The 144,179-nt window shown below is 40.1% G+C and overlaps 1 protein-coding gene and 2 pseudogenes across 1 annotated transcript; 1 reads left to right on the forward strand and 2 right to left on the reverse strand.

Moving 5' to 3' along the window:
* Positions 1-19,684: 19,684 nt before the first annotated feature.
* Positions 19,685-21,441, forward strand: LOC148038522 (uncharacterized). The gene is made up of 3 exons (XM_087675434.1): positions 19,685-20,582; positions 20,675-20,809; positions 21,138-21,441. The coding sequence occupies exons 1-3, from the start codon at positions 19,753-19,755 to the stop codon at positions 21,247-21,249; spliced, it is 1,077 nt and encodes a 358-aa protein (XP_087531560.1). The 5' UTR covers positions 19,685-19,752; the 3' UTR covers positions 21,250-21,441.
* A 17,483-nt stretch (positions 21,442-38,924) lies between these two features.
* On the reverse strand, positions 38,925-47,655 carry LOC148038523 (uncharacterized; annotated as a pseudogene).
* Positions 47,656-47,679: 24 nt separating this feature from the next.
* Positions 47,680-99,383, reverse strand: LOC148038524 (uncharacterized; annotated as a pseudogene).
* Between the last annotated feature and the right edge of the window lie 44,796 nt (positions 99,384-144,179).

Genomic DNA, 144,179 nt, shown 5'->3' on the forward strand with positions numbered 1-144,179 from the left:
CATGAGAACTTATTAAGGCTAATTTTCAATATATACATCACTCTTCTTATTTACTAAGTTTCACTATAATTGGAGACTACAACCTTGCTAGCCTGAGGAGCCTCCTACGACTATAACCTAAGGTAAATCAAGTAAGGTGGAAGAGCTTCTTATCCATTGCTTACTTTCTTGCTTTCATGCTCCAATTCCTTTATCTTAGTCTCCAATCAAGCTCCCCATAGTTGTCAGATGGCTCTAATACCATAAAAACATACAAGTCGGGAGAGAGATGAAGAACCCAAGAGCACACACACAAAACAATGGAGACTTGAGTATACGCAAAGAGAAAGCCAAAATCATCATCTTATTTTTTTTTTTCTTCTTCCACTCAAAAAGACTAAGTCTAAAACCTGATAAAAGACTAATATAAAAGTATCGCATGTATATATATGTGGTTATTGTGTAAACCTGCTAAGAAAAGAAGAGGTGGTACAATAAATATGCCATAACCAAGGGTGGACTACATGGGTATAGTCTAGCCATATAATCACTAGTGTATCCTCATGTTAGTCACCTAACATGTGAGTGAGCAATATCTTGCCACATCACTATAGCGTGTAGTGGATGGTAGCTTATGTATAGCTTGACATTTCAATACTCTTATGGAGTTGTATGGGATAATCTTGGGAGGCTCAAGATCTCCTTGAGTGGTTCTCCCTATAACTCATCTTGAGTTGCATTTACCCATTCCTTGACCTTGTCAATTGTAGCTAGTTACAAAACTGGGTTAGGATATTCCTTATCCTTGGTGATGGTTTCTTTAGCAATTTTTGGTGCAATTGTAGCACTCTCTGCACTAAAGGAGCTATTTTGGCTGGTGATATGAGCCCTTCACTCTTAATCTTGAGTTCAACTATCTTTCTTCTTTTACCAACACTCTTTTTTCTAGTAACTAATCCATTTATTATTGTAAGTCCTACAATGTTGATTCCTTCAATTTTTCTTTGCATAGAAGTGGTGGTGTGCACTATAATGGGAATAATATCTTCATCATTGATCATTTCCACCATAAATAGGTTGAAGGGAATAGATAGCGCTATCACCTTGCTACTGCTTACCTTACATTGTGGATAATTTAGGTAAATATGGGTGATTTTTCATTTAGGAACTTTGGTTTGAAAGAAATCACAGAGAGAGAGGGACAAAGGTCAGACAAGAAGGAGAGCAACCATGCTCTCTATTCATCTTCATTATCTTCCCACAGACAACTGTGTACTAACATAACCAAACATACAAAATCAAAGTAACCTAGATGTAACCATGTTTGAGTTAGTGTGACCTAAACCTTTTTTAGCTAAGGTAAACAAACCACACCAAAGGTACATGATCTTGACTCTCAACACTCCCCCTCAAGCTCAAGTGTGGTACTTCACTCCAAATAGCTCTCTAAAATGCACAAACTTATCTTTACCCAATGACTTAGTAAAGATATATGCAACTTAGTCTTCTGTCCTCACATGGGCCAAATCAATGTCACCTACAATCACTTTTTCTCTGATAAAGTGATAATGTACCTCAATGTGCTTAGTCCTAGCATGATAAATAGGATTACTGGCCAGGAGCACACTACTCATGTTGTCACAATAGAGTGTGACATGCCTGATTTCTTGCATGCCCAAATGATCAAGAAGCTTCATGAGCCATGCTGCCTCACATGCAACAAGTGCAGCACCTCTATACTATGCCTTAGTACTAGAGAGTGCAACTATAGGTTGCTTCTTATTGCTCTAGCTGACCATACTACGACCAAGGGAGAATGCAAGCCCACTAGTAGATATCCTATCATAGGCACTTTGTGCCCAAATAGCATCTACATGTCATGTAGGCTCCAAAGGCTTACCATGCTTATAGAATAGACCATATTCTAATGTAGCTTTCACATATCTCAAGATCCTCCTCACTGCATCCAAGTGAGGCTTCTTATGCTTCGGCATGACTCGACTAATCAATCCAATTGAATACCTAAGGTCCTTGGTCTAGTAATGTTAAGGTAAATCAGGCTACCCACCATCTATCTATACATAGTGACATTCTCAATTTCATGCCCAAAATCTACAAACATAGCTTAAGATTTTTCTCTAATGGAGTGTTCAAAGGCTTGCAATCCAACATACTATACTTGGTTAACATGTCTTGTGCATATTTCTTTTGCAATAACCAAGTACCATGAGGTGTAAAAATAACCTCAATCCCAAGGAAATGCTTAAGTCACCCAAATATTTGACCTGAAATTTAGCATGTAACATTTTCTTGATCTCTCCAATTCCCATGGCATCATCACGTGTAATGATCAAGTCATTTACATAGATGATATAATATCACATAACCAACCCTTGTTTTCTTTGTGAATAGGCTATGATCAACCTTGCCCATAGTGAAACCAAGTTTCTGTAAGCATAGAATTATCTTAGCATTCCAAGCTCTAGGTGCTTGCTTCAACCCATAAAATTCTTTCTTCAATCTACACACACGTGTAGGAAAATCCAGATGTACATAGCCCTCCGGCTGATCCATGTATACTTCCTCAACCAAATCACCATTGTGGAAATAATTCTTCACATCCATCTGATACATACTCCATCCTCTAGATGCTGCCAATGCAATCATTGTTCTCACAGTTGTTATTTTAGCAAATGGGACTGAATGTCTTCTCATAATCCAGACCATATTGTTGTGCATACCTTTTGCCACAAGTTTTGCCTTGTATCTTTCCAATGTGCCATCTGATTTGCACTTCACCTTTTATACCCATTTTCAGACAATAGGTATATTTCCTTTAGGAAAATCAACCAAATCCCAAGTGTCATTTTCAGCCAATGCTAAACATTCCTCATCCATTGCCTTACACCAATGATTATCCAAAATAGCTTCAGAAAACTTTGTGAGTTTCTTAAAGCTAGTGACTTTTGCCATATATGAATAGTGCCTCATTGTGTAGCCAGTGTATGTAAGCCTATCCACAGGCTTTTTGGCTCTTTCTAATCTCCTCAACTAAGGTGCAGTATGAGACTCTCCTCTCTCATGAGGTGGTCCATATCTATGTCTCATACCAGGAATCACAACGGATGGAATACCAAACTCACTATCTAAGCTGTTAGTGCCATGTGAATCATAACTAGAAGTGAGTGGCCTTGTAACATCATCAAGTTTGTCTTTGCCTTTATCCACATTTCTCCCCCTCATTGACATATTCATGTCAATGGATAAAGATGTTGAAGTCCTCAATCTATCTATCCAAGACTAAGTGATGTAGTAACATCTTTAGAAGGCAGAAATTGTTACACTCTCATTTGTACCTACATGTACATAAGTCTCATGACAAACATCATCATTGTTCATCAAGATTGTCTTCTTCTCATGTCATGAATTCAGCTCATCAAATACTACATCTCTTGAGACCAATGTCTCATGAGTGGAAGGATTGTAGCATTTTTAAGCTTTCATATCTTGTGCATATCTAATAAAGATGGCATTTTCTACCTTTGGGTCAAGCTTCTTCCTCTTCTCATCTGGAACATGTACATATGCCAAACATCCAAAAACCTTAAGATGGCTAATGTCAGGCTTTATCCCATAAAGCCTCTCATGAGGAGTCACCTCATGTATCCCTGCTATTGGTGTATGATTCATGACATACAAAGCATTCATTACATCCTTTGCCCAATATGCATTTGGTAGGCTCTTCTCATTCAACATGCCTCTATCTGATTTCATGATCACTGTGTTTTTCCTTTCTACCACACCATTTTGTTGTGGCGTGTACCTACATGTCAATTGCCTCTTTATCCCATAGGTTGCGAAGAAGTGATCAAAGTCTTTTGATGGGACCTAAAATGGGCCAGCACTGGCTATGGCACTAGCCAAACCTCATGCAGATAATAGACAACCCCACCACATGGCCTCGCGGACGAGGAGCATCTCTAATCCTTCGATGTACACTAGATAGACTTAATTATGCTTTTGTAGCTGATATGTAGTCCAATATTTACCTTCCCTTCTCCTTAGAGGGAGATCCCATAACATATAGGCATAGTGCCTCATAACACAAACATAAGGAAGCTCCCCTCGGTTGATTGCCGTGGCTCCACTGCAACTCTCCTATACCTCGAGGATTGGCCCCAAGATGTGTTGCTCCAACATATAAAACATAACACACAAACTCCACTCTTTTCTTGTTTTGTATGATCCAGGAATATATAGATCCTCACCAAACAGTCCCAAGGAAAGCGTACAACTGCCCTACACCAAAGGCTCATTTCCACTTCATGTATAAGTCATATCCTAGGAAGACAATTGGTATGCAATCAAATATTGATACCATGGCATGCATCATGCATAGTGCATATGATCCTAGTGCACAAACAATATTCATCAAATCAGCATTTTGTGATGTGAAAAAACACCACTTTCATGATTTTCACTAAGCGTATGCTTCGATGTATGGAGACTAGCACCGATTCCTCGTGCTACTAGCCCCTTAAACTGAAATATTGCAATTCTAAATGCAATGCACAATCAAATATTTCAAAGATTCAAAACCCTCTCTGCCCTCTTAATCTCTTAGCATCACCCTTTCCCTCTAACGTTTAGATTATGCTACGTTGGATAGGTATAGGGTTTTATTTTGTATGTATTTTTCCTATAAAATGGAAAAACCACAAACTATAACACATAAACAAAGCCAAACAGAAGCCAAACTTCATGCCTCAGCTTTGTTATACATCCACAACCACGAATCATAATTTTCTATATTTTTATAACACAATTTTTTTTTCCGTTTTTAGCTATTTTTCTCTATTTATTTGTGCATAAAAATACATTACTTTTTTATTTATGATTAGTGACTGATTATGACAGCTAAAAGATTTTTTGTCTTAGGGTTTTATCCCATGCGCATCTCTTTTCCCCGCCCGAAACCAATAAAACCTTCATTTTTACACTAAAAATACACTTTTTGGGTTATAATTTAATTATTGTGACTATTTATCATTCGGATCTACGTTTCTTTTATGCACAACCCTCAATCATAATGAAAAAAAGATCCAAACAAATTTTTGTTCCATATGAATTCCATTTCAACCATCAAACATAAAAAAGAAGTAAATTTCCTTTGTAAAAATGACACATACCGCTTACTTGCGTGTTGCATGTTTTTTTATTATTTATCGAGTTGCCAACGGATCGACAAGAAACAAATCTTCAATGCTGAGCATCTCCCCTCAGCCTCATCTTGATCTTGGAGCAATTCGATTCATTCCCGACAAGCATCCGTTTTATCGAATTCTCTTCTTGATTCTTGCCATGTGAAGCACCATTTGGAGGAGAGAGATGGAGGAGAGAGAAAGACTGAAACTAGTTCTTCATGTCCGGGTAGCCATTGCTCGCATGAAGATTGGAGATGGAGAGCGTGGAAAGCAATAAGATCAATGATGCAATTGGTTTATGGGGTTACGTTGAGGCTCTGTAGCCTCCCCCCCCCCCCCTTCTCTAAAAAAAAAGCGTCACTATGGTGTTCATTTTTCCTAGTCGCACAGAAAAAAAATGCCCCCCCCCCCCCCCCCGCCCTTCACTAAAAAAATTTGGGGGGGTTTCCCCAAGAGTCACACCCCCCAATCCATTAAGCCCCTTAAGTCCCTTTTGGGCTTTGGATCCTGAGCACCCCCATTTGATTGTCCGACATTGAAATCGTGATCTAAAAAACCTGGCACGTCCGTCTCGAAGTTTCTCACTGCCAAACATCTCCTAAAGTCTCATCTAAAAGTGGAAATTTTATGAAAATTTCCCAACCGTCGCTCGGTGGGTCTTTAAAGTACTTTAGGAGCTTGCCGCTTAAAATCGTATTGATTCCATCTGACGCCTTTGATGAAGTCTATTTTTCCCCTAAAATTCTGATTTTTTGGCTATTTTTAAGTACTTCTCGAAGTCAAAAATCACCGATCATCTTTAGAGACATATTCTCCACCACTATCAGATCTCAAGCATGAGATGTAACAAGCCAATTCTTTCTCCACATGTCTCTTGAAGTCCTTAAAAGCATCCATGACACCACTCTTGTACTTCAACACATACAACCATGTCTCAGGTAAGGTACTCATGAATATATGTGTGCATCACGTGAGTTTAAAATAATGTATTTTTTAAATATCATTTTTATACATTTTTTTACATATAGAAGGGTGTAATATAAAGGGGTTATTTACAGATTGAATAGAAAAGGGTTATGTTTTATTCATGAAAATTTCACAAATAATGATATTTATAAATAGGCCTTGAACGTACGTGATGTAGAGGATATACATGTAGTAACTTCCAAGCACTATGCCACTATTGCATCCCTTCTCACTAATAGGCTAAAGAAAGAAGAAATTTTCTAGGATGCATTGGCAAATAGAAGCTTTAATCAGCTGAAAGATTTTCTTACTTCAGCCCCTATCTTGGTATGCCTTGATTTTTCTAGGGAATCCACCATTTAGTGTGATGCCATTGGGAGAGGAATTGGTGCAATCTTGCTGCAAGAACATGGGGTCATAGCTTTTGAGAGTCGAAAGCTGGCTGAAAATGAGAGGGTTATGAATGTCTATGATCAGGAAATGCTGGCCATCCTTCATGCCATCAAGAAATGGCATCATTATTTGTATGGCAGTCAGTTTAGAGTGAAAAGCGACCATAGAGTACTCAAGTACTTCTTGTCTCAGTCAAATCTTACTCCGAAGCAAAGGAGATGGGTAGCCACCTTACAGAACTATGACTTTGACATCACCCACACTCATGGGAAGGACAATGTAGTGGTTGATTCCCTGTTGTCTAGGATGTGGGCATGTAAAGTCTCTGCTATCATGGAGTTACACAGTGATTGGATACATGAGCTTCAGGAGGCTTACCTGTTAGACACTGATTTCAGCAATGTATTTCAAAAATTACAGCAAGGACAATGTGTGGAAAACTCTTCGTATCAGCTGAAAAATGGGCTTTTATGGTATAATGGCCGAATTGCCATCCCTCATACCTCCCCATTCAAGCATAAAATCATGCAAGAGATGCATTCAACCCCTATAGCTGGTCATTTGAGAGTCTTTAAGACCTATGAAAAAATTGCTAAAAGCTTTTACTGGAAGGGCCTTTGGAGAGATGTGAAAGACTTTGTCTTGGGCTGCATAAGGACAACACCTTAAAACTAGCTAGTTTACTTCAGCCATTGCCTATGCCTGAAGGCAAGTTGACACACATCACTATGAACTTCATTACTGGCCTACTGGTAACCAAGAAAAGTTGGGACATCATCTATGTGGTTGTGGACAGACTCACAATAGCAGTCCATTTCATTCCCACAAAGACTCAGTATAATGCTTCTCAAGTAGCCATCCAATTCATGGAATATGTTTTCAAATTACATGGCTTACCACAGGTCATTGTGCATGATCGAGATGCTAAGTTTATGAGTAACTTTTGGTAGGTAGTTTTCAGCTCTATGGGCACTCAATTAGCCCCTTCCATTGCTTACCATCCACAGATAGATGGTCAGACAGAAAGGGTTAACAAATGGCTGGAAACTTACTTGAGGCATTTCTGTCATGATGTGCAGCATGCTTGGGACTCATGGTTGCATTTGGCTGAGTTTGCCTATAATAAATCTACACATGCTAGCATTGGAGTTTCACCTTTTGAGACCTTGTATGGCTACAAGGTGCCCCTTCCTGTGGTTATCTTCAATGATAAAATAAATCCACAAAGCAAGGAAGAATTGGATAGAATGCAGGCCTTACTTCAGCAATGTAAAGCTAACTTGAAGAGAGCTCAAGATCAAATGAAGCTTTATGCTCTTGAAAGTGCCTAAGTCTAGATATGCCTCCCTTAAAGATGGGTCCAACAATAAGTTGGCACACAAGTTCTATAGACCATACTGGATTATCAAGAAAGTGGGAGACTTGGCATATCGATTGGCATTACCCCCATCTACGAAGATCCATAATGTCTTCCATGTGAGTCAATTGAAGCCCTTCATTGGCTCAGCAGTGGACTATGTTGAGGAACTCCCACCAATAGATGAAGAAGGCATCATTCAATACATACCCAAAAAAGTCATAGGACAAAGGGAAAAGAGGCTTCGCTCTCGCTCAATCATGGAATACTTGATTAAGTGGCAAGGTTTACCACTCGAGGAAGCTTCTTGGAGGCTGGCTTCAATTTTGAAAGAGTTCCCATACCTTTTAGAAGCAGATTTGGCTGAAATCTAGCTAACTATGATCCTGTTTTCCCCCAAACTAACTGTAGACAACACTCTGTTTTAAAGTAAGTTTTATTATGTACTACGGATAGCAATGCACACCATACATGGGTTGAAAGTACTTCTCGAGAGCTCTGTTTTGATGTATAGCACACCCCCTTCGGAACCTCCCACAGAAAGTTATGATAGATTCACTACAGCAGTATCTTGTAGTAAACAACATGCTGCCCACTATTTGCAGCCCACATTTACTCCAGATATTTGGGTCAAAACTCATGTTTATAACTCCCCAATAAGGCCCATGTATCGTACATACTCCATGACCTATCACACATAATAATACCTCTTCATTCATCAATATACCCTTATAACAATGTTGCAGAGTAGTACTCTGATCGGCCCCTCCCAGTTGCCATACGTGCCCAATTTGTTTTTTAGGACAAAAACCTTCAGGTGGGGATGGAATGTAAGAGAGGGGGACCTAATAACGGGGAAATACTAGCTACACTGGCTGGTATATAAGGTAAGAGAGACTTAATTTTTCATTATTAGATAATTAATACAAGTCTTTTTTCTCCTTCACCTTGCTCCCTTCCATGTCTTCTCTCCCTCTCTTCCAGTATTTCTCTCTCAATTTCTAGTCTTTCTCTCTCCTCGTAATTGCCTTTCTCTCTCTTCTGCTCTTCTTCTTCTTCTTCTCTGCAGTCTTCTCTCTCTTCTTTCTCTCTCCCAGTCCCTCTCTTTGACAAATGATTGAAGATAATGGTTTGCTTGAAGATATTGTCCTAACAAAGAGTTTATTGATATAGTGGAAAAGGATGATATAGTATTTGAGGTTGAGCTTGATACATAAGCTTTGTTGGATGATTCAAACATGCAAGAGACAATGAAGGTATATATTGATGAGACTCTTTCTAGATGTATAGATGTTTTAATGACTTAGAATGTAGAAGAAGTAGATGCTTTAATTAAGAAAGGAACTGGCATATTGTTCATGGGTATACAAGGTGTGTATGCCTTGACAATTGATGCAGATATGGTCTCTGGCATTTCTTTCACAGAGAATGCAAGTGATACTTTGATTGAGGTTGTCTATATGTAGGAGATATATGTTAGATAGGAGTGTAAAAAAACATGTTATGACATCTTCATTTATCCTTGTGTAAGAAAAAGATACTTTCCCAAGTGTCTTGCCTAAATCAAACACTAAGCTATATGCTATGGAATGCATTGCAAATTGCAAAGCTAAAGGGGATAATGCTATTCCACCTGTGGGTTTTCATATGTGCTAGGATATATCAACATGGATGTTAGATCAAGGGCCAATATTCATACTTTTGCGTGTGGGTTACAAGAGATTGAATATCTTGAAAAAGGGATGGTGGAATATTTGAAGGTATCCTATGGTCCAAGGATATCTGTAAATTTTGACTATTTAAGGACCTACCATTTGATCTGAAAGGGTATATGGATTTTGTGGAGAAGGATGCAGGTGGATATATGTTATCTGGACTTACCTTTTGATGGACTATGATCCAGAATGTGACAATTTCATTGGCTACATGTTTTTATGGATGGTAATATTTTCATAAACCTCTACAATAGGCAAAAACATCGCCCTATTAGTAATGGAATATCATCAAACCCAAAGGATAGCATTCATGTTGTCTTGAGCTTTGGCTACAACTTGATTTTGCTTTAATTATTTCCTCCAAACTCAAAAATGGATATTTAAGTATTCAAATAGACCAGAACAAACTTGATCTACAAGCTAATGTGTGAAAAATTGTGAAAAATATCTTCTAATGGTTGAAACATTCAATTTTTGTAAGATGTAGTGTTTTTTGGTATTTTTTGGCTTAGATGACTTATCGCACTTAGGTTAAGTCATTGCATGCATTTTAATACACCCAAATTCCCATTAAGTCATTACAAATTAATAATGGATATTCAAGATATTTTGAAGATCAATTCTAAACCTTAAAAATCATGTTTCCATCTTGAATAGATCCCCCATATGTTGTTTCCTCATGTTCTATAGGTAGTGCACTATAATTTCCAAGATATGGGTAATCATCCACTTTTAGAGCTTACACCGAATTCTCTTGACATCGACCCCTCTGAACTTGCACATCCTTTGATGGTGCTACATAGTGCAAGCCACCTGGGTCAAAAGGCCATATACTCATCTCCTAAAGTGTCATGTAGAGAAACATACTAATGCCTAGAACTAGGATCAAGTATTTTACTATTACTTGCTATGCATGCATTGGTCTTGACCTATTCTACATACTCTCTACTCTTTGCAACCCTTTTGTTCTAAATGCTTGTAGTTAGGCCTTGAATGCTACATGCCCCAATAGCTTGCATATAATAATGCATATAATTTTTTAAAATGTTGTAGTCTTTCTCTATGTTAATGTGTTGTATGGGCTTGAAAATTATAATGATTGAAAATATGCAGATATAAGAAAAATAAGAGAGGAGACATTTTCTTCTATCTCAAGTAAAGAAGGTTTACATGCATTGCAAGAAGTTGGGGAAGGTTCTTCTTCAGCTTCAATATAATGTTTCTTTTTCTTTCTTTCCTTTTTACTTTTCTACTTCTTGTTTCTTAAGTTCCTTAAAATATGGAAATTTCTAGGCCTTCATCTATGTTCTTTCATGGTTTTTGTAGTTTAGTTATGTATTGTATTTCCTTTTCTTGTTTAAATACATAAGAGCATTTATAGTAGTGCATATAGTCATGCATATAGATTTTCTTAGAATAGTGTGACAAAAAACTAAAAGCAAGCACTACAAGAGAAAGGCCTTATAGACGTGCACTATACACACGAAATAGCGGGCGCGTTTATAAACACACCTATAGATGCGAAAATAAATGCACATATTTTTCATTTCTCATAAAGTCCCTAAATATGACCAAACATCTTATCAGCTAGTATTTTTTTGAATACATTACCAACTTTACTTCTTTCTGAGTATTACGAATATACATCCAATCATTCAAAGCTAATTACATATGCTACAATGAATTATCAATCTCATCTTCAATGAGATCGGCCCTTACTAGACTATCTACCTCTAGGTCTATGTTACCAATAGGCAATGAAACAAATAATTCTATCCCATTGTCAGATGTATTGCTATGCTCAATTTCTTCATCATCATTTGTAACCATATTGTTATCCTCTTCTACGCTTCCTTGACATCCTCGCGGGGATCATCTTGCACTGCATCATGTATATCATCGATCATGGCATCATCATGTGCATCATCATTGATTGTTGGATTGTCATCAACTATCTCTATGTTGGTAGCATTGCCATATATTGGTTTTGAACGATTAGATATGGGGAAGATGTGCCACCATTGGTTATTGTTTACCATTGGGTGATACACAACCTGCATTTAAAAAACAAAAAGTAAGCAACTTAGATATTTATTGTATTTTGAGAATGTATCAAGAAGTAATATATAAAAATAAATAGCTTCTAATATACCTGCTCGCATTGTTGAGGTAGTACGAATGTGTCATTCTTGCCTTGGTGAAAATAGGGTCAATCACTACAAAACCACTTGGATGACGTCTAATTGTGCAATGCTCACCCGTTGTTACTACTTCTTTAAACCACTTCACATCTAGTACATATAAAAAAAAAACTCTAAAGTCAAGCTTCAAAATATCTTGGATCAAGCCACAATAACCTTCCATGGTGCCATTGGTATCCTGGAAGTTTGCAAGGATACCACAATCCTGGGTATTTCTCTTATCATCTATACGTTGAGTTCGAAAATGTTTACCTTTACAGCAAATAGCATTGAACAATGTGCACTAGTAGTACATTGTTGAGATCACATTAAAGATTTAGTTAAAGATGAAACATGTGAAATTATTATATCATGTATAACTAAAGATAATTTAATTATAAGTATGTCTCACCTTTGATAAGCAACCTCGTGCGTATTCCCACTCCTCTTGCGATATATCCATCGCCTCCTCTTTTTCATATTCTCCATTTCTTCATGTAGCCAATCTATATCAATATGATGTGGAAGCGCGCTTAAATGTTCTGGATATGGGACATTACATCCATGTCTAGCACGAAATGCTTGCCTTTTGCTTACTCTTCTTGCCCTTGCTTCTTTATATAGTGTCACCCATTTGCTCATTACTTTGCTGTTAAGCACACAAAATACATTTAACTTACGAAGTTCCTCTTTCATTAGCACTTTGCTCCTTCCTTTTCCTTGAGGTATTATAGAGGTCATCCTCAAATCTTCATCATCACACATACATTTAATTTTCCATCGTAGCCAAGCGTCTCGATTGTGAAGACGCAATGTCTCATCCTCACTCAAGGATGTACTGTTTGTTGACTCAGCATGTCCCATACTAATAGAAGATGACGACATAATTACACCTGAATCATAAGGACATATATGATTTCATTTGGTATATATGTCATATTCCCTAAATGCATTGATACTTACAACATGGAGGTAAACATTTTGATATTGAAAGACTAGGAAAGTCATGTCATGTTGATCAAAAAACAACCAAAAGCTAGCATCTAATCAGTTTAATTATAACTGCGCGTCTATCAGCGCGTGTAATATGTCTTATCTGCGCATATTCACGCGCAATTACATGTGCTTACAGACGTGCCACCAAATATTTAAAAAAATTTAAGAAAATTGTGGCTTTCTTTTCAAACTAGTGCTTTCTTGCGTTTTTTGCATGTTTTCTACAGTTCGAGCTCAATATCACTAATCATATCTATCTATCACTTCATAAAGACAATGAGGGAAGGAAATAAGAGTAAAAAGATGATAGGAGGAAGGAAGAGCCAAAGAGTAAAGAACAAGAGCTAAACAGCAAGGAAGAGAAGAAGATTCAAGCAACTTACCAAGGGAAGGGAGAAGGAAAACAAGGAGCTTGCAACCTAGCCGCCACCCGTCGGAACAAGCAAAGAAGGTGAGTTCTTCTTCTCTCTCTCAATCTTGTTTGCTTTCTCTATTTGTTTCTCTCTCTCTCTCTCTCTCTCTTTACATACTATAGACTATCATCTATGGAGGTTTTTTTGTGCATTTTTAACTAAGTTTGAAAAAAATGGTCTGACTGTGCGCGTCTGTCAATACGCCTAGATGACAGTGTAGACTCTAGGTGTAGACGTGGAAATAAATGCACTGACAGACACATATAGAGATGCAGATATAGATGCAGATATAGACGCAGCATGTAATATGTTTTATATGCACAGGGTAATATGATTTTTCTTGTGTAGATGTGGAATCTTGGATCTTCCAGCACTGATCCTAAGTTGGAACGCATGAACAACACCTTAACGGAGTTTTCTAGAGGTGTTAGTAGCTTTTTTGGAGGTTTTCCAAACAAGGAGCAATTCATGGGGGATATGACCAATTATCTTGGTCGCCCTCCCACTGCAGAGGAGGTTTTCAGTGTCATGTCTAGGACACCTATCACATCTTTGCCTAGCACTGCCACACAAACACCAAACCTTGGCACACCTCTACTAATAGGTACTCCACGCACTATGCATACACACAGATCAGCTGATGCATAGGGATAAGCTAAAGTATATGGATCATCGAGTGAGGTAGAGGGTAGTGCCCGTCGAGGGAGGAGGGAGAGTCGTGCGGGAGGACGAGGAGGTCAAGGGCTTTGTGGGGGTTGCCTAGGAGGTGGCTCTCGATCACCCTCATCGGGAAATGAGAGAGGTGAGCCTCCACAAATGTACTACTCTGTCACTGATGTTGGTGGTATCTTGTATGACTCTGAGGGGAGGGAAGTGATAGCCTACTTGAGGAGTGTCGTGCATGCCACATACAAAGATTGCATGATTCCCTTCAAGCACCAAAAAAATGGTTTGTGGCAAGAGGTGCTATGAGCAGTACATAGAAGGTACCCTAATCCTGAGAATTCATGATTCTCAGATGATTGGGGATGGTCAAAGGTGAGAGACGTGCTTTATAACAAGAGGTCTCACCTTATGACGCACGCCAAGGAGTCACTGCAGAGACAAGAGCAGGGGCGCCCTGGATATGGCCAACCACCCAATTGCCACCACAGGGAGTGGAAAGAGGCCAAGAAGAGAGCAGCAGAGAAAATGACAAGTCGCCAGCATGCAGAGGCGCGACATATCTAGATGGCAACCATGGGATCGTCGCATTATGGATCGGGTGGCAGGGAGTCATGGGAGGCTGAGCTTGTAAGTATTATTTGATTTTTTTAAAAAAATTAAATTTTGTAATTTGTTTCACTTCATTATGTAGTGTGTTCTAATATGTTGTATGTTCAAATTGTTTTGTAGTATCATATCGTTGGTAGAATGCCTACTCCTAGAGAGGTAGGCTACCATCGAGGTCATAACCGGGCGTCCTGGCAGCATTTCTACAAGGAGGGACTCATCACGGAGGAGAAATATAATTGTGCCATGAGGATTCCACAACCAGAAGAGGTATGTTTTATTTTTTACATGAAAAGTATAGGTAACTCTAATTTATTGTTTGTAATGGTATTTATATACCTTAATCCTTTGTGTAGGCGAACCCTGATGCAGTTGAGGATAGCGAAGGGGGGACTAGCAGTAGCGGTGGCAGTAGCGACAGTGGCACAGGCAGCAGTGGTGGTAGCGATGATGATGCCTCTTCTGAGGAGATGTAGAGGAGCCCCATGCATGCATGCCTCCCCTTGGCTTGTAGTTTTCATTTTTTATATGTATTACTTTCAGCTATCTAGTGCTTGCGACCATGACCATGCTTGAGGTCACAAGCACTAGAACTCATCATGTAAAAACGTTTCATCTATATATATGAGATTTCGTGTTCTACATACATTGTTTTGTTTTCAGTACAAAAATCCTCGAAACAATCTTTCTCTGTTTTCCCTAAGCATACAATTTGATGTTGATGGGGGGAAAAAAACCAGAGAGCATGCTCTCTGGTTTTTTTTTTCACACCTATGTTTTGCACGTCTATCAACGCGTCTAAATTGCAGGATAAATGCACGTCTATTCTCATAAAAAACTTGTAGAGTAAACGCTTTTTTAGATGCTCAAATACACGCGTGTATAGATGCACAATATGAATATATCCACTTTTTTATAAATATGATTATATATTTACGTAGCATGTCAATACGCGCCTCTATATGCGTGTCTATATGGGTGTGTAACTTTGATTATAAGAGCGCTTTTAGACACGAAATTTTAGACACAACAGTAGACGCGGTAATAAACGCACCAGACATTTTTTAACACAGTTCAAATATTGCGTCTACAAGCGCGTCTATGGAGCCTTTTTGTTGTAGCGAAGATGATCTTTCTCTGTATTACTTTGTATACATGGGTATGAAGTTTGTAATTGATTGAAACTTATAGACACAAGATAGACATGGGCTTGCAGTTTTTCATTAAGTGAAATCTATCTCTGAGTAAAGGAGTGTTGTATGCACCAATAAGAAACTAGGATATGTCCTTCTTACATTCCTAAATTAGGTAATATTTCCATCTCTTCTTATCTTCTTCTTGTTTCCCCACTTCTTGTTTCTTAATTTTCTTGAAGAATATGAATGTTTGTTATTCCTTCTCTATTTCTTTATAGCTTTGGTAATTTGGTTCTCTTTTTTGTTTTTATTACATAAGCCCATAGACTAGAACATAGGCTATGAAAATGCATAAACTAGTCTAGGCTATGCATACACATTGGCTAGGCATAGACATTGACAAAAACAATGCCCAATGAGCATGCAAAAAGAAGAAATAAAACCTTGGAAGTGTTGGTTACAACCAAATTTTTGCAATTAGCAACTCCCTAGTTTTCTTTTTTTACTGGTATATACCATGTGTAAAAGTGCATTTAAGTACCAATGAAAAATGCATCTATAGAATGTATGAAATGATGTTTAAAGCTCCATAGAAATTGAAGTTAGATTGCGGATAAAATCATGTGTCAATTTTCATTTGTTCTTCGTGAACTACATGCAATGCTAGACACACAATCTATTGATGGGTTCTTAAGCACAATATTCGATGCACCATTGAGTTTTTTTGAAGCTCAAAAAATGTATCAATATGGCCACCTATGAACATGATTTTTTTGCACTTTTCTTAAAGAAGGAAAGTAAGTATAAGTGTATAAAAATGTTCTTAAATAATGAAAAGCATGGAATTCAAGAAATTTGTCTAAGGGATCCAATTGATATGAGTGGCTACAAATGCCCTACACTAGACCATGATTCCTATTTTTGGGCTTTTCTAGTTTTCCAAAGACAATTAAAATACATTCTTTGGTGTAGTTATGTTTTCTCTAAGTGAGAGTGACAGAGCATTCAATCCCCTTGAAGCAATCATAGGCTCCTATTCTAAGGGGGGTCACCGATAAGAAACCATCATATCATGTACATTTAGTGGGTTATATTTACCATTTAGGGGAATATACTTTTTGTAGATGTCCAAATTGCCAAAGGAGTGGCATTTCTCTAAAAAGACAATGTTAAGAAGTGAGCATGAATGTGGAATTATAATAAACCAACACAATCCACAGTAATACAGGCAAAATGAAATCTTATTTGCAATAAGCATGTGTACTTCAACTAGAGATGATACATCCAAACTTGCATAAATTGTTAAAATTTTTGTATATACACATATTTAAGTAAGTTAAAGTTAACATATCCACATGCCACAAGAAACTATGATGGATGGATATTGGCTTGCATATATGTGCACATAAAGCAACTAAAATATTTTGATTGATAAATGTAGACTTGTATAACTAACAAATCAACTATCAAAATAATTTTCCTTATAACATGTGTTCATGCAAATTTTCTATGATATCACATGTATCAATATGAACTTAGTTTTATATTGAAATATTATGAGTTGAATCTTCTAACATGTAAATATCAAATATATGTGCATACTTTTATTTTAAAAATTAATTAAATATATTTTATTAAGATAATTTATTATTATTTAATCATTCTTTCTATATGCACATATGTCAATCATGTATATAACTTGAGAACTTAACCTCTAATAACCTATTTTGTAAATAATGATACACTTATTGTTGTTAAATATAGTTTAATCTAATTGTTATCATATAAATAACAAAGGAGGAGACATTTATACCTGAAGTAATACCAAGTTGCTTTAGGATGGTAGGATAGCAGGATAAGAGAATCCTAATGGTAAGTGTGTGAAAAAGCTACAACTACATATGATAGCCTCTTGATCTAATTAGAGATTTTCAATTGGAAACATATTTTTGATTAAAAAACTTTTTGATTGAAAACATGCATAAGCTTCACAATAGATTTTCTTTAAATTGAAAATTTTCACCTTAAATGAATACTTTACCATTAGTTGGATTTTTTGGACTCATAATACAAATAGAAGTAAACATTAAATATTTGAATGCAATCTAAGATACATGCTCAAATGTAGGACTCTTCTACTAAGCATCATTCCTATTGTCTACTCTTGCAAGCATATCTAGTCTAAGAATAAAGTAAGATTACATTGAAGGAAACTACTCTTTCATGTCTTTTTCAAGATTTACTTGATCATTCTATCTAGAGCTAAATTTAGCTTTTGCTTATCTTACTTGATGAAAGAAGTGTCACGTTGGTCATAAATGTGCATTTCACCCTTCTGCCTCTTGCACTTTAGTGCATTAACCCACACAAAGATCTAGTGAATGGTAATACATGATTTTAAAGAGATTGATCTTATTAACCATTTTGAAATGGAATAATTGTAATAAATAATTGATAGAATTTGCATAAGGTGAAAATATTTCAAATGAAAAATTAAAATGTAAGTAGATCCTACCAAATCTCTTATTTCTTTGAGTTGTGCTTTTCAATACATTGTTCACTACATAAAAATTCTTCAATACATAATTTTGCTCTTATTTTTTGGATTTCATGCTACTTGGAGATTTTCATAACTCTTAGTAGCATTATGCAACGCAACAAATGTCTAGATAATATTACCATTTGATTGACATAAAGTTAAAATGTCATATATAAAATGATAGGGAGATGTAAATCTACATGTTGAAGATTAATAGGGATTGTCAATTGAGATCACTTCTTGGGCTATCATTGATATGATTTTGTGTATCTTTGTTGTGTTCATGTTGATCCTACTTTATAGCCTGAAATAGCGATACACGGTAAAAATAATGATCTTGTGTAGTGCTTGGAACATGCATAAAATAAAGATTAATCCCATTTTGGTAGGAAAAGTAGAGTTGCATAATCTTTTATAAAGTAATAATTGTGCAATCAGACGATTTACAGTACTTTATACTCATTATTTCATAGCCAAATGCCTTTGTAGCGATTCGCAACACAGCTGATTCATATGAAGTGTTGAACTTACTACTAGAACTGATTTTTGTATAAAAAAGAGACAAGGTATTGTGTCCTCCCCATGGTCATATATATATATGGTAGCTTATCATCAAACATAGGCATTATGCAGGAGTAATGAGTAGTTCACATTATACTATGACTAGTAAGTCAAAACAACCTCATATTCTAGAATTGCATATCTATTGTGTTCAATGCAATTCATAATTTAATACAAATGTGACTTGTTCATGGATGAGTTCATGACTTCATGCATGTGAGTTTTTAAAATGAAATCTAAACAAAAGGAGATCAAAGATTTGTATACACATGTAAAATTTCACCTTGGATCATGCCTTGACAATCATAGATTTCATAGGGTCCTTTTCGATGAAGAACAATTCGCACAAGCCTACGTTAGTTTCTAGTCTCAAGGACTGACATAATCATTCCATTGGAAAACCTACCTGATTTGGATTCGTTGTACACCTTGATAGTATGAGATTGATGGGGAATCTTGGTATCTTTGTTGGTGATATCATGATGAAAGCCAAGTTATACAGAAGAAAAGACAAGTTGGAAACAAGTTCATGTATATCCCCTTTTACAAGTTATTGTACGACAGGAGAAAACAAGGAAACCTTTGAAAGGTTTGTTAGTGAGTGCTAAAAGCATTAAAACTTTGAACCTCCCACAATAGGTATGATAAGATAGAAGAATATGCTTAATGCCATTTAAACATGATTTTTTGTAGTGGACAAGGTTTAGTCATATATTGATCAATCTCTCCATCATTAGTGTTAGCAACATGAAGTGATTAACGTCAAGTTGTAATACAATTATATTTAATTAGATTTGTGCAGATGGCTATACAAGCTGTTTCTTGAAGATAGACTAGGTTACCAAGAGGCACTAAAAAAAAGGTTATTGTGGAGTGATGCGTGAAAAGGTGAGGAGGCCTGTGAAAGGGGGTGAAAGTAAAAGGGAGTGGGGAATATGAATTTTTTTGATAATTGGACAAGAGGGGAAGGGATGACATCGATGATACCGATAGAAGAGGTCCACTAGGGCCAGCCCGACAGACCCTGCAGGAAAGGTTGTGATGAGTTGCTCTGATTTCGGCCCTTGTGAAGATCGGGGGGTACTGTCGTACTTTCCTGCGGGAGAGTACAACCAGCTGCTCCCATGGACGGCCGAGTTCGTGATTGGATACCCACGGAATGACGAGAATGATGGAATCCCACTCTCATTACAGAAGATGCAGAGCTGGTACGATCAAAGCGTGTATTGGCATGAGTATTATAATCATGGTGGCCGGCCCGAGGGACTCTGGCTGCAGATGCAAGCTGGTTCAGCTGGGGAGCACGCGTCTGATGAGCCGGCAGCGGGGGGGTCAGTTGTTGCAGCTGCGACAGGCCGTAGTACAGCTCTTGCATGCAGCGGCCCGCATATTCAACACGGCATGAGCTACTGCAGTACTGGAAGCGGCAGCTCGACGAGCTATGGCGGGAAGGCCGAGGCGGCCTGCGGCGGACAAGACGACCTGCTGCAGCTGCGGACCCATGATCATGATGATGAAGAGGATGTTGATGATGGTCATCAGAAACAAGCTCTCGCGGCCGTGAGCAGCAGCAGCAGCAGCAGCATCGAGGAGGGGCCAGACGAGAGCCCCTGGGCCGACCTCGACTTCGGCCTTACGCGCGTCCCTTCCATCGACCACGGCTTGCTCGATTCCCTGCCGCCGCTCATCGTCGCGCCGGCCCTGCTGCACGTGGAGGGCGTCGATGGTGTCCACGTGGAGGGCGCCGCGCCATCATCGCCACGTACTGGGAGGACGCTCGCTGGCAAACCCCGGCGTCCCAATTACGCGTGTCGACCTAGAGTACCGATTGCCACAGATCATCATCAGAGTACGCCATCCTCGAACGACAGGTAAAGTTATGATACAATATCATGGGACATTATCATAGCTTCTCTGTCGATCACCTCTCCTCACTTTGATTGTTGCGCTTGTTGACCATCAGACGACGGCCCAAGCGCATCGACATCAGCGAGCCAAAATACATCGTCCTCACCAGAAACTACGAGAGCGTCCTTAAAGATGGCTTCAAATGGCGCAAATACGGACAGAAAAGTGTTAAGAACAACATCTACCCGAGGTTAGCTCGCACGCTCCATCTCTCTATCCAGCTTAATCTTGCCCATATTCTTGCTTACATTTGCTCCCAAAGAGTTTAGCTTATGGTATTAGGGCAGCTGATCCATACCAGACGCACCTATCGTTCACCCCATCCTACATCCACTTTGTCATAGCCATGATTCACTTCAGCCAGCTTGAGCCAAGCAATGCGATGATCAGTAATACTCGAATCAGTTTACTGGCTTGCGTGAACCCTACTAGCATTTTCAATTTCATGTTGACATAATTATGTTTGTATAAATTCTAACAAATGTCTCTAAAACACGTCTCAAATTTTGCCTATGTAGGAGCTACTACAAATGCTCATATGAAGGATGTTATGTTCACAAACATGTGGAGAGACTTGCTTTTGATCCACGTCTCATCTTAACTACTTATAGAGGTAGGCATAGCCACTAATCCGATCATCATCTAAATGCCACCAAATGTGCTCCCCAAGCTGATTGGAAGTGGCTTTGTAATCCATAACTGGAGAGCAGAACATACAGTTTACTCCTCCCTAGAGTTGAGAGTTCTCACCCTTGTTTAATTGAGGCACTCAAGCTTTGATGTTGGTGATTTGAACTTGTTTGAACTCTAGCTTAATAAGATTGACTCATATTTAATAACACATGATGATGTCTCGATCTCAATTCAATAATAAGAACATTCTATACTTTGTTGCTTTCTTCTAGTTGATGACCATGTTCTTTTAAAGTAAAGAAGCAGTTGGCCTTCTATTTTTGGCCTACTAAGCATTACTTAATAATTACTCTACTTTGAACTTGAGATCTTAAGCATGTGGGCAAGTCTACTTACCATCATTATTTTAACAAAATCTCCATCAGTTGTGCTAAAGGACCTCTAAATATAGTGTTTATTGTTTTCTTTAGTTCTAATCCTCATTATTAGATTGGTTTCCAAGAAGTGACATGCGAATGAGGGTCCTTAGTTTAAGGAGATTCGATTCATTTGTGAATATTAAATTTCGAATTTTTACTTATACAATTGGCTCATATAATCTCAAAAACAAAGGACAATAATAAAGTACATCTAGATCTGTGTAAAAACATTAATTTGATGGTGTTTTTATTGCAATAATTCTAGAAGCTAACACTTTCTTTAATCAGCTCAAAATATCCTAAAGTAAATAGTTTTGTCTATTTGCAAAATTCACCTTAAGTTCATAATAGATGGGCTATGGCTCATAAAATCAACAATTTTTCAAAACAAATTTGTGCAACCTTTAACAAGTCATTTATATTGCGTACATGGGCATTCATTTGTTTCGAGTTCAAAGCATGCAAATCACTAATGATTATATCAAACATCTCAATCTTTTAGGGCCTAATCTCACAATCAAGCTTGCATGATGTGTCCCATGTTAAAATTGTATCTACATATGCTTTCATTAAGAAATACCTTCTCAAGTATAGGTAATTAGTTCCACATATAACCCTTTTAGGCAACCAATTTTGGTAAGGATTGAATACTAGATTGAATATTAGTTATCTGTGCTAGCTAGAATGGAAAGTGAAATATAAGATACATTAGTATCCAATGCTTAGAACCTTGGATCCAAACATTATCTACTGTTTGAACCCTTTCTTTAACCATGAAACCTCTTAAAGTTTAAAGTCTTTTTTATGTGCAAAACTCACCTCAACTTCATAATAGATGGCATATGGGTCACAAAATTAGCAAGTTTTCGAACAAAATTTGTGGACTTTCAACATATCATTTATATTAGGGTCAAAGTATGGTTAGGTGGTACCCTTTTTTTTAAATGTAGAAAAGAGAAACGTACTTGTAGAGTGTAAATTTCCTTTTAAGGACTTACTAAAAAATATAAAAATTCCTAAATAGATTTGCGATAAGATGCTTTTGGTTCCTCTCATGGACTAGCAATTACATTGGACTATTTTGCATCAACAATTGTAGATTGTAGTGTCTTTTTTTGAGAGACAAGCATTAGCCTTTTAGCCACCACTAGCTTAGTTGGTTTTGACATTTTCAATTCCTCAAAGGACTTTTGTAGATTTGTCTCTAGGTCTAGCTCTCTTGTTCCTTACTTTTGACTAAGCTTGTGTTATGGTTATGGTGGGTACCTACTTGGGTGGTTTAGACAACCATATCTATCGATTATCTACATAATAGCCCTAAGCATGCCATAGAGCTGTAGGGGCCCATCATGGCTTTGAGATAACTTTTGATACCTATGGCAAATAGGTCTTGGTCTCTTAAATGTCCTTGATGGGATTGTTTTGTGTTTTGCTTTTTGACAACTTTGTAGCCACCATCATATTGCTTTTGTTACTTATTAGTGCTTTATTTTGCATTAGTAGAAGCAATTGTGCTGAGTGGCTTCCTTTCTCCTTTTGAGCCTTAACTCTTCAAACATTTTCTTGTGTTTCTCATTGGGTATCATGGTTGATGTTGGTGTAGTTTCCCTGAGGATAAGCTCAAGATAAGTAAGATTCCCCAGCTTACTAGAATACATTATGATCTTGATGTTTGGAAGGCTAAGATATATGCATTATTCCTTGTAATCAATATCAGTACACTTAATCACACTCTTGAAAGTTTTTCCAAGTAGGATTTGGTTCCCAACATCTTTGTAGCTTATGAAGATGTAAAATATAGGTGTGCTTTCGATTTCTACTATCATGAGAATCTTGCACTTTCTAGTTAAACTATATGGGGCTCCTCTATATAGTTTTTTAATCGTGTTTATCAGTAAAAGTTTATGTTGGTGGATCTCGATCCATGCGTCATAAGTCAAAATATTGAAATTAGAATCCTCGTTGATGAGATCATATACGCCATGCTCTCTTTTTGCTATAAGTTTGACCTTAAGAAATGGACATGATACTAGCTCCTTGTGATCAAGGTCAGTGTCTATAGCCTTGACCTTTCTTACCAAAAAGCTAGACCTCATAGAGTTCAATGATGTGCTAACATGTGGTTTATATTTAGGATAGTCTCGATGTATATGATTGATGCCATATTCATTGCATTCTTTGGTCAACATTCTCTTCTTGGGGAGGTTCCTATTTCTTTAGAAAAAATTTTGAGATTGCAAGGTTGACCATAATTATAGCAGTCAATCGTTTTGTGTCATTGGCAGATGCATCTTCCTTTGCCGCATTATAACATCATCATGATTGGAATGGAGTAGTCCATGAGGATTACATTACTCTCTTTGTCATATGTAATGTATAAACTTGTATATTGCTCGTCTTCCAATGTTTTGTAAGCAAGTTGTACAAGAGAAATGCTAGGAGGATGCATTATGATTAGCCCTAGGGGTTCTAGCATCCTAGAAGAATTATTTTCTATTGTGGAGTCACTGGTCTTTGTCTAAGTGGGGTTGACAAGGGTAGTTGTGGGGTTCTTTGGTAGAAAGGGTCTTTATTTAGTTGCAAGAGTCCAATATTCACATATGGAGTAAGGTAAAGAGCTTTCTTGGGACAACAGAAGTCGGTAACCTCATGGCCAAAGCAATCCCACAACTTGTGCACATCCAAGTCGGTAACCTCATGGCCAAAGCAATCCCCACCCCAATATATATTTGGTAATTATTCCTCATCTACTTTACAACTCCTATGAGTTTTATGTGCTTTAATTATTTATTGCTATTTGAAGATGACAAGGAGCTCTTGTATTGCATTGAGCTCTATGTTACTTTGGATTGGTTGAGCTTCTTAGGTTCTTATTCTCTTTTTTTCTCTACTCCTCTCCTTATAGAGATCATTTATTCTAACTACCATGTTCAGCACATCATTAATGTTGGATTGATCTATGGACAAGTTGCTAGACATGGCATCATAGATCCTCTCATCTCAAATACCCTTGATGAAGTCCTTGTAATTAGAACCTTGAAAATTGGCCTTCCTATAAGTACAAACTCTACAACCTTGGCCATGTAATCCTTGATACTCTCCTCTTCTTGCTACTATAAATTAATTAGCCATAGAATGAGTTTATTACATTATCCAAAGTCAACAAAGTGTATCATGAAGAGGTCTTTGAGGGTAGTGAATTACAAATTTTTTGCAATGTCTAGGCTTGTAAACCATGATTTCCCTTTCTTACTTAAGAACAATCCAAAGGATTGCACCTTTTTAGAGTCTAAAGTATTGCTATTGGCCTCACATATCTCAAATTACTTTATAAAGCTACAAGTATTAGTCTCTTGCTCTTTAATTCTCCATTTGTTAGGTAATACGAGGAATTTCAATTTGTTATTTGGTCCCAAGTGTGGCATTCCATCCTATCAACATGGTATTAGCCACTTGTGTTTCTACTTGGAGCATCTTTGAGCTATCAAGTAGTCATTATTGTACTAGATCTAATAGGGAGTCAAAGTCATTGCTACAATAGGTCTAATAAGGAATCATTAGATGACTCCACTTAGTTTGAGTTTAAGACTGACCTCTTGATATTCTCAAATTTCCACTCCATTTCCATTGTTTCCTTTTTGAGTGCTATGGTTAGTTCTAGTATTTCCTTTTGAATGAGTATGTTATTTGTAATATTTTCTTCGCATTTTCATCATTTCCTTTACATTTCCACTATTTTCTTTTGAGTTTCTATGGTCAATTGATTGAAGATATCTTTACTTTAGGTCTTGAGAGTTTGCAACTTCTCATGTAGGGCCTCTTTCGTATTGGCTAATGTCATACACAATTGCATTTTTGAAGTTTGACTATGACTTTCATAGGTCCTATGGAACTTCCTCTCCAAGTCTGTAAATTGCCATCCTACAAACTAGCATTTGATTCACTTCTAGGTATGTTAACTCTATTATCCTATCAATGAGTTGTGGGATTGAGATGTTCTCATTTTCTAGTGGGTTTTCTATGCATTTAGAGCTAAGTGGCTTCATTATGGTCAAAACACTTCAAAAAATGTACTTTTAAGAAAATGATTAAGTTGCTAATTAGTTTATGTTTTAGAAGGATGAACCATCTAAATTTGACCATTCAAATGTGATTAGGAGATCAGCCAATTAAATGAAAGAATATGTTGTTCATTTAAGAGGCTCATTAAATGCCTAAGGTCCATAACTCATGTTGGGGGTCACTTTTGACCATTGTTCCTTCTTTTTGAATAGTTAAAAGTTTTGCTATTATATCTTTCCACCAAAATTAGTCATTTGAATCATTGTTATCTCCTCTTCTCTTGTGTTTCTTGCTTCTCATATGAGATTATAATTTGTCATAAATTTCATCACAAAAAAAAATCACATCAATTTATTTCTCCACAATCACTTGAAATAGCATTCTCTCCTATTCTCTTTTGTTTCTTCTCATGCTATAGATTATGCTCCATTGTTGTAATGTCAACCCATATCTCATTAGAAAGTACAAGACCATGCAAGTATAAGCATACCATTCAATTAGATCAATCATGTCCATCACCAAGAAGTCTACTTTTATCAAGCATTGGTGAATAAGATAGGGGTAACATATTATACTTATAAAAAAGGAGACACTTTGATTTTTGGTAGACATGAATATAAGTTCAAACAATCCTCCTACGTAAAGATCCCCTATTTTTAATGCTCATTTTTTATTTTTTAGTTTTAAATCTATTAGAAAATTAAAACTAGTAACCTAGCAATAGATAAAAGTATTAAAGACTTTGAAGAGCTAGTATATAGTAGAATGTTGCATTTCTTTAGAGAATATTAAAGATGTAACTTTTTACTAGATATTAGCTCTTGGGAGTCCTTTTCTCATTGTATCCTCAATTGTGATTCTTAGTAGTGCTATCATATTTTTAATACTTAAATGGTGGCTTGATATCATGAGATGATGGTACCTTTGTTTTCCTATCCTTACCAACCTCTTAAGGTCTCTCCCCTTTTGTAGAAAGAAAACAAAAAAGACTTGGCTTTATTTCTTCCTCTTAGAACTCTAATTATAATGTAGATAGAAAATATAAAGATGGGGACATGTGGATATTATTTTGGTGGTATGGGTTGCTCTCTCTAGCTATCAAAGTTTGACTTTTTAGGGTTGAATCTGTCATTCCACAAATAATTGTATCAACATAATTCTTGTGGTTATAGATCTTCTCTACTCTATCCCATTCATGATCTTATTTATTTTCTGAGAATGATTTAAAGGGTATTTGTAGGATACTAAACAAACTTCTCTACATGAAATAACATGAACTTTTGATAGTGAATGGACTTGGATAAATAAATCATTAGTAATCCTACATGTAATATGAACTTTTAACAAACTAACAGAGTTGAAGAAATGAGTGATTAGCATTCAAAATCTTACAACAATACAAGAAACCATGAGAATAGATATAATTATTCAACATTACTTTTATATTTTCCTGTAGCTCAAAAAGATAGAATGTATTATCTGGAAAAGATAAACTATATTTCTTAAATACAAATTATGCAGTGATAAATAAAATAATTAGAAAAGGAATTACCAAAAGAATATATTATCCAAAAGAGTATAACTATTTGACACCTCTTGCTTCTTCTTTTTTTGGGTGGCCAAAGAAGATGCACTCTTCAAAAATATAGTTTCTTTTGAATCTAAATTCTCTAACGATAGATAGAATAAGTAGTAAACAAGTAGCCAAAAAATTTTCAAGCCTTACTATGCTTAAGATACTTCAAACTACCTACACTAATATTTACATTAAATAACACTCCAAACTAGCTATAACTATATTTGCATAGTCATGTTAACCAAGAGTATTTGGGAAAACCATGAGATAAGAAATGTGTGATATGATAAGATAGGGGGATTCCAACCATGATTGAACCCTCTATTTGTGCAATATAAAAATTTTCTTATTTTTCATGAATCTTTCAAATTATCTTTTATATGATTAAAATCTATAGCTTTCCTAAGATTTTCAACTTTAAGAGTATGGTCTCAATTGGGTTTGATAATGTGGTGATGCTACAATATTCATTTTTTATGAGCTCGTAAACATATCCTTAAAATTTTTGAAATCCATCAATGCCATGTACTTTGAAATTTTTTTGGAAACTTTAGAGAATATTTGCATTTCATATCATATTTTTAAAATATTGTTAAGAAAAAAAGAAACCGTAAATATCAAAAAATCACTAAAATTGAGGCGGCCCTATAAGTCACTCATCTTTCTTGTCTGTAGTTACTAAGTTTAATTAAAATGCATTATTGTACGGTGGACTGATGTGTAGTTGTTTCTTTTTTTGCAAAGTCCGTTTGATACTCCTTTGCGGTGGGACGAGGTTTCGGATGGCGAGGATCTATAGCTTTCCCTTGGATCCCTGGAGCTCACATACTCTTCTTTTTTTGTCACATGATTTGTATAGGCATTTTTATGTAGTAATAGTGTCTTGCCATGATTGTACTAGTCGCTTTCATTACGTGATCGTATATTTATTTCATGTATCAATGTTATGATTCAAGTACACTTTGCCTTTATTTATACAAGCATTGTACATATTATTGAAACCATTTTGTACGGCCCAAATAAAGTACATAATGCTATATGTGGCAGGGCAGCTTATTGCCTTGCCACAAAATTTTTTCCCCCTATTACCGTCACTATTAGCGTCGCAAATTTACTGCATGTGTCATTATCAGCGTCCCAACATGCATCGCAAAGCGTCATTATCAATGTCACTCTTTGCGTCGGTATCAGCGATGCTGATAGTAGTGACGCTGATAACGATGCTGACACCGACTATTCAATGGTGTCGCCAATACCGACGTTTTTTGCGACAATGGGGGAAAATTTTTTTATGAACGTTTTCGTCACTTTAAACGTTAGTATAAGGCCTGTATCCTGTAGTGCATCCTTGAGTATAGCTTTGAAAGTGGCAATATGTCCCTTTCTATGATATTTTTCATTCTCTTGTTTTTCTTTTTTCACTCTTGTGGGAGCCCTTGTGCAAGATAGCAGTATAGTAGTCAAATCATTGATAATATAAGTTTTGGGCTTCCAAGTTTTACTTGCACTTGTATTATAGATTATGAAAGAGTTCATCGAAGGAGAAGGAGGCCTTGTGAATGCTATTGAGAAAAATAAAAGCATATATATTGTGTAGAGAAAGAAACTCAAAGTGAAGATCAAGGAAGTCAAATAAAAGGTCAAGAAGGAGAATTGAGAAAATTTAGATGAATGTGGTGGGGATAAAAACACATGTGCCTAGCCGTCCATATATTAGTTACATTGATAATCCCCGCATACTTGCGCACTATACACTACAGGTAGCGAGTGCCCATCGCTATCACTTAATTCTTTATTATTTTAATTACATTTGAATAAAGAGAAGGCTAGTCACATATTGTGACTATTGGAGTTCCCACATTCTCTCTCTCTCTCTCTCTCTCTCTCTCTCTCTCTCTCTCTCTCTCTTCCACCATAGCTCTTGCTTCTACTTTGTGCTTCCACTTTAGGGCTCACTCCCTTCAATTGATCTCAGAGCCATCTTCCTTGAAAGCTTGAGCCTAGCATTGCTTTAGCTTGTGGAGAAAAGCTTTAGCTCACAGTTTCAGTGGTAGCCATGGATTCCTCTTCCCGAGATATGAATCTTTCTCCTGCTTCTTTCCCGATTGCTCCCTCCACTTTGATGCTTGTTTTGGAGCTTCAAGACCATTTTCTTGAGATTCAATAAGTGCTTAGTAGCACTCAGCGCTAGTAGTAGAAGCAAAAATAAGGGTAGCAACATCAATGTGATTGCACCTATTTGCTATTCCCTTTTTCTTGATCAGTTTGCCCCATCCTCTAGCTCCTAGCACTCCTCCCAACTCTTGGAAATCACTGGAAATCATCTCCAACACTCCTTGGAATTGGTCACTTGAGACTTGGAGTTTCCAGCCTCCATTCCTTACTGTCGTAAATAGCAAACCTACTATTATACAGGTTTGAACAGAGTTTTCTCAAACATTGGAGCTTGTATATGCTTCTCAAGATGTACGTATGCTCCAATTGGAGTTATTTGATGCTCCAATAAGAGCTTTGCAAGATACTCGGGTCGAATGCTCCCAAATGTATGCTACTTGGATCTTGGATATACGATTGCCTTCCACATGATGCTTTGGGCCTGGTTTTCTCGTCTAGCATTAAACTTTTATTCATGTGGGAGCCACTTCTTGACATTTGGATATTACATTAAGGTTTTGGTTACGTAGTTGAGCTTAAGGATCTTATAGTAAGACCACATGACTTGGTGACATGTACATGCTCTTGTCATGCTTTATGATATGAGAATGCTAGGACATATGAGGCTCAAACTCTACTATCAGAGTTTTATGAAAAGTACAAGAGGAAGAATCATTCATCAAGTACTTCAAGGATACATGGTCATCTTGTATAGGTAACCCTATATACAATAGTATGCTTGTTGCCCAATTCAAAGCTAAGACCATTATTGAAGAAATCCGTGCAAATGTATATATTGTGTCAGACTCCCCTTCTTTCTATATTGTTCCTTCTTTTCCAACTTTTCCTATCATTAGGGACAAGGAATACATACTACTATTAGACATCCAAAAAAACTCTTCAATCTCAAGGAGGATTATTGTTTCACAATCATTGCAAAGGCTTTTGATGCTGCAAATGGCATAGTAACTTAAATTGGACACTGAAATTGTAGATGACAAGTTTATTGATGTAGGGGATACCCTTTCTCTTTGTTTCAACAATGCAAAGGATACTGAGAAAGAAGTGGGGATTAGTGATGAGGACTTTAACCATCTTCAAGACCGACTTCAAGACCCGACTTGTAATGTCCACTCACTACGAGATATAGACCTTATACCGACGTTTAAAGCGACGAAAATACAAACAACAAAATTTGCCACCGTCGTCGCAAAAAACGTCATTATTGACGATGCCATAGAAACGTCGCTATTGGTGTCACTATATGTGTCGCTATATGCGTCGCAAATAGCGATGCAACTAGTAAATTTGCGACGCACATAGCAACGCCAATAGCGATGCGAGCAGTAAATTTGCAACGCAAATAGCGACAGTAACAGGGAAAAAAAATTTCACTATTGTATACAAAACGGTTGCAAACAAAAAGAGTGTATACTGAAATCATAAAACTGATACATGAAATAAATACATGATCGCATAAAATGTGATTGGTACAATCATGACAGGATATCACTAATACATAGAAAATGTCTACGTAGATTAGGTGACTAAAAAATAAAGGTGTGTGAGCTCCAAGGATCCAAGGGCGAGCTACAAATCCTCGTCCCCCGAAAGCTCATCCCGTCGCAAAGGAGCATCGAACGGATTCTGCAGAAAAAGAAACAACACATCAATCCACCATACAATAATGCATTCAAATATCTCATGGTAACTACAGATAAGAAAGATGAGTGACTTACAGGGCCGCCGCGTCTATACAATCGGTTGATCAATGCATTGAGACTGTGCCTCTCTGCATATCGAGTCTCAAGGCCTTGCGGATCGCGATTTGTAATGGAGTGCTGCAAAGAAAACAAAATGCTAACTGTTAGAAACATGATTGTCAATACAAAGAATATTTCAAAAAAACAAACAAGCAAAACAAAAGAGAAACTTACAAAGTCCTCCAAATATGTCCTGTGGCCGCCACTCCCAAGATGATGGATCACTCCGGCCTCAAGTCGTGCCCTCGCCGCCTCTCGCTGCTGACTCCAACGTCCTGGCGAATCTGTAGCCTCCTCCCTCAATCGGCGCCAGTTGTTTGCATCTAACCACTCGGGCTTTGCAGCCCCACTCTTGATTGCCTTGCGTACGTCGGATCGTCTATGTGACATGTATGCACGCATGTAATCCATCATCCAGCCCATAGAGAATCTATCTACTGCAGGCTGGCACCGAAAACTCCTCATGCAAGGATGCTACTATGTAGTCCTTGCTCCCCTCCGGTATGTTCTTCCAATGATCCAAGACGTTGTGCCGAAAAACTTGTTGGCACAACTCTCTCATGCGAGCCATCACCCTCCTCCCCTCATCACAACGAATTGAGTTACACAATTCTCTCTTTAAAAATCCCTCTTAAAATGCATATCTTATGTATCTTTATAAGAGATCTAAACAACAAATTGAGTAATACAATTCTCCAAGAATGAAGTATCCTATGGTCCCATGTTAATCTCCTAACACAACTCTGCATACACTGGAAGGTCGATAGACATGTCACCACAAAAGAATGAGTCTGCCTCGTTCTCAAAAAATTCTTGGACTCCTGTATTTCCATCATTGTTAGCCGATACGGGCTCCAAGCTTGCGGCGGCCTCCACCCCTTGTAATATCGACCCTCTATTTGCATATTATCTTCATCTATGCCCGAAACATCGCTTTGATCATATACTCTCGCACTTTGAGGAGTTGAAGGTATAACATACCACCATCGAGGTTGTCGAGGGTTTGGATAGAAGATTACCTGTTCACAAACATGTACAAAGTGAGTTCAAACCATTGTGACATAAACCATGTCATATTATAATTAGCAAGAAAATGACTCTATGCACCTGTTCACAATAGGTCGGCAACACAAAGGTGTCGCACAAATCCGTCCATTTTTTTTCGGAATCTATTTCGAGAAATCCAGATGGACCTCGTCGAACTGTTACTCCAGCTCCTCCAAGTACCACTTTGAACCACTGCACATCGAATAGTATCATGGAGAAGCTACAGTAATCCATCGTAATAATACTTTGCAAGTTCCCAAAATACTCCATCTCATCCACAACCATGCTCGGATCCATTGCTCATCACCGGCTCTCTTGCTCAAACCTTGCCATGACACCACAGTCCATTGTGGAGCGCATTTTGTTAATACGCTCCATGTGAAAATGTGGTCCGCGCGACCACGCTGCACTATATATTTTGTACTATACATTGAAACACTCAAATTAGATGTCGCATATAAAATTTAGATACAACATATTCTAAACCCCTCATCACCTTTGGACTACATCCCCTCGAGAATTCCCGCTCCTCCATTGAGACCTCTGTCCCTTCGCTAGATGCTGCGGTCAAGGCTCCATGCAACCATCGTGTTGACATAAACCGCGGCATCTCCTCCATGCCTTCGGGATATCGAATCGATTGATGATGCGTACTGCGTCGAAATTTAGCTCGTGCTTCCTCTCGATCTTGCCTTGCAATCTGGTACTTGGTGAGCCACGTCTCCATGGAGGCATGGTGCAACATACAAAAGCAATTCACCTTCTCTTCCATTGAGGCATCCATTCTTTTTTCTACTCCATTTCTAACCACCACATCTCCAGTCAGTCTATCATCATCCTTCAGCGTCCATAGCATTTCATTGGCTGGTTCCACCGTTGGTAGCCATTGTGAGATATGCACTAACGCCTTTGACACCAACCAACCTTCGGCCATACTACCTTTTGGCCGAGCTTGTTGTCACACAAAGCCTTTCAGGGTTTTCATGAAGTGCTCTAGGAAGAACATCCATCGCGTATGGACAGGTCTAGCAATCTCCACTTCGTCCACAAGATGCACAAGAAGGTGGACTTGTATCCTGAGCATGCTAGTGGGCAGGTATTTCTCAAAGAGACAGACCATCTCCACTGCTCCCCGCCTCGCGGATTCAACAGAGGATGTCTTAATCTCTTTCTGTGAGATCCATTGCACCAAAGTCGACAACTTGTAAATGGACCCGTGAATTTTTAGAGTAAGTCATTCTGCGATCGCGATCGGTAGGACAAACTGCCACAAATGAGAAAGCATTATGAATAATGGCCACTTTTCAAATTGCAAAATGCCCACGCTAATTACAATCCATTCTGTTCACAAACCTGACATATCTTATGCCAATCATGGGATTTTAGCCTTGACGATTGGTCATCTTTAGAAAATGCGGACCTGAGAGAACGCATCATACCCGTCGGAGTGTGGATAGACTTGATTACTTGCTTCACAATGCGCTCTTCTTTGGTGGACAAAACCCAAGGAGCGCGAGGAAGCTGCACTCCCCCTTCAGCACTCGACTGTGGCCAAAGCGTCTCCATCTTACCTACCTCCTTCAAATCCATTTGTGACCCTATAGTGTCTCTCTTTCCTGTGATGTGGTCCCATAGCAAGCTACCCACATTCTTGAAAATATGCATGGGATCCAACAAGTGGTTGACCTGTAAGTGGGTCCAATATGGCAACTCGTAGAAAACAGAGAACCGTCGCATTCCATTTGGATGTGATTTCGGATTTACCACTTTCAGCTCGTACTAGCTTGCGGCGTTCATGCGTGTTGAAGGTCGTCCAAGAAAACCTTCCCTGATTTCATGATCCTCCGACAAGAAAGCGGCGTGTCCTTGATATACCATCTTCTTCATGGTTCGTGACCTTCGGGAGTCTAACTGTGGCCCACACAATGGACATGCATGATAACCTGAGGTAACCAGACCTGTAAAGCGAGCCACGACCTAGTGAATACTTGATTGAATGAGATAAAATATAGATATTAATAGCGAGAACGGAGGTCTGCTCACCTGAGCACTCTCCCAATCCTGGAAAGTCATGCATCGTCCACATGAGAATGGCTCAAATGTTGGCTGACCCCGCCAACCATCGCGCCTGCTCATATCTTGCACAGTGACCCTCTCCTCCCACAAAATCTTAAGCTCATCGACTAATGGACGAAGATACACGTCCATATTTTTTACTTTGTAGCGGCCTGGGACGAGCAAGCTAAGGATGAGATGTCCTTTCTTCGTAGAAATCCATGGAGGGATGTTGTAGTTGACAAGCACTATAGGCCACACACTGTAAGAAGTTGAGTACAGACCGAATGGGTTCACACCATCCATTGCGAGACCGAGCCGAAGATTCCTTGGCTCTCGCGCAAAGCCTGGGAAGGTAGAGTCAATGTGGCTCCATGCGTGCGAATCCGCTGATATTCATTGAACTCCATCCGTGGACCTATTCTGCACATGCCACGTTGTCAAGCTTGCCATGCTAGACGTGCGAAACATGTGGTTTATGAGGGGGATGAGCGGAAAGTGTCTGAGAACTTTTTGAGGGATGGTTTTCCCTTGCAAGTCCTATCGATACCTATGAGCACCACACTTTGGACATATCTCCATAGTCTCGTATTCATCTCAAAACAGTATGCAGTCGTTGATGCATGCATGGATGTTATTGTAGTCCATGCCAAGCTTCCATAAAACATGTCGTGCATCATCACGAGACTCAGGCATGGTATTTGCAAGTGGTAATATATGATATTTCAATAACCTGAAAAAAATCATAAAACACCTTGAAAAAGCACAAATGTTTGTAATAATAGTGTCAAAAAAAAATCAATGAATCCTATGTGCAAGGTACCTGAATAACTCGGTCACACTCGTATCGCTCCACCCGTATTTTGCTTGCACACTTAAGAGTGCAAGCAATGTCTTCAACCGAGATACTCGGCACCCATCATATAATGGTATGGATGGTTCCTCTCTAAGCGGGTCAGATGTCTCGACATCCACGGGAATCAATGCATCGATCATTGCCTCCATCTCAGGCTCCAAGATTGTAGGTAGGTCGGGAAGGTTGTCTGTCTCCTCTGGCATTGACGGTATAGATTGGCCTTGCAAGTGGTGGATTGGCTCGTGCAATCCATCCATCACACGTCCACGAACTCTTCTAATTGGCCACAAAGGGTGCACTCCCCCTTGGGTCGAGGCATCACCCCCCTGGATAGAAAATTTGCCAACAAGACCCAATCTTATTGTGTATGGTTTTCAATTAGCTTGCGAGTACAATGCATGATTAATATTAACTTCAAATTACCGTTTGCTGAAAATCTGTAATCGCCTAATCAATGATCTCAGATTGAAACTCGCCAAATCGTCGTACGTGTTCTATAGACAATTGACGTTTTTGTCTAATTGCCAACTTGCATTGAGAGCAAGGACATGGGACACGCTGATTAAGATACGTCTTGCGATCTTGAACAATAAGACCTTCTTCGTTTTCCATCTTATCTACATTACAGCAAACGAGGCTTAAATGGATAGCTTTATGGAGATGTATGTCAAGTTGCAAGTTGACCATAAATCTTGCATTGTACATACTAGTTGAGAGATTTATTGATGTTATATCTTGGCCCTGTATCATGCTCAAGGATTTGTTTGTCTTGGTATATAATTATTCGTTATTATAAAAAAATGCACTAGAGGGCTTTGAGTATAAGTAATCCATTTATGAGCATCATTGAGGATCTCTTAGTCTAATAATAAATCAGTCTCAACAAAAAGCATCTTAGAAATGTGGTTTTTTTGTCCTAGGATCACGTATTAAAATTAATGCCATCTATGAAATTTATCAACTATAGTAATAAAATTTATTTCAATCAATTCTACTCATAGTCATAAGAGCTGAGAGAAAATATCATATACTCAATGTAAGGGACTCTTCTTCTATAACAATACTTTTGGGTTCATTTTGATGAAGTACCGTAATGACCATTAGCTAAGGTATCATTTTCTTTTAGTCCTTCCGTTGACTAGTTGGCATGATTTCTAATTTGTTATGCGTATAAAGTTAATACAAAAACAATGAATTATGCATATCACAATTAGATCCCCTACTTGGACATTATGAAGGACATGACCAATTTTAAGCCATCTTAAAGAGTCAACAATGTACGTGGCCCATGGCAAAGCACATTGCATACCATTATCAATAAGTCTATTATCGTGCATCTTAAATCTCCTAATTAGACTTTATAAAGTGTATGACTAATTTTTAGCCCTCTTAAGGAGTCGATGTAATGGTACCCATAAAAAAAGTAAAGTGGATACCATTACCATAATCATGGATATGCTATCATTCCAATATATGTTATCTTTCTCTTTCTCTCCCTCTCCCTCCCTAGGCTTTCTCTTTCTCTCGCATTTCCTCTCCCTCTCACAATATATCTTAACACTCTCCAAAAGCAAAAGGGAGAGGGAGAGAGAGAATGCACTCTCCCTCCCTCTCCCTCTCTTTCTCTTTCTCTCCTTCTCTCTCATTTCCTCTCCTAAACAAGCAAAAAAGAAAATGATTTAAACATTTAATAAGCAAAAGGGAGAGGGAGAGAGAGAATACACTCTCCCTCCCTCTCCCTCTCTCTCTCGCTCTCTTTCTCTTTCTCTCCCTCTCTCATTTCCTTCCCCTCCCTCTCCCTCTCTTTCTCTCCCTCTCTCTCCCTCTCCCTCTCTTTCTCTCTTTCTCTCTCATTTCCTCTCCTAAACAAGCAAAAAAGAAAGTGATTCAAACATTAAACAAGCAAAAGGGAGAGGGAGAGAGAGAATGCACTCTCCCTCCCTCTCCCTCTCCCTCTCCTTCTCTTTCTCTTTCTCTCCCTCTCTCATTTCCTTCCCCTCCCTCTTCCTCTCCCTCTCTTTCTCTCACTTTCTCTCCCTCTCCCTCTCTTTCTCTCTTTCTCTCTCATTTCCTCTCCTAAACAAGCAAAAAATAAAGTGATTTAAACATTAAACAAGCAAAAGGGAGAGGGAGAGAGAGAATGCACTCTCCCTCCCTCTCCCTCTCCCTCTTCCTCTCTTTCTCTTTCTCTCCCTCTCTCATTTCCTCCCCCTCCCTCTCCCTCTCCCTCTCTTTCTCTTTATCTCCCTCTCCCTCTCTTTCTCTCTTTCTCTCACATTTCCTCTTCTAAAAAAGTAAAAAAGAAAGTGATTTAAACCTTAAACAAGCAAAAGGGAGAGGGAGAGAGAGAATGCACTCTCCCTCCCTCTCCCTCTCTTTCTCTTTCTCTCCCTCTCTCTCCCTCTCCCTCTCTTTCTCTCTCATTTCCTCTCCTAAACAAGAAAAAGAGAAAGTGATTTAAACCTTAAACAAGCAAAAGAAAGAGAGAGGGAGACTCACCGATGAGATATGGCGAGTGTGGGGCGGCTCCTCTTTGCAATGAAGGCTCCTCCTCTCCTTCATGAACAACGGCGGCAGCGGCAAGTCTTCTTCCTCTCCTTCTCTCACGACGGTGTCAAAGAGTTCGTGCGAGGGCTGCAGAACACGGGGTTCAAGGAACAGCAAGGAAAGAGGCTAACAGGAAGATCTCAATATTTGATCCCAAAGTTCACTTTATAACAAGAGAAGAGTCAAAATAAATGTCACTCAGCTTTACAATAATCATGAGAGCTTGGTTTTCAGGGCACCAAATAAAACAATCAGATTCTGGATTTAGTCATATCCAGCCTGTTAAAACTCCAGGACCATTAAGAAGAACATAATATGCATCTGAGGCTCAATAGGCAGATTCAGCTGATGTTAATCAATAATGTCCTCTATAAAGGGTATATAGCTGAGAATGAGTATAAAGCTTAGAGAGCTGATCACTACAGCTTGGCAGTTCACAGGTCTTCCCTGGAAAGCAAAATTTAGACATATATCAAAGCTTTAATCTTCATTGTCTACTTAGCTACAATCATCCATTACATCCAGGATGGCCTCCTGTCTCAGAAAACTCAATAGGATTTACACTGTTTACAAAGAACCAGGTACTACCTCTAGTACCCACAACTTATACATAAAAGAGTGATAGAAGCACTAATCGGCAACTTTGACATATATTGCTTGTGTGATGCACCAATTGTACCAGGAAATCTCTCCATACAAAGGATTTTGATACAATAAATCTCATGTCCAATTTGGTACTAGTTTCTGATGGATATGGAATAGGGGTAAATAAACATACGGTACTAATTCATGATGGACTGAACGTTTAACCAGAGAACTGTAGTCCAGTAGTCCAAGTCTATGACAACAGTCCCGCAGTTGAAGGTGATGATAAGAAAAACTGAAAAGAATGCTTGGCTCCCATCTTCCGATTCACAAGACCAAGGCCTGTCAGGGCTTTCCCATCATTCTTTCTACCCTGATTCTGATGGTAGGCTTTTATCCATCGGAAGCTTATCCATCCTTGTAAAGAAGTTTAGCTGCTCCTAAGCCCACCATAACCTGACCAGTGAACTGGAATAACACCAAAGCACCACAGACTCCATAAATTCAGCAGCTTAGAAAGTATCAACCAGAAGTTAGGTACACATCCGCTCTCACACAAGGAGAAGACTAACACTGATGGACATTTATCCAGCACAGTTGTATGAAATGTCACTGCTCGTTTTTATCAATGCCCTAGCCAGTGCGCTAGAGAGTAATATATTTCAGCACTGCACCACGAATTTTCTCCATAAACATCACAGCTTGGGCCTGCCCCTGTGAATTTGCTGCAGCTATGTTTTCATCCAACAGTGCTAGAAGCGAACGATATACCTCATTCTTCTCTAGCATCTCCAGCAATGTTGCTTTCTTATCGTTTGAGGCCAGAAGTCTTGCGAGCCTCTATTTAGCTCCCAACATATCCTTCGACATCTTGTCGTAAGCTTCCATGCCTTCTTGTAACACTTTACTAAGTGCCTCAAGCTCTATCAACCGATCCTCCATCTCCTTTGTACGATTCACAGCAAAACGAAGAGAACTGATTTCTGATTGAAGAAAGGAGAGGAAATCAGAATCCAACCGAGGCCGGCAACGGGCTATCTCATATTCAATATCTTGAGCTTCAGTATCCAGCAAGAAATTAACCAGGTCTGAGTTACTTTCTGGGACAGTTCGAGCCTCACGGGCAGCTCTGCGGGCTTCTCTCTCTTGTATGAGCTGCTTCTCCCAGGCCTCGCGGGCCGCCTGGTCTTTTTCAAGAGTCTTCTGGAAGGCTCGCCGGGTGATGTCGCCGCCTTGAGGAGGACCGCCAATTCCTTACTGCCAGTCGCGCATCCTGATGAAGACCTTCATAGACTTCTTTCCAATCCCTTTCCAATCCCTTGATGATGGTGATGGACCCCTCCTGTGTGTCTTTCCCCCAGTTCGTCTATGCCATCGACTCCCCCCCGATTCGAACGCGTCCTGCTCAGTCTTTTTCCCCCTCTTTTTGCCATTCAAAAATACTCTTTTTCCCCAATTAGTCTCCTTTTTCCCTTCCTTTTCTCCTCTATCTTTAGTTTTTCTTCCTCTTATTCACATGTTAGAATTAGGCAAGCGTCCTTCCTTTTTACCCCACCACTATGACACAGCATCATCATCCACTTAATCTCGTAATAAGGGCATTAATTTTTGTTTATGTTCCTCTGTTCATCTCCTTGCTTCTAACGTAGTGATTTACCGCAACCTGATCAACCACTATGACAGCCTTTGACAGGTTATATATTATCAATCTCTCATGTGGATTTCAGTGAGAAAGGAGCAATGGTGACACATCATGCATCCAAACAAAATCATGCGCATGCACTAAGGGAATATATACATTGGATGCGGATTATTAAAATGCATCAAATCACACGCAGAAATTAACACAAATGCACAACAAAAATGGAGGTGTATACGGCTCGGATGCACAGCATCACGACATCCACCCCCTCTAAACCTGTGCATCCTCCGGATGTGCCAACTATCCAGGATCATTCAAGTCCACAAACAGATCAAGTCCATCTTCTGATTCTAGTGGACCTGTTTCTCCATCGGCTTCATCATCTATGTTTTCTGTCTCTTCAGCTTGTCTTTCATCTACCTGCTCTTGTTCTGTCAATGCTTCAAGTGCATATTCTTCATCTTCTCTTCTCTTGAAAATCTTGACTCGTTTTCCAGCAATAGGCACCCTCAATAATGCTCCATCTAATTCAGCCAGCTCATAAGTACCATTGTCAAAAACCTTTTTCACTTCATACGGTCCAAACCATCTTTGAACCATTTTTCTCATGCTACTATGTTGATTTTCTAGACTACTGTCGTAGACTAGAACCCAATCCCCTTCTTTTATGGCTCTAGGCCTCAAGCGATGCCTTAAATCAAACCTATCCTTATTTCTGAGACGGGCTGCCTTCAAACGGTCAATGGCTAGCTGCACATCTTCAGTCCTTCTCTCTAATTGACGAATCCGAAGGGCTAACAACTCTTCCCTTGATAAATTCTCATGCCAAGGAAGAACACTCCAAGTGAGAGCACAAATTTCAGTAGGCATGACAGGTTTTTGCCCATACATCAACTCCGCAGGCATGTATCCAGTAGTCACACTATGTGTAGAGCGATCAGCCCACAATGCAAAAGGTAGCAATCTCGGCCAATCTCCAATCCGACCTTTACAAGCTTTTGCCAATGCTTTAACTATAGGCGGATGTCCTCTTTCACTTTTGCCATTTCCCTCTGGATTATAGGCAGTAGTAAGAGCCAATTTAATCCCAAGCCGTGAGAAGAATTCTCTAGCTTCATCAGCATCTAGCTCTCCACGATCAGCTGTAATCTTGCCTATACATCCATACCTGCAAAATATTTCTTCCAACAAGAATTTACATACTGTAGAGGTGGTCTTCGTCCGCAACGGTCTACCTTCAACATAGTTTGTAAGATCCTCCCTAGCCAAGACAAGATATCTCATCTGCCAAAGTCCCACTGGCAAAGTAACCAAGTCTACTACCCACTTGTAATGCATACATAGTGGATAAGTCGGATGCAACTCATCACGATGTCGCACTAAAGAGTAAAGCTGGCAATCCCTGCAAGTCTCCACAAAGTGAGAAACATCTTTATACATCCCTTTCCACCAGTACCTTTCTTTGATTTTCTCATAGGTAGCCCACACACCTCTATGTCCTGCCCATGAGCTCTCATGAAATTCTCGCATAATCTGTATTTGCATCGCTACATCACAAACTACTCTCAAGGGCAAGCCTCCTCTCTTCTTTGGATGCTTCCAAAGAAAACCATCTTTCAAGAAATACCCATAAGCCTTTCTTCTGATTTTCTTGAATTCATCATCTGTCCAATCAGCTCTTCGAGTCAATGAACTTAGATATTGTCCAATTTGCAGCCACTCATCAACATAAAGTTCTTCAATAAAAGCTTCAACAGTAGATACATGACAATCATGAGTAAGGACAGAAGTAGCAAACTCTGTCTCATCATCTTCTGCAAGCATTGACTCCTCATCCTCATATCTCGCTCTAGAAAGCATGTCAGCAACTGGATTATCTTTCCCTGCTATGTGTCGAAATTCTGGATTCAATGATTTGATATAGGCAATCCATCGAAGCATCGCTATATCTGGAGTCGAGCAACTAGTAATCATGCCAAGCAAAGGCAAACAATCTGTTTCCACAATAACTGAAGCTCCAATGAAATACCCTTTATCACACTTCAGTGCAGTGACTACTCCCCACAACTCTCTTTTGATCTGTGGATATCTCCTTTGTCGCTCATTAAGAACTTTAGCTCCAAAGCGGATAGCATACCTATTTCCCTCAGCATCATCCTGTCCCACAGCCCATCCTATGCCAATAGGGCTAGTATCAACTGTCAACATGATCGGCCGTCCACACTGATAATCCGCCTTGCGTAGAGTAGGAGCTGATTGCAACAGCTTCTTGAGCTTACGCATGGCTCTTGAATGCTTCTCATCCCAATGAAATTTCTGCCCCTTTCGAAGCAGCTGATAGAGAACATCTGCAATATGAGCAAAATGAGGAATCCAAATCATGTAAAATACACAAGCTCCCACAAATCTCCGCACCTCTGAAGTAGTTGAGCAATACTCTGCAATCCTGTTTATGGCATCCACCTTTGCAGGAGAAGGCTTTCTGCCATAATATCCAACCATATGCCCAACTATGATGACTTCATTAACAGCAAAGACAGATTTCAGCCCTGAAAGTGTCAAATTTACCTCCTCTAATCGTGTCAATATTTGCTCACAAGCATTCAAGTGATCAGCCACAAACTGTCTACATCCACGCAAATCAAGACTTTCATTCTTTTCTTCTTCTGCACAACCCTTAATAGGCACATCATCTAGAAATGGCATGGTATACTGCGGAATATAGTCTCGAAGAACTATATGCATAGCATTCATCATATGAGCAACTGAGTTTGTAGCACCTTGAGGCAAGGTACACATTCTCACAAGACCAATAGGTGTCCGCATAGTAGTAATATCCCTGCTTTCCAAGGCAAGCTGAAACTGATCATAACCTGAATACAAGTCACCTAGTGAATAGATGGCTCGTCCTGCAAAAGCCTCAGCAAATTCATCCACAACTGGACCTGTACCCACATTCCTGATTGTCACTTTGTTCACGGGCTGCATATCCTGAATAAATCTCAAAGTACCATTCTTCTTTGGTACAGTAAACCACCTGTTAGAATAGGGTGCAGAAGAGGGTTCCAAAATCCCCATTTTAATCTTCTCATTCAGCAACTCAATCAGCTTTGGCAAGTGTGCTTTAGGCACAGGAATAGGACGTATATTCCATGGTACATGAGGAACAGTGAAGATGACCATAGGTGCAACCAATTCGGGACTAATGCAGCCAATTTCATGTGGAAAGAAAGCAAATGCCTTACCATGACGTCCAAGCATCTCTCTAAAGCATTCTTTTTCCACTGGAAGCAAAAAATCTTCATTTCCAATCTTCAATTCTGCAAGAGTTTCAGCAGTAAACTTATGTCCAATATTTGCAGGATCCCTCAACATAGGCTGCTTCATAGCTTTCTCAATCTGTTCATCACTGTCAGAAGGAAGCGGGCCTGCAACCGGCTTAACCTTCTTATCAACTGTTTTATATTTTGTGTCAACCTTGGCATCATTCAAGCACTCTTTCCTTTGCTGCAATTTCTGCAAATTCTCAGCATCTTTCAACTCTGTTGGCTGAAAAATTTCAGCCTTTAGCTCTATGGACTGCATGGGTGCAGCCTGAAACTCTGTATGCAGAAATTTTTCTGCATTCAACTCTGTTGGCTGAATGAATTCAGCCCTCGGCTCAATGGACTGCATAGATGCATCCTGAAACTCTATATGCAGAAATTTTTCTGCATTCAACTCTGTTGGCTGAATGGATTCAGCCCTCTGCAATTCTGTTAGCTGATCAAGATCAGCCATAAATTCAGTTTGCTGAGTTTTCTCAGCCTCTAACTCTGTTTGCAGCATAAAACCAGAAATTTCCTGAAACATATCCAGGGTTTGCACAGGTATGATCTTTGAACCCTTGCATACATCAGTTTTCAGCATTGCACTCATCTCAAACAATGTATCTGCATAAGACATCCCTTCATACAATCCATCCACATGCTCTTCTGCTTGCAAAATACCTGCATTCTTCAACTCTTTCTCCTTACGACCAATGTACTGCCTGGCAGCTCTAGGCAAATCTGAAATTTTCTGATAACTTACCGAACTATCTGAAGTAAACCCAACAAAGTTATTGGAGAAAAACTGGCTGCCAGGAGGCGAGATCTCCTCTTTCCTCCGCTCCGTACCACTGGCGTCTCGCAAGACAGCGGTACCTAATGAAAATCCAACTCCTTCGCAAGTAGTGGTGCCTCACGCAAGGAGTCCCTGTTTCTCGGATGATTTACCCCAACAGTCATAAACTGAACAGCTCGCATACCATCTTTACTGCGTATCCGCGCATAAGCCGATCCGTCATCCATCACTTTTGTTTCCATTCTTGCTTCTGTAATGAAAGGCTGTCCAAGAATAATCGGATAAGAGCATGAATCCTGAACAAAGCAATGATAATCCTCTTCAACATTACCAATAGAAATTCTGATACTCGGACAAGCAGCATACATATCACCAGAAGTATTGTTGGCGGCTCTCATGCGCCAGCCATGCTCTGCATCCATAGGCCACTTGCCACTCTCATAAACACCTCGTGCAATAAGATTAATCTCAGAACCATGATCAACTAAAGCAATCAAGGGAATTTGTTTCTCTCCAATCCTTACCACTGTCTCAGTGGTCGCTCTAGCCCAATGACTTCGTGAAAAATGGCTACGAGGAATGAGAATAGGGGTCTCATCATCTTCATACTGCATAGGCTGCACTATTTTCTCCAATTGCGGATTAACAGAAGCATTCTCAACCATCACTGCATCATCATCATGCTCTTTCTCAAGAGCTCCATGCCACAATCCCTGTAAAGCAGGTCCTTCCATCGCATGTCGTTTCCTCCGCAAAAGATCCTGCATCTGATCCTGTATTTCTCTTCTAGCAATCCCAAGAGCCTCTCCAACAGTAAAAGTGACTTCACTATTCAAAATTCTTTCATGAAAAATCTTACTCATATCCGTTTGCATATCAAGGTCTGACAAGAGCTTGAATCCTGGCTCTTTTCTTGATTGCTTCTTTTCCTTCTGCTTGTCTTCCATTGGCTGATCGGAACCTGTTTGAGTTGGAGAATTTGACAAAGGTGGAGCTGAAATAGGTGGTGAAACAAAGTCACCCCCTCTAGTCTTTTTGGAGGTACTAGGACCCTCCTCATCTCTTCTTCTCTTTTCTTCAACCATAGCATCTAAACCCTGTGTTTTAGCAATATAAGCAAAAATAGAATACCTGTCAACAGGAGAATCCCATCCGGTCTCTCCTCGGATGCTAGAGCCCACACAAGTCATAGTAGAAGTTTGAACTTTTCCTCTTTTCGCTATCTCCAAGGCAGAAGACCATAAAGCAGAGTCTCCATCGGATTTCTGCTCAAGCTGGACTCCAAAAGCCGAAGCATCTCCTCTAACACTCACATAAGCTGATCGCGCAGCCATATCATCAACAAGCTTCTTCATACCTCCCTTACCAAAGTTCGTGTCAAGAGGAGCGCCAGTCTCTGTAAGCCATATCTTCCCATCTTGTCCCCAGAACACTACATTCTTCCTACGTGCTTCCTGAAAAGCATCACAATCTCTGCAGTGTTGGTGCTCTGTACTATCACACCAAATACATCGTCGCCCTTTTCTTTGACCAGCTGGAAAAGCAGTCACTGGAGCAGGTGCTACAGCAGGAACTGTCATAAGTTGCTCCTTTAACTTATCAACTTCAGCTTTGACTGCTTCAATCGTCAAATCCGCCAAGCCTTTAATAACATCATCTACAGATAAGGGCACTGGAGCAGCAGGAACTGGTGGATTCATACCAGGAGGAGTAGGCTTAGGCAAAGAAGTAGCAGGGGTAGAAGAAGAGGTCTCCAAGGATTTTTCAGGAACTAATCCTGTATTACGATGCAATCTGACTCTCCTGCGCTGCTTCTTGACAAGAGCATTCACAGCATCAATGACATGTCTCCACTCAGTCTTTAAACCTGAATCAGTAGCTTGATCTTCCAAAAGATCATCCAACTTTTCCTGCAAATCAGCATCTGCAGCTTGCAAAAATAACTCCACTTTCTGCATCTCCAAAGCTTGCTGTTCAGTCCCATCCAACTGATCATATCGGCTTTCAAACTCTCGCAGAAGAGCGGTAACAGAAAGTCCCTTATTAGGCATAGAAACCCATGCTAAAAAATTCCTGCGATTCATAAGACCTGTATCCTCCAGGAAATATTCATCTTTTAATGCCTTTTTAAATTCAGCCCAACCTGCATGTGCCTCTTGAATTTCTGCAATTCGACCTTCAAGAGTGCGCACCACGATCCGCAAGAAGTAGCGGCTCCAAACATCTTGAGAAACTCCAAAAAACTTCATCTTTTCTTCATACAAATGCAGGTAAGTTGACACTTGCTGGCCATTAAACTGCTTCATCTCCTGTTGGACAGCTTTCAAAGCATCCATAGCATCACTGTCACGTTTAGCATGAGCTTGCTGCTGCATATACATGGTAAATGACTGAAACAGGTTCTTCATGACATTATCATCTGTCATCTCTTCTTGCGAGTCTCCCATCTTGCTGATGACGCAGCACTTTCACGTCGGGTTCACCAGAAATGTCAAAGAGTTCGTGCGAGGGCTGCAGAACACGGGGTTCAAGGAACAGCAAGGAAAGAGGCTAACAGGAAGATCTCAATATTTGATCCCAAAGTTCACTTTATAACAAGAGAAGAGTCAAAATAAATGTCACTCAGCTTTACAATAATCATGAGAGCTTGGTTTTCAGGGCACCAAATAAAACAATCAGATTCTGGATTTAGTCATATCCAGCCTGTTAAAACTCCAGGACCATTAAGAAGAACATAATATGCATCTGAGGCTCAATAGGCAAATTCAACTGATGTTAATCAATAATGTCCTCTATAAAGGGTATATAGCTGAGAATGAGTATAAAGCTTAGAGAGCTGATCACTACAGCTTGGCAGTTCACAGGTCTTCCCTGGAAAGCAAAATTTAGACATATATCAAAGCTTTAATCTTCATTGTCTACTTAGCTACAATCATCCATTACATCCAGGATGGCCTCCTGTCTCAGAAAACTCAATAGGATTTACACTGTTTACAAAGAACCAGGTACTACCTCTAGTACCCACAACTTATACATAAAAGAGTGATAGAAGCACTAATCGGCAACTTTGACATATATTGCTTGTGTGATGCACCAATTGTACCAGGAAATCTCTCCATACAAAGGATTTTGATACAATAAATCTCATGTCCAATTTGGTACTAGTTTCTGATGGATATGGAATAGGGGTAAATAAACATACGGTACTAATTCATGATGGATTGAACGTTTAACCAGAGAACTGTAGTCCAGTAGTCCAAGTCTATGACAACAGTCCCGCAGTTGAAGGTGATGATAAGAAAAACTGAAAAGAATGCTTGGCTCCCATCTTCCGATTCACAAGACCAAGGCCTGTCAGGGCTTTCCCATCATTCTTTCTACCCTGATTCTGATGGTAGGCTTTTATCCATCGGAAGCTTATCCATCCTTGTAAAGAAGTTTAGCTGCTCCTAAGCCCACCATAACCTGACCAGTGAACTGGAATAACACCAAAGCACCACAGACTCCATAAATTCAGCAGCTTAGAAAGTATCAACCAGAAGTTAGGTACACATCCGCTCTCACACAAGGAGAAGACTAACACTGATGGACATTTATCCAGCACAGTTGTATGAAATGTCACTGCTCGTTTTTATCAATGCCCTAGCCAGTGCGCTAGAGAGTAATATATTTCAGCACTGCACCACGAATTTTCTCCATAAACATCACAGCTTGGGCCTGCCCCTGTGAATTTGCTGCAGCTATGTTTTCATCCAACAGTGCTAGAAGCGAACGATATACCTCATTCTTCTCTAGCATCTCCAGCAATGTTGCTTTCTTATCGTTTGAGGCCAGAAGTCTTGCGAGCCTCTATTTAGCTCCCAACATATCCTTCGACATCTTGTCGTAAGCTTCCATGCCTTCTTGTAACACTTTACTAAGTGCCTCAAGCTCTATCAACCGATCCTCCATCTCCTTTGTACGATTCACAGCAAAACGAAGAGAACTGATTTCTGATTGAAGAAAGGAGAGGAAATCAGAATCCAACCGAGGCCGGCAACGGGCTATCTCATATTCAATATCTTGAGCTTCAGTATCCAGCAAGAAATTAACCAGGTCTGAGTTACTTTCTGGGACAGTTCGAGCCTCACGGGCAGCTCTGCGGGCTTCTCTCTCTTGTATGAGCTGCTTCTCCCAGGCCTCGCGGGCCGCCTGGTCTTTTTCAAGAGTCTTCTGGAAGGCTCGCCGGGTGATGTCGCCGCCTTGAGGAGGACCGCCAATTCCTTACTGCCAGTCGCGCATCCTGATGAAGACCTTCATAGACTTCTTTCCAATCCCTTTCCAATCCCTTGATGATGGTGATGGACCCCTCCTGTGTGTCTTTCCCCCAGTTCGTCTATGCCATCGACTCCCCCCCGATTCGAACGCGTCCTGCTCAGTCTTTTTCCCCCTCTTTTTGCCATTCAAAAATACTCTTTTTCCCCAATTAGTCTCCTTTTTCCCTTCCTTTTCTCCTCTATCTTTAGTTTTTCTTCCTCTTATTCACATGTTAGAATTAGGCAAGCGTCCTTCCTTTTTACCCCACCACTATGACACAGCATCATCATCCACTTAATCTCGTAATAAGGGCATTAATTTTTGTTTATGTTCCTCTGTTCATCTCCTTGCTTCTAACGTAGTGATTTACCGCAACCTGATCAACCACTATGACAGCCTTTGACAGGTTATATATTATCAATCTCTCATGTGGATTTCAGTGAGAAAGGAGCAATGGTGACACATCATGCATCCAAACAAAATCATGCGCATGCACTAAGGGAATATATACATTGGATGCGGATTATTAAAATGCATCAAATCACACGCAGAAATTAACACAAATGCACAACAAAAATGGAGGTGTATACGGCTCGGATGCACAGCATCACGACAACGGTCCCTCTCTCCCTCGCTCTCGCTCCCAAAATACACAAGCCGCAAACGCGAAATGAAACCGCGCTCAGTTTCGGTCCACTTTTTTTCCCTGTGGAGCGTCGCTATTTGCATCACAAATAGCGACGCCAATAGCGACGCCGCTACCCGCCGTCGCTACTAGCTCAAATCCTTGTAGTGACTTTTGGAAGAGAGCAATCATAGTATATTGAAGAACTGCAAGATACCAATGAGACATCATCATCAATTAATATATGGAATCCAACTAAGCTAGATCATGATGAAAACCACTTGGTACTATTATCGTAGGAATGTGGATATGTGCTACAAGAATTATCCCTTATGCAAATCAAGAGACAAATGGTAGCATTGAGTCTTACCACTCAGTTTTGAAGAGTCACTTTCTTAGTGAGAAATGCAACTTTCATGGTCAATGTATCGAATAGTTGATTGAGAAGCTGGTTTGCTCTTATCATGCATACTATTGGTACCAAGATATGCTAAAAGATGTGGATTTCAAGAAGTACTTTAATGTTTTAAAGGTCATAGAAAATTCCCTTGAAAGAGCTAAAGAAATACCAGATTTTCATGTGATTTTTATTCATGGTGATAGAATTCAAAGCTTCAATATAGAGTTGCACAAGAGATGGCCATTGGTACCATGTTCAAAATGTCAATTGTAGTTAGGCATGTTGTACTTGTGATTGATCACAAACACGAAACATGAAACCAAGGTCCTTATGTTAGGTGGAATAGAAGTGGAGACCATTGTAGGAAAGTCCATGGGGGTTATATGGTGTACAATTTCATGAGCACGAAAGTAAGTATTTAATATATCACTGTTATGGTTGATTGAAGAATTGTCCAATATTTTTTTAATGTTTGCATTCTAAGTTTTTTTTAATTTTGGATACAATACAAGTTTTACCCTCAAAGGAGAATGGGTTACATATCCACTCACTATAAAGGTTTCAAGATGAAAGGTATGGTGTAAGAATAATGATGTTAGCAAATGCCATAGGGTGTAAAATGCAATGGTAATATGTGATATATAGGGTTACATAGAAAGTAAGGGATGGTGTACAATATTCATCTATGCTCAATAGCATCATCGAGAAAAGAAAGGGGAGATGTGCCACAAATCTATTGTAGAAGTAATTGACTATCATTAGCTTAATCATATGCCCTATGGTTGATATACATATGAGAGCTTGGATTTTGTGAGTTCGTTTATAAATGTATATTGACTTAACAATTTAGACAGCATCATAAAGCTATCTCAATAAAAACTTCAATACCTTAAATGTGGTCATGGACTTTGTGATGCAAGCCAATTCCACATCAAAATATCATGTTTTTTTTTTTGAACTTGAAGATACAAAGTACAAGTCTTAGGTATCGGTGGTATAATTTTATAAATGTAGCTTGTTGCAATTGCATTTGCATTTGCAAACATATATTCTCTCTGCTATGGGACAATGGTTAAAAATTAACAAGAAAATATCTCAACTAATCGAAGATATGACTCACATATAATAGTGTGTCTTTTCTTGATTATCACATTAGGGCCAAAAACGCTTCAAAAAATGCACTTTTGTTAATCACAGGATTAAGGAAAGGGCCAAAGAGAGTTCGCCATGTGTGCAAGAATATGGTATTCTTGTCTCCTCTTTTTTAGAGATAGTGGAGTCCATTTCGTGATTCTCTCTTCTTTTTTAGCCAAAATCCCTAAAGTATGACATGTTTTGGAGTCCCAAACACGTTATTTACTTACAAATCTGACAAAATATGTGACAGAGATGTGATGAAATTAATAATGAGTTTTTTTAAAGTCGGGAGATCTTTCAATATTCTTTTTGGCACCCAATACATACTCATTTGTGTTCTTGGCACTACTTTTTAGTTCATTCACCCCTCTTTGAGCTTCTTTCTCTGCGCTTTCATTCTTTTCATGGCTTCCTCTAGGCGCCCTTCTCGTTTAATACACTCTTGCACAGTCTATAACTAGAGAGCAGATGGAAATTGGGAGCCCAAAACATTTATTGTAAACGATTGGGTTACCATGCTGCCATCTTGCAAGGGCTCTCATAAGATGAAAAGAAGAAAACGAGATGATATAAAACATCAGTGGAAGGGGCATATCATTGCCTTCAAAATTATGCCCGAAGGGTGGTTTGTCAAGGTGCAACATGTTTACATGGCCAAGGATATGCACTTGCCTCCAAACGAACGTGTTCCGCAACAAACACATTATAAGTTATTAATTGAATAACGTATATAATTCTTTTCCATTTGAAAGGTGAGAAGGATCGAAGCTTGCACGCGAGCTATGGCGGGAGAGCAAGAGCAAGAAAGAGAGAGACAAGAAATGGGAACTCCAACCGTCACAATGTGTGACCGGGCCTTCCTTTATTTACTAGTCACTAAAAAATGAATGTAAAGAATAAAGTGACGTGACGGGCGCCCGCCACTTGCAGTGTGCAGTGGCGGGTACTGTCAATGTAGTAATACACGGGGCGGCACGACGGAGGCACCTTTACCCCAACAACCTCCCACTTAAAGGAGAATCTGCCCCAGTGAGAGAGAAAGAAAAGAAAAAGACAGTACAACTGTACATAGGTACAAGGGATGAGGAAAGGCAACATCTCATCCAACGCCCATCAATCTCCTGAGAAAGGCAAAGCGCTCAGCAGTGAGGCTTTTCGTGAGCAGATCTGCAGGATTCTCATCAGTGGAGATCTTGACAAGGTCAACAAACTTGTCCTCCATGACACCACGTATGAAGTGATACCTCACCTCAATGTGTTTTGTCTTCGCATGGAAGACCGGATTCTTAGCCAACTGAATGGCACTCGTAGAATCCGAATGCAGTGTAGGTATAGCATCAATCCCAAGGTTAGCAACTAGACGGCCTAGCCATATGGCCTCCTTGCAAGCCTCAGTGTGGCTGCAACATACTCGGCCTCAGTGGTAGACAAAGCCGTACACTTCTGAACCCTGGACATCCAAGAGACAGCACCTCCAGCATAGGTGAATACATAGCCAGAAGTGGACTTCCTACTATCTGCATGTCCTGCATAATCAGAGTCAGTGTACCCCACGACCCCTGTATCCTGGCTGCCATAGCAAATACACATATCTGTTGTGCCCTTTAGGTACCTCATGATACCCTTCACAGCATCCCAATGTTTCCTACCAGGTGTAGCCATATAGCGTGCCACAACACCATGGCCCACGGCTGAAGCATAAGGGATTTGGGCCATCTCGGCCCTCTACTCATCTGTCTGTGGACAATCAGCATGTGATACCTTCACATAAGAAGGCAATGGACAGCCAATAGGCTTTACGTCCTGCATGCGGAAGCGCTCAAGGACTTTATGAATATACTCCCTCTGTGACAAGTAGAGGAGTCCATGATGCTTGTCACGTCTAATGCGCATACCAAGTATGTGAGAGGCCTATCCCAAATCCTTCATCTCAAAGCTCTTCTTCAGCTGAGATTTAAGAGCATCTAGCTCATCATGAGCTTTCCCTGCTATCAGCATATCATCCACATAGAGCACCAAAATAAGCAATGAACCATCACGGGCTTTCTTCGTGTAAAGACACGGATCCATAGCACTCTTGCTGTAGCCCTATGACTGCATAAAGGCATCAAACTTATGATACCATTTCCTAGGTGCCTGCTTCAAGCCATAAAGACTTTTCTTCAACTTGCACACTAAGTGCTCCCTGCCAGGTTCTGCAAAGCCCTTAGGCTGCTCCATATAGATCTCATCATGCAAGTCTCCATGTAAGAAAGTCGTCTTGACATCCATCTAATATAGATCTAAGTCAAGCTGAGCAACCAAAGCCAAGACCAAGTGCAGGGTGGTCATCTTAACCACAGGAGAAAAGACCTCATCAAAGTCTACACCATGCTCCTGATTAAAACCCTTTGCTACCAATCTAGCCTTGTATGCCAGCTTGGGGTGTCCAGGGGTACTTTTCAGCTTGTACACCCACTTGCATGGCAAAGCCTTCTTGCCCTTAGGCAAGGCAACCAAATCCCAAGTCTCATTCTTATGCAAGGAATCGATCTCAGACTGCATAGCCCTCTCCTAGGAGTGACTATCACCCCTGCGCATAGCCTCATCATAAGTGAAAGGCTCTCCTGCATCTGTAACCAAAATATAATGCATAGAGGGCTGAAATCTATCAGGTGGACGTCTATCTCTAGCAGACCGTCTCACTATAGGCGTTGCTGCCTGCCCAGCTGCCTATCCAACACCCTGACCATGAGCATCTGCTGCAGCTGTAGGCTGTCCAACTGGCTATGCAGGAGCTCTAGGATCCTCCTGAAAGATCACTCTACAGATCTCAACCACTTTCTCAGGCTGCCTATGCATCTTGTCTTCATGGAAGACTACATCATGGCTGCGTACTATTTTTCGCGCCTACGGATCCCATAGGCGATAGCCCATCTCTCCTGAATCACCATAACCAATAAAGATGCATTTAATGCTCTTTGGATCCAACTTACTCCTCTTGTCCCTGGGCACATGGCAGAATGCCTCACATCCAAAGACACGAAGATGCGCATAAGAGGGTGGCTTACCAGCCCAAACTTCCTCTGCAACCTGGAAATCCAATCCACTAGAAGGCGATCGGTTTATGACATGCACTGCCGTACTAACTGCCTCAACCCAAAAGCTCTGTGGTAGGCCTGCATGGCTAAGCATAGAGTGGACACGCTCCTGAATAGTCTTGTTCATGCGCTCAGTCAAACCATTCTGGGCGGGGGTGTAAGGGGCGGTCAACTGACGCTTAATACCCCTGTCATCACAAAAATGCTCAAAATCACGTAAGACATATTCTCCCGCATTGTCAGTCCTAAGGCATTTCAGACTATACCCAGTCTGGTTCTCAACAAGAGCAAGCCAACGCTGAAAGACTGCCAAGACATCGGACTTTTGCTTTATGGGATAAGCCCACACTTTCCTAGAAAAATCATCAATGAAGGTAACAAAGTACTTCGCGCCACCCATAGACATACATGGCATGGGACCACAAACATCTGAATGCACCAAAGCCAAGGCTCACTCATGCGTGGCCTATCCAATTTCTTATGCGTAGACCTATTCTGCTTACCATAAAGACAATGATCACACGAGTCAAAACGTGCATAGTCCAAAGGTGGAAGATACATGTGGGATAGAACCCACTGCCAAAACATGGTCTACAGAATACCTAGATACAACAAGAGGATAGAGGCTGCCAACCTTGGCGCCTCTAGCAAGCACAAGTCTGCCTTTGGTAATCTTCCAGGCAGAATCCCCAAAACAGACATGAAACCCTACATCATCCAACTGTCCTGCAGACATAAGACTGCGCGTAAATGTAGGTACATGACGTACATCTCTAAGCAAAAAGGAACTGCCAGTGGAAAATTGCAACTGAATATCTCCACATCCCACAATATCAAGAGACTTGTGATCTCCAAGTCTGACTGATCCAGATACAGTACGGTAAGAGTGAAAGCACTCACGGTAAGGTGTCACATGGAAGGACGCACCTGAATCCAATAACCAGCACTGTGCATACATACTAGGTGTCTCAGTCAAGTGTGAAGCATCAGAAGAACTAGCTGCAAGTATGAACTCATCACTACCATCGGAATCCTCGATCTGCATGACATTAATTTCTTCAATCTTGACGCTGGACTTCGCAAGTCCTATGCTGCGATCAGAGGACTTCTCCTACACTTTCTCTTTGCCCTTATCCTTGCGCTTCTCATTGCGCAACTCATGACACTGTGGTCTGATATGGCCCTTTTTTCCACAATGATGACAAGTGACATTAGCGTTGCGCCCACATGACTTACTACACAACTTTCCACGAGATTTAGACCGACCCTTCTGCGAGTCACGGCCACGGCCATGACCACGATCATTCCTATCATTCCTGCCTCTAACTGTCAAAGCATGTGAAACACGAGAGGCATCCAAGTTTTTGCGATTAACCTCTTCTAGCAGAAGAGCACTCTCAACATCATTCAGTTTCAGAGTAGCACTAGAGGCACACAGGGCAGTGCGGAATACATCCCATGTCTCATTCAGAGTCCCAAGCAAGAAAAGAGGAGTTACTTCCTCTCCAAAGGTGATATCCTAAGAAGTTAGGTTCTTTAGTATAGCATGGAACTGGCTCAAGTGAGCAGACATAGTCACATTATCCTTCATGCGCAGATCCATAAGCTGCTTCAACCAGTACATCTGACTCACCGGACTTTTCTTATCATAAAGATTATTGATCTTATTCCATAGATCCCATGCACTCTGTGCTTCCTCAAATACATTATAATGTACCTTTTTGGTGAGAGACAATACAATCGTGGACTTGCATAGCTCATCAAGTTCAAGCCAGTCGTCATTGTCCATAGTTTCAGGCTGCTCCCCACTCAACCAAAGTGGCTTAATCTGAGATTTCTGCACCAAGACCTGCCAAATTTGACTCTTCCAATAAGAGTAGTTGGTACCATCCAACTTTGTGATGTTAAATATGGCATTATTAGTCGAAGAGGATGCCATAATGCAGGCTGGAAATGCACAGACAATGTAAAACTGCTGGCTATTTTACTGCAAAAAATGCCCAAAATCCACTGAAATGAGCTCCAAATGGCGAGAAAAGTGTGCCAAAAGATGCTGCCCACTTAGTACTAGGTGCGGTACACCAAATCAAGATATTTTAGCATTAAAAAATACTGCTCAGTCCACCAATAAATGCTTGTTGTAATAAATTTCAGAATTGCAATAATGAGAGCAAACTGTCCCAAAACTGGATCTAATGTCAACTAAACAATGCTAGGTCCAAAGCCGGCATAAAGAGGACAAAGCAAAGCCAAATGATAGTGAAAATACATGAGCATAACACCGAGAGATGTCAAATAGCATCTACCAGTAAGAGGCACACCTCAGACAATCTAGGCAAAATATAGAACCAGTTGCCAAAACCTGACACAAATAGGTGTCTGCTCAAAAGAAAGCGGATCCAAAATTGAGACTCAGCTCATAAGCATCCTGTGAACCAAGACATATACTCAATGAAACATCCAATTGTCGGAGTATAATCCCAAAGTCTCAATACATCTATAACTGCTCAATGACATAGACTTCTCCAATAGCATGTAATCCCTGCTCAAGGTCAAGTAAGCATGCAAGATGCTCCCACTGGCACAAAAGGCGTACAATTGAGTTAAGGGCTCAAGCAACCCAAGACAAAGTACCAGTGACAAGTGACCAAGTCAATGCGTCATACGCTTCCCAAAAGCATGACATATATGAAGCAACTGATGTAGCAACCACTAAGCAAGACATAATCCCAATGGAAAGATCTCTATCAAGTCAATACATCCAGTAGCAAGCCAAAGTCAATAACCCTGTGAGTCGGAAGTGCTCAAAACATCCAAATCGGAGCTCCAAAATATCTGTCAAGCATGGACGAACTAAGAGGCATCAACCACGGACCAAAGAATGTAATGCATAGAGCTTATCCGTCAAGTATAGACAATAGGCATAAGCAGCCCAAATGCCAATCAAGTCGACCAAACTGCCAATGACAAACCAATAACAACGGAGCAAATGTGATGCTCAAAAGCATTCCAGAATCACGATCATGAGTTCGAAGTCGATCCCCAAAGTGTAATACATCATGACATAACCCATAGCATACATCCGGTATCAATAGAGAAGCAATACATGTGACAAATGAGCTTCAGCCCACTCATGTACAGTAGCTCTAAAGAGTCCAAAACTGTCAATTTCCAGCCCAAAAACAATGCCAAATCATGGGCAAATCGAATGCATACATTCCCAAGACATTAGGCATCATGTAGACCGCATACGGGCATCAAACAAGGTAATCGGAGTAGAGTATAAGCATCAAATGCCAATGCCAAGTGTGTCTGCCTTGTTTCCAGCACTGTATAACAATAAATAACAATCCCAAATCGGTCAATATTTCAGGCCAAAATCATGGCATAATCATGTGCATACATTTCCAAGGCACTAGGCATCATGTAGACCGCATACAAGCATCAAATAGCACAACCGGAATGGAGTATAAGCAACAAATGCTAATGCCAATGGTGCTGCCCTATTTTCAGCCTATTATGACAGTTTATGACAGTCCCAAATCTGAAGAAATCAACCCCAAATTATCAAGACCAATGCCCAAAGCTTGAATGACATCAAACATGAAGTCCATAGCCCTCTTGATCAAGGTAGAGAGCAAGAAGCAATGGCCAAGTGTGGAGCTGAAGTAGACGAGTGCTAACAGCCTGGAAAAAAATGGTGCAATCTGCCATGTTGGTGCTGAACTTGCTGCTGCTCCACATGGGCTGAAAAGGGGGTAATGGGGGGCTCAAGAAGGGCCTATCAAAGGCCTATGACAAGCCTCTTTGAGCCTTGATAGGTGTAAGGCACAATATGAGGAGAATAAGCTTCAAGGGTTTGAAGCCATGGCTGCCCTTGCTGTTTGCAACCTGTAGACTGAAATAAAACCCTGAAAGAATGATCAAATACCTTAGTATCAATGCCTTGAAGGTGCCTCAATAGGCCGGGAAGGTGCTCGAGAAGCCGGGGAGTGATGGGAGCTCGGGGAGATCGGATATGGATGCCGGGATGGAGATCCAATGCGTGAAGGGAGTCGATGCGAAGGTAGAGAAGCACCGAGTCGAGCTCGAGCAAGAGGAAGCCAAGCTCTGATACCAGTTGAAAGGTGAGAAGGATCGAAGCTTGCACACGAGCTATGGCAGGAGAGCAAGAGCAAGAAAGAGAGAGACAAGAAATAAGAACTCCAACCGTCACAATGTGTGACCGGGCCTTCCTTTATTTACTAGTCACTAAAAAATGAATGTAAAGAATAAAGTGACGTGACGGGCGCCCGCCACCTGCAGTGTGCAGTGGCGGGTACTGTCAGTGTAGTAATACACGGGGTGGCACGGCGGAGGCGCCTTTACCCCAACACCATTTAGGCAAGTTCTAACAAACGATTCGTCATTGCAGATATCTTTCCGTCAACAAGTATTGAATGGCAACCTATGGAAAGCCTAAGTGGGACTTTCCATGCCATTCATAAGGTATTGGCAGACATTATTTATGCCGATCAAACTGTGTCTTTTTTTAGTGAATGCAAGGTTTTTATATATTATGCACATTATGTGGTTCCCTCTAAAGCGGATAGTTATGGGAATATCGAAGATTTGCCATTGCTAAGCCTTTCATCTCTAAACTGCTTGACAAGGTAACGATGCAGAGTTTCAAATTCAAAATATCTCAGGATATTCAAAAGTCCATGATAACTGGAAGGATCTCAAGAAGAATACGTTTATCATGGTTTGTACCCCTCCATATCTTCGTGGCTTACTTCAAAACAGCAAATTTACAAAGAACGAAGGTATCCTGGCTAAGTAGAAACTTTTCGGAAGAGGATTTGGACAACACTATAGGGATTCTTTGAAAATCTAGAGAGTGAGACCATAAGGGTGATATCTTGAGGTGCAGTGCATGCCCCCAATCCTTGGCTTTGGCTTATAGTATCCCTCGTCAAACTCTTTCTTTGGGCTTTGATTACAGGAGATACAAACTAAGATTGGGTATTTGGGTTCCCTTGGATTGCGATACAAATTGCACACCATATAAACTTGCGGTGCACGTTTTGCCGCATGAAGAAGTAAAGAAGGTGAATGTTACTTCCAATTGGAGTCTGAAAGATGTGAGGGATACCTTGGAATTCCTAGACAATACATCCCCTAGATATAAGTTCAAAGTGAGTGGCGTAACAATTGGTAAAAGAGTTGAGCGCTCTTTCTCTTGTACGAGTTGTTTGTCTCCCACAATTGTGAGTTTTGAGCCTTGAGAATGAAAACTTTGCAGGAATTTATCTTAATAGACTGTCCTTAAGATATTTTTTAGTGGGAACTCATAAGCTATCATGAAGCAAGTTGCCTTTCGAATGTATATAAATAAATGTACACTACATTCGATTTATAAGTGAAAAATTTTCATTACATCATGAGGTACAAAAATATCATATAAATGTACAAAGCCAAAATAATAATGCTTGTGTATGCTTATGTTTGCTCTTTTGATTATTTATTTGCTACATTCTCCTTTTTTGGCTTTGTGGCTTCTTTATCGATTTCTTAAAGATGTTTTTTCTCACAGGGCCTTTCTTTGATTGTTGAAAGAATTTCACCTTTACAGGCAGTCTCTTTTCTTGGGGTTTAAGAGGGGATGGATCAAATTTCAGAGGAGAAAGCATTTGCATTCCTTTTTTTTTAGACTCTACAGCAGTGGTCCCATTGCCATTGCCTTTGCCCTTGCCCTTGCCCTTGCCCTTAGCATTGCCTTTACCCTTTCCCTTGCCATTTCCCTTGCTTGTGCCCTTGGCCATTGAAGTTTTGGGAGGAAGAGGGGAGTCAGGATCATATGGTGTGATTGCCTTGTCCAAAATCAACTCAATGCATCTCTCCCTTATCCACCAAACATATGAATCAGGATAGTCTCTACACTATAAGAATAAATGTTATAAGTTAGTGAAAAGAAATCATGATAAGGGTTACACAAAAATCAAATGAAATTAACTTACATTCACTCCTTCTATTTGTAACAACTTTGAATCCACTGTTTTGCAAATATTTGATATAACTCTCCATCCACAAGAATATGCATCACTTTGCAATGGAACTTCTTGTAGAAGAAACGTATAAGGCTTTTGAGGATCAGCAAGATCCTCATATGTAGTATCCAAAAATGTAGAAACAAGTCTACCAGCACTGCAAAAGGAAGCTTTGTAAGTTCAAAATATTTTTTGTAAATATAATCAAAGCAAGTAATTTTCTTTCAACATACATTCGTGCTTGGCCATGAACACCGCTGAGAGAGTTCATCAAGATAATTTCTCTAGTAAGACAATTAATATAGATGAGACTCCAATGCCCTCTGCAAATTCAAAATAGAGGTGAGCAAAAGGGTGAAAGAAAATGAATATAAATTTTCCTCTATAGAAAAGAAAAATACCTTTCTACATAAGGAAAAAAGATATGGTAATTTGTCACAATATCGAAAGTACGAAAGAATGGTGCAATATTAGACCTAGATCTTGCAAATAGTTCCACAGAGAGAAGTGGATCAACAATATATATGGTTCTACGAATATTGAGAGTGAGAGAGGAGACGAATGTCCCGCAGTCAATAGCAAAAGCTATTTGAATCGATCAAAATCAATACAAATTACATATAAAATATACTTGAACCTATAAGCCTTACCTTATGCAAAAAAAAACAAAAAATATAAGCCTTACCTTATGCAACAAAAAACAACGGAGTTAGATAGTTGGACATCCCTTTTCTCCAACATGGGCTTATCCTCGGGAGATATACTAAGGTATTCCTCCTTAGGTTCCACAGAAAAACATTCACAAGTATTTGCCCATACACTTTACCCATCCTCTCATTGTTGACGGGAGCAAGTGATGCGGCTTTCCTCTTGTAAACTTCGTCTTCAGTTTCCAACACCTCCTGAATTTTTTTACTCAAGAAAGACTCCTACTGGGTGGCACCCCTTGTAGAGTAAAGGTGAGTTACATCCTCAACCTTAAGCTTTTTCCCTTTCCTGGACAATTTTGGGGGAATGTTAAGGATTTCAAGGGCTTTTTGATCGTTGGAAGGCAAGGGCCTCAACACTTTATCGAACCTATACCTGATTCTGCTGATGATGCTGAAATCTTTATTCATAAGGGTAATTCTATGAGCATGCGCAGCAGCAATGTAAGCATCGTTTATGAAATCAATAACAAAATCTTCGGCGGCCTCTTGTAGAGCAAGAATGGCTAAGAGTTGCCACTTCTTATTTAGACTAGAGATAGTCGCCACTTGAGACAATCTATCAGAGATCTCTTTAACAACTCTTATGAAAGCAGCCTTTGGAATCATGTGCTCTATAGCTCTCTAGGCTTTTCTAATCTCACTGAAACACCTCTGCATGTAGAAGAAACGGGACTTCCTCTTTCTCTTTTGTGGCTTGGGAGGCTCAGTGGCTTCAACAGATGTAGGCTCAAGTGTAATTGGAGGGGATGAATCCTTCACAGGGCAAGTCTCACCCTTTGCTTCTTCAACATCAGGAGAAGAAACATTCACTGCACTGAAATGCTTTAACTCAATGGAAGATGTTAGGCCAACACCTGGTGTAGGGGGGATTTCTGTGGCAAAATGCTCTGGGGCCTCTGATGGCCCCAGCAATATTTGAAGAGGGCTCCTCCTCAGATTCATCAAATTGTGACTTTCTTCTACCCCCACTGTCCTTCCTATCCACATACACTCTTCTTGCAGTTTGCTTTGTCCTTGCCATACAGAGAAGAAAATAGAAGAGCTAGAAAGACAAAAAGTGATATAGGAAATTTCTCAAAAATCTGACAACGCAACAGGCCCAATACGGCGCAAGAAGGAACAAACAAAACAAACGAATCGTCACGTTCGCGCCGTATCGGAGACAAGAACAAAAATTTCGATATGGCGCAAGATGGAAATTCTGAAGACTATGAAAGGACGCCCTTGCTCCGTATCGGAGACGAGGACAAGAAGGTCGATATGGCACGAGATGGAGGTTACAATGACTACGGAAGGACGTATTCGCTCCATATCGGTGCACCGACTAAAGACCACCGAAGTGAGGAAATCAGCAAAGAGACACACTCACTCTGAATTTAGGATGGTAACCGATATGACACGAGAGAACAGAAACGCAGTAGATGCAACACTTGGATCGCACCGTATCAGCAAGCAAGGCGCAAGAGCTCGAGAAATGTAAAGTGTACACGTAAGCAAAATAACCCCTTATATACCCTCGTCAATCATGACACGTGTCAGACATGTGTCTCGCACTGATTGTGCCACGTGTTCGCCTATCGTCCATATGCTATGTGTCAATTAACGATCAATCCACGTGTTTGTCGGCCACGTGTTGGCCAACGGCTAGTGCCATGTGTCGAAGCCCAACGGCTACTACCACGTGTCGAAACCCAATGACTAGTGCTAGGTGGCATTATTGTGCACCTACATAAGGGGGTGTCCCTCATCCGTACGGATTTTTTCGCTTTCTTTGTGGACTCCTGTTTCTTCTCCTGATACGGCGTGAGAGCGAGTGTTTCTCTTTTGGTGCTTTCGTCCGTTCGCATCGTTTTGGGCTTTCTTGTTCTCTAGAGTCTTCCTTCGGCGTGCCTCCTAAGCTGATAGTGCTTGAGGTCGCGTGATCATTGATTTTGGCTCTGCCTTCTCGCGTCGTTACGGTTGCGGCGCTTTGCTTAAAGTTGATGGTTTGAATTACCGATACGGCGCGAGTACGAACATCCGTGTCTAGTGTTTGATTCTTGTCGCACCGTATCAAGCACAAGTTGGAAACATGTCTGAACCCATAGATTTTCTAGGCTCCAAGGTTTTGCCAGGAACTGGTAAAAGAAGAAGGCTTTTAAAAGGCTCAAGGGCTTCAACATGTGATGAGCCTGTGCATTCTGTTACTTCTCCATGCTCTGCCACCAGTGTCAGAATGCCAAGCACATCTCCAGGGAAGCGAAAGTCGGCAATGAGAGGTCTTGGAGTATCAGAGCTTACTGATGTCACTCCATCAGAGAGGCTTCTTGATTTTATCCTTCAGAATGGCATGGATCTCTCTTTCTATGGAGTTGTGAAGAATGTCTTTAATCCTAATTGGGACCTTGACAGTGTTTTGAAATCTTGTAAAAAATATATTTTGGAGGACTTTTTGGAGTTTGAAAATCTAGCAAGCCCTTCTATTGAAGTTGGCACAAATGAATATGTCCATGTTCCCATTGGGTCAACAGGAAATGAAAAGTCAGTGTTTAAGGAAGGGTTGCAGAGTACTACTCTGAGACCTTTGAAAATGAAAATTGGGTGGGTAGAGACTAGGGACAACATACAGTCCAGGACCAGCCTACTGAAGTAAATAGGTCATGAATTTTAATAGGTTGTTCCAAATAGGGCATACCACATGTCAAAACGGAGCTTATGATGAGTACTTTCAACCTATGTAGAATGCACATGCCTGAGATTTGAATAAGTACAAAACTGTTCAGTGTTGGGCCTCATAGAGATAGGGAAACTCATTGATGATGGTTGCTGGGCGTTCCATTTGATGAGTTATTCTTTAATGGATCGGGACCATAAGTGCTTATCTCGTTGCCCAATGATTGCTTTAGGGATATATTGAGTGATGCCTTCTTCATCTATGGGGGGAAGTTCTTCCACATAGTCCACTGAGGAGCCTACAAAGGGTTTCAAGTGACTGACATGAAACAAATTGTGGATTTTGATGGTAGGGGGAGTTCTAAGTGGTAGGCCAAGTCACCAACTCTCTTCAGGATCCGGTATGGGCCATAGAAGTGGTGGGCCAACTTGTTATTGATGCCCTCTTTGAGAGTCGGGTAGCGAGACTTAGGCACTTTGAAAAGGACCAATTCCCCTTCTTGGAATTCTAAATGCCTTCATTTCTCATCAGCATAGAGTTTCATGTGTGTTTAAGCCTTTTGAAGGTTCAGTTTACATTGCTGAAGTAAAGCTTACATGCGATCCAACTCAGTGTGACTCTGAGGATTGATCTTATCATTAAATAAGACTGTGGGGAGGGGAACCTTATACCCATATAAGGCCTCAAAAGGGGAAACTCCAATGCTAGAATGCGTGGAGTTATTATATGCAAACTTAGTCAAGCGAAGCCACGTATCTCAACTGTGATGTGCATCATAGAAAAAGTGCCTCAAATATGTCTCAAGCCATTTGTTCACTCTTTCTTTCTGGCCATTAGTCTGAGGGTGGTATGCAGTGGGCAAAGCAAGCTTGGTCCCCATGGAGATGAAATTTGTCTACCAGAAGTTACTCATAAACTTTGCATCCTGATCATGTATTATGACCTGTGGCAAGCCATGCAACTTGAAGACATTTTCCATAAACTGAGTGGCCACTGAGAGGTAGTGTATTGGATCTTAGTGGGGATAAAGTGGGTAAATCTGGCGAGGCGATCAACGACCACATAGATACTGTTCCACCCTTTCTTAGTCGTAGGAAGGCCAGTGATAAAGTCCATTGTGATGATAGGGAGAGGCTGCAAGAGGCCAGTGAGCCTGAGTGTACTATCCTTATTCTGTTGGCATGGAACACATTTGGTCACAAAGTCCTTGACATCCCTCCATAATCCTTTCCAATGAAAGCTCTTGGCAATCCTGTCATATGTTTTGAAAACACCCAAGTGACTAGCAGTTTCTATAAGGTTGCCACCCATCACCTTTGCTTAGGATTCAGGGTAGACTGAGTCAAGAAGTACTGGAGGACTCGGTGGTTGCTTTTTACTTGAAAGTGATTGCCACACAAATAGTGGTGCCATTTCTTGATGGCATGGAGGATGGCTAACATCTCCTAGTCATATACATTCATTTGCATCTCCTTCTCATCAAGCTTGCGGCTCTCAAATGCAATCACACCATGCTCTTGCAACACTGGCATCACAATGAATGGTAAACAACTTAGAGAGGTCAGGGCAAACAAGGATGGGGGCTGAAGTAAGCACGTCTTAACTATTTGAAGCTATGATCCATAGTGGCATCCCAAAAAAAAGACTCCTTTTTCAAGCGACCAGTCAAAGGTGCTGTAATGGTGGTATAGTGCTTAATGAAGCATCTGTAGAATGAAGAGAGACAAAGCAAGCCACACAAATGTTGAGATGACAAGCTCAACACATGCAGACATTAATGATGGATCGCCTGGTTAGATGGATCCACACGTCTACACTTAGCACGTCGGTGGTCATTATGACTCTCACATGGCCACTGACTCATTACTTATTATATTCAGGTTGTTACACCTATTTATAGCTGGCATAGTTATAGCGCCAGTCAATTAGTGTAGTCGGTTATGCATTGTTTGACTTATTAGGCCATTTTCCTTTATGTTGTATCTTATCTATACTTTGTGTACATTGTAAAGTGTGTGGAAGAAGAAGAAAAAACCGGTAAGAAAACGTTTTGACCTCCATCTCTCTTCTTGTCTCTTGAGTGAGCTTCTCCTTGTGCATTCTGTGTGTTTTCGGCACAACATCTTGAGCAAGTTTCCCCACCACGCGATTCTTGACATGGTATCAAAGCCGTGCCACTGAGAGAGGCTGATTTTGAAGGTTGAAGTGAAGAAGAAGAAGCAAGGTTCGAGCAAGCAAGCCACGGGTAAGAAGCTCTCCCATTCTTCCACTCTTTCTCTTGGACAATGCCTGTGGAGGCACCAGAAGCAAGGCAGAGCAAAAATCTCAGATTACAGTGAGATTTGGTGTGCGCGAAGAGCGCTGTGTATTCTACAGATAGGCCTTTAGGGCTTTCCCACAGTTATTTTGGGCATCTGAGGCCATTTCAGGCCCTGTTTTAGAGCCGCAAGGTTGCGGACAGCAGTTCGAGATACCCTGCAATTTCAATTGTGTCTACCGTATATAGGTGCACACGTAATTTCTTCTTATCCATTTGCTACTTGGACCTTCAAGGTGTGGTGTAATGCCATAGGGGTGCATTTCAACCAATCAACGGCTGATTTATTGACAAAACTATGAGTGCTTCCACTATCCACAAGGATAAAAACATGCTTTCTATTGATACTGCCTTGAATGTGAAGGGTGATGGGGTTGCCGGAACCCGTCCAAGCATCCAAGGAGATTGAACAAAGGGAAGTGGGATGTGGGTGGGATGTTAAATCAAGTATTTGTGATGGAGCACCGCCTGGGTCAAAGGGAAACCCATCCTCGAGGTCATAGAACTTCTCGTGATCAACATCCTCTGTAGGCTCAACCTAGTCAATGGGCAGGTCATCCTCCTCAATGTGCCAATCTTCCATGATATACATGCTATGAACTTTGACCTTAGCTATCTTGTGTGGAAATTTGGAGGCATGATTAGCAGTGTACTTATCTCCACACTTAAAGCATAGGTCATTTTCCTTTCATTCCTTCACAACATCTGGAGAGATGAACCGTTGGCTATTGGATCCCTGGGAAGGTGATGCAGTGGACTGTTTATTTTCAACATACTTATTCATAGCATTAGAGCCCAATACTGTCCCAAAAGTGCTCATTTTTCTTTCAACATGGAAGGCAAGGTAAGTGGGTATCTTGATGTTGTTATTGGGCATAGAAGTGCCTCAAAAACCACCTCCATATGGAGCTGATCATGAAGGAGTGTGGGACTATCCAACACCTTGCTCAAAATGTTCATTCTTACGGTACTTTCTTGCATATCTCTCAGCTAGTTCAATTGCATCAAATAGTGTGGTAGGTTTTTGGGCCATGACATCTGCTGATAGGCTTGGTTCCAACCCATTGATATACTTGTGCGATTTAGCATCATCACTAATGCTCTCCACATACATGTTCAAGTTCATGAATTGATTTGTGTATTCATGTATAGTGAGGTTACGTTGGTCAAGAGTGTACCATCATCTTGCCAACCGCTCTTTTTCCACATGGGACACAAAAACTTGGACCATATGCATTTTAAAATCTTCCCAGTCAACGAACTGCTGATTTTCTCAATTGATATAGTGCCACCATGTGTGGGAAAATCCTTCCAAGTAGAGAGAAGCAAAAAGTATTTTATGATCGTCAGTGCGGGGGTAGATATTGAAGTAGGAATCCAACTTGGACGTCCACTCCTCCAAGTCAGATGGTGAGGGGGATTGCCCATTATACTTTGTTAGGATGACCTTGTCATGCAGATCATTGGGGCCATGCTGCTCATGAAATCCTTGTTGTCCATACATTGCATGGTGGCCATACATGCCTTGTTGTCCATACATCCCATGTAGTGCATTAAGCCCATGTTGTCCATTATAACCATGCTGTCCATTATCGCCAGGCTGGCCATTTGTACCATATCATCCTTGATGGGGCTGATTCATATTGGGTGCATGGGGGCTCCTAGGGAGAGTAGGGGAAATCCGACCAAGGGTGGGAGAAGGCCTCAAATGGATGTTGGCTACATGATGGACAAGGGAATTCAATAGGGGCTCAACATGCACATGAGAGGGTTCACCGATCTCGTAGGTAGAAGAGGAAATTCCCTTAGCACCAAGTATACCCTGTGGACCATGCAACGGTTCTTGATGTGAATGATGTCTAAACTCATTCCTAGAGTCATTGGTCTTCTCTTGGGATGAAGCAGTCGCTAATTGAGCAACAAGAGTAGTAAGCTGCTCCAAGGTCTATTGAGTCTTCGAGTTTGAGAGAGCCATGTGCTCGATCACTTCATCGAACTTGGATATCATTTGGTGGTGGTTGGTGACCATATCATTATGTCGTTCCAGATGACGAAGCTCATGCTGACAGATGGTGTGATTGAGAAGGGTGTATGGATCTGTTTCAGGCATTTCCTCTTGTATGTCACCATGGTAATCCCGTGCCGAGCTTGGTTCCTCATTCATGGAGGTTCGGGAGTCTCTAATCTCCCTTTGGAGGTCCTCTTGGGCCTTGCTTTTGCCTTTTTGGCCAACCATCTAGATGCAGTCCACATGACATGCTGTCAGTAAAAGGGGCGTAACTCTTTGTAGAAAACTCTGATTGATGATATTTTTGGATCAAGTTGGAGGGGACAAAGTCCTCTTGGAGATGAACTATTAATATTTGTGATAGAAAATGATCAAAATTTTCTGTAATGGGTTTATTGTGCCTGTCTTGGAGCAGTCTGCATACCCTAGTGCACAAAAATGAGCATAACTTTCAAACCATAGCTTCGATTGGGGATGTTTTTTATTTAAACCAGAGGGGACGAAGCCCTCTTTGAGGTGAGCTATTGGGTTTACTCCCAGATTCAAAATAGAAAATTTTGGAATAGGATCTTCTTGACTATCCTATAGGATTGTAACCATAAGCACTACTTGTCCCTTATTGCCAAGGTCTTACATGGATAGAGCATAGTTCAAGGGGTCTGATAAGCAACATCAATAGCATACTGAGCATAATAAGCATGATCCCAAGCATCATTGCATACCCATCAACTTTTCCATTAATGTATAAGTACAATTGTTGCCATATATCTCTTTTGACTACATGCACTTCAAGGATCATACATGGGTGCCATTAGAATTTTGGGGTGTCCAAGAGGGATCATTCAGTCAGGGGGAGTGTAGCCCATGCAATTACCTACACCTATATACAAGTATCGGGCTCCGGATCACCGAAAGGTGGGCAAAGTTTCCCCTGGGCCGATTGTGCACCCCTTTAAGGTCTCAAGTGGAAAGGGAGGGTCACCTCTCTTTTGTCTTACCACCTTGCCTGTCATCGGCCTTTTTCCTCAGCCGGAATATACAAAGCAGACATTTTTATTAAGCAATTAGAATGAGATGCATTGGAAAGGAGACATTGGGCCTTTTCATGAGATGCAAGGAATGACAAAGGTTGGGGTGGGGGTTACCTTGGCAGTCCAATGACTCACTGGCTGCTACTTACCCAATTTACAATGGCTATTATTCATTTTGGGCTCATCCAAGATCACAAAACCAAATGGGGGTTAATGTCAACCATTACAATAAATTTCAGTAAGAGATATGATGCATGCACACGAAGAGGATTGATCTATTAAACCTATGCAATCTTGAATCTCTTCAACAATGGATTAAGCTCAGCAAGTGGCTAAATTTAGAGATTAAGATCAGATCGGCATACCTCTTGAATACTAGGGAGGATCATTGTCGTATTGCTGCGCATTCGAGGTGTGTAAACCACCCAAAAGTTGTGCATGTGATTTGGTACTTTGTACATATTTAGTTGTTGTGATTACATTTATTCTCTGCGTATGAGTATAGTAGCAAGTATGAAGGGTTGCTTTCAGTCTATGTTGAACAGGGTCAAGGAGAAAAGACATTACAATTATTCAAACAAATGCATGAGGAGGATATCTCTTTGGATAGTATCACACTTGTCTGTGCTTTAAAAGCTTGTGGCAACATGGTGGTTGTTGATAAAGGCCAGGAAGTCCATATGGAGATTGTAATGAAACATCTTGAGAATGACATTTTTATTGGCAACACTTTGGTTGACACGTATGCCAAATGTGATTCCCTTTCCAAGGCGTTAAACATTTTTGATAGTCTGCCAGTCCAAGATGTTGCATCTTTTAATGCAATGATAAAAGGATGTGGCACAAATTTAGATGGTAACCAAACCATAGATCTCTTCAAGTGTATGCAAGAAAAGGGATGTTGTCATGTTCACATGCTTGTTGGGTGCATGCAGTCATGCGAATTTGGTATGTGAGGGCCGAAATATTTTCAAGTTGACGATAAATAATTACGGCATTACACTCATAGTAGATCACTATACTTGTTTGGTTGAACTTCAGAGGGAATTCAGGAAATGATGTCTTCCTCACCTTCTAAAGATATGTGGATATGGGCTTTTTCTGGTTCATAAAAAGAAAACAAAAGGGGAAAAGAAAACACGAATGAGAGGCTAAAGAGGGGATTTTGAAAAGCTAAAGGAGGGAAAAGGAGGCTAATACTATGAGGAGTTCAGAGAGGGAATAGGGGAGCCACGCTTTAGGGAAAAGGAGCCCATTTTGGGGGGGAAAAAGCAGATTCGAAAGGAAGGGAAGAGCGTGGAAAAAAGTGGATGTAAGAGAGAACGGGAGGAACAATGGAGGACAAGACACGCAGAGGCTAGTGACAGAGAAAAAAAAAAAAAAAAGCAAAGGAGGCAAAGGAGATGTTGAAGCTCTACAGCAAGACGACGTAGTGGATGAAGGGAGAAGGAAGATTGACGAAGAAGAGGGAAGTGACAAGGAATTAGAAGCCACAGTTAAGGAGGGAGCTCGGAGGGGTAGACGCTGCTACGACAGAGCAAGACCAAAAGGATGTATCGAAACTGAAAACGAGAGACGTAAAGAGTGTGGAGGCGCTCAAGTTATTCGATGACCCAGCTATGACGCTCAATGACCTCGTGAAGAACTCCTCCACAGGATATTACGGTGACAGAGATAGAATGAGTCGAAGTGAAAGTCAAGCTTTTTGTTAAGAAAGAGATGACTTCAGCGAGGAAGGCGATGCTAATTGGGGAGAAGGGAAGGAAACGAAGAAGAACAGGGGGGGAAGCTATGGAAAAAATCAGTGGGGGCAGAACGAACGGGATGAACGGCATAGAATGCTGAATGAGGATCAGTTGCAGGATGCTGTTCTTTTGGGTGTTTGTAAACAAACAGGACCTTCCAAATGCAATGAATGCTGCTGAGATTACTGATAAGCTGGGACTGCACTCTCTTCATCAACGACATTAGAACACACAAGGTCTCATATTTGTGGTAGACAGTAATGACAGAGATCGAATTGGAGAGGCACGAATTGTCATCGTTGTGACTCAAAGCTTCATCAAAAGCTTGCATAGCTCCCTGGTAACCGTAACGGACAGTATGTCCAACCAAAGTTAAGGGATATTCCCACTCTTTTGAATCGATGAGGGGGGGGGCATGGAGGACAGGAACGACTGAGAGTGACGCATAGAACAGCCTGCTATTTTGAAAGCAATCTGGATGGAGGATAGGAACGACTGGGAGGATGAAAAAGGACACAAATACAACGGAGATAGGGAAATGTATTTCTCTGTCGATGAAGAGGAAAGCACTGAACTCTGAGCTTGACGAGCTATGGCTATCTTGTTGAAGGATCAGGCCAACAGAGGGCAACAAGGAGGTCGCTGGCGAAGCTCCACAAGAGCTACGCAGGGAGAACAGAAGATGACGATCGAATAATTGGTGATGATGTTGCTGATTAAGAAGCCAAAGTTGATGACGGAAGCAGCGTGAGGACTGAAATTGCTGTAACAACAGACGCCATGGAGTTTTCCTTGACTAGCTGAAGCAGCTGTAACAATGTCATCAAATTGAAGAGTTTGTGAACTCCGAAAGGCCCTGCTGGTCTAAGCTTGTGAACTGTAGAGAGAGAGAGATAGAATTGGCATCTTCTTCATTGTGTATGAAGCTTCCACTAGTTGCTTTTGTGGAGTTGAATGAACCTTGCTCAAACTAAAGCAGAATTGCCAATTTGGGATCGCTCTCCTCCACACTCAGGATAATTGTGTTTTTTTGTCCCCCATACAATTTTTGACAGAGAACTGGAGTCGCAGAAGACAGAGAACCAGCACAGATTTCTACACCTCTTTCTGGAATCTGAAGACATAATTTTTTTCTTGTGAATGATATCATGACAAGAGAAAATGAGAGATTTTAATTGATGATTATTGCTCAGAAACAGTCCAGACTTTCTATCAAGTGCCCTCTGTAACTTCTCTTTAAGCCCATCAAGAGTGCCATTGAAGAATTAATATCAAAAACAACACTTTGAGACTTCAGTTCTTGTATAAACAGAGGCCACTAATTTCAGTCACATTAAAAGACGATTCTTAAAAGGATCTGAATGTATTGAAACAAACAAATGCTACAACATGGACAATACATTTATCTGAACATGTCTACAAGGTTGTACATGTCGCGCTTGATTAATCTTTTATCCTGAAATTTATCAAGGACTTCTGAAGTTGCGACATTGCTTTCAAAACCCTTCGACATCGTTGAAGCATGAATCATCAATCAAGTCTGGTTGGTTGGGGCATCCATGGAAGAATACTTCAGAATTTTAATACTCCTACTGATGAGGAAGGCTCCCGTGCTTGTTCCCAAGCTTGAGCTTCAAAGATGGAAAGCTTCAAGTGAAGCTTTCATGGCTATCCACAAAGCTCCCATGCATGCTGAACTTCATGTCTTCCTGTAGGAGAAGTTAAGAGGGGTTGAGATATCTCTTGATGGATGAGCTCCAAGGTTATGGGCTAGATCAAGAGCTTGGACTGATCAGTAGTGGGGCTGCCCACATGGTGTTCAACAGGAGGTTCAAGCGGAGTATCAATGTCAGAGGAAGGGGAGAGGTCAAATCTTGATGAGGGAGTTCAGCCCTTACCCCAGTAGGCCAAGAGCGCCAAGAGGAAGGCCAGGAGCAGGAGCATGAAGCAGGAGGAAGCCATGGGCAGCAACACAATTTGCACCGCAAATTGCGGGCTATTGTCTACTGCCTTTAGCAGGGCTTCACTGGCCACCTAGGGGTTCAAATTGGAGATGGAGATGGTGGGGATTAGATTCCAAGGTTGGCTAATGGTTTGGAGATGGCTGAGCAAGTTGGGAAGGTTTGTGTTGGTTGGCAGCCACGGCAACTTGTAGAAAGGAGAGAGAAGGGGGGCTGGGCAAAAAGTAATTGTGAATTTTGCCATCTTCCAACTCCTAAAACTCCAAAATTGGCATGGAACCCTTAAAATTTTCATGAAAAGAAGTGAGGACCTGCTATTTTAACCATTTTTCTGAGTCTCCGGCCATAGCTCCTGCTTGCTCCAAAAAGCAAAAGTTAACTGCAGTCTTTCTTGTTGTACCTGTACCTGTAAGCTGAGTAACTAGGGTTTTGGGGATTTGAGAAAAAAGAAAGGGAAAAGGGGAAAAGGACCAAAGACTGAAGCTCTAATACCACTTCTAATGAAAGAAGCTAAGAGGAGAGAGAACAAGAGTTGAAGAGAGAGAAAGAGAGCAAAAAAAAGAAGGAACAAGACTAGAAGAAGAGAGAGAAAGAGAAAAGAGGAGAGAAGGAAGGAGGAAGCCATGGAAGCTGGAGATGAAGGTGAAGAGTATGATCTTGATAATAATTGGTTGCCCTAATCTGGGGCTCTTACACCTTTTATACCCCAGTCTTCGGTGTGTATCCTCTTGTTATAAAAGAGGGAGGTGGCAGCCCCACATTATTTGAGTGCACTTGAACGATGGGGGGGCCTACCACCCCCCTTGTTTTCTGCACACCTTGATAGCTTCTAATGAACCTTAGTGTGTAGAAAAAAAGGGAGTGGTGGCATCCCCTCATTTCTGCATAGGGCCCTCTCTTGACCTCATCTAGGCTCTAGAGATGCACTAGACCCATTCCCCAACCTAGTCATAAGACCAACTCAACACATCACGGGATACCCCAACATGACACAAAACGTGACACAGAATGTGATACGGTAGGGAGTATGCTCATTGTTTGCATAATGGCCCATCTTGAGGGTAGCATTTCATATTCACATCTAGAAAATATTTGCATAGTAAGCTAGAGGACAACAACAAGGGACCTTGTCACTGGTGGGGAGGGTGGAGCTATCAATGTGCATCAACATGACTTGATACCGTGGGGTGAGGGAGCTACAAGAGGTACTCCCTCATACACACCTCCCCTTGAAAAAACTTGATGTCCACATCGAGTGGGGAGGCACAACTTACTGCCCATCTCAAAATAGCTTTGACTCTCAGACTCATATTTATCATTGAGGGTCTTAACACGCCTCACTATCAAGGTGGTCAGCGTCTACCCGCTAGGTGCCATGCCCGTTGACTCTATTTACAATTGTGGAACATGGACTTTTCAAGACTTCTTGTGTTCCACCCCAATTGACTCTTTTTACAATTGTGGAATGGAACGGGACTAGGCAGAATTGTGAAAGAGACCTTTGCACATCAACCCATCCACGTATTAACCATATTCACAAGCATAGAATGGAGGGTAACCTTGTCAAAGGCATGTTGTGCACCCATGCTCTGACTTGGGCTAGCAGACAACTTGAGCGCACAGAACTGCATGTGGAATAAGAGCTCGACATGCAGCTTTCACCCTGAATGCCAAGCCTAGAATGCAAGGGTCCATGCAATGACACCTCGCAGAAGGAGGCCCTCTTTGGTCACCTCAATCACTTCCCTCTGCTGATGAAGAAGCAAGAATGCGACCACCATGGGGTAGTCGCATGCTACATAGTGAAAAATGTGAACTTTGCCTTGAATGCACCTCCCCTTGAAAAGAGTTGGGCCTTAATTGCTCGAATCTACCTTGAAGTGCACCTCTTTGTATTCTCACTAGGGTACAAGGGTGCAATGATATGGATATTGTGATATGGTTAAGTGCATGATGGTTTATGAATGCGAGTGTAGGCTAGGTGTAAGGTTATGCTTAATGGTTGCTATGCTAGGTTATGTGTACTATGGAGTGCACATGGGACACAAGGTGCATTGGTGCACATATGCACTTATGCACAACTTAGTACACACCCATCATAGGTGCACTTAGCACACCATAATATCCATCTCATTGCACCTAAGCACACATGTAGTGCACTTCCTACAAGGCACCTTATTTACACCTATGCAACCCTAGTGCACATTAGCACACTAGTGCACGCATGCACTAGCCTACTTGGTACCACAACATCTCGTGCATGTAGCCATTAGTGTAACACTTGAGTGTGCTTGTGCACTTGTGTTCGCACTAAGACACATTGTGCACATACATCTCACACACTAACTAGAACGTGTAGATGTAGATCACCTTTAGTTGTGCACGACCACAAAAAGTCCTCTTCTCTTGAGTCCATGAACTTTTATCTTGGTGGAAGGAGGGATTTCATTGGGTACTAAGGATGAAGTGGAATTTTCCAAGCGCACTTGACACTCCACCCTAGTGCACCTAGGCACACATACGATACTATGCACTTGTGTATAACCAACCCACCTTAGTTTGCATGTGCACTAAGACAATTTCTCATCCCCTCCATCCTAGAATTCACACAAAATAACTCACTAGCACTCTATTGCATCCTCTTTAGTACTCCCAAGGAACCACATAGTAATCTTAGTGCATGCACATGAGCATACATATGTAAGTACACATAATCATTTGACAAACATACTTTGGTATTCATAGCACACATGAACTCACACATCACAAGAGTCTTGTGGTCTAAGCCTTCCTAGTTGCACCCATATCCATGCATAACACAACACTTAGGCTGCATTAGTTTACCCACATCTAGTCATAAACCCATACACCCATGTCCCAAGAACACCCACTATACACTAAATTCATCCATGCAAGTCTCTACATCACACATCCAAGTCCACCTCATGCATTCACATCACACTTGAATATGACACACATTCCTTAGGATGTTTCACATTAAACACATAGGCCTCCCTCCACACGACAATGCAAGTGAAGCCAATGTGAAAAGAATGAGTATGCTTTGAGAAAGACCATATCACATGAGACTAGGAAAAAAACTAAAATGACTACTCAATGTGGATTTTCCAATAAATAATGTAAAGTTGTTCTTTGAAATCACAAGTTATTTGGAAAGACAAAGCTTTTTTTTTGCACAATTCACATGCACCAACCAATCATAATAAATTGTGCTTGCTCAATATTCAATTGAGTTAGGAGACATATAAACAAAGAAACTAAAGCAGTAACTAGGACTTGAAGTAATCCATGCCATAGGTGCATGTGCTTGTGCAATGGGGACCAGATTTCCCCATGCCCATGTCTAGTAGAGACCCAACTCCTAACAGAATTTTGGATCTCAAAACACCTCTTTTTGTGATCTAATCAATCAAGTTCTTTTTTTAGTCTGTCAAGAAGAGAAAGAAACCAGAGGGACACTTACAAGCACAATGGAGAGAACTAACACCTTAGGAGATGCTTTGGATGGATGTCTCCTCTTTGACCTCAAAGGCTACAGAGAGAACTTTTATAGTTGTAAGGACAAGGTACAAACACTCTCAAAACTGATTGTTGGATCTTAACAATGACATTAGACAGTAGCTTGGAACCATGCAAGCTGAGATGGAAAACATTTGTAGAATGCTACTAAATGCAAGAGCAATAGACTCATCACAGGATCTTCTCTTGAATCTCTCAAAGATGATGCAAGTAGGGATCCACATCCAACAAACCATCCTAATTGGAATGGGAAATACACCAAGTGTAAGAGACACTTGATTCATGTCTTGGTTCACTAGTCTTTGCTTAGGAGAGAAGGGTCAAACTTGGTTCACTAGCCTTGACATTGTTGAAAAGACTTCCTTCATATTGCTTAAGGACTTATTCATGAAACACTTTGTGGAAGCTAGATATGGGGATAAACCTCATTGTTAGGCTCATGAATATCAAGGGCATGAGGGATTACATCTCTAAAGTTTGGAGTCTTGATAAGCTGTTCCCTACTATATAGAGAGACCCATTGCCAAGGCAGTAAAAAAAGCTTTCATCAAGGGCATCCACTATGAAAAAATCTATGAAACCATAGCTGGGAACTCTGAACTTGATGGCTTTAACATTAATAGTATTTTGGATGAGGCTATCTAGGCGGGTGACCTCCACTATGAATATAGCAAAGACAAAAGGTTGCATGGATTGTGTTAGGATACATTTGTAGGACCTACAGGGCAAGGCCATGTAGAGTTTAAGGAGACTCAAGATGTGATCATATGTGTTAGAAAGTGGCACTACAAATTTCTTAGGATGGCTGAGTTACTCAAAATTTCAAGACCTTATTGCCAAAATGTGCAATGTGTTCATTGTTTTTTGCGAGAGGTACCACATACCTTTGGAATGTCCCCAGCCGCCACCTTGATCTTGCATAAATTGTGGACGATTTGGCCATGAAGCAACATATTGTAGAGCCTTGCATAGGCTCCCTACTACTAACTTCGCCTACCAATAGTTTTTAACCAATGAGCCAATTATGCTAGAGAGCCTTCATTTTCTCCACAACTCACACTACTGGCCTTGCTAGTAGCTGTGTAATGTGCTAAGATGAGTCGCTTAGGAATTCTTAGACTTCTAGTATCGATTGTCACGTACCCACCTAATCCATTTCATTGGAAAACCAATGAAAGAAAAGGAATAAATGAATCCTTTCATTTGTTATGATGATGAAGAACATTTGATCCTCATGGACTACTGTCGTGTACCCATTGTGATGTTAGGACGAAGCAACATATGAGGCATGCATCCAAATTGAGATCCCATAGCATGCTGAAACTGTGGGTAGGCATGTCATTTTGTCAAGTTGCCACCAAAAACAAGAGCAATCTAAGGCTGGTGATGCCAACCATGTTGAGAGTCAAGCTCATGTACCTTTGGTGTGGTTTGCTTAGCTTAGCTAAATAAGGTTTGGGTCACACTGACTCAAACATGGTTACATCTAGGTTACTTTGATTTTGTATGTTTGGTTGTGTTAGTACATAGTTGTCTGTGGGAAGATAATGAAGATGAATAGAGAGCATGGTTGCTCTCCTCGTCTGACCTTTGTTCCTCTCTCTCTCTCATTTCTTTCATGGTATTAGAGCACAATGGAAAGGACCACCTAGATACTTTTGAGACATGATTTGAAAGACCTTGTGCAACACTCGTTGGCTAATGCAAATCCAAGCTGCCACATATAGTCTTATATGAAGGTTCTGCTCTAGAAGATGGCTCTATTTTTGAATCTTAGTCTAGATGATTGTGCAGAAGGCTTGGCAGGCAGAGATGGCACCACTCAAAGAGTAGCCATTTCCTATAATGTCAGAATGAAGAGTTGAAACTCGCGAAGCACTAGGAGGTGTGAGAAGTCAGCCATAGTCATTTTTAACCCAATCTAAAGAAAATATATCAACATTGCCCGTGCTCTTCTTCACAAGTGTGGCTAAGACTGGTGATTGAAGCACACCTTGGTTCAATTGTAGGCTTTCTTGTTGATTTAGGAGTCAAAATAAACTCATTGGTATCTGGGTCAGCTAGATTGTAGTCCAATCGATGCACAAGGTCATATTGAATAAATAAAGCGGTGGAGCCGCAGGGCTTGACGTGCTAGGCCTCGGGCAAACTGACGCAGTTGACGAGAAGGGAGATGAGATAGTTGCTGAAGAGCCTGCGGGTTTCCAAATGTTGCTCCCGAATGAAGGCGTGCAATAGCTTGGCGTGGCACGGCTCTTAAACAGGATCAACATCACCACCATCCCAGAACTGAGTAGCTTGGAGGTACATCCGCGGCAGGAGAGCACTTGAAAAAATCGTTGGGCACTAATGTGAAGCCAATCCACTCAACAGGCTTGCACCCACGTAGGTAGGCCTTCCCCAATTCATGGGTTCTTAGGAAACAACTCAATCTTGTTATATTGTGTAACCCATAAATTGTGATTCAAGAATGTTGCTCTCCTAAGGAACTTTGCTTCAAGGCCAGCAAGAGGCAAGAAATTGGAGTCCGGAACTTGCTTATACCTTGTTAACTACCATGTTCTATTGATAGTTCTTGTATTGCACACAATCCGATGCTGAACTGATTCACGCTTAATTCATGACACATGCCAATCAATGGGCCTCTCCTACCACACACACCATACCACCTACTTTCTAATATTTTTTTAATGGTATTCTTGAAAACAATTGGCATGTGGTAAGGTATCCTACTGTCAATGGTAAACACCACCTCGCATTAGCATTAAGTCCCAATCCAATCCTCATCATTAAGTGGAAAATGATGATTTGGTAGCCACTACCCTCTATGGACTTGGAGAGGAGTACAAGTAGTTTGACACTTCCATATCAGTGCATCAGGAGCAACTTGTAATTTTAGGGCCGTACGCCAAAATCCTAGGTGTTCAATAGGTGTACCGTACTCACGTACGCTAACAATTGGAGGCGCAGAGAATCTTCATCCCACAGCTAGGAGGGCTCCTCTCTATTCTCATGATCAGAAAATGATGATGAAGGGGGGGGGCGGGGGAGGGGGTGGTCCATGGCGTTTCAAATCGTGAGCTTTTTAAGCTCTTAATTAGAGCTTTAAGCTTTAAAGCTCAAAGATACCAGTTTCATGACTTGGGTTTCACACTGCAAGGAAGTGGATTTTTCAATTTTGAGGGGGCAAATGACATCGGATTCGAGATTCGTCTGGAGGAGTGGTTCCGTGACGTTGAAATCTATAGAGTTGGGCCCCGTCACGCTCTTCCTGGCTTCCAAATCCAGTAGCTCCTTCACAACCCCGAATCTTGTGGGGATTAAATGGGGGATCAAATGACCTCGGAATGGAGATCTGAGACTTGCGTTGGATTCCTGACGCCATTTTGCATCTAGGAAAACTCCAACTCAACCATCCACCACCGTTTAATTTCCATGAAAATAAGCACTAGCGCTTTAGGGACTTGTCGCTTAAAATCGTACTGATTGCCACCGCCGCCTTCGATGAAGTCTATTTTTTCCTTGAAATTCGTAACTTTCGGCTATTTTTAAGCACTTCTCAACATCAAAAGTCATCTGTCATTGGTGACCATGGGATAGGGCGACTCAGCCCGTCGAATCCCACGAATAGATCTGCACATAAACAACAAAAAGGAGCATCAAGCTGATACAAACAATACACAACAAAATACAGCTCATACCCTATCCCCTGACAAAACCAAGGCATGAAATCCACGAGGAGTAAGCCTAGCATAATCTGACAGAAAGTCTGAAGCCAGACGCTAACCAACTACTCCAACACAGCCAAGCTAAAAAGAATAATCAAAGAGGTCACCCTAAGTGGTGGTCTGAACTACCTACCTAACTAAGGACAACTCAACCAGGAGCTCCTACTGGGCGAGAACTCCTATAGCCTGATCAAAAGGTATTATCTTTTCTTAGCACAGTTTTTCCCTTTTAGGTTTTTATTTTTTCATACTCGAGTGTGTAAAAAGGAGAGAGCTGAGCGTAGTGACCCAAGGAGAACAGGGCATCGGCCTCAAGTCCTGTATCGGTACCCAAAAACCTACCAAGCCCTCGCGAGAGGCGATATTTAATCCTTTTCTAGCGCTCACTTTTATTTTCGCTCCAACCTTCTTTTATTTTCTTCTTTTATAGCAAGATGTCACCCCAAGGAAGACAAGGCATCAGCCCTGGATCTTGTCTCATCCCCAGAAACCTACTACGCCTTTGCAAGGCGATAAACAACAGCTCAAGGATTTTTCTTTCTTTCCTTTTCTATTTTTATAGGGGTAAAACCCCTTTTTACACACCTCTGTATATTCATATATTGTCTTTCAGATCTTTAGGGTTTTGTCTCTTTCCATCATTATTTTAGTAGGTTTCTCTATGTAATAAAGCAATTTTTATGCTACTTTAATTAGGCCAATTAGTCTATTTTAGGCTAGAGTATAAAAGGCAAGAGAGTGCCAATGTAACATATCTTTGTCAATTCATTTCTTGAAACTCCACTTCTTAGAGCTAGAAGGTTTCTTCCTTCCTACCATTGCAAAGGATGTGTACCTTGCAGCAGCTATCATTATAGTATTCTCAACAAGCAGTCATGGCTTCAACATTTGTATTTCTCCTTCTCATTGAGTATGAATGGCAAGCTATGGTTTGTTTCTAGCATTTCTTGTTAGTTTTCTTGTATTTTCTTGGATGTGGCAAAGTATCATTTCAATTGGTATCAGAGCTGTAACTTTGATCCATGGGAAGAGTCACTGTCATGGAGAATTTAGTCACAGAGACAAGCAACAAGTAACTGGAGCATCAAGATTTGGTCACAGGGTTTGGTATAGTTCAAACCGTGACTAGTCAGAGTTCTCTACAACAAGTCGGGATTAATTTTGGAGGTTTCTTGAAGATGGAGGTTCTTGGCCAAGATAGCAGGTCGTGGTCGAATTGGAGGCCCATTTTGAAGGTTCTTGGCCCTAGCTGGAGTCTAAACAGGGATTACAGGAGTTAAACCTTGGTTACTTTTTGGAACAAGCTTCTCTTTCCTCTTTCCTTCAAGCTTTCATGGTGGATCCTTGCTCATATCTTCAATCTATGGCTTCTACACTATCCAAGGACTTCAAATCTTACCTCTCTTCAGCATGAGCTTCATGAAGAGTAGCCTTATGGCTAGTTTCATCTCGTTTTTCTTGCGCATCTCGGAGTGTGTGTGCTGCCACCAAGGCGCTCAAGAACATACTTACATATGATACAAAAAAATTGGGGCTAGATAGCTCCCATAAAGCTTTGAGATCACTCCTCTCATGTGACAGATGGTCCCTTTCAATTCCTTGGCAAGATCTCAAGCATTTGTAATCTTTTCCCTCTCCCAAACCCTAGCTATGGAAGATTTCAGGACAGCACTCAAAATTCTTGGAATTTCTTGAAGAGATCAAGGGGCTTTTACTCCATTTTACTTCCTGGAGCTTCCTCAACACTCAAGGGACCGACATTGAAGCATTCTTGGACTTGAAGCTTCAAAGAGAGTTGGCTATGGAGTCAAAACAGGGCAGCAAGCTATAGGCTTCAAATTTTTGGTCTATTCTCTTCTATTTCATGGGGCTTTGGTCTTAAATGACTTCAGGGACCTTCCTACTACTCCAAACACTCAAGATTTTGAAGGCTTTAAGCAATGATTCAAGATGGAAGGCCGACAGGGATTGAAGAATTTCTTGGAAATCTCAGTCAAAGAGGCTCCAATTACAAAGGATCTTCCATTCATTTGGCTTCTTGGAGTTGAAGACTCACTCAAGGCATCATCCTTGGATCATTCTTGGAGCTATTGTATGGAATTATGGAGTATTACTCTCTCTTGATCAATTGGAGGACTTATGAAGATGGGCTATCACTCTTTATGACTGAGGTTTGAGACAAGCAACATCTTCTTCTCCAAGCATTGAAAGAGATACTCCTAATACTCTTTTTAATCTCTCCAATCATTAATCCACTTGTTGACTGCATCTCCTATTGTTGAAGGAGAGATTAATTGAGTAATCTAAGCAATGACTTGCTTCATAGACTTTACCTTCAGCATTGATTGATAATGAATCATCAAATTTCGTACAATGAACCTTCAATTTATATTGTCAAGCATTGATTGAGTATCTACTCAGTCATTCAGCCATTCATTGATTGAGTTTTGATCATCCCTTTGATCTATTGCATTTGATTGATTGAAGACTCCAAAATTCATCATATAATCCTTCATATTTTGATTGAGATTTACCTAACCCTAACCCATGAGCTTGTGTTGACCCAATCTTTGAGAATTTTCCAAAATAAATTTGTAAAGGTGAGCATAGTATACAATGAGTCGCTGATACTATTGGTAAGCCTATCTCAGCCCATTTTCATTCATGATACCTTTCCAATTCATGCATATCATGAAAGGACCAATGTCTTGATTCGGTCTTGCATATCATACCTTGTTTGTTAGAATACTAGCTCTGCCATGTTCAATACCGACTGAGGAAAAGGTCGAAGTCGGACGAGATAGCAAGAAGATAGTGAGGTGACCCTCCCTTGCTATTGATGACTCTGTAAGGGTGCACAACCTGGCCCGGAGGGAACTTTGCACACCTTCCGGAGTTTCAGAGCCTATTTAGGTGCCTATCTACTATTTTATCCCTCACCACAGGTGTTGGACCACGGAAGACCACTCAAGATGAGAGTGGAAAAGATTTGAAGACACTTGGTACAAACAGGGAAAAACAGGGTAGTTTAGTCACAGTTTTGAACAGTTTGACAAGTCTACAAGTGCTACAGATTTGATTCCAGGTGGTGATTATAGCCTACAGGTTGCCCTTCAGTGCCCACATGAGTTTTACCATGGTCTATATGCATATGGGATGAAACAGTGCTCAAACAGTGCTTGTACAGGGTGTAGTCCCATTCTAGACAATCATAAAGAACCTATTACAGGAAATGCATTTTTAATTCTGCAATAAGGGTTCTTATGCTCACTACGTAGAACTCAAAGTCCTCTTCGATCCTAGCTATAGCACGCCTCATTTGGAGTAGCGGAGCTCAAGTTATAGCCCATTTTGTGACAAGTGGTCACTGTAGACTGCACTTTGACAAGCAGGCAGAGACACACTATTTTGGTCTAGAACCATTATATACCTTTTCCAAAGTGCTTATTGCAGTAAATCTGGTATATATACATATTTTAAGCTCCGTTTGGAGCTATAAAGCACTTGGATCGGGGAAGCATAGCTCAAGATATAGGCCAATCTTTGACTGACAGTGCTAAAATTACCACATGGCAAGGAACAAGAAGAATGAGCAAATGTTCCATATTGAGGAAGGCTTGGAGAAGTATCATGCTGAGACAAATGACAATAATAGAACCACAAATCAGAGGCAAGAATTCATGGGAGTTAGTACCACCAATGACGAAGTGCAATGACCAAAGAACCTTCATGTCATAGATCATGGGAATAAAGTAAACATCTCAAGTGATTCTAACAACTTCCAACAAATGTCTAAGCAACTTGGAAATATGAATGATGGTTTACTTCAGCTTACCCACTCCATGGATGACAAATTTAGCAATATGATTTCTCATATGGAGCAACAAAGTAGTAGATTGGATACCAAGTTTGATCAGTTGATCACTATATTCAGCAATTTGGGAGATAGATTCCAAAGTAAACCACCACCCCATGTTGAAGAAGTGCCACTTACTCATGGGAATGTGAGATCTACTACAGCTCATCAACATATACCATCGACTTATGAACATGGAGGTCCTTCTAGAGTCAATGAAACCGCTCAGCCATGTGCTAATTCATGGAGTAGAGGCAGGCCTAAATTTCCTATCTCAAGAGAACATGGACAGCAAGGTCATTCACTGCATGAAGATGAAGAAGAGTTTATTCATGGATGTCACCCCTTTTATAAAGAGTTTGATACTCATCATGCTCAAACTCCTAATGTAAGAGAACCTAATGTGAGAGAAGATCATGGACAGCATGTACATGGGGACAATTTTCAGCATTTTAATGCTCATGACAATTTTCAGTATGTTAATGTTCACGAGGATAGAATGCCACATGGTGTTTCTAATCATACCCAATCATATGGAAACTCATTGCTTGGCCATCAATCTCATGGAAACCATCACAATGGGCAGCAATCATATACAAACAATCATGGGCAACAAGCAAGGAGTGACTCTTTTCATAGACAACAATATTTTGGCTTCAACAATCATGGTGGGCAGCAATATCACTATGATAAAGAATACAAGGATAAGATCAATATAAAAAATTCAAAGGAGATAACCCTTCACCGACAGAGCTTGAGGAGTGGATCAATAAAATGGAAATGTACTTCACTCTATACCCTCGCAATGAACAAGCAAAGATTTGTTATACAACCCTACACCTAGAAGGGTATGCACATACTTGGTGGAGATACATGTGCAAGATAGGGGAAAATTTTCAATCTTGGGATGAGTTTAAATTAGCCATGACTCAAGTATTTGTGTTACCCATGGAAAAGGAAAGACTTGAACGAAGATGGTATGATCTTAGGCAAAGGGGATCTTCCGTAAGGGATTATTCCAGCCAATTCTTAAATCTTTCCATGTATGTCGAAGGTATCTCCGATGCAGCCAAGTTAAATAAGTACATCTTTGGTCTTGATCCTAACCTTTTAGCCGAAGTTGGAGCAGTCAAGCCAACTAATGTACATGCAGCCATACAATATGCTGAAAGGTATAGCCAAAAGTATAGAAGAGAGTTGACTGCATTTCAGCCCAAAACAGGGACACATTATTAAGCAAATCAGCCCATGAGATTTGGATAGCAATTCAGCCAACAAAGAGAAGGAAATACAGCTGAAAATAGGTTCTCAAATAATTTCAACAGGGTGCCTATATATCCTATAGCTTATGCTTCAAGGAAGGGTACTAATTTTAGGAGTAATGCTGATTCAAAAGGGGATTTCAAGAGGACTGAAGCTGCAGCCAAACCATATCCCATTGCCAACAACAATAAAGCACTTCCCAATGACAAAACCAAGGGCCTATGTTACAAGTGTGGGGAGAAGTGGTCTCCTGAACATAAACAGAAGTGCAAGGGATACGTAACAAAGTCAAACATGCTGAATATAGAAGAATTTGAGGATGAAGAAGCAAATGAAGATACTCTTTTGAAAGTGGATGCAGCCCCCACATATGAAGACATGCATGATCAAGAGGACCAAGATGTGCAAGAGGATTTAGAGCCGCTCAATAGCTTTCCATATGATCCAAGTGGTTCTATGGTTTCTTGTCAACCCATGTTATGTTCCATATCTCAGGATGCATGGATGGGTTGTAAGGGTGAAAATACACTTCGGCTCAAAGATACTATAAATTCAAAGGTTGCTCATATTCTCATTGATACAGGCAGCACACATAGTTTTGTCAATGCTAAGTCATTGTATGAGCTAAAGTTATTACCACAAGAAATGGATTCCCTATTGAAGGAACAAGTGGCAAATGGAGCTCAAGAGTTGAGTAAAGAGATATGCCGGCAGACTCCTATTGAACTATCATAGTCTTGCACTATTATGACAGACTTGATTGTCCTAGATATAGGTCCTATTGACATCATCATTGGCTGCAATTGGCTTAAACAGCTTGGAAATTTTTCCTTGGATCTTAACTAGATGTTTATGGAGTTTATTTGGAATGGACAACAAGTAAAACTTAATGGCATTGAGAGGAAACAAGTGGAAATAATCAGTAAGAAGAAGATGAAGAGAGAAATCAATGCTATGTCTTGCATTTTCACACTTCTTCTATCAAAGGCAAATGAAAATCAGCAATCTACTTCACCTAAGGAGCAAGATACATGTCTATGTAAACTTTTGGAAGAGTTTAACGACATATTTCAGCCACCTACATCATTGTCTCCTCAGCGAGAAGTGGATCATCCTATTGATTTAATGCCTGACACTAAACCCATCAACAAACCTCCTTACAGATTATCCAAGTGTGAGAGAGAATAAGTAGAGAAACAGGTTAAAGACTTGCTGGAAATGGGATTTATTCAGCCTAGTCAGTCACCTTTTGCTTCTCATGTACTACTTGTCAAGAAGAAAGGTGGGTCATTTAGGATGTGTATTGACTATAGAGATCTAAATAAGAGCACTGTGGAGAACAAATCATCTATTCTTGCTATAGAGATCTAAATAAGAACAAATCATCTCTATTCTTGCTGATGAACAAATCATCAAAGAATGTCATCAAAGAATAAATGTTCCTCTCTATTCTTGCTATAGAGATCTAAATAAGAACAAATCATCTATGCGGGGAATTGGGTACATCTATAGCAAGAATAGAGAGGAACATTTGGAACATGTCAGAGAAGTTCTCCTTACTTTGAGAAGACACAAGCTTTTTGCAAAGGAAAGCAAGTGTACTTATATGGCTGATGAAGTGGAATATTTGGATCATATAGTTGGTGAGAAAGGAATCATGGTTGATCCAAAGAAAGTATAGTGCATCAAAGATTGGCCCATACCACAAAATTCTACTTCATTGCAAGGATTCTTGGATTATCTTCCTTCGATAGGAGATTCATCAAGAATTATGCCCATGTAGCAGCTCCTCTTACTGATAGATTGAAGAAAGAAGCTTTCTTCTGGGATGCTACAGCCACTATGAGCTTTAATGAGCTGAAAATTCTTCTTATTTCAACACCTATCTTAGTGTGCCCAGACTTTTCCAAGGAATTTACCATCTATGCAGATGCTAGTGGTAGAGGTATTGGGGCAGTTTTATGCCGAGACCATGGTGTTATTGCTTATGAAAGCAGGAAGTTAGATGATAAAGAAAGGGAACTCCATGTCTATGAGCAAGAAATGTTAGCCATTCTTCATGCTATTAAGAAGTGGCATCACTACATCTATGGCAGCCATTTTAAGGTGAAGAGTGACCATCGAGTGATGAAGTATTTTCTTTCTTAGCCAAATCTCTCTCCCAAACAAAGACGATGGTTAGTTACTCTTCAAGGATATGATTTTGAGATATCCTATATGGCAGGCAAGGATAATGTAGTGGCCGATGACTTATCCAGGATGTGGGCATGTTCCGTTTCTACTATCTCTACCATACATAAAGATTGGATTCGGGACATTCAAGAAGAATATCTTTTGGATGAACACACTGCCAACATTATGAAGAAATTACAACAAGACAATGGATCTGAATTTCCCAATTTCAAGTGGCAAAATGGACTTCTTTGGTTCAAAGGAAGAGTCTATTTGACCCCTCAGTCATTAGGCCACGTATTTTCCAGGAGATGCATTCTTCTCCTTTGGCAATACATATTGGCTTGTCTAAAACCTTTGATAAGATCCATAAATGTTTCTATTGGAAGGGACTTTGGAAAGATGCCGAGTATGTGATGCAGTGCTTACCATGCCAACAGAATAAAGATTCCAATTTATTGCCTAGTGGTTTACTTTAGCCTTTGCCTATTCCTCATGGTAAATGGATTGATATCAGTATGGATTTCATTACAGGACTTCCTACCACTAAGTAGGGCTAGAATAGCATTTTTGTTGTGGTTGATCGTCTTACCAAATCAGCCCACTTCTTACCTACCAAAGTCCAATATTCAGCCAAACAGGTGGCAGATCAGTTCATGGAAGGAATTTTCAGACTTCATGGATTACCTATGAAGATTTTTTCTGATAGGGATTCCAAGTTCATGGGAAATTTCTAGAAAAGTCTCTTTACTTCCATGGATACCAAATTAACTCCAAGTAGTGCCTATCATCCACAAACAGATGGCCAAACTGAAAGGGTCAATAAATGGTTAGAGGTCTATTTGAGACATTTTTGCCATGATACGCAGAATGCATGGGATCATTGGATTCATCTTGCGGAGTTCTGTTATAATAATACTCATCATATGAGTATTGGTATGTCACCATTCGAGGCATTGTATGGATACAAAGTCCAAGTACCTTCAACATTGTTTCATGATGAAGTGAATCCTCTTGCTCGAGAAGAGTTGGAAAATATGGAAGCCTTAATGAAGCAATGCAAAGAAAACATTAGGAAGGCACAAGAGACAATGAAATTATATGCGGATGATAAGAAAAGGCATGTGGATTTTGAAGAAGGAGAATGGGTATTTTTGAAAGTACCTAAGTCTCATTATGCTTCTCTCAAGGGCGGACATAATAAGCTTGCTAATCGCTATTATGGTCCATATCAAATCACAAGAAAAGTTGGAGATCTTACTTACCAACTTGATTTTCCTTCATCCACATGCATTCATAATGTTTTTCATGTGTCTCAACTTAAGAAGTATATTGGCCCTGACATACAAGTTCTTGAAGAACTACCTCCTCTTGATGAAGATGGCTTAATCATCTATGAGCCCAAAAGGATTATTGGCAAGAGGGAGAAGGTTATAAGGAACCGTATTGTTATGGAATACTTTGTCAAATGGAAAGGATTGCCTATGGAAGAATCATCTTGGTAGCATGCTTCATATTTGGATCAATATCCATGGCTTCTTCAAGAAGATACTTAGCTCATTACACAGTGGACAGCTTGCTGTTATAAATTTCTGTCATGAAAATAATTGACCTATCGACATCAAAATTGGATTTGGATGACATGGATGGATACCTTATGAAGTAAACTTCATTTCTGTACCTCATATGCGTCATTCTGACATTTCTATCCAAAGTTATGGGTCATTTACTATCAATACCTTGTTCAGGACATCATTCCAGATTTCCACTGTTTTGAGTTTATTTTCAAGATTCTTTTCATGGAAGAGTATCTTCTTCAAAGGAAAACTTCAACAAGGATATTCAACATTGGTCTCTCATTCCTTTACATTTTCCATCCACTTGTCATTTCAGCTTCAAAGTTTTGAGGACAAAACTTTTGGGCAGGGATGGATTATGATAAAGCAATTTTCATGCTACTTTAATTAGGCCAATTAGTCTATTTTAGGCTAGAGTATAAAAGGCAAGAGAGTGCCAATGTAACATATCTTTGTCAATTCATTTCTTGAAACTCCACTTCTTGGAGCTAGAAGGTTTCTTCCTTCCCACCATTGCAAAGGGTGTGTACCTTGCAGCAGCTATCATCATAGTATTCTCAACAAGTAGTCATGGCTTTAACATTTGTATTTCTCCTTCTCATTGACTATGAATGGCAAGCTATGGTTTGTTTCTAGAATTTCTTCGAAGCATTTCTTGTTAGTTTTCTTGTATTTTCTTGGATGTGGCAAAGTATCATTTCACTCTAACTGTCTCACAACTAACCAGAACTCCTAGAACGGCCGCCTAGCAGGTCAGCAGAACAGGGTTACTAGAACTCGCATCTAAAACAGGTCTTTCAATGCCTGACAATGCCTTGCAAGAGGCAATGAATACTCAGACCTCCCCCAGACATACGGAGCCTAAACCTGGGACTTCATGCCTTAAGTGCCGGTCCCCAACAAACAAAAGAAAGTAACCCTCACCCGTACATATATCATTAATTGCTTAAGGGAAAAACTAGAAAAGGGGACGAAACCACCTCAAATGGCCACAAGAAGCTTCTTCGCAGCAAAGGATCCCTCCAGCAACTTCGTCAACCTATATGGCACGATCACTAAAATAACAAAGCATTAAACGTACCTACACCAAATAGAGATAGGGCCCTCTTGGCCTAAAGGAATAGCACATTTCACTACAAACTAATTGGCCCTCTGGGCCTAAAGAGATAGATTATTAAAACCCAAAAACAACTGGCCCTCTTGGCCTAAAGAAATTAGACATTAACTACTTAAAGCAACTGGCCCTCTTAGCCTAAAATGGATAGTTCATTCTAATCCATGCAATATATGATCTCCTTGGCATATACATCACATCCTATCAAACTAATCAGGATACCAAGGATAGCATAAAATAGGAGGACTAGCCTCATGCTACTCATGCGAGTCAGCTAAAAGCTTGATCTATACTCTTTGTAGATCCACTAGCCCAAGCCTTTCTATTGATATCTCTGTAATAATGGCCATCTCTTCTTGGGTACTGATATCTCTATAATAATGGCCATCTCTTCTTGGGTACTATGAGCTGAATGAATGACATCATTACATTGATATATCTCATCCCCTTGGTCGTCATTCAAATGGATCTCTTGTCCCAACTTTCTAGTGACTCCTCCTACAGGGAGAATCATGGATTTATGATCATTCAACTCTTCTATAATTGAAACATTCCATATGTCAATGATACGATCCAAACTAGATAGAGCTTTAAGCCTAGACCCATCACATAGATGCATCTCAAGGTGGCGGTCCCTATTGTTAGATGTCGCATTATGGCCTTTAGTCCCATCCTCTTGGGAATCCATCAAAGCATGTCCACATGCAATTCTTGGCCCTTCATCTAACACACCAACAATATTTTTAGGGATTTTGGGCCTCCAAACCCATCTCATATTCCTTTTCATATTCTCAGATTACCTCATCTGCCCACATTGGTCCAATGGACTCACAGTGGATTTATCACCATTACTAGATGGCCTCACAGCCTTATGGCTTCTATTTAGTACAGGTGGACCTTTGGCATGCTGCATCTTCTTCATATGAGATGTTTTCCCTTTCCTTTTTCGAGTCTGCAACTACTTAGCCATAGGAACCATGCTTTTACTAAAAGGAATAGCATCTACTCGAAAGCATGATACATCTATAAATTGGAAAGGTCTCTCAAGAGCCTTACTAGGAGCATAACTAGAACCACTCATAGAATGCTCATTTAAGCTTGTAGACCTAATGGTTCTAGCAATTCCACCATCACAACTACCTCTCATGGAAGTGTTGCAAGCCTTGATGGGACTTATTGGGCTTGGAATCTTTTTATCCCCATAGGGTATATTATCCCTACTATTGCCAGTTTTTGCTTGGAAATTTTGGCTACCAAGGTTCCTCTCATAGGCTGCCTTGGTATCAACAAGTGAGCTGACTCCTTGTAGAAATGGTTGGAAGCTAGGATGCACTTGTACTAAGTGGGGAAAACTCCAAAATTTTTCCCAACATCTCTAAATATGTCCCTCATAATCAATGGCATGCATCTTTGCTTCCCTTAACAACTTGGGATTCCGCAATCCCACTTGGATTTGAATGTTATTCTATAAGCCACTCAAAAAGAGCTCACATAGCACATCACCTGGTAATGTAGTAGCTCTTCTTGGCCAAAGCCTCAAAATATCATCAAAGGCTCTAGCATATTATTTAACAGAAGGATAGGACTCTTGCCTAATCTGCATCAGCTGCCCTAAAACTTGGGTCATAGGCACCTTCTTCTCATATTCATCCAAAAATCAATCACTCAACTCCTCAAAGGATTTAATAGATCCCCTTGGGAGGCTCCAGTACCATTTTCTAGCCTCTCCCTTTAGGGTACTTGAGAATACGAGCATTCGATGAATATCATTGAACCCACTTGCAAGGTAAGCTAGGCCGTATTCTCGTAAATGCACCATCGGATCCTCATTAACCAACCCATGAAACACTGGGAGATCCCTAAAGGAGGAGGGCATTTAGTCCTTTTCTTTGGGAGATTAGCACTGGGCCATTAAAATCCTCATATTCATGGCCTAACTCTAGTGTCTTGGGGTCTCCAACCTCTTCCAATTCCACCTTTACTGGTGTAGGGAGGCTAATATTATCTTTAATGTCCCTTTCTGCCAACTCATAAAGTGGTCTAGGGAGACCTATAGCTCTTAGCATGTCATTCCTATCCTTTCTTAGAGGATCTTCCATATCTTGCCCCTTCCTAGGCAGTTCCATGATGGCTTTATCTAGGAGCTTTTGCCCCTCATCAAAATCAAACTTATCCTTAGCACTTAGGACCTGGGGACCGTGTCATTTAAGCAAAGATTTTCCCTTTACATCTAGGGCTTCTAACATCCTTGTGATACTTAAAATTTTGGCATGATGCCCTACCACATGGGATGTTTCAGCCATAGCTGCACTCCACTGTGTATCGAGTTTTTCCCATGGCACTACGGCTTTAGCATAATCACTTGTTGATGCCATGATCGCCAAAGCTTCCAACATACTTGTTCCATGCCCTCTAGGTTGATGGATGGTTATACATGATTTCTCTTGGGTAGAGACCACACCAAGGCAAACCTCGGCCCATGCCATTGTATTAGAGGATGGGGTAACCACTAACTAATTACTCTTCTCATCACCTAAATTATCTTCTATAGAGGACTCATGCTCTACATAACTAACTAGGTTCATCAGTAAGTTTTGTATAGGGAAAGCCAAGGTTTTCCATCCTTGAACAAACCCCATTTTATGGTTAGCTTAGCATACTCCTAATGGAAATTATAAACTTAGGTCCCTTTACAACCTAGATTCGGAAACCGCCACTTATAGGCAGCTCTCGGCAGACGCACCACTGATGGGACCTAAAATGGGCTAGCACTGGCTATGGCACTAGCTAGATCTCATGCATACGACAGACAATCCCACCACATGGCCTCGCGGGCTAGGAGCATCTAAAACTCACTTTGCACTAAATGCTTATAACGATTTTGCGTTTGTATCCAATATGTAGTCCAACTTTCGCCTTCCCTTCTCCTCAGAGGGATATCCCATAACATATAGGCATAATACCTCGTAATACACACATAGGGAAGCACCTCTCGGTTGATTGCTGCAGCTCCACTGCAACTCTTCTACACCTCGGGGATTGGCCCCAAGATGCGTCGCTAACAGATATAATATAATGCACAAAATCCACTCTTTAATAATTCAGTGTTCCAGGAGATTTTGATTTGCCTCACAACTTTCCCCAACAGAAGCACCCGTCTAAACCTACAGCTTGGGTTTCATGTCCTCTCAGTGTTGGTCAAAGTTTATCAATCAAGTGCAATGCATTCTAGGAGATACCACATGGTATGCTTGATGCAAGGTGTATGAAAATTGTGCACAATCATTTTATGATTAAAAAACCAATCATGATGTAACCTCGCCAAACATTCATGCACATAAATCTTATTTTTCCATATTTTTTTAGCACGAAAACCTTGATTTCCTCTATTTTTGCTATTTTTTCCTATTTATTATTCATGGAAAATGGTATTTTCTGATTTATTTGTATTGGATTATTATTTTGACTGAAACTTAACATTTTCTCTGATTTTATCCCATTTTCATTCCTTTTTCCCAACTCAAAATTAAAAAAACCATTAATTTTCATTGAAAAATGACATTTTACGGGTTTTAAAGAATTAATAGCGGCTCTTAATCATCATAAGTTCTGCTTTTTTGTAGTTACAGCCCTCAAACATGATGCAAACAAGGTTCAAACAAAAATTCATCGCATATGAACAACATTTGGACCATGAAACAACAAAAACAATCAAATTTCTTCATAAACCGCGTGTCTTGCGTGTTGCGGGTTTTTTTAATAATTATTCTGGGCAGCCCACAGACCGACCAACAACCATTTTTCAGTGCTGAACCTCTTTCCTCAGCCTCCTCTTCATCTTGAAGCAATCCGATCACAGCCGGACAAGCATTCTTCAGCCCCTCTTCTTCTTGATTTCTTGCACATGAATTGCCTCTATGCAGGAGAGAGAGGGAGGAGAGAGAAATACTGGTTTTTTATCTCTTTACTCAGTGCATCATTCCTCGTGTGGTCTAGAGCGATTGGAGGCGCAGAGAATCTTCATCCCATAGCTAGGAGGGCTCCTCTCCATTCTCTTGATCAGAAAATGATGATGAAGGGGGGGAAAAATGGGGCGCAAAAAACTGACGTCTCCCCCCCCCCCCCCCCCCCCCCATGGCATTTCAAATCGTGAGCTTTTTAAGCTCTTAATCAGAGATTTAAGCTTTAAAGCTTTAAAAAACCGGTTCATGACTTGGATTTCACACTGTGCGGAAGTGGATTTTTTTAGTTTTGAGGGGGCAAACGACATCGGATTCGAGATCCGTCTAGACGGGTGGATTTGTGACATCGAAATCTACAAAGTTGGGTCTCATCACGCTATTCCCGGCTTCCAAATCCAATAGCTGCTTCACAACCCCGAACCTTACGAGGATTAAATGGGGGATCAAACTACCTCGGAATGGAGATCTGAGACTTGCGTTGGATTCCTGACGCCATTTTGCATCTAAGAAAACTCCAACTTGGCCATCCGCCACCGTTTGATTTCCATGAAAATAAGCACTAGCGCTTTAGGGACTTGCCACTTAAAATCGTACTGATTGTGACCACCGCCTTCAACAAGTTTACTTTTCCCCTGAAATTCATAAATTTTGGCTATTTTTAAGCACTTCTCGGCATAAAAAATCATATGTCACGCACCAAACATATAGAGATCCAGTATCACTATGTGTGTGATTTGATGGAGGATGGGATAGTGGAATTGGTCACAGAGGAGAATGGAGTTGATATCTTCACCAAGGCACTTATGAAGTATCTGCTTCAAGTTCATCTTCATAGACTCGGCATTGGGCCAAAAAAATAGTTCACCTATGGATGGACATTGAGGGGGGGTGTTAGATATGCTCAATGCCCCACCCTCATAAGGTGCCACCAATGATCCATGGTGCTCAAAGTTGTAAGGCCCCCATTATGAGGAGAAGCCAAATGTTTGCCTTGACATTGGTTGAGTCCTGACTTGTATATCAAATGAGGTCTATGTGACCGGATGGCAAAAAAGGTGACCATTGTGGGTCTAAATCTTTGGGTTGGACTGAGTAGTTAAGCTGGTAACAACTCAAGGGACATTGCATTGAGTTGCAAGATAAGGGAGTTAAAAGAGGCCCCTATTTTGGGGTCCGAGGGCCATGGAAGCGGCCCCTGGTTGGGGAGTCCCAAGGGGCCAACGGCCCTCCTAATGGGGGTCCAAGGCCCCCCCAGCCTGACAGTAGTAAAGGGAATATTCCCTGGCCGACTAGTGGAGGCTCATATGGTAGGTCGATCATGCCAACCTAGCAACCTTCATAGGCTATAAAAGCTAAACCCCTTCATAGCCATCGATCATCTATCTTTCACCCAGTTAGAGTTGTTCCAGCTAGCCTTAAGCTCTTCACCTATCTTCTATCTAGATCGCCATCTAAGCTTCACTGTGGAAGCACAGGGGTGGACAGAGCTATCTCTGTATCAGTTGTTTGGAGCTAAAGAAATTTTCTAATTCTCCTCTTATCTATCATGTACTCTTTATCTCTATCTCTTCCTCAGATTCTGTTCGTTGCACCGTGTAATTTTTACAATAGGACTGCAAAGGTGATACCCCACTTCTCAAATGGAAGGGTAGCCATTATCGGAGTAAGTGGGCGCGTGTTATTCTCTCGATTGTCATGTCTTTGACATGTATCGCATCTCTTAACATACTCAAATGAATCCAGGAAGATGTTTATCCACCAATATCTAGCTCTTAAAGCCTTTTGTGCCGTCAACTGCCGAGCAAAGTGCCCCCCACAAGCGGAGTCATGGAACTCTTCCAAGATAAATGGAACCTCATCAGGCATCACACATCGGTGATAGATATCATCGACACCCTGCCGATATAGTGTTCCAAAAATCAAGGAAAATTTCAATGCTTGCTATTTAATTTTCCTCTTCTCAGATTTTGATAGAGTAGCTCCAATCTCTCCTGTATATAGATAATGTGTTATAGCAGTATACCAAGAAGGAATAGACGCCGTACCAATCTTAAACAATGTTTCCATGTCACTTCCTTCAGCCAAGTCCTCTTTTGGCTCTCCAAAATCCACAAGACATTCTACAAATTCCATGTAACTTCTGTGGCTTGCTCTTAATCTCATAATCAAACTCTTACAAAGTGATTAACCACTTTGCTAAATGATCAGGTGACTGTAACTTATTTAGCAACAATCAAAGCCCTTCCGCCTTCATATAGAAAGCCACCTTCTCATAGAGAATGTAATGCCTGAACTTTTTGGTCGCAAATACCATCGCAAGGCACAACTTCTCCATATAGGTGTAGCTAATTTTTTATATGACCAATTTTCGACTAGCAAAAGCTATTGGATGGTACCACTTTCCTCCGAAATTTGGGCCAAAGAGCAGCTGATACTATACATTGTTGCTGTTGAAAATATATATAAAAATTTGCCCCTTTTAGGTGCTTTGGCAAGCTCCTGCTTCACATCATCAAAATATATCTTGCAAGCATCACTCCATGCAAACTAACAGTTAAAGAACAATAGGTTTGTCAGTGGCAACGTTCTTTCTACTAGGGCATTGACAAACCTTCGATAATACCCTATCGATGAGATAGAAAGCTATGCACTTCCTTTGGAGTACTCGACGGACTCATGGCAACTATGACCTTGATCTTTTCCAGGTCAGTCACGATCCCTATTGAATTAACCACATGACCTAACAATAGCCCATAAGGCACTCCAAAGACATACTTTCGTGGGTTGAGAGCTATGTGAAATTGTCTGCAACACTCAAAACACTTTCGCAAAATAATCAACTATCTATCCCTTACGATGGCTGCCCCTAGATCATCGATACTAATTGCAGAGTGAGCAAGAGTGGAGAGGAATGATGCAATGGCAGAAGGTAGGGAACACAGAAACTATGAAATGAGAATAACATAACTTTCTTGCCAGTCACAAGATATGGTGGGAAGATAACTTTGTATTATATGAGTAAATTGAGTATAAGGAAACAAGAATTGAGTACAAGGCTTGAGACTTCTCTCTCTCTGATTGTCTATCTATGAGTGTATGAGTATATCAATATATGTTTTACAAGAGGATGGATGGACTTTATATAGGCTCTTGGGCTGGGAATTTTCCCGCGTAGGGGTTTTCTAGCTTTTACAGGAAGTCGGGTGCAGCTTTTCCTGCTCTAAAAAGTATAAGATGGCATCTAAGATGGCATCTTGTAGTGCACAATGAGTTGGATAGAATCTTTTTCATCATAAAGATGCAGGGAATATTGTACAATAACTTTTGGAAGTGGTCATGATGACTTTTTGGATAGTAGATCAGCATAGTGTTTTGTACACCTAGAAGATATTCGAAACTCACATTAAGTGCATCGAAAAAGAGTGACCATCTTAATAATCTCTTATTTCTGATTTCATTGGGTTCTTTTTAGTGAGGTATCCATGCACGTGTTTTAGGTTAGTGCGACTGGTAAAGGGAACAAATTCAATAAAGATTCTGAATGTTTTGATTGCTTTGATCATTGCTAGAATCTCTCTTTGGTAGGATGGGTAGTTTCTTTGAGTTTTGGAGAAGATCCCTAAGGCGTATCTGCATGGATGTAACTCTTTTGATTCTTCTTTATAGAGACAAGCACCCCAACCAATGTCAAAAGCATCTGTATATAGAAACAATGGAAGACCTGTGGGCTATCTGAGAGGAGGAAGATTTTTTATTATCTTCTTAATATTTTGTACTGCAATTGTGTGCATTGGTTTCCATTTGAATTTATCTTTTCTAAGTAGAGGATAGAGTTCCTGGGAGTAATGGGCTACATTTGGAGTGGAGGAATTGATCTAGTTTAAACAGCCTAGGAACTGTTGAAGCTATTTTATTATGGTAAAAGTGTCTGGCATGTCTGTGATTTTAGTCAATACATGCTCCTGAAGTTTTATGCTACCTTGGTTTATTTCTATACCAAGAAACTCTATTGATGTTTGGAACATCACTGATTTAGTAGGTGAAAGTACCATTCATGCTTCTTCCACTACTCTTGCAAATTGAGTAAGATGCTCTATGTGTTCCTGCACAATTTTTGAAAATACAAAAATGTCATCAATATAAGTTAGGCAAAAAGGATATTTGCCAAAAATGGAATCGGTCCATTCTTGAAACTTTGTAGGGGCTATCTTGATTCCAAAGGATAGCACTGTCCATTGATAATGGCCTTGAGGAACACAAAATGTTGTTTTATACCTGTCTTATTTCTTTATAGGTAATTTCCAAAACCCTGATTTAAGATCAAACCTGGAGGAACAAAAAATGTTGTTTTATACCTGTCTTCTTTCTTTATAGATAATTTCCAAAACCCTGATTTAAGATCAAACCTGCCAAAGGAATTGGCTTTTTTCAATCTTTTCAGAATAAGATCTTGTAAGGGAATAGGATGGCCATGTCCTATTAGATATTTGTTCAATAGTTTGTAGTTGATCACTAATCTCTTTTTCCTCCTTTTTTGTTCTGAATGCTTGCTGACGTAAAAGGCTTGACATGCCCATGGTGAGTTTTTTGTTTCTATTAAGCCTTTTGCCAATAGAGACTGAATCTCTTCTTTGCACAAATGTAATTCTTCATCCTTCATACCTGAATGGACTGCTTTGGTAGGGACTGCATTTGACTGGATGGGTAAGGATACTACAAACCTTTGTCTTTTCTCTTGATAGATCATAGGGTCATCATGCATGAAAGTCTTTATGTGTTCTTGTATTTGTGTTGTAGCTTGTTCCTATTTTTTCAATTCTTTCTTTATCCACTGAGACCTTGAGTTTTCTTTAGCCTTAGCATTTTCTTCAGTAATAGAGTAAACAGTTCTTCCAATTTTTGTGAGTAGTGTCATGTCAACTTGTTTACCCTAGTAAGTTACTGTAAACTTTATGGCCCAAAAGGTGTAGGGCACCAAATGTTGTAGGATGTTTGCACCAATCAATAAGTCATACCTCATCTGTTTCATGATTTGTATTTCTATTGGTACTTTGATTGTTCCAACCTGTAAATAAGCATGTGTCACATAATGAGTGTGATTTTTTTGTTATTGGATAATTCTAATATGATGGGTATAGAAACCTTTATACAATTTTTGGGAAAGAGTTCATAGGGGGATATTGTCAATGAAGATCTTGTATCCAATAATGCATCCACAAAAAGACAAATTTGTGGCATGTTTTTAACCAGTACACACACTATAGGAATAGGTTCACCTGTATCTAAAGCATTTAGTTTGTGGATTCTAGTGTGGGATAACCTTACTTGGTTGACTGGATGTATAATGTTACCTGGAGTTGAGGATTGCAATTCTTGTAAGATTGTGGTAGTTCCTTGGGCTATCTCCTTTTGGCTTAGCAAGATTCTTTTGTGGATTTTACAGAGTGAGTGTAATTCTTGTTGCATTTGTAAAAAGGCATTATTCATATCCTGTCTTGCTTGTTGCATACCTGGAGAAACTGAATTCAATACTTGTGATGCTATTCTGGGATGGTGTAGAGTTTCCAGCTTGTGTGGAATGAAATGATTTGCCTGTCCTTTTGTTTCTAGGCTCAGAGTACCTTGCTTTGGCAAGTCATATGGATTTGAGAAGAATTCTTGTCGTATCTTATTCTTTTGTTTCTTGTGTTTTGATGAGGAGGTGTCTGTATCTTCAGATTCTTCTAGGCTTGATAAACTGTCTTCAAGTTTTTTTCCTTTCATTTTGGAAGAGGAGGCAAAGGCATTTCCCATAAATTTTCCTTTAGAAGGAAAATGAGTCTTGTGAGCATTAATAGCTTGAAAGTTGTCTGGGTTTACCTCATCATTTGATTCTTCAGTTATATCAAAAGGTGTATCTTCTAATGCATCTGAAAAATTGTATGTTGAATGCCAAGAGTTTGTTTCAGAAGATTCCTCAGAAGATGTGTTAGAAGATTCTTCACAAGATGCGTCAGAAGATTCTGTTTCTTCTTCTTCTTCTTCTTCTTCTTCTTCATAACTACTGTCATAGGAATATTCGTCATCTGAATAGCTATCATAAGAATAACAGCTATCATAGTCATAATGGTGCATCATGTTGACGTTGGCGGCATCTACATTATCCTTTTTCTTTGGGCATTTATTTACTAAGTGTGAAGCACTTCCATAAATAAAACATTTCAAATATTTGCTTTTTGAACTTTTATCATATTTTCCTTTTCTGAAAGAAGGTTTTTGGTGATACTTAGCTTTTCTGGTTCCTTTTGATCTTTTGGAATACCTGCGAAACCTGTGGCTATATGAAGCTTCTTATTCATAATCTAGTTGATATCCATAATATCGTTGATGATGATGAAGTCTGTTGTTCTTCCTTTTGTAGTAGCTGTGTGTGGAAATATCACAGTGACATTTGTCACATCCAAAATCTGCTTCAAATTTTGAGGCTTTTTTGCATATAGATTATGTAAACTTTTGATTTAGCTGTGTCATTTTTTGTTGATGACAAACCTCTTTGATAGTTTGTTCGATGGTTTGGATAATCTGTCCAACACTATCAGTAAAGTCTCTGTTTTCATTTTTCATCCTTTGTTTATAATAGAAAGGGATGGGTTCTAGAAAAGAACATATTAAATTCTCTTTCATGGAGTTGTCATGAGCTCCAAGACCTTCATACATAAGGTGTCTCATATATACAAGGTATTCTTTGTATAATCTGGGATCATAGAGTTTGGATTTGAAAAATGCTTCTCTAGCTTCTAGTACATCATAATAATTAGGACTTTGGGAATGGATATCCAAAAATCTATATTTTAGGGAAAGATCATGTAATTCATTATTTTGTAGCTGCGGCGATTAGAGTGACCTACAACCATTACTCTATCGATCAGTATTACCTTTGTGACCTTCTCATAGGTGTATCGGTTTAATTTGACTTGTCATCCTTCAATGAACATGTTCAGGTTTACTCTGGCCTTGTAGAATAGATAAATCTTAACAATTTCAAGGTTTTTCATCCATGTCAAACTCTTTAAATTGTTTAGAGGTAAGCAAGTCAGTTTGCGTCAATGTAACAGTATCCTCCACTTACCATCCATTGTCTTTCACAATACAGTGGTGACGGGTTATACATATGATCTAATATTTTCATCATCTGTAGTATGAGTGCATGCCTGACACAAACATGACTTGGAAAATCAAGATTTGTTCCCAAGGTTTGTCCTTTTGCTAGAAATCAAGAATACATATTAACAAATAGAAGAATTCACAACTTAAGAAAACGATATCTTAAGCTGTAATTACAAGTCTTTACTCATTTTATACTTGCATTGTAGCCTATATTAACTTGGGCTCTGATACCAATTGTGACATGATCGCTCGAGCTACTTTCTCTTTGGCATATTCTTAGTAGTTTATCAAGAGATATCCTAGACAATGCCATTTGGGACTCCATGGAATACCTTAGAGTTTGTTTTTAAGGCTTGCTTGAGCCTACCTTCTTGTAATGGAAGTATCTAAGACTTCTCGTGAGGATCAACGTGAGTTTTGGGTTTCTAATATTGGTCGTCACCTATCGGTCAAGTAGCATCAATATTTTGACTTCTCACTTCTCACAGGATTACTTGAACTGAAGCAAACTTACATTGCACTTGGTTCAAAGAGAATGGGAAATGAAGGGGAGTACAACACCTCAACCCTTCTTCTCGTAAGGAAAAATCTCATTTCGCTCCCCCTAAAACAATGCAAATCCAGTTTTACCTAATATTTAGTTAGCCATTTTTTTTCTATTTACTAGCATAATTTTTGAGAAAAGTTCTCAACTAACTGAGACCGCCTAGTCATAGGTCTAGACCCATCCACTTGCTTTCCTCAATAGAGCATATTTAATTACCTAATTACCTACTATCACCTTAGGTTTTACATATAAAAACAACTTCTTTGATTATCTTCACGCATAGATTCGTTACACATCTTTATCTCACGACAAAAAAACAAAGAAGCAATTCTTTCTCAAACATTTTATTTAAGAAAAATATCTTTTTATAGTGCTTCCTATCTTGACTTGATATAATAACAACTCGAAAGTTTTATTTCCACCAAGTTCAATCCCTAGACTAGTATCGAGACTTCTAAAATACTATTTAGACTTGAAGGGTAGTTGACAGTTCATAAGAGTCTAAGGAATTTGCAACCAGAGCCCCCTGGTATTATCATCTCTCCTGTTTCTAAACTAGAATTCCCTATGACATGACCTCTCACATTGTGGTTGGTCCATACTTGCCGACATGAAAACAAAAACCCAATGGTATAAGTTTTATTCACATTGACCTTGCGGAGGTCTAGTCTCATCATGGAACACTGCCTCAATCTGCATTTTATGCCCACTAGAACACTACCTCAATCGATAGTCAGTGCTTAGGAACACTGCCTTGATCGGCGATCTATGCCCTATTATCCATTCTTTATCTTGATAATTTTAAGAAAAATCAAAATCTAGTTTATAGCCACAAACAACTTACTTCAAGTGTATTACACACAACAATATTAATGATTTTTTTTCCCCAAGACAAACCCTTTTCCTAGGGTGGCAATATCAAGGCTAAACTTAGCCTGAGTGGAAATATTTTCTAATAATCCTCTCAGATTACTATTCCTCTTGGGTTTTTGCCCACGGTAAGTCTTAACAAGGAGTTTATTGTTCAAAACTTCATTTTCTAGGGTTTAAACAACCCATCACTTCTTTCAAGATTTCTAAACGACTTCTATAAGCAAAAGCTTTTATGATGACCTTTTTCAAAAGAATTTTGTTGGTCTTTTGTCTAATGATATTTCACTAGATTCGAAATCCTTGGGTTATTTTATTACAAAAAGTATTCTAATAACTCTATCTCAAGATTTTTCAGAGATTTAACATATGTATCTATTGATTGGAGGTTCTATCAATTTAGTATAAATTTAGATTTAAAATTTAACTACTTAAATATTTCTTATTACAAAAATCATAGTCCTTGAATGTAATTCTTTGTAATTCCTTCTTGATGCAATAAAATCATAAATTCTTTTCATGTAGTGTAGTATTTTCCATGTAACCTATTTCTAATAAATCTCATGCAATCTAAATTAATCCTTTTGAATTGTAATTATCAAGGTAAAAATCATATTTAGTAATTTTTCTACACATGAGATTATATGCAAACTTTTACTTTCACTACTATTATGGATGAAATTTTCCTTTATCAATTCATGAGATGATGATCTATTCATTGTATTTAATATTTAAAATATTAGTTAATTATGGCCCCTGTGGATTCATGACAAGCACTTGGTTGTTGTTAGTATTCCCATCTTCATTTATAATTCCAGTAGTACTTGCAAATCCATTTGTAGTGGCCATACTCGCACTGTTATTAGCAACTCCTGCTCTTGAGAATCTTGCAAATTTTCTCTTTGGAGCCATGGTTTTCAATCAAAGAATTGTAGAGAAGACTTTAGTAATAGAGCTATAGGTCATCTTGATTTTGATTAATAGAGACAATGACAATAGGACTTTGAGAAGAACTTGAATAGAGTTTCAATTTTACAAGGAAATGAAGGTGAAAGAGATGGGATTTCATTTAGAAATGTAGCAGAGTATTTCCCTTGTCTTTGCAATAAGAATTATCTCTCTCACTCTCCTCTTGCCTTCTCTCTCTTTCTCTTCTCTCTTGATTTGAGTAGAGTCTCCTCTCTTGTCTCAAATCTAATGTTTTTTATAGCTTCCCATGCCTCATATTTATAGTTTAATGAAGGGGGGGGGGGGGGGGGGTTTCTCATGAGTCGTGACCAAGAAGAGGAGTTATTTGTGGAGGGTATCTTGCTAATCTAGCTATTTGGGAGCTTTTGAGATGCAATTTGATGTTGGCAATCAGTTCTTTGAGGTCTAGAGAGGTTGCCAAAGATACCATGACTAATTTTGGGTTATCTTCATTCAATTTGGGCCTTTTGTTGAACTAAGAAAAGGGGGAGATAGCCTGAGTCTTTTGGTGAGACAAGGAAAGAAGATTTTATGCATTTTTTAGTCTCTTCAATTTCAAAAAAGGAGGGGTTAATGATGGTGACAAAAATTCATAAAGAGAGAGGAAGGGCAATGCATCATGTTGATATCTCGTTCTCTCTCTTTAAGATTTTAAAAGCTTATAGATTTTTAATATTTCTTTTAGTCTTCTTCAAATAAAATTATGATTTTCTTGACTTGCCTAAGTCATAAACATGCCTAGTCTAAACTTGACTTACCTAGCCACAACTGCCATTCACATGACATTTCTTGTGATGAGATATTTGCAAACGTATTGATCTCGAAAGATATCGGGGTACAGGATATGGATTATATTATTTGATACACTACTTTTGATAGTTCAATATTTTCAAATTTAATGTACGAAAAGTCGAGAAAGTCAAAACATTACACTTTTCTCTCACTCACTTCTAGTCTTTCTCTCTCCTCATCTAAATGGAAGGTAAAGAGCTAAATTAGGGGCATATTACAAGGGTTAAGAACATATGTATATCATAATTTCTTAAAACAATAATGCATCTTTTTCCTTCACCTCTCAAGTGAAAGGTGAGAAGGATCGAAGCTTGCTTGGAAGTGAGCTATGGTGGAGAGCAAGAGCAAGAAGAGAGAGAGACACAAATGGGAACTCCAATAGTCACAATGTGTGACCGGGCCTTCCTTTATTCAAACTATCACTAAAAGAATAAAGAATAAAGTGACGGTGATGTGCGCTCACCACCTGTAGTGTGTAGTGGTGGGTACTGTCAGTGTAGTAATACACGTGCGGCTAGGCAAAGGCGTCTTTACCCCCAAAAACCTCCCACTTAAAGGTAAATCTGCCCCAGTGAGAAGTGAAAAGAAAAAGAAAAGACAGTACAATGTACACATGTACAACAGGATGAGGAAAAATGCTATCACATCCAATGCCCATCAATCTCTTGAGGAAGGCAAAGCACTCAGTAGTGAGGCTTTTCGTGAGCAAACCTGTAGGATTTTTGTTAGTGGAGATCTTGACAAGGTCAACATACTTGTCCTCCATGACCCCATGTATGAAGTGATACCTCACCTCAATGTGTTTTGTCTTCGCATGGAAGATCGGATTCTTGGGTAGCTAAATAGCACTCATAGAATCTGAATGCAATGTAGGTATAGTATCAATCCCAAGGTCATGAACCAAACGGCCAAACCATATGGCCTCCTTGTAAGCCTCAGTGGCCGCAACATACTCGGCCTCAGTGGTAGAGAGAGCTGTACACTTCTGAACCCTAGACATCCAAGAAACAACACCTCTAGCATTGGTAGAGACATAGACGGAAGTGGACTTTCTACTGTTTGCATGTCTTGCATAATCGAAATCTGTGTAGCCCACAACTCCTGTATCCTGGCTGCCATAGCAAATACACATATCTGTTGTGCTCTTTAGGTATCTCATGATACCCTTTACAGCATCCCAATGCTTTTTGCCAGGTGTAGCCTTATAGTGTGCCACAACACCAAGTGCAAAGGAAATATGTGGACAAGTGGCTATCATGGCATACATCAGACTAATGCATAAGGGATCTTGACCATCTCGGCCCTCTGCTCATCTGTCTACGAACAATCGGCCTGTGAAACCTTCACATAAGAAGGTAATGGATAGCCAATAGGCTTTAGTCCTGCATGCGGAAACACTCAAGGACTTTATGAATATACTCCCTCTGTGAGAGGTAGAGTAGTCCTTGATGCCTGTCGCACTTAATGTGCATACCAAGAATGTGAGAGGCCTGTCCCAAATCCTTCATCTCAGAGCTCTTCTTCATTTGATATTTAAGAGCATCCAACTCATCATGAGCTTTCCTTGCTATCAGCATATCATCCACATAAAGTACCAAAATAAGCAATGATCCATCACGAGCTTTCTTCGTGTAAAGACACAGATCCATAGCACTTTTGCTGTAGCCCTATGATTCCATAAAGGCATCAAACTTATGATACTACTCCCTAGGTGCCTGCTTCAAGCCATAAAGACTTTTCTTCAACTTGCACATTAGGTGCTCCCTACTAGGTTCTGCAAAGCCCTTAGGCTGCTCCCTGTATATCTCATTATGCAAATCCCCATGCAAGAATGTAGTCTTGACATCCATTTGGTATAAGTCCAGGTCAAGCTGTGCGACTAAGGCCAAAACCAAGAGTAGGGTGGTCATCTTGACCACATGAGAAAAGACTTCATCAAAGTCAACTCCATGCTCATGTTTAAACCCCTTAGCGACAAGTCTTGACTTATAAGCCGGCTTGGGGTTTCCAAGGGTACCTTTTAGCTTGTACACCCATTTTCATGGCAAAGCCTTCTTGCCCTAAGGCAATCAACCAAATACCAAGCCATATTCTTGTGCAAGGAGTCTATCTTAGACTGCATAACCCTCTCCCAGGAGTGACTGTCACCCATGCGCATAGCCTCATCATAGGTGAGAGGCTCTCCTGTATCTGTAACCAAGACATAATGCATCGAGGACTCAAATCTATTAGGTGGACGTCTATCTCTAGTAGATCGGCTCTGTGGCCGGTCCAACACCCTGGCCATGTGTACCAACTGCTGCTACAAGATGTCCAACTAGTTGTGCAGTAGGAGCAGGTGGCTCCTCCTGGAATATAACACTACGTATCTCTACAACCTTCTCAGGCTGCCTATGTATCTTGTCTTCATGGAAGACTACATCATGGGTGCAGATGACTTTCCGCGCTTGTGGATCCCAGAGGCGGTAACCCATCTCGCCTGCATCCCCATAGCCAAGGAAAATGCATTTGACACTCTTAGGATCCAACTTAGTATGTTTGTCTTTGGGCACATGGCAGAATGCCTCACATCCAAAGACAAGTAGATGCACATAAGATGGAGGTTTCCTAGTTTATACCTCCTCTACAAATCCAAACCACTAGAAGGTGATCTATTTATGACATGCACAGCTGTATTGGCTGCCTCAGCCCAAAAGCTCTGTAGTAAGACTACATAGCTAAGCATACTGCGTACATGCTCCTGGATAGTTCTATTCATCTGCTCAGCCAAACCATTCTGGGGTGGGATATACGGGGCAGTCAATTGATGCTTAATACCCCTCTCGTCACATAGTTTCTCAAAAGCACGTGACATATATTCTTCCCCATTGTTAGTCCTAAGGCATTTCATCAGCCTATGCCCAGTCTAGTTTTCAGCAAAAATGCAAGCCATCTCTGAAATACAGCCAAGACATCAGACTTAAGCTTAATGGGGTAAGCCTAGACTTTACAAAAAAAATCATCAATGAACATCACAAAATACTTTCCACCACCCATAAACTAACAAGGCATGGGCCCACAGGCATCCGAATGTACCAATGCTAGGGGCTCACTCATGTGTGTCCTACCAGACTTCTTATGTGTATTCCTGGTCTGTCTACCATAAAGACAATGCTCACATGAATCAAAACATGCGTAGTTAAGGGGTGGTAAGTATTGCAAACCAAAAAGCATTTTCATTCCCTTCAAGGACATATGGTCTAAACAGGCATGCCAAAGAGATCCATGTGGGGTGGAACCCATTGACAAAACATGGTCAACAGAGGACCTGTCAACTACAAGAGAATAGAGGCTGCTAGCTTTGGCACCTCTAGCAAGCACAAGTCTACCATGGGTGATCTTCCAGGCAGAATTCCCAAATGAAACATGAAACCCAACATCATCAAGCTGCCCTGCAGACATAAGACTGCGTGTAAGTGTAGGTACATGACGTACATCCTGTAACAAAAAAGTACTGCCAGTAGAGAGCTACAGTTGTACATCCCCAATGCCAATAATAGCAAGTGACCTATCATCACCCAAGCAAACTGAACCAGAGACAGTGTGGTAGGAGTGGAACCACTCATGGCATGGTGTAACATGAAATGAAGCACCAGAATCCAAAAGCCAGTACTGCGCATACATAGAGTGAACATCAGTCAATGACGTAGCATCACAAGAACTAGCTGCAAGTATGTACTCCTCATCGGAGTCATCAGTCTGCATGACATTTATCTCCTCGATTTTTACACTGGATTTCACAAGCATAATGCTGCAATTAGAGGAATTTTCATGTACTTTGTCTTTCCCCTTCTCTTTGCTCTTCTCTTTGCGTAACCCATGACACTATGGGTGTATATGACCCTTTTTGCTTCAATGATGACATGTCACATTAGCATTTCTCCCACAAGACTTGCTGCGCAACTTACCACGCGACTTAGACCTAGACTTCTGCAAGTCTCTGCCATGGCCATTCCCATGGTCATTCTTGCCATTACCATCTTTGCCTCTAACAATCAAAGCATGCAACACATGAGAGGCATCCAAGTTCTTACGGTTGATTTCTTCCTGCAGAAGAGCACTCTCTACATTAGGAAAGTTCAAAATAGTAGCAGAAGCACATAAGGCAGTGTGGAATACATCCCATGTCTCACTTAGAGTCCCAAGCAAAAACAATGGAGTAACCTCATCATTAAAGGTAATACTCTGCAAAGTCAAGTTCTTGAGAATAGCATGGAACTGGCTCAAATGAGTAGACATTGTCATATTCTCCTTCGTGCGCAGGTCCATAAGCTGCTTCAGCCAATACATCTGACTTGCTGGACTTTCTTGTCATAGAGGTTCTTAATTTTATCCCAAATCTGACAAGCTCTCTGTGCTTCCTTAACCACATTGTAATGCACCTGTTCAGTGAGAGATAAGATGAGGGTGGACTTGCATAACTCATCAATCTCATCCCATTCGTCATCAGTCATAGTTTTAGGCTGCTTGCCATGCATCCTTAGTAGATTTATCTACAATTTCTGCACCAATCCCTGCCAAACTTGGCTCTTCCAATAGGCATAATTCGTACCATCAAGCTTAGTGATGTTGAAGATAGAACTGTTAGTGGAAGAGGAACCCATAATGTAGTCCAAAATAGTGTAGACAGTTCAAAACTACTTGCTGTTTTCTGCTGTAAACAACCAAAAATACCACCAAAACCAAGGCAAAATGACCACGAACTGATAGCTAATGATGTTTCTCACCAAGTACCATCAAAAGTACATAAAATCAAGATGATTCAGCATGAAAATTCCACATCAGTCCATACATAGCTGCTTGCTGTAATAAATTACAGCCAAGTATAATAAGAGAATTGTAGGCAAAATCAATGCACCAAGTCAACCACTGACTGTCAAAGCATAACCAGCATCAAGTGGACATAAATCAGCATATGACAGTCATATGGACATCGAGCAAACACCCAAGCATGTCAAACAAATCCGTCAGTAAGCCGGTACACCCCTTGTGTAATAGGGCAGAGTGTACACAATACTAGCAAGACTTGACACAAAGAGGTGTATGCTCAGGGAGTGCGAAGCCCAAATCATCCCAAGTACATGTATGTGGACCACAACATATCAACCATGCAACATCCAAGTGAAGAAGATCCCAGTCTCAGAAGACTCAAAGCTCAATAGCATAAACCACCTGCTCAATGTCTGTCAAACATCCAAGGATGCTCCCACTAGCACAAAAGCCGTATGTATCAAACCAAGAATCTCAAGAAGGGCATATGAGAGCACCAATGATGAAAGATCCAAGACCATACATCAATAAGACATCATGAGTATATAGGCTCTATAGACTCCAATTAGAGCATCCATAGACATCAACTGTATCCCAAATACAACTCTGGAAATTCAAGAAATATCCCAAGTAAGTTCCCAGAATCCAGATGCAAGCCAAGACAAGGTACTAGTAGCAATCGGCTCCAAACAATGTACATAGCATGTAGTACTGGCATAGGCCAAGCATGTCCAGACCGGTCAGACATAGTAACATACATGCCATATGTACATCCAAGATGGAGCATCAAATGCATTCCAAATTCAAGCTCAAGCTCAAATGAAGATCCAAAACCAAAGACAAGCTTGATGTCGTACCCCAAAGGTCAATACTTCATTGCATATCCCAAAGACATAGCTCGAAACCAATAGGCATAACCAAACTAGAGGTAAAATAACCTGTCAACCAAGGTAGCATAAATCCAACCAACAATGAAGTGTTTGCATCCAAATCAAGGCTCAATAGCTCTCAAATAGCATATTCAGGCATAAACCATGATGACCAAGCATCAATACATCCAACAGGACACCCGAATGTCAACAAAGAGCATTATGCACAAGCCGCCCCTGATAAAACCTTGCTACCTAAACAATATACCGCAGTAAACCCCTACATAAATCAAGCTATGGAAGCTCAAACCAAGTCCCAAAGCATCTCAAAACATTGGGCAAACATCCCCAAAGTATATGGGCATCAAATACCAAGCCTCAGGAGCATCACATAAGCTAAGAGCATGACATTTTCTTGTTGTAAATCAACTCAGATCTGTTGTAGAAAATATTGTGATCCAAATTTGGTAGATCTTACACCACTAATGTGTCCGGAACGTGCCAAAACCCCAAGTTAGACTCTTACCTTGCCTAAATCAAGTTCCGGATGCCTGAGATATGAGAAAAAATGGGAATTTTGAGCCAGATTTTGAAACAGGTGCAAAAAAAACGTAAATTGATTGTGGGGCCTACTGGTTATGCTGAGGATAAGGGGGAAAATGGGGGCATACAAGGTGCCCAATGAAGCCTAGGAACAATTACAAAGAGCCTATGAGGGCCGGGGAGAGGCGGGAGGTGATATCTTACCTCGGGAGGAAGAAGCCATGACTAGCATTGAAGCTCCAAGTTCTAGGTCTTCAATCTGGGCTCAAGTAATGCTAGGCCAACTCCATAATCAAGCTCTAATCCAAAGCTATGATACTAGTTGAAAGGTGAGAAGGATTGAAGCTTTCTTGGAAGTGAGCTATGGCAGAGAGCAAGAGCAAGAAGAGAGAGAGACACAAATGGGAACTCCAACAGTCACAATGTGACTGTTACTAAAAAAGTGACGGTGGCAGGCGCCCGCCACCTGTAGTGTGCAGTGGTGGGTACTATCAGTGTAGTAATATATGGGTGGCTAGGCAGAGGAGCCTTTACCCCCAACATCAAGCTTCTTCAAGTTCTTTCATGGCTACTAACCATCTCTCTCCTTCTTTCATGTCTCTCTCTCCACTTCTAGTCTTTCCCTCTCCTTGTCTAGACTTTCTCTCACCTTTGCACTCTTCTTCTCTCTTTCTTATAGTTCTCTCTCCTCTTAGGTCCCTTCATGAAAAATTGAGTGTCTTCACAAGCCTTTATAGAATTTCAAACTTGATCTTGATGTGGAGCCTGATGCAAATACAAAAGCTAGAATCTTGGGTATCATTGACAACATGCTCAATATAATTCATGCGCATGTGGATGGAATAAAATCCATGCATAGTGCCCATGCCATCCATTTGGACTTGCATGCCAATATTATATTATTATAATTCATAAGAGATATTACCCCGAGGGTGGGTATCATTGATTGGGCTTCGATGCTCATTTCTAGCATGGTAAGACTAGTTCTCAATTGGAGCACCGGGTTTCCTAATGCAAAGATTCATATCATAGAAGAGCAATGACATAGAAAGGAGATGTTGAAAATAGGATAAGGTCATGGATTGCACCCAAGATCTATGAGCTAGTGTGCTAGTTTACTTGCAGCAAGGAGTCCAACATCTATGCAATGGGCTAGCTCATCATCTACCTTGTTGAGTTTTGGCACTTAGGCAAGCACACATATAGTTGCATAGGGAGCTAAGCGATGTAAAAAACAAGCATATGATGCATGTAATAGAATAAAAGGAAATGAATCATATATTGTTAGAGGATAAGATTGCACGAATGCCCTTTACAGATATTGAGAACTTCATCAATGTAGAGTGCCACACATATCCTACAAAAGTGCAAAGATTGCTCGTACACCTTGGCCTTGTCTTGGCTCAGACTCTTTGAATAGCCTTGCCTATTTCATCTCTATTTTTAATTTCTAAAATATTTTATCAATTTTTTGAATCTCTATGACATGAATCTATGGATACCTTAAATGAAGGGCCATGTTTTTGTAACACTCTATATTCTATGCAATAAAGTTTGTTAATCGGTCATAGTTTGTAATTTGTAGCTCTAATGAGTTATATCTAATTGCAAAAACTTGTCATTTATTGGGTTAACTTCTCAACCTTTTAGATATCATTGTGTTAGCTTGTAATTTTTTATGCTAAGTCATCATTTTTAACACTAAGTTTTCATTTTGTTAACTTTTTTTTTATCCATCATTACGGAAGAATCATGATTTCTCATTTGCAATTCAATAAAAATTTAAAGTTTATAGTTGTAGATATTCTTATTATGTCAAATCGATTTTGATCTCTTACTATGGTAATGTGTCTCTCATTGCATTGTGGACGTAGTTGCTCATAATCAATTAACTTCCTCCTCTCAATTTGTTAAAGCATGACTCCAAAACTCTACCTATTTAGGAGACAACATGGCTGAAGGATAAAGACTAGTAGCGATAGGTGAGAAATGAGGATGATGACAACAAAGAGAGAGCATACAATGAGCACGTTTGAAAGGTGTATGCATGTTCATACAATTGAAGATCTTGGGAGCTACATTAGATGAAAGGGAAGCCCAATGCATAGCCTAGTGACTCTCAAAATGGGCTAATATAGCTCACATGTAGTAGAAGGAGCTTAACAAGGTGGTGACCCACTGAAATGGTCAAAGCAATATGGTTGTGCTTGAGTGCCAAGATAAAGAAAAGGTAATGGAAAGTGAGAAAATGCCTTCATGGTATCATGGATAGCACTAAGGACATAGCTCTTGAGGTGTTTGTCCAACCTCTTCATAATGTTCTCTCTCCCTTGTACTTAGCAAAGGTACTAGATATGCACTTTGGGATCAGCCAACCAATGGACTTCTTATCAAAGGAAACCCATCATCCCATTGAGGACATATAGATGCATAGTATGATAATATTACATGGAAGAGAGAAGGCCTTGAAGAATAAGGTAGCATAAAGGGAATCCAAGTTTTAGGAAGCTTTGTAGCCCCAAATGTGGCCACTAATGCATGCTCGCATTGAGAAGTAGGTTGAGACACTCACAAGGACCATTATGTGTGGAGTGCCATGTTGTGGAGAGTGCTTCTCAAGGGGTATTATTGTGAGACCACTTCATGAGCACCACACTCCATCCCAATACCATCAAGAAAAATGTAGATGTCCCCACAAGCTTGAATAATGTGCATATGGGCTACTTTAAGCCATTTGATAGTGAAACAACCTCATACTTTTTGTCTTGCAAGCATTATGTACACCTTGCTTGCTTGGTCCAATGAATGACTCTTGGGAGATCAGAGAGTACTCCTAGTACACCTTGCTTGCTTGGTCCAACGAATGACTCTTGGGAGATCAAGAGAGTACTCCTAGTACACCTTGCTTGCTTGGTCCAACGAATGACTCTTGGGAGATCAAGAGAGTACTCCTAGTACTATCAACAACCTCTTTCATTCAAACCTACATGTAAACACTTTGATTTACAAACATTGAATGACAAGTAATGCAACTTGTTTATTCTATATAAATAGGTGACTTTCAATGCATACCAATTATAGAAAATTGAAACAATAAATACTTCTTGCATAGTACAAGTTAAATGTGACATTGTAAACTTATTGATGTAAAGAACTTTAAAATTAATGTCTACAAGTCAATAATTTATATCATTTAAAGTTTTTTGCATCAAGGAAAAGGAGAGGTAAAGCTTTCATGCTAATCGATTACTATATCAAGGAAAAGGAGAGGTAAAGCTTTCATGCTAATCGATTACTATATCATAATGCTCAAGCTCAATGAATGCTACTTGGGATTGAGTCATCTGATGGGCAAGACAATCCTCAATGTGTGCATCCATTACCTCTAGGTTCATCTGAATCTCAATGTTCATTACAATGGTATGACTCTTGCTCTTAAAATGCCTGATTCCATTAGAGTTTGAGGCCTTAGTCTCAATGTCATCACAATTGTACATCCGCAGGGGTATACCCTTCTTGTAGTCACTACTCAAAAATATGCAAGATTCTATGATTGCAATATATGTATACCAACTTCTAAGCCCTCCCTACCAATAATCTATTTCCAATAGTGATGTACATAGATTCATATGAGCTCCAATTTCTCTCAAAGATAGAGTTGCTAGCGCATTGCACTAGCATATACACAAGAAAGGGTCTCGATTGTGGACATCCCCTACACTCACAGTCCACCATTTCCATGTTGGCTACTTCTTGGGCATCTACTACACAAAGGGATCAAAGAATGAACCTTCTCTTAGCCTAGATCTAGAGATCTCTTTGACACACTCTTTAGGTGTATTTTATTTGTTTATATAGAGGCTATTGATCACATTGTACAAGTCTACAACTACTTCATTGTTGCTCCACAAGTCTAGGCCCCAATAAATGATCTAGTTTATATAAGACACTATACAATGGTGTATAAAATACAGCCCATCTCCTTTAGAAATATTTTAACAACACCTTTCTATGAAATGTCTTAAACAATTTTTTCTAGGGCTTTGCAATGTACTAGTCAAATATCTCAACTTTAGCAAATGGCACTCTTGCAACACAAGCCTCTTGCTTTCATAGTGCTCTCAGATGGCTTTGGTTGCTTGTTTGGCAATTGGGTATTGACACAAATACATGGACTTCTTCACACTAACAAATAAATGGACCCTAATGTGAGGTGCACTACCTATGACAACAATTATACTCCCAATGCATATATCCACCTTAAAGGTTTTTTGTAAATTGTCATCTATCCTTGGTGACTTTTTTTTGTAGCTACAATCTAACATTGCATCAGGTTGGTTGAAGGAAAAAGCATTGGTTCTCTTTGAAAATTGGGGAATTGGTGTCCTCATATTCTTGGATACTGCAATGCCCATGAATGTAACAAGTAAGTGATAAATAATCACTACTCTATAATGTTACTATCTACTAGTTACAAAAAATCCTTGTAATAAATAAATAATAATAAACAAGGAAGTAATACATGAAACAAACCATGGAGAAAATAAAAAATAAATAGATAAATGAACTATATAACAATTCATGAAACAATTAGTCATTAAAATTTTTAATCTTCAAGAAACAAATTAAGTGTAATTAAAAATAAGAAACATATACTCACATGTGAATGCTATTCTTGTTTTGATAACTATATATATAATTCATAGACACTATTCATTTTGAAGATAAAATGAAAATTTATAGTAAATATTTTGTGTACTTTTTATAAACACATAATGCATGTGAGTTGTGATATGAAAGAAGTATGAAAAAGATAAGTAAGCATGAAACAAGGATGTGAATATTGATAGCTTTGATACATTGAGAATATGCATAGACCAAAGTCAACATGCAATAATATTGTGAAATTTCTTAGATATATACATATATATTATGTATATATATTATGTATATATACTTATATTGTAATTTTATATAATTAATAAATAAGAAATTCATATACATAATCTATCAACAATAAGCATAACATTAAAGCATATATTTAAACTAACGGCAAGCAAACACTAATAAAAAATAAAATTTTGCAATTAGGAGTTAACATAGTTCAAATAACATCGAACAATAACTATACCATGAACTAGCTAGGATGTTAGCCCATTTAAAAAAGTTCACACATGTTTCATTGCTATTGTGTAACCTAATGCTTCATATCTACAATACTTATGGCCCATAAAAGAACCAAATACCCAAGATATAAGGAACTCTATAAGCCATGTGCTTGATCCCTTCATCAAACTTGGACATCATTTGGTGGTGGTTGGTGACCATGCCATTATGTCGTTCCATGTGACGAAGCTCATGTTGACAAAGGGTGTGATTGAGCAAGGTGAGCATTTCCTCTTGCATATCACCTTGGTAATCTTGTGCTGAGCTCGATTCATCATTCATGGAGTTCCGAGAGTCTCTAATATCCCTCTGAAGTTCCTCATGGGCCTTACTTTTGCCTTTCTGGCTAGCCATCTAGATGCAATCCACAAGACCGTTGCTGTCAGTAAATGGGGCATAACTTTTTGTAGGAAACTCTGATTGGTGAGATTTTTATATAATAATTAACTATTCATTGAAAAGACTCTTTCACTTGGAAAAGGATTATATGCTTGTCATTAAGAAAATATCTTAATTATGATTTATTTTGTGATATTTATTTTATTAATGATGCATGGGATCATAATATTAGAAAAAAGGTAGATGATGTTAGGGAAGGGAATATTTTATAATTTTTTCCTAAAAGTGACATAAAAAATACACATGATTTTTACATTTCCTAGAATAATTTTTTTAAAAAAACAATAAGGATTGCACTTAGAATATAGCTAGATGAAAATTGATCTTTCTAGATAATGTTGAAAGTTCATGGTACATCGTCGATTAAGCCATAATATATGAGTAGAATAAAATAAATATTACTTTCTTGCTAAAAACACATGCAATGTTAATATTAATTATTATATTAGCAAGAGCATCAATATTATGAGTTGACCCATGTATGACTCGATGAGAAAACCTTACCTTAAATATTGAGAATGTTGAAGCAAAAATAACTATGAAATACTCAACAACCCTGAAACTATCAATATTAGAAAATTAAATAAATATCAAAATTCTATAAGACTTATTGGACATTGATAAGAATTTTTCGATACAAATTCTAAAGTCTAAATAGACTTGGAAAAGCATTTGAAATCTTGCTAAGCATGGGTTAGGATAGGGCAGTGCATGAACTACATGCCATAGGTATAAATGCCCATATTATCTTTTAGGATAAAATACCAAATTTCTCATAAGGATAAAATAGACTTCAGATTCGCGAAATAACTTGCAGATCCCGAAAAAGAGTTGCAACTAGGAAAAAAACCCTAAGATTAAGGTGGGACCTTGAAAGAGAAACCCTAGATTTGTGTGGGGTTGCTTCCTATGCTAAAAACACTTGCTGTTGTTTCCTTTTTTATTTGTGCATACATTGATGGTTGCACAGGAAAGATTGATTGTGCTTGGAGCAGTTAGATCTAATTGTAAATATATAATCAAGATAACAAGAGGAAAGATCGCGCTAAGCCTCCCCCATGGCTAGACACGAAACCCTTGCTCCAAGGGGGGATTGTCTTATACCACCGCGAGGAGCTTGGGACCAGCCCCGATGGCGAGAGGTCACTCGGTGAGAAATCTATGAGGCAGGAGGAGATGGGAGTTCCAGGGGGACTTTGGCCATAAATCTCTTGATTGCTCCTAGGAACTATATGACCCTCACATGAATCAGGATGGGATCCTAGAGTCCCTAGTACTAGTGAAGGGACGGAAATCTTGGAGGGATTCTTTTCTTCTGCAGCACAGACAAAAGAGATTTTCCACTGAACGGAGGTTTATCTTCTGCATAGGCAGAAGGAAAAAATCATTGTAAATAACTTTGTGAAATAATAAATAAACATGTTTTGCCAAAAGATTACTTTTCTCTGTCTTTGTATTGTGCCATAAAATTACGTGAAGGAACTTGTGATAAAAAATTAATTAACGAAGCTGCTTTCATATGTCATAACTTAATGTGATAGGTAATTAGAAAACTAAATAAAACCATTTGTGGGAAGCGGGTGGGCGAGATCCCTGATGGATCCATCCTATGGAAGGGTGGTCTTGGTAAGCTGGGAGCTTCTCTCAAGAGATTAAATGAAACATTAATTAGGAAATTTTAGGTAGATTCGAGCATTGACATACCATTTGTGGGAAGCAGGTGGGCGAGATCCCTGATGGATCCATCCTATGGAAGGGTGGTCTTGGTAAGCTAGGAGCTTCTCTCAAGAGATTGAATGAAACGTTAATTAGGAAAATTTAGGTAGATCTGAGCATTAATTAGAAAACTAAATAAAACCATTTGTGGAAAGCGGGTGGGCGAGATCCCTGATGGATCCATCCTATGGAAGGGTGGTCTTGGTAAGCTAGGAGCTTCTCTCAAGAGATTGAATGAAACGTTAATTAGGAAAATTTAGGTAGATCCAAGCATTGACATACCTAGGGTTAAGTCTTAAAACCTTGAACAATAATTATCTTAGGGAAAAGGTGCGATAGCTATGCCAGAAACTCCGTTAAGGTTCCCTAAATCCTAACTAGTTGCTGAAAAAGCGTTGCACTCCATGAACCAAGGGTAACTACGATTTCCCTAGTTGGACGAGAAGCCCTTGTGGGACACCTCCAATGGAGCTAGCTGATGCATCAAGACCTCAGTTTGTCAAATTAGGATCCTGAGCTTGCAGGTTGATACTCGTTGGGATGGCCGATACCTCCTGTTACGGGGTGGACTCTGGGAAACCTAGACAATAGGTTTCCCATAAGATAGACCCCATGCATTCTCGCAAGTGCCGGACAAAGCCTTCTAGGATAGTTCCTTGATGGACCACTAAAATGTGTTGCCATGGAATTGTTAGGTAGGCACATGACACGTGGTATCAGAGCATAATTGAATTTAAAAATATCTATGGTTTTTAAGACCAACTATTTTAAGTAATAATCAATCTGCTAATTGGTAAGGGATAAACTTTGGCAGAATAATGAAGCCTAGAACCAGTTCCTTATTTTTCAAGTAATGTACGCATATGCACTGAACTCCACTGATGACAAGTGGAGAAGAGAAATGATGAGGATACTCGATCACCTATATGATCCATCCCCTATGAATCGTGAAAGAAGATGGTTTTGGGATGAGCGTTATTGTTACATCAAGGTCGATCGATTCTTCAACATGCAAACTAATCTAAAATGTCTTGAATGGATGGAAATTTTAAAAATAGTTGAGGCCTTTATCTTTTGTTCATCTAGAAGGAATCTACTTATGATTACCAATGGTCGATAGAAACGTCTAGACTGTTATGTCTATGACAAGGTATTGAAGGTAATCCCAATCATCAACAAGATTATAATTCAAGGATGTTGCAAGTATCGAGATTACTGTATCCGTGGTTTTCCAAATTCACCATTTCCACAGTATAGGTTTCTAGACATAGACAGCAATTGGCCTACTTTCTTCTACATGAATGTAACTCCATCCTTGAAAAAGAAAGATATAATGATATCATGTTGTGGAAATTGTACATCCAGCCCATCCAATCGATGATGATGTTTCTACTTGTAAACCTATGCCATTTGTAAATATCCCTTGTAAAAATCATAGCTTATGGCTAATTACTAATAATAAAGATAACAACGGCTAGATTTTGTAAAAATATTGTGCTCTTTGGCCCATCATTGTTTTACAAAACTAGTAAGATATGTTAATGTGAAAACAAAGCTAAAAATTTTAAGTGCTAAACTAATTCGTGAAACTTATGATAATCTAGGGTAATATAGATATCATTAGTCTGACTAAAACTCAAGAGAAGAAGTATCTCCTTAAGCAGGTTAAGCCACCGAAATTTGATAGTAAGGGCAAAGACGTTGAAGTTAAGGCAGAGATTTGGATTGAGACCATGGAGGACTACTTTACTATTGCGGGAACTACCCTTGCTAATCAGGCTATGATTGCAAAGTTGAAATTGACCGGTGATGCATGCCTGTGGTGGAAACAGTGGTGTAAAGACCAAGGACTTGTTGAGATATCAAGCTCCACTCGTGATACGCCAGGGTGACCATTGTGTATTTATGTCACCCACTTGTCAGTTTGCAGACGGGGTTGGTACACCGCCCATGAATAATAGCTACATGACAGCTATCCTTATCTACTCTAGTTCGTGGCTCAGTTAGTATGCCACCTTAGTTAGTTGAGTTTGCTTTGAGACCCATATATAGGGTTCTTCTATTTCTTTGTATGAGAGTTCTTTTGGCTTACACAACTAAGAAGAGGAAAACTGTTTTCAGCCTCCACCCTTGTGTGTATTCCCCCATTGTGCAAGCAAGAAAGCTACAAGTGAGACTCCTTCCTTCTCTCCCACAATCTTGACATGGTATCAGAGCCTTGTTCGTGGTAAGGAGCTCAAGAAAGCAAGCCAAGCTCGCGGTATTCTGGTAAGAAGAGCAGTGTTGCTTTCATTTTCTGTTTTGGGAGTAGATCTCTGCATGTAGCACAGCCAGAAATTGCAGGAGTGCATTGTCTCATGTTGAGACACCCTTCGCGGTGAAGCAAGAGGGCAATATATGCTGTGGGAAAGGGCTCCAGCCCTTGGTGACCTTATTTTTTTTATTTGAGGCCATTTCAGGGCCTGTTTTGGAGGCGGAAGTTTTCTGCACACACTCAGGAAAAAGCCATATTTTATGCTGTGAGACCACTATTCTACAGGTTGGTGAAAAGTTACCACAGATATTACATCGTATGCTCTGTGCAGAGACATTGGGAGTTATAGAATCATCCTTGGTTCCTGTATATGCAAAATCGTCACTAGGAAGTGACTGTGTGGTCAAATACCACTTTCGCCAGTTTGGCAGATTTGCCCTTGTGAGGCTGAAGCTGTGTTCTTTGCAGTGATAGAATTTTTTGCAGTGTTCTGTAATGGCATCTGATTCTCTTTCACAGATTGTCACTGAAAAGCTTGACAAGAACAACTTCCAAGCATGGAAGTTTAGAATGACAAATTTCCTTATGGGAAAAGAATATTGGGAATTTGTTGCAGGAAATGAAGAAGAACCAGTTCTTCCTAATGTTCCCAATCAACAGCAAATGCAAGCATTTAAAGCATGGCATGAGAGAGCCAAGAAAGTTATGTATTGGTTGTCTATCAGCATTTCAGACTCTATGATTGTGCATATTCAAGATGCAAGTACGCCAAAGGAGGCATGGGATACTTTGTCAAAAATATATAGCACAAATACGCAAGCCAGGAAAATGCAGCTCAAGCAAGAGTTGCACAATGTGCAAAGAGAAAATATGAGCATCAACGACTACCACATGAAGGTGAAGAAGATTGCAGATGCACTTGCTTCCATTGGGTCGCCAGTGGAAGATGATGATTTAGTTTCTGTGACCTTGAATGGTCTAGGAAAGGATTATGCACAGTTTCGAACATCCATTTCCATCTGTGAAAGATTTCCTGATTTTGAGGAGTTGATTGCTCTTCTAATTTCTGAGAAGCAGAGAAATGGTGGTGCATCTTCTTCAGGAGGAACTTCAAAAGAAGCTGTCTTCTACTCAAATGCTGGAAGAGGTAGAGGTAGAGGCAGAGGTAGAGGAGGCCGATTTGGAGGCCGTGGTAGAAATCAGAATATGCAGCAAACTCAAGAAAACCAGTCCTATGGAGGAGGACGTGGTAACTCTAGAGGCAGGGGGAGCCAAAGAGGTCGTGGTGGATGGCAAAGAGGCCAAAATGCAAACAACAATGTTGAATGCTACTACTGTGGTAAAATGGGTCATATGGCTAAAGACTGCTATAAAAAGCAGAATGACATCATGAATGGAAAACTGCAACAAGGGAATTATGCATCTTCTAGTAGACAGGGTGATGACAGAAATGAGCATTTGTTTATGGTGCAGCACATGAATAATTCTGTAACAAGTGCAGAACAAAGCAACGATGTGTGGTATGTTGACTCAGGTGCATCAAACCACATGACAGGTCATGTAGAATGGATGGAGGATGCAAGGAAAATGGAAAAACCAGGATTTGTGGAGACTGGTGATGATACTGCACATCCTATTGTGCAGATTAGAAAATTTCCTTTGTCTATGCAGGATGGGAAAAAGAAATACATGTTCGATGTATTTCATGTCCCGAATATCACCAAGAAACTGGTTTTTGTTGGTCAAATGGTTGAGCAGGGCTTGTAGGTCAGATTTAATCCTCATGGATGCTTTGTTGAGGATATGAAAAATAAAGGTCGCTTGATAGCAAAAGGAAAGAAGAAGGGCAGAATGTTTACGTTGGACGCAGACATGTCTGAATTGAGTGCAGCAATGTTTGCACATGGGACCAGTGTAGTTGCAGATATTGATATCTGGCATAAATGCATTGGTCATGTTAATGTACAACAACTTAAATCAATGCAGGCCCAAAATATTGTTGCAGGATTGCCCAAATTCAAGGTTGCAGAAATGCATAAGGTATGTGAAGCCTGTCAGTTTGGAAAACAGGCAAGGAAACCATTTCCTAGACATGTTCAAGAGAGTGAGAAGCCATTGGAATTAATCCACTCTAATGTGTGGACTACTAAAGCTGCATCTCTTGGAGGCTGTCACTATTTTGTCACTTTTATTGATGACTATAGCAGAAAAGTTTGGGTGTATTTTATGAAAAAGAAAAGTGAAGTTTTTGGGCATTTCAAAACTCTTAAAGCTATGGTTGAAAAAGAAACAGGTCTGCAAATAAAATGCCTAAGGTCAGATGGAGGGGGAGAGTACCTCTCAAATGAGTTTGCAAGGTTCCTGTAGGAGCATGGCATAAAGCAGCAATATTCATGCAGTCATACCCCACAACAAAATGGAATTGCAGAAAGGAAAAACAAGCATATTGGAGAGGTATCTCGTGCCATGCTCAATGAAAAAGACCTGCCAGATTTTTATTGGGCTGAAGTAGTTGCTACAGCAGTCTACATAATGAACAGGACTCCCACTGCAGCAATACATGGGATGACTCCAGAGGAGAGGTATACTGGTAGGAAACCAGATATTTCTCATTTGAAAATTTTTTGTTGCATTGCCTATGTACATGTGCCAGATGAGTTGAGATCCAAGTTGGATCCAAAAGCTGAGAAGTACATCTTTATTGGTTACTCTCTGCAGCAAAAAGGGTATAGATGCTATAACCCTTCTACTCGTAAGTTTACAGTGAGCAGAGATGTTGTTTTTGATGAGATGAGTAGCTGGTATAAACTAATAAATATGATTGATGATGTAGATACACAAAATGGTAATGCTGCACAGAATTCACAGCAGCAGTCATAAAATATTAGTGGACCTAGAGCGTCCTCTAGCAGTGATTCACATTCTTCGCCATGGACGGGCAGATTGAGATCAGGAGAATATTCTCAAAGCAATGCAGATAGTGGTATGCAGGTATCATGAAAAGGAAAAGAGAAGGTTGATCAGCCCATGTTTGATGTGAATGCAGGTCACTCTTATGTGGATGGTGAATCCAGTGGCTCAGAACAGAGCATTGATGATGAGTTGTGTATTCCTTCTATTGTTACACCAGGAGTAAGGAAGACCAGGGATGTTTTGAGAGCACCTGGGAGTGAACCTACTTTGCGCAGGTCTACGAGAGCTAGGTATCCTGTGGATAGGCTGAAATATGATGGATTTACAGCCATTCACTATGCATATATGGTTAAAGTGATACAGGAACCAGAACCCACTTCTTTTGAGGAAGCCATGGGAAAAGAAAAATGGGAGAAAGCCATGGATGAAGATATGGATGCCTTGGAAGCAAATGCTACATGGGAATTGGTACCTTTGCCTAAAGGTAAAAATGCAATTGGCTGTAAGTGGGTTTATAAGGTGAAGCACAATGCAGATGGTTCTGTGAACAGATATAAGGCAAGATTAGTAGTCAAGGGGTATGCACAAACATATGGCATTGACTATGAATAAACATTCAGTCCAGTTGCAAGGATGGCAACCGTAAGAGCAGTCATTGCTATGGCTGCATCAAAGGGATGGTCATTACATCAGATGGATGTAAAGAATGCCTTCTTGCATGGTGATTTGCAAGAAGAGGTCTATATGGAGCAGCCATCAGGTTATGTGCATGTTGTTCATCCTGAGTTTGTTTGCAGGTTGAAGAAAGCCTTGTATGGCTTGAAGCAAGCACCTAGAGCATGGTTTGACAAGATAGGACAGTATCTTGTCACTATTGGCTTTCATATTTCCAAGGTAGATTTCTCACTTTATGTGAGAAAAACAGAGAAAGGTATTATGCTACTTGTCATTTATGTTGATGATTTGATTATGACAGGTGACAGTGATGAATATATCCTTCATGTGAAAATGCTATTGAAGCAGAAGTTTGAGATGAAGGATTTGGGAGAGCTGCGTTATTTCTTGGGCATTGAGGTGATTAGATCACCAAGTGGGATACAGCTCTTGCAGAGGCAGTATGGATTGGACATGCTGTCCAAATATGGGATGACTGGCTGTAAGCCTATTTCAGTTCCTTTGGAGCAGAATGTGAAGCTGAGCACAGATGCAGGCGAGCTTCTAGAAGACCCTACTATGTACAAACGCATAGTAGGAAGTTTGATTTATATGACTATTACTAAGCCAGATTTGAGCTATGCTGTTGGATTGGTAAGTTAGTTTATGCAGGCTCCAAGGAAACCACATTTGGATGCGGCTAGACGCATACTCAGGTATGTGAAGTCCACATTGCAGTATGGACTATTTTATGAGACTAGGGTTCATATACAATTGCATGGATACACTGATGTTGATTGGGCTGGTAGTATTTCTGATAGATGATCTACCAGTGGATATGTGTTCTCTTTTGGGAGTGTTGTAGTCACTTGGAGCAGCAAGAAACAGCCTACAGTTGCCTTGTCCAGCACAGAGGCTGAGTACAGGGTGAAGTAATGGATGCATGTGAGGTAGCTTGGTTGCATAAGCTACTTTATGATATGCATCAGCCTACAGATGGGCCAGTTGTCATTTATTGTGACAACATGAGTAGTATAGACTTGGCAAATAACCCAGTCTATCATGCTAGAACAAAGCACATTGAGGTTCATTATCACTATGTGCGTGAGAGGGTTTTACTAGGTCTTATTAATCTAGTTTATGTCAACACAGAGGATCGGGTAGCTGACATATTCATGAAGGCATTGGGCGCAGAGAAGCTGCACAAGTTCAGAGACCTGCTTGGTATGCAAGAATTGGGATTGAGCTCAAGGGGGAGTGTTGAGATATCGAGCTCCACTCGTGATATGCCAGGGTGACCGTTGTGCATTTATGTCACCGACTTGTTAGTTGTAGATGCGGTTGGTACACCGCCCATGAATAATAACTAGATGACAGCTATCCTTATCTACTCTAGTTCGTGGCTCAGTTAGTATGCCATCTTAGTTAGTTGAGTTTGGTTTGAGACCCATATATAGGGTTCTTCTATTTCTTTGTATGAGAGTTCTTTTGGCTTACACAACTAAGAAGATGAAAATTGTTTTCAGCCTCCACCCTTGTGTGTATTCCCCCATTGTGCAAGCAAGAAAGCTACAAGTGAGACTCCTTCCTTCTCTCCCACAATCTTGACAGGACTCACTGAGACAGCTATTACCTAGGAAAAGCTGAAAGAAGCTATGTGTGGTCGATATTTGCCATCAGCTTATCGCACACTAAAAATGAATGAGTTCTTTAACTTAAGACAGCTAGGAATGAGCCTGGAGGCATATTACTTAAAGTTTATCTCACTGCTTAAATATGGCCCTTCCATGACTGTTGCTTAGCAGGTGTCTAAGTTTTGTCTATCAAGATTGTGGGAGAGAAGAAAGGAGTCTCACTTGTAGCTTTCTCACTTACACAATGGGGGAATACACACAAAGGTGGAGGCAGGAAACAATTTTCCTCTTCTTAGTTGTGTAAGCCAAAAATAACTCTAGTACAAAGAAATAGAAGAACCCTATATATGGGTCTCAAACCAAACTCAACTAACTAAGGTGGCATACTAACTGAGCCATGAACTAGAGTAGATAAGGATAGCTATCATCTAGCTATTATTCATGGGCGGTGTACCAACCGCATCTACAACTAACAAGTCGGTGACATAAATGCACAACGGTCACCCTGGCATATCACGAGTGGAGCTCGATATCTCAACACTCCCCCTCGAGCTCAATCCCAATTCCTGCATACCAAGCAGGTCTCTGAACTTGTGCAGCTTCTCTGCGCCCAATGCCTTTGTGAATATGTCAGCTACCCGATCCTCTGTGCTGACATAAACTAGATTAATAAGACCTAGTAAAACCCTCTCACGCACATAGTGATAATGCACCTCAATGTGCTTTGTTCTAGCATGATAGACTGGGTTATTTGCCAAGTCTATACTACTCATGTTGTCACAATAAATGACAACTGGCCCATCTGTAGGCTGATGCATATCATAAAGTAGCTTATGCAACCAAGCTACCTCACATGCAGCCATTGCTGCACCCCTGTACTCAAACTCTGTGCTCAACAAGGCAACTCTAGACTGTTTCTTGCTGCTCCAAGTGACTGCAACACTCCCAAAAGAGAACACATATCCACTGGTAGACTGTCTATCAGAAATACTACCAGCCCAATCAGCATCAGTGTATCCATGCAACTCTATCTGAACCCCAGTCTCATAAAGTAGTCCATACTGCAATGTGGACTTCACATACCTGAGTACGCGTCTAGCCGCATTCAAATGCGGTTTACTTGGAGCCTGCATAAACTGACTTACCAATCCAACAGCATAGGTCAAATATGGCCTGGTAATAGTCATATAAATCAAACTTCCTACTATGCGTCTGTACATAGTAGGGTCTTCCAGAAGCTTACTTGCATCTGCGCTCAACTTCACATTCTGCTCCAAAGGAACTGAAATAGGCTTACAGCCTATCATTCCATATTTGGATAGCATGTCCAATCCATACTGCCTCTGGAAGAGCCGTATCCCACTTGGCGATCTAATCACCTCAATGCCCAAGAAATAACACAGCTCTCCCAAATCCTTCATCTCAAACTTCTGTTTCAATAGCATTTTCACATGAAGGATATCTTCATCACTGTCACCTGTCATAATCAAATCATCAATATCAATGACAAGTAGCATAATACATTTCTCTGTTTTTCTCACATAAAGTGAGAAATTTGCCTTGCAAATCTGAAAGCCAATAGTGACAAGATACTGTCCTATCCTGTCAGACCATGCTCTAGGTGCTTGCTTCAAGCCATACAAGGCTTTCTTCAACCTGCAAACAAACTTAGGATGAAAAACATGCACATAACCTGGTGGTTGCTCCATATAGACCTCTTCTTGCAAATCACCATACAAGAAGGCATTCTTTACATCCATCTGATGTAAAGACCATCCCTTTGATGCAGCCATAGCAATGATTGCTCTTACGGTTGCCATCCTTGCAACCAGATTGAATGTTTCTTCATAATCAATGCCATATGTTTAAGCATACCCCTTGACTACTAATCTTGCCTTGTATCTATTCATAGAACCATCTGCATTGTGTTTCACCTTGTAAACCCACTTACAACCAATTGCATTCTTATCTTTAGGCAAAGGTACAAATTTCCATGTAGCATTTACTTCCAAGGCATCCATTTCTTCATCCATGGCTTTCTCCCATTTTTCTTTTCCCATGGCTTGCTCAAAAGAAGTGGGTTCTGGTTCCTAAATCACTTTGACCATATAGGCATAGTGAATGGCTGTAAATCCATCATATTTCAGCCTATCCACAGGATACCTAGCTTTGCTAGACCTGCACAAAGTAGGTTCACTCCCATGTGCTCTCAAAACATCCCTGTTCTTCCTTACTTCAAGTGTAACAATAGAAGGAATACCCAACTCATCATCAATGCTCTATTCTGAGCCACTGGATTCACCATCCACATAAGAGTGACCTGCATTCACATCAAACATGGACTGATCTACCTTCTCTTTTCCTTTTCATGATACCTGCATACCACTATCTGCATTGCTTTGAGAAGATTCTCCTAATCACAATCTGCCTATCCATGGCGAAGAATGTAAACCACTGCTAGAGGATGCTCCAGGTCCACTAATATCTTGTGCTGCTGCTGTGAATTCTGTGGAGCATTACCATTTTGTGCATCTACATTATCAATCACATTTACTGGTTTATACCAGCTACTCATCTCATCAAAAACAACATCTCTGCTCACTGTAAACTTACGAGTAGAAGGGTTATAACATCTATACCCTCGTAAGTAGAAGGGTTATAACATCTATACCGTTGTGCATTTATGTCACCGACTTGTTAGCTGTAGATGCGGTTGGTACACCGCCCATGAATAATTGCTAGATGACAGCTATCCTTATCTACTCTAGTTCATGGCTCAGTTAGTATGCCACCTTAGTTAGTTGAGTTTGGTTTGAGACCCATATATAGGGTTCTTATATTTCTATGTACTACAGTTCTTTTGGCTTACACAACTAAGAAGAGGAAAACTGTTTTCAGCCTCCACCTTTGTGTGTATTCCGCCATTGTGCAAGCCCTCAGTTTCCATGTTTTTTTTATTTGAGGCCATTTCGGGGCTTGTTTTGGAGGCGGAAGTTTTCTGCACACACTCAAAAAAAGGCCGTGTTTAATGCTGTGCGACCACTGTTCTACAGGTCAGTGAAAAGTTACTGTAGAAATTGCATCGTATGCCTGTGCACAGAGACATTGGGAGTTACAGAATCACCCTTGTTGCCTGTTGATGCAAAATCGTCACTAGGAAGTGACTGTGTGGTCAAATACCACTTTCGTCAGTTTTGCACATTTGCCCTTGTGAGGATGAAGCTGTGTTCTTTGCAGTGACAGAATTCTTTGCAGTGTTCTATAATGGCATCTGAATCTCTCTCACAGATTGTCACTGAAAAGCTTGACAAGAACAACTTCCAAGCATGGAAGTTTAGAATTACGAATTTCCTTATGGGAAAAGGATATTGGGAATTCGTTGCAGAGATGTTATACCCTTCTACTTTTGTGTCAAATATCTATTCATTCTGTTGTTACACCTAGAGTAAGGAAGACCAGGAAGTGAGCCTACTTTGCGCAGGTCTACCAGAGCTAGGTATCCTATGGATAGGCTGAAATATGATGGATTTACAGCATTCACTATGCCTATATAGTCAAAGCGATACAGGAACCAGAACCCACTTCTTTTGAGCAAGCCATGGGAAAAGAAAAATGGGAGAAATTCATGGATGAAGAAATGGATGCTTTGGAAGAAAATGCTACATGGGAATTGGTATCTTTGCCTAAAGATAAAAATGCAATTGGTTGTAAGTGCGTTTATAAGGTGAAGCACAATGCAGATGGTTCTGTGAACAGATACAAGGCAAGATCAGTAGTCAAGGGGTATGCACAAACATATGGCATTGATTATGAAGAAACATTCAGTCCGGTTGCAAGGATGGCAACCGTAAGAGCAGTCATTGCTATGGCTGCATCAAAGGGATGGTCTTTACATCATATGGATGTAAATAATGCCTTCTTGCATGGTGATTTGCAAGAAGAGGTCTATATGGAGCAGCCACCAGGTTATGTGCATGTTGTTCATCCTGAATTTGTTTGCAGGTTGAAGAAAGCCTTGTATGGCTTAAAGCAAGCACCTAGAGCATGGTCTGACAAGATAGGACAATATCTTGTCACTATTGGCTTTCAGATTTGCAAGGCAGATTTCTCACTTTATGTGAGAAAAACAGAGAAAGGTATTATGCTGCTTGTCATTTATGTTGATGATTTGATTATCACAGGTGATAGTGATGAAGATATCCTTCATGTGAAAATGCTATTGAAGCAGAAGTTTGAGATGAAGGATCTGGGAGAGCAGCATTATTTCTTGGGCATTGAGGTGATTAGATCACCAAGTGGGATATGGCTCTTGCAAAGGCAGTATGGATTGGACATGTTGTCCAAATATGGGATGATAGGCTGTAAGCCTATTTCAGTTCCTTTGGAGCAGAATGTGAAGCTAAGTGCAGATGCAGGTGAGCTTCTGGAAGACCCTAATATGTACAGGTGCATAGTAGGAAGTTTGATTTATATGACTATTAATAGGCCAGATTTGAGCTATGCTGTTGGATTGGTAAGTCAGTTTATGCAGGCTCAAAGGAAACCGCATTTGGATGCGGCTAGACGCATACTTAGGTATGTGAAGTCCACATTGCAGTATGGACTATTTTATGAGACTGGGGTTCAGATACAGTTGCATGGATACACTAATGCTGATTGGGCTGATAGTATTTCTGATAGACGATCTACCAGTGGATATGTGTTTTGTTTTGGGAGTGCTACAGTCACTTGGAGCAGCAAGAAACAACCTACAATTGCCTTGTCAAGCAACAGAGACTGAGTACAGGGGTGCAGAAATGGCTGTATGTGAGGTAGCTTGGTTGCATAAGCTACTTTATGATATGCATCAATCTACAGATAGGCCAGTTGTCATTTATTGTGACAACATGAGTAGTATACACTTGGCAAATAACCCTGTCTATCATGCTAGAACAAAGCACATTGAGGTGCATTATCACTATGTGCGAGAGAGGGTTTTACTAGGTCTTATTGATCTAGTTTATGTCAGCACAGAGGATCAGGTAGCTGACATATTTACGAAGGCATTGGGTGCAAAGAAGCTGCGCAAGTTCAGAGACCTACTTGGTGTGCAGGAATTGGGATTGAGCTCGAGGGGGAGTGTTGAGATATCGAGCTCCACTCGTGATATGCCAGGGTGACCGTTGTGCATTTATGTCACCGACTTGTTAGCTGTAGATGCGGTTGGTGCACCACCCATGAATAATAGCTAGATGATAGCTATCCTTGTCTACTCTAGTTCATGGCTCAGTTAGTATGCCACCTTAGTTAGTTGAGTTTGGTTTGAGACCCGTATATAGGGTTATTCTTTTTCTATGTACTAGAGTCCTTTTTGGCTTACACAACTAAGAAGAGAAAAATTGTTTTCAGCCTCCACCTGTGTGTGTATTCCCCCATTGTGCAAGCAAGAAAGCTACAAGTGAGACTCCTTCCTTCTCTCCCACAATCTTGACAGGTTTTGTATCAACAGGTAACAAGGATGATTTTGTAACTCCCAATGTCTCTGCGCACAGGCATACGATGCAATTTCTACAGTAACTTTTCACCGACCTGTAGAACAGTGGTCGCACAACAAAAAACAGGGCCTTTTCCTGAGTGCATGCGAAAAACTTCCACCTCCAAAACAGGTACCGAAATGGCCTCGAATAAAAAAATTTAGGCAACCGAGGGCTAAAGCCCATGCCCGCAGCATATACTGCCCTCTTGCTACACTGCGAAGGGTCTCTCAATCTGAGACAATGCACTCTTGCACTTTCCGACTATGCTACCTGTAGAGACTTGCTCCCAAACTCAAAAAATGAAAGCAACAGTGGTCCTCTTACTAGAACACTGTGAACTTGATTTGCTTTCTTGAGCTCCTTACCATGAACCAAGCTCTGATACCATGTCAAGATTGTGGGAAAGAAGAAAGGAGTCTCACTTATAGCTTTCTCACTTACACAATGGGGGAATACACACATAGGTGGAGACTGGAAACATTTTTTCTCTTCTTAGTTGTGTAAGCCAAAAAGAACTCTAGTATAAAGAAATACAAGAACCCTATATATGGGTCTCAAACCAAACTCAACTAACTAAGGTGGCATACTAACTGAGCCAGGAACTAGAGTAGATAAGGATAGATGTCATCTAGCTATTATTCATGGGAGGTGTACCAACTGCATCTGCAGCTAACAAGTCGGTGACATAAATGCACAACGGTCACCCTGGCATATCATGAGTGGAGCTTGATATCTCAACATTGTCATGGATTGAATGCTCCTCCAAACACACGTCTTGAATCTATGCGCCCAATTGATCTGCAAGATGCTTTGATTGGCAAAGCACCTCTTGTTTAGGAGATTCAGTCAAAGTCAAGGAATAATAGGCTGTGTAACCAAAACAAAGGGACTCCATGGGGCTACGTAATTGAGCCCAAGGTCATTGTCTGCTTGGTCAAGGAAATAGGGCCAAAACAAATGTAGTCGAGAACTTCATACCTATGAGAAGTAATTCAAGAGTACCTAGGTGTCTCCACTATAATGAAGTATCTGCTGTAATTCTTAAAGAGCTTGAAGAAGAGGGAAACCCAACTATGGAAGCCAATATGGAGAGGACATCAGTTCACGCCACTCTCAATAAGAAAGGCCCAAATTACCAGGTTTCAATGATTCAAACACCACCAAAATATCAAGGTAAGTCCTTTAAAATTATGATTGACTGTGGAAGCATACACTCAATCATGTCACCAAAGTGTCCCAAGAAATTATGTATAGACACAATACCTACATCTAGGTTGCTTGTGGAACTTGTCAATGGAAAAGAAATCATGTCTACTCAGCAAACTTACAAAGTGACATTTAGCTTGGAAAACAATCTCTCTACAATGGGATTTAGAATCATGAATTTAGGGGCCTACGAATGTCTATTGGGTATGGATTGCTAGCAAATCCCCAATGAGGCACATATTCCGTGTAGAAAAGGCAAGTTGAATTTTCAAAACCTAAAGGGAAAAAAAGTGATGACCCAAGGTGAGGCAGGAAAACCCAAGGTTCAACTAGCCAAATCATCTTGCATAATAAAAGGGTTAAGAAAAGGATTACCTGTGTATCTTATAAAATTAAATAAGGTTGAGCAAAATAGACAAGACATGGGAGAGCCATATTGGCTGAAGGAATATAATTACATATTCCTAGAAAAGCTAACTAAATCACCACATCGAAGAGAAGTCAAACACGAGATTAGACTTGAACCAAGAGCCGAGTCCCTATAAGATGTCTATCCCTGAAGCAATTGAGATAAAAGAGCAACTCAAACAGTTATGGGATCAAGGATGCATCAGACTCAGTAATTTTCCATGGGGAGCTCCATTATTTTTTCAAAAGAAAAAGGATGGAACTCTCTGCCTTTGCATTGATTACTGAGGTCTAAACCAGGTAACAATCAAGAATAAGTATCCCATCCCAAGAGTAGACAAGCTACTTAATAGTTTGCAAGGGGCGAGAATCTTTTCCAAGATTTATCTCCGATCTAGTTATTACCAAATAAGGATCAAGGAAGAAGATATCCCCAAAATTGCCTCCAATACTAGATATGGTCATTTTGAATTTCTTGTAATGTCTTTTGGTCTAACTAATGCCCTTGCTACATTTAATATATTAATGCATGACATTTTTTGACCTTATCTTGACAAGTTTGTCATAGTCTTCTTTAATGACATCCTAACATACTCCAAGAGAGATGAAGACCATGAGCTGCAATTGCGCATTGTGCTAGACACAGTGAGGACACACAAGCTCTATGCGAAGAAAAAGAAGTGTGCATTTTTCAAACTACAGATGGAATATCTTGGATTCATAGTATCTGCTAAAGGAATCTTTGTAGACCCAGCCAAAGTTAGAGATGTTCAAGAGTGGCAATCTCCAATGACAGTTAAGGAAGTGAGGGATTTCTTAGGACTGATTGGATGGTATAGAATTTTCATTAAAAAATATGCCCTAATAGCTGCACCTCTCACTAATTTGCTGAAAAAGTAAACTGCTATTGTGTGGAGGCCCATTGAGCAAGCCAGTTTTGAGCAGCTCAAGAAAAGTTTGGTAACAACACCCATTTTAAAGCTACCTGAAGAGTTTGAGATCATAAGAGATAGAAGTTCTCTTGCATTAGGTTGTGTGCTTATGCAACAAGGTTATTCAATGGCCTATTCCTCAAGAAAACTGAAAATCCATGACAAGAATTATGCCACCCATGATCTCGAGCTATTAACTGTGATCCATGCTCTAAATTTATGGCAACACTATCTAATTGGAAGCAAGTTTACTTTGGTCACTGACCACAAAAGTCTCAAATGGATTATGTGGCCAACCAAGATCATATTCTTAATGACCAACAAATTGTAATGGTCAAGGAGCCCTTGAACTCGAGCCTGATAAGATTCTAGAAGTGAAAGAGAAACCTCTGAGAAATAGAACCATTAGAGAGTATCTTATCTAGTGGAAAGACTATCTTAAGGAGGATGCCACCTAGATATAAGAGACAACTTTAGAAAAATAGTTTCCCTAGTTCTTTTTGAGATGAGGACATCTCGATTCCTCTAAGGAGGAGAGGATGTAATATTCGTGCCACGCTACTTCATATTAAGAAACAAATTCGGTCTTGAGGCGTTTTAAAAATTACTCGTTGAGCTATTATATAAGTGACTGCATGTAATTTTACTAATATCGAGTCTCCCATTAAATCAATTCTGCAATCCGACACGAGAAGAGCCTCAATGTTCCTAGCCAACAAAAAGCAAAGATGCCTCTTAAATAATATTACTACAGCTTGATCGTAAAATTTTCCACATTATATTTGATTTAGCTTTCCCGATTCCATTTAATACATCAAAGATCGTATTGATTTTGTAATCGCATGACAAATTGCAAAACCCTTAATCGATAGACAAAGAACGCGCAAGAATGAGCATGATATTAAGTTAAGTATCAAAGAGTATGGTATGACTTTATAAACTAGATAAGTCATGAGGTAACTTGGCTAAAAACCACTAGATGAAGTCATTTTGAAGAAAAAAAGACATTTTTGAAAAAATAAGCCAAAAATCATGACGTCTTTTACACCTAGAGGGAGAGAAAGCATTTAAAAATCATCCCCATGCCACCATCCAACAAGTAGGCAATCAAAATGCATTTTTAATCAAGCTCACTTGGCTTTTGACAAGTAGCCAAAAGAATGAGTTGAATGCATACTTCCCCTCATGGCTATAAATACACCCCCCTCTCCTTCACAAAGAAAGCAATAAGGAAGACCTCCTGATGATGGAAAATTTTCTCTACTTCTCTTTTCCATTGTAGCTTGAGCCTTGAAGGAGGAAAATACCCCTCTTATATCTCATTTCCATTTTCTCTACCCCCTGCTATGCCTTTCTTCCATATAGACATATCGCTAAGCAAAACACTAGCAAAATTTTTCTGGACGATCACCAACTCTCCCTGAACTACCACCTTAATTTCGCTTGACAACCATGGCTCCACGAGGTCATAGAAATTCAAAAAACCCATTTGAAGCAAAGGAAGAAAAGAACGCAGTCGATGGAGAAAATGACGCAGTAGGAATTGGCGAAACCCCCATTACTACAAAGCTGATAGAGATAACATCTCGCCAGTTTGGAAAAAAGTAATGTTTTATAAGCTTATCGTTATATTTGGTTTTAAATGATTATAAACGCATTCTAAAGAAAATACGTATGAATTTTCACTTAGGAAAATAGCTTGAGTAATATAATAATTAACTCTTCATGAAAAGAATCTTTCACTTGGAAAAGGATTATATGCTTATCATTAAGAAAATATATTAATTATGATCTATTTTGTGATATTTATTATTATTTTATTAATGATGCATGTGATCATAATATTAGAAAAAAGGTAGACGGTGTTAGGGAAGGGAATATTTTATAATTTTTTCTTAAAAGTGATAGGAAAATTACACTTATGATTTTTGTGTTTCCTAGAATAAAGATTTCAAAAAAACAATGAGCATTGCACTTAGGACATAGCTAAATGAAATTTGATCTTTCTAGATAGCGTTGAAAGTTTTGACATCACCAATTAAACCATAAAATATGAGTAGAATAAAATTAAAATTATTTTCTTCTTGAAAACACACACAATGTTAATGTTAATGATTATATTAGCGAGAGCATCAATATTATGAGTTGACCCAAGTATGATTCAGCTAGAAAACCTTACCTAAAATATCGAGAATGTTGAAGTAAAAACAACTATGAAATACTCAACAACCCTGAAACTATCAGTATCAAGAAATTAAATAAATATCAAAAGTCGGTAAGACTTGTTGGACATTGATAAGAATTTGTCAATACAAGTTCTAAAGTCTAAACAGACTTGGAAAAGCATTTGAAATCCTATTAAGTGAGGGTTAGGGCAGGGCAGTGCATAAACTACCTACCATGGATATAAATGCCATATTATATTTTAGGGAAAAAATACCAAATTTTTCATAAAGATAAAATAGACTTCAGATTCGTGAAATAACTTGCGGATCCAGAAAAAGACTTGCAAGTATGAAAAAAACACTAAGATAAAGGTGGGACCTTAAAAGAGAAACCCTAGATTTGGATGGGACTACTTCCTACACTAAAAATACTTGCTGTTGTTTCTTTTTTGATTTGTGCATGCATTGATGGTTGCACACGAAAGATTGATTGTGCTTGCAGCAATTAGATCTGATTGTAAATATACAATCACGATAATAAAAGGAAAGATCGTGCTATGCCTCCCCCACGGCTAGATGCCGAACCCTGCTCCAAGGCGGGATTGTTTTGTATCACTGCGAGGAGCTTTGGACCAACCCCAATGGCGAGAGGTCACTCGATGAGGAATCTATTAGGCAGGAGGAGGCAGGAGTGCTAGGGGGGTTGTGGCTGTAAATCTCTCGATCACTCCTAGGAACTGCTTGACCCTCACACAAATAACGATGGGATCCTGGAGTCCCCGGTACTAATGAAGGGATGGAAATCTTGGAGGGCTTCTTTTCTTCTACACAAATAGAAGAGATTTTCTAGTGAATAAAGGTTTATCTTTTGTGTAGGCAAAAGGAAAAAATCAATGTAAATGACTTTGTGAAATAATAAATAAATATGTTTTGCCAAAAGACTATTTCATATGTCATAACTTAATGTGATAGGTAATTAGAAAACTAAAGGAAACCATTTGTGGAAAGTGGGTGGGTGAGATCCCTAATGGATTCGTCCTATGGATGGGTGGTCTTGGTAAGCTAGGAGCTTCTCTCAAGAGATTGAACAAAACATTAATTAGGAAAAATTAGGTAGAGCCAAGCGTTGACTTACCTAGGGTCAGGTCTTAAAACCTTGATCAGTAATTATCTTAGGAAAAAGGTGCGGGAGCTGTGCTAGAACTCTCTTAAGGTTCCCTGAATCCTAAGAAGTTACTGGAAAAACGTGTTGTACTCCATGAACCAAGGGTAACTACGATCACTCTAGTTGGGACAAGAATCCCTTGTGGGACACACTAGGGAGAATCTTGGTATTAACTATGATGATCCTAAGGTCTAGGAACCCTCTCATCCAATCCTATGGTCCAAACCCTTGAGCTAGATGGAAATCAATGTAGACCTAATTGTCAAGAATCGCATGGTGGGGGGACTTGCTCAAGATGCTATGTCGAACACATAGAATGCACAAGGAGAAGCTCACTCAAGAGACAAGAAGAGAGATGGAGGCCAAAACGTTTTCTTGCTGGTTTCTTCTTCTTCTTCCACACTCTTTACAATGTGCACAAAGTATAGATAAGATACAACATAAAGGAAAGTGGCCTACTAAGTTAAACAATGCATAACCGACTACACTAGCACTATAACTATGCCAGCTGTAAATAGATGTAACAACCTGAACATAATAAGTAATGAGTCAGTGGCCATGTGAGAGTTATAATGACTACCGACGTGCTAAGTGTAGACGTGTGGACCCATCTAACCAAGCGGTCCATCATTAATGTCCGCATGTGTTGAGCTTGTCATCTCAACACTCCCCCTCAAGCTCAACTGCATCTCTACAACTCCAAGTAAGCTTCGAAACTTTTGAAGCTTCTCTGTACCCAATGCCTTCGTGAAGATGTCAGCTATCTGATCCAGTGTGCTGACATACACCAAGTCAATCTCACCTGCTAGTACCTTCTCTCTCACAAAGTGGTAGTGTACCTCAATATGTTTTGTCCTCGCATGGAACACAGGGTTCCTAGCCAGCTGTATACTGCTCATGTTGTCACAGTAAATGACAACTGCACCTTCCACCTGCACATCTAAATCAGCCAATAACTTTTGCAGCCATACTACCTCACATGCTACAACAGCAGCACCTCTATACTCAGCCTCTGTACTCGACAAAGCAACTATAGATTGCTTTTTGCTGCTCCAAGCAACTAATACACTACCAAGAGAGAACATGTATCCGCTGGTAAATCTTCTATCAGATATACTACCAACCCAATCTGCATCTCTGTATCCAAACACCTGTACATCTGTACCTACCTCATAGAAAAGTCCATAATGTAATGTGGACTTCACATATCTCAATATGCGTCTGACTGCATCCAAATGTGGCTTTCTAGGTACTTGCATAAACTGACTTACAAGACCAACAGCGTAGCTCAAGTCTGGTCTTGTAATGGTCATGTAGATCAAACTCCCCACTATCCTCCTGAACATAGTAGGGTCTTCTATCTCATCCCCAATATCAGCACTCAACTTTGCATTCTACTCCAATGGGACTGAAAGTGGTTTGCATGCTGTCATACCATACTTGGACAACATATCCAAGCCATACTGTCTTTGGGACAGCCATATACCTTAGCACACCTAAATCCTTCATCTCAAACTTCTTCTTCAAAAAGTCCTTGACTTCATCAATCCCACTATCACTATCACCTGTAATAATCAAGTCATCCACATAGATGACTATGATGACCAAACCTACATCTCCCTTTCTCACATAAAGTGAGTGATCAGCATCAGAAACATAAAAGCCAATATTGACAAGATACTCTCTGATCTTGTCAGACCATGCTCTAGGTGCTTGCCTGAGCCCATAGAGCGTCTTCTTCAACTTGCACACATACGTGGGATGCTCTAAATCTTCATAACCTACTGGCTGATCCATATACACTTCTTCCTGCAAATCACCATGTAAGAAAGCATTCTTCACATCCATTTGTTGCAACCTCCAACCTTTGGCTGCTGCCAAAGCAATCACACATCTGACAATTGCCGTCCTAGCAATTAGACTGAAGGTTTCTTCATAATCTATGCCATATGCCTAGGCATAGCCTTTTGCAACCAACCTAGCTTTGTACCTACTAATAGAACCATCTGCATTGTGCTTAATCTTATAAACCCACTTACATCCAATAGATTTCTTGCCCTTCAGCAATAATTCTAGATCCCAAGTCTTATTGGCCTCTAATGCCGCCATCTCCTCATCCATTGTTGCATCCCAATGAGCATGACCAAAATCCTCCTCAAAACATGTGGGCTCAACATCCTCAATCACTTTCACCATATAAGCATAATGGTGAGCTGCATAACCTTCAAAACCAAATCTGTTAATAGGGTATCTCACCCTGCTAGACCTGCATACCACTGGATCACTCAATGGAGTCTTTGCATTGACACGTGCTCTCTGTACACATGGAGTCCTCACTAAAGGAATGCCAAGCTCATCATCCAATGTGAGGTACCCGCCCATCTGCTTTCCAGGCACTCTTTTAGCGGTCTATCGAGAAACGAATCTAAGCATCGCTGCTCGGCACTCCCAGGGAATGTTCCGAGTTTTGTCGCCTAGAGTTTCCCGAATCCGCCTCGCAACGGAACGTTCACGATCGAACCCACTAGGATCGACCTGAAATTCGGGTTCCTAGTTGTCAAGGTCTCCTATTAGCATTCTAGCATCGGGTTTTGGACATCCTACTTTACGCAGAGATACCCAACCCGAAGCAGATCTATGCCACACTTGGTTCAAAGAGAATGGGAAACGAGAGGGATGTGTTGCTCAACCTCTCTGCCCATAAGGCATAGTCCCATTCCGGTCCCCTAAAATGGCATGAATCGAGTTCTAACCTATCAATATCTAAAGGTCGAATGACGATAAAAACTTGTGAGAAGCCTCCCAGTTCTCTGGGACCACCTTGCCATAGAACGGACCCGTCGAGGATTCCGCCCACCCGCTTCCCTTAATAGCTTTAGTTTTCTAATTAGGTCCTACCACATTTATGTGTGACAATTAAAATCAGCTTCATTAATTAAGCCTTTTAGGGAAAAAGGTTCGTTCGCATAAATTATAGCACAGACACGAAAACAGAGCAAAGCAGTCTATTGACAAACAAGTTCAAACAAGTTCCTTAACTTATCTTCAAGTTAATCTTTGTCTCCCGCCCATACAGGAGAAATTATTTTCGCTTCTGTCCAACAGAAGTATCTCTTCTGCCATGCAGAAGTAACTGGTCCAATTCACATGGCACCAAAACTCAATCCTTTATCTAGAATAGGATCTCCCAACATGCCCAGATGTTGGGGGCCACGGAGGTCTTCAACTCCATTCTTGACCTAGCAAGGGGTGTCCAGAGCTCCAACTGACCCACAAGCTGTCTAGGAGCGAAACATCATTCCCGTGGTTGGCCTTTTCACCACTCGACCTTCGGCCCATAAATCGAGCAGTGCCCTCTCGGGTTACTATGCGGTGCGACCATGGAGGTGATCCACCCGTACAATATATCCTTCCTTAATTAAATCCTTTAAGAATCAAGCACAAACAAGGCATTCAGCCTAATATCATTTTCCAAGAAAACATTCCTTTATTTCCATGGCGTCTTGTCATCACAGACCCTTGCCATGCATTTACCATAAATCACAAGCACTTGGAATAATCATCCAAACAATAACTAACAACCAGTTGAATGTAAAAGTATTTAGGATATTGTTTGATCAATCAACAAAACCAATTGCATTCTTTCCAAACAATGCAAGAATAGATGATATAACATTTCCATCGTATATTTGCTCTCTCCCTTGGGATCTAAGAGCAATACCATGCAAACATGTTCTTAATACTTCCTTCCTTCGGCTAGGGCATATATTGAGGGTTCAAACACTATTCATGATCTAAGTTCTATAGGTCACTTACCTTAATTGATAACCCAACCCTGAATTTGGATTGGCAAAAGTCATCCTTATCCAACGGATCTCAAGACATCCTAGTTTTAACCCTTATGATCAATTTCTTGTACTAGCTCTTGATCAAGTCATGAGGTAACTAGAAATTTATCCTCATATATCAAACATGTTATAGGCATAACGTATAAATACTTGATAAGATAAGTGCGAGATGATCTCAAGTAATTAGACTCCAATAGGCCTCGCATTGACCTAGAATCTAGTTTTTCTTAGTATTTGGCATGTTAGGCTAAGTACTTTTGAAGTATCTAAACTTTAAACTAGTACTTCTCCATTCATGATTCTTAATGTCATATTCTTTTAGCAATTATGCTATCTATAACCCTTGATTATACTTTAATCTAGCATTTCTATGCCCAATCTTTTAATGTCGTTCTTTTGACGACTATGCCATTCATAAAGCTTGACTAATTCTTCCTTGTAATTGATCTACTAGCAAATAAGTCATATGTAACTAGGTGCAATTATCTTCCCTTGATATGTGCACTTCACAAACCCCATCTTCCGAGTAAGCGAGATGAATTTATCCTTTCCCATTACCTATACTCGTGCAATAGTATGGGGCCTAACGTATCTCATACGAGAATCAAAGCAAACATCAATCAATTTGAAAATACATTACTTACGACCGGAACCGCAGTTGGATTGACGGTGATGCCTTTGCCCGAAGCCTTGTTGTTGGTTGCAGGATTGTCATCCACACGCGACATTCTTTGCTTGGAGGCCATCGTTCGCAAATAGACTCAAGAGATTAAGAAGGTAGAATAGATTCAAGATGGAAGATCGTAAGAGAAGATGGTTAAGTCGAGGATCGAGATAGAGGGAATCTCTTGGAGGGGTATCCTTCTCTCTACCTCTCTCTCTCTTTCTTGCAACCTCTCGGGGTGACTATTCTCTCTCTCAAGCTCTCTTTCAAGCTCTTCCTCACAATCTCTTGGAGGGGTATCCTTCTCTCTACCTCTCTCTCGCAGCCTCTCGGTGTCTCCTTATGCTTTTTATGCCTCTCCCATGCCTCATATTTATAGTGAATTAGAGAAGAGGGCTTGTGGTTGAGAAGTGGAGCTCTTTGTGGAGGGGGATCTTGGAAAGATCAGTGATTTTATGCTCAGATCATAAATCTGATGGTTCCATTGGCTCCGAAAGGGGGGTAAAACCCCAAGACACTTCACTTGGTTAGAAAGCTCTCAGTTCACTCCTTCTTCTTTTCTCTGTTCGAAGTGCTGTCTACTGCCTGTAAACTGCGATCGCGGCGCGCGCGATTTCGCCAGTCACTTTTCTTTATTTTTCTTTTTATAAAATCTTCAAACTAACTAAAATATCTCTTGTCTTTTCTTTTAAATGACATCCAATTCTAAAAATCTCCATATCTTTTTTCAGGATAATATCTAAAATATCTAAAATATACTAGCTTTGCACAAATTTTAATATTTTTGGACCATCCAAACTATACAAATTAACCTAGTGATTAATATAACTCATAAGTCTCGTTCATGTTGTAATTTACGTGAAGGGTGACTACGGTTCTTGCCAATTCGAGAAAAATATCAAATTTATGACTCTTGATTTTTCTAAATAAAATATTTTTAATTAAATAAAAAGTATCAATAATTAATGTTAGTTAGTTTTTACCTTAGTTAGTCTTTAGTTAGTAATCTTACTAACTTATTAATTGACTAACTAGCTTATGAACCAACCAACTAACTTTTATTGTGCAAAGATATTACATCCTCCTCCCCATAGAGAAATCGAGATGTCCTCATCTCGAGAGAAACAGGGGGTATCATCTTGGAATATGTGGGTTATGGAGCACCACGCTTCTGTTGCGCTACTCTGATCTCTCACAGACATACGGTATTTTGAAAAAAAACAACCTATGGTATTTGATATATTTGAGTCTTAGTTACAATAGAAAATTTATTGTAGTTACATCTCATGGATATCTTCTAGGTTTTTCCTAAGCACTTGGTATATTCTAGATCATTGGAGCTTGTACGGCTTATTTCTTGTAAGCTCAAGTTCTCTTCGAGTTCCATTGGGACAATTGATATAGTTATGTCCAATGTTGTGGCACTCAGAGCATCGGTGTTTAGGGTGCTTTGGACATTCCCTTTTGAAATGACCTAACTCCTTGCAATAGAAACAACGCGGAGCTTTATCACTTGTGGTCACAAGATTCTTGGTTGTCCTTGGTAGGATTTTCTTCTTTAGACCAAAGTGTCCTAGGATTCTTTTAGCAGATTGGAGTGGTCCTTTATCTTGGAAACTACATTTCCAGATTGTCCTGTCTTTAGTTCGGGACTGAGCTCCATGGACAATTGGCTTTGCTTGTAATACTAAAGAATACTTCCAAGCTTCGACATTCTGGTAAGACCCAATCTATATTAGTTGAGAAGAAATGACTTAAGAGAAATTCATTGCACATTATGACTATCATTCCTTGCCAGAGTATCTCTAATCATTCGCAAGTTCTAGGCTCAAAATAGACGCAACTCATATTACTCAAGTTAACTGTAGTTACAAGAGTAAAGTTTATTCTAATACAAGTTGTATTTCATGTCGATAAAATTTCTAGGATTTCTAATAATCCTAAAGTGGTGTAGTAGGTTCTAAGTATTCGTCTTCATCTGATTCCTCTATATATCCAAAGACTGCACTTGTGTAACTTTGTTTTCTTGGAGACTCTGTATCTTTTGGACTTAAGTCAGGGCAGTCTACTTGGACATGTCCTAGCTCATTGCAATGGAAACATTGACGGTAGGGACATCTCCTACGGATGTGCCCTATCTCTCCACATGTATGGCATCTCTTACCCAGATCTCGGGAGTCATCTTTACTAAAATTTTCCGATTTAAATTCTTGGACGATTGGATTCGCTCGGAGTAATGCGTCTTGCAAGTATGTTGGACGCATTGCTTCAAGACGGTGGTTCAGAGGAGTGTTTAGGCCATGGTAAAACTTGGATACTTGCTGCGCAATATCCATAAGTGGTGCGTATTTTAGTAGGGTTACAAACTTTGAGTAGTAAGCTTCCAAAGTTAATTCTAGTTGCTTTACCTTGAAGAATTCATTCATCTTCAAAGTTTGGTAGGTTGGCGGAAGGTATCGTCCGCGTACAGCATCTTTCAGCTGAATCCAAGTAACAGCGGCTTCAAAAACACCTTGATCTTTGCACCATTGCTTCCACCATAATCGAGCCTGGCCAACTAACTTAAGTTTGGCTATCATTGCTTGATTGGTAGAGGCAGTTCCTGAAGCAAAGAAATAGTCATCCATTGACTCAATCCATATCTCTGCCTCTACTGCAATGTCTATCCCTTCTCCATCAAACTCGGGTACCTTAATTTGCTTGAGAAGGAATTTCTTCTCTTGCATGTCAACATTCGTGGGTGCAGAAGGTGCCTAACAATCAAGCCATACTGCTTAGATTATTTTGTTTAGGATATGTCTACAAACCATTCATTAATCAATCACGTATCATTACAAAATTTCGCTCTGATACCAACTGTGAGGTGCCCGCCCATCGGCTTTCCAGGCACTCTTTTAGCGGTCTATCGAGAAACGAATCTAAGCGTCGCTGCTCGGCACTCCCAGGGAATGTTCCGAGTTTTGTCGCCTAGGGTTTCCCGAATCCCCCTCGCAACGGAACGTTCACGATCGAACCCACTAGGATCGACCTGAAAATGTTTCGGGTTTTGTCGCCTAGGGTTTCCCGAATTCGCCTCGCAACGGAACGTTCACAACCGAACCCACTAGGATCGACCTAAATTTGTTTCCCGAATCCGCCTCGCAACGGAACGTTCACGACCGAACCCACTAGGATCGACCTGAAATTCAGGTCGATCCTAGTGGGTTCGGTCGTGAACGTTCCGTTGCGAGGCGGATTCGGGAAACCCTAGGCGACAAAACTCGGAACATTCCCTGGGAGTGCCGAGCAGCGACGCTTAGATTCGTTTCTCGATAGACCGCTAAAAGAGTGCTTGGAAAGCCGATGGGAGGGCACCTCACATCCAAGCTCTCTGAGCCACTAGAGTCTCCATCAAGAACTGCATCAATGCCATCTGACACTTTAGTCTTTCCTTTGTCTTTACATGTAGTGCTACTAGATGCACCTGAAGATGTAGAGCTACTCCTTAGTCTCCCAGACCAAGGACTACCAGATGATGTCTTTGGTTCACTAAGAGTCTGTGATTCTTACTTTTCAACCTGCACATGAGTGTCATGATCATCATTATCATCCAATGCATCACCACTAGATGCATACCAACTGTTCATTTCATCAAACATGACATCCCTACTCACTCTGAACTTACATGTGATAGGGTTATAACAACGATACCTTTTTTGCTCTAAAGAGTATCCAATAAAGACACACTT

This window comes from Lygodium microphyllum, chromosome 3, assembly GCF_053477565.2.
Source record: "Lygodium microphyllum isolate KBCC chromosome 3, Lygodium_microphyllum_v1.1.10, whole genome shotgun sequence".
Taxonomy (NCBI): domain Eukaryota; kingdom Viridiplantae; phylum Streptophyta; class Polypodiopsida; order Schizaeales; family Lygodiaceae; genus Lygodium; species Lygodium microphyllum.

Bases quoted from the DNA above. Each gene is read 5' to 3' on its own strand.
- LOC148038522 (XM_087675434.1), top strand. From the start codon at position 19,753: ATGAGTTGCTCTGATTTCGGCCCTTGTGAAGATCGGGGGGTACTGTCG. The intron at 20,583-20,674 runs GTAAAGTTATGA...GTTGACCATCAG, and splicing joins ACGCCATCCTCGAACGACAG to ACGACGGCCCAAGCGCATCG. The intron at 20,810-21,137 runs GTTAGCTCGCAC...TTGCCTATGTAG, and splicing joins AAGAACAACATCTACCCGAG to GAGCTACTACAAATGCTCAT.